Below are 125496 nucleotides of genomic sequence, written 5' to 3' on the forward strand. Positions count from 1 at the left end.
CTTACATTTAGGTCTTTAATCCATTTTGAGTTTATTTTTGTGTATGGTGTTAGAAAGTGATCTAGTTTCATTCTTTTACAAGTGGTAGACCAGTTTTCCCAGCACCACTTGTTAAAGAGATTGTCTTTTCTCCATTGTATATTCTTGCTTCCTTTGTCAAAGATAAGGTGTCCATAGGTGTGTGGATTTATTTCTGGGCTTTCTGTTTTGTTCCACTGATCTATATTTCTGTCTTTGTGCCAGTACCATCCTGTCTTGATGACTGTGGCTTTGTAGTAGAGACTGAAGTCAGGCAGGTTGATTTCTCCTGTTTGATTCTTCTTCCTCAAGATTGCTTTGGCTATTCAAGGTTTTTTGCATTTCCATACAAATTGTGAAATTACTTGTTCGTTGAAAAATACCATTGGTAGCTTGATAGGGATTCCACTGAATTTATAGATTGCTTTGGGTACTATACTCATTTTCACTACATTGATTCTTCTAGTCCATGAACATGGTATATTTCTCCATCTATTTGTGTCCTCTTTGATTTCTTTCATCAGTGTTTTATAGTTTTCTATATATAGGTCTTTTGTTTCTTTAGGTAGATATATTCCTAAGTATTTTATTGTTTTTGTTGCAACGGTGAATGAATTGTTTCCTTAATTTCTCTTTCTGTTCTCTCATTGTTAGTGTATAGGAATGCAAGGGATTTCTTTGTGTTAATTTTATATCCTCCAGCTTTACTATATTCATTGATTAGCTCTAGCAATTTTCTGGTGGAGTCTTTATGGTTTCCTAGGTAGAGTGTTCTTGCCTGGAGAATCCCAGGGATGGGGGAGCCTGGTGGGCTGCCATCTAGGGGGTCGCACAGAGTCGGACATGACTGAAGTGACTTAGTAGTAGTAGTAGTAGTAGGTAGGTAGAGGATCATGACATTTACAAACAGTGAGAGTTTTACTTCTTCTTTTCCAATCTGGATTCTTTTTATTTCTTTTTCTGCTCTGATTGCTGTGGCCAAAACTTCCAAAACCATGTTGAATAGTAGTGGTGACTGTGGGCACCCTTGTCTTGTTCCTGATTTTAGGGGACATATTTTCAATTTTTCACCGTTGAGGATAATGTTTGTTGTGGGTTTGTTATATATAGCTTTTATTATCTTGAGGTATGTTCCTTCTATTCCTGCTTTCTGGAGAGTTTTTATCATAAATGAATGTTGAATTTTGTCAAAGGCTTTCTCTGCATCTATTGAGATAATCATGTGGTTTTTATCTTTCAATTTGTTAATGTGGCGTATTACATTGAATGATTTGCAATATTAAAGAATCCTTGCATCCCTAGGATGAAGCCCACTTGTTCATGATGTATGATCTTTTTAATATGTTGTTGTTTTCTGTTTGCTAGAATTTTATTAAGGATTTTTGCATCTATGGTCATCAGTGATATTGGGTTGTAGCTTTTTTTTTTTTGGTGGCATCTTTGTCAGGTTTTGGTATTAGGGTGACGGTGGCCTCATAGAATGAGTTTTGAAGTTTACCTTCCTCTGCAATTTTCTGGAAGAGTTTGAGTAAGATAGGTGTTAGCTCTTCTCTAAAGTTTTGGTAGAATTCAGCTGTGAAGCCGTCTGGCCCTGGACTTTTGTTTGCTGAAAGATTTCTGATTAGTTTCGATTTCCGTGCTTGTGATGGGCCTGTTAAGATCTTCTATTTCTTCCTGGTTCAGTTTTGGAAAGTTATACTTTTCTAAGAATTTGTCCATTTCTTTCAAGTTGTCCATTTTATTGGCATATAGTTGCCAATAGTAGTCTCTTATGATGCTTTGTATTTCTGTGTTTTCTGTTGTGATTTCCCCATTTTCATTTTAATTTTTGTTGATTTGATTCTTCTCCCTTTGTTTTTTGATGAGTCTGGCTAATGGTTTGTCAACTTTATTTATCTTTTCAAAGAACTAGCTTTTAGCTTTGTTGATTTTGGCTATGGTCTCTTGTTTCTTTTGCATTTATTTCTGCCCTAATTTTTAAGATTTCTTTCCTTCTACTAACTCTAGGGTTCTTCATTTCTTCCTTTTCTAGTTGCTTTAGGTGTAGAGTTAGGTTATTTATTTGACTTTTTTCTTGTTTCTTGAGGTAAGCCTCTATTGTTATGAACCTTCCCCTTAGCACAGCTTTTACAGTGTGCCATAGGTTTGGGTTGTTGTTTTCATTTTCATTCATTTCTATGCATATTTTGATTTCTTTTTTGATTTCTTCTATGATTTGTTAGTTATTCAGAAGTATGTTTAGCCTTCATATGTTGGCATTTTTAATAGTTTTTTTCCTGTAATTGAGATCTAATCTTACTGCATTGTGGTCAGAAAAGATGCTTGGAATGATTACAGTTTTTTTGAATTTACCAAGGCTAGGTTTATGGCCCAGGATGTGATCTATCCTGGAGAAGTTTCCGTGTGCACTTGAAAAAAGGGTGAAATTCATTGTTTGGGGGTGAAATGTCCTATAGATATCAATTAGGCCTAGCTGGTCCATTATGTCATTTAAAGTGTGTTTCCTTGCTAATTTTCTGTTTAGTTGATCTGTCCATAGGTGTGAGTGGGGTATTAAAGTCTCCCACTATTATTGTGTTATTGTTAATTTCCCCTTTCATACTTGTTAGCATTTGCCTTACATATTGCAGTGCTCCTATGTTGGGTGCATATAATTTATAATTATGATATCTTCTTCTTGGGTTGATCCTTTGATGATTATGTAGTGTCCTTTTTTGTCTCTTTCCACAGCCTTTATTTTAAAGTCTATTTTATCTGATATGAGTATTGCTACTCCTGCTTTTTTTTTGGTCTCCATTTGCGTGAAATATCATTTTCCAGACCTTCACTTTCAGTCTGTATGTGTCCCTTGTTTTGATGTGAGTCTCTTTTAGACACCATATATAGGGATCTTGTTTTTGTATCCATTCAGCCAGTCTTTGTCTTGAAGTTTTGGGGCATTCAACCCATTTACATTTAAGGTAATTATTGAAAAGTATGATCCCATTGCCATTTACTTTGTTGTTTTGGGTTCGAGTTTATACACCCTTTCTGTGTTTCCTGTCTAGAGAAGATCCTTTAGCATTTGTTGAAGAGCTGGTTTGGTGGTGCTGAATTTCTGAGCTTTTGTTGTCTGTAAAGTTTTTGAATTCTCCTTCATATCTGAATGAGATCCTTGCTGGGTACAGTAATCTGGGTTGTAGGTTTTTCTCTTTCATCACTTTAAGTATGTCCTGCCATTCCCTTCTGTCCTGAAGAGTTTCCATTGAGAGATCAGCTGTTATCCTTATGTGAATCCCCTTGTGCGTTATTTTCCCTTGCTGCTTTTAATATTTGTCCTTTGTGTTTGATCTTTGTTAATTTGATTAATATGTGTCTTGGGGTGTTTCACCTCGGGTTTATCCTGTTTGGGACTCTCTGGGTTTCTTGGACTTGTGTGACTATTTCCTTCCCCATTTTAGGGAAGTTTTCAACTATTATCTCAAGTATTTTCTCATGGCTTTTCTGTCTTCTTCTACTGGGACTCCTATGATTCAAATGCTGGGGCGTTTCACATTGTCCCAGAGGTCCCTGGAGTTGTCCTCATTTCTTTTCTTTTTTTCTTTTTTCCTCTCTGCTTCATTTATTTCTACCATTCTAATTTCTAACTCTTTTATCCTATCTTCTGCCTCCGTTAGTCTACTGTTGGTTCTCTCTGGAGTTTTTTATCTCATTTATTGCATTATTCATTATTAATTGACTCTCTTTTTATTTCTTCTAAGTAATTGTTAAACATTTCTTGCATCTTCTCAACCCTTGTCTCCAGGCTATTTATCTGTAACTCCATTTTGTTTTCAAGATTTTGGATCATTTTTATTATCATTATTCTAAAGTCTTTTTCAGGTAGACTCCCACTCCTTTTGATTCCCCCTTTTCTCCTCCAGCTCACCTCTATCTCCTTCCTCCCTCTTCTCTTCTCTATGGAACTCCGTGAACCTGTCTGAGGGTTCCAGACTGTGGAGAGCACATAAAGAATTGTTTACTGGCTAGGTTGCTCTCTCCCCTTTTGATTCCCCCTTCTCCTCGTGGTCACCTCTATCTCCTTCCTCCCTCTTCTCATCTCCATGTAACTCTGTAAACCTCTCTTTGGTTTGGTGGGCATTTATCATGTTCTTTTACCTGCTGAGTATTTCTCTGCCTTTTCATATTGTTTAGATTGCTGTGTTTGGGGTGGCCTTTCTCTTTCTGGCAGTTTGTGGTTCCTCTTTATTGTGGAGGTTCCTCCCTGTGGGTGGGGTTGCTCGAGTGGCTCATCAAGGTTTCTTGGTTAGGGAAGCTTGTGTCAGTGTTCTGCTGGGTGGAGCTGCATCTCTTCTCTCTGGAGTGCAATGAAGTGTCCAGTAGTGAGTTTTGAGATGTCCATGGGTTTGCTGTTTGGGCAGCCTGTATATTGAAGCTCTGGGCTATGTTCCTGTGTTGCTGGAGAAGTTGTGTGGTATGTCTTGCTCTGGAACTTATTGGCTCTTGGGTGGTGCTTGGTTTCCCTGTAGGTATGGAGGCTTTTGGATGATTTCTTATCAATTAATGTTCCCTGGAGTCAGGAGTTCTCCGGTGTTCTCAGGTTTTGGGCTTAAGCCTCCTGCCTCTGATTTTCAGTCTTATTCTTACAGTAGCCTCAAGACTTCTCCATCCATACAGCACTGATAATAAAACTTCTAGGTTACTGGTGGAAAGATTCTCCACTGTGAGTGACACCCAGAGAGGTTCACAGAGTTACATGGAGAAGAGAAGAGGGAGGAAGGAGATAGAGGTGAGCTGGAGGAGAAAAGGGGGAATCAAAAGGAGAGAGATCTAGGCAGTACTCTGGTCCCTAAGTGTTCTCAGCAGCCCAGAACACCCACAGAGATTCACAGAGTTGGGTTGAGAAGAGAAGGGGGAGGGAGAAGATAGAGGTGACCTGGGGCAGAAAAAGAGTCAAAAGGGGGAGAGAGTAATCAAGCCAGTGATCACACTCCTAAGTAAAAATGGGTACTGAAGATTAGATTCTTAAATGTACAAAATTGATAACAAATACTATAAAGCAAAGATTAAAAAATCTAGAGTAGAGGTTAGACTTTCAAAAATACAATATTTTAAAAAAATCATAAAATGTATAAGAAATATATATGAAGTTTGCTTTAAAAATAGGGTCTTTTTTCTTTTTTGCAAGGTAGTAGTAGGTTATAAAAATGAAAATTAAAGGAGTCATAGAGGATTTAAAAAAAGAAATTTTTAAATTAAAAAAATGATAATAGTACAAATATATCTAGGAATTTCTCTGGAACTGTCGCAGACAGTGTAGGGTCAGTTCAGTTTCAGATAGTTCCTTGTTCCAGCTTATAGGTCTCAAGATCTATAGGCTCCTTCCAATGTAGTCAGTGTTAACTACAGGGATTTTAATCTGTCACTTCCAAAGCAGTTCCCTGTTTATTTGGCTTCTTCTGTTTGCAGGACTCTTCAGTGTCTAATTTCCGCCGTGACACAAGGGGGTGAAGGTGATCTCTTGTTTAGGCTCACTTGTTCAATCATGCTGTGGGGAGGGAGGAACACTGCAAACAAATATCACTGGCATGTGCTCGCAGTATCTCGGCCACACTGGGTTTGCCTCTGTTCACGGCATTTATGCTTCCCCAGTCTACACTGTTCAGGCTTCAGGTTGCTCTGCAGGGAGCGGGCCCTGGGTTGCGTGCACTTCCCAGGTCTAAGCCACTCAGGTTAGGTTCTCGGGTACTCCACAAAGGCGCAGACTCGGTTGGGCCTGCGTTTTATGCCTTTCCCCAGTTGGAGCAGCTCAGGAGACCTGGTGCTTGGTGAGCACACTCTCCTCAGGTGCAGTGCATCTTATCACCTCCCTGGTCCCAGCACTCAGTCTCAGGTGTACTGTGTGTCTCTTCTGAGGAGCTGATCTCTGGCTGAGACCTTCCAGGCAGATGTCAATCGTCCAGAATCTCAGGAAGTCTTTGGTTAGAGACTGGAAGCCTGTTCACAGTTTGGTAGGGGATGCTCTCTCTGGGGCCGAGTTTGCCCTTTCTGGCTCTGGCTGGCACCCGCCTGCCCCCTACATCTGGCAGGGAATGGGCCGGTCTGCAGCCGGCTAGCTCTTCTCTGCTATTCGCTCAGTCCTTTGTTCTGTGAGCTGGCCAGCAGTGCCTTCAGTTCAGTTCAGTTGCTCAGTCGTGTCTGACTCTCTGCAACCCCATGAATCGCAGCACGCCAGGCCTCCCTGTCCATCACCAACTCCCGGAGTTCACTCAGACTCACATGCATCGAGTCAGTGATGCCACCCAGCCAGCTCATCCTCAGTCGTCCCCTTCTCCTCCTGCCCACAATCCCTCCCAGCATCAGAGTCTTTTCCAATGAGTCAACTCCTCCCATGAGGTGACCAAAATACTGGAGTTTCAGCTTCAGCATCATTCCTCCCAAAGAAATCCCAGGGTTGATCTCCTTCAGAATGGACTGGTTGGATCTCCTTGCAGTCCAAGGGACTCTCAAGAGTCTTCTCCAAAACCACAGTTGAAAAGCATCAATTCTTCAGCGCTCAGCTTTCTTCACAATCCAACTCTCACATCCATACATGACCACAGGAAAAACCATAGCCTTGACTAGACGGACCTTTGTTGGCAAAGTAATGTATCTGCTTTTCAATATGCTATCTAGGTTGGTCATAACTTGCCTTCCAAGGAGTGTCTTTTAATTTCATAGCTGCAGTCACCATCTGCAGTGATCTTGGAGCCCAGAAAAATAGTCTGACACTGTTTCCACTGTTTCCCCATCTATTTGCCATGAAGTGATAGGACCAGATGCCATGATCTTTGTTTTCTGAATGTTGAGCTTTAAGCCAATTTTTTCACTCTCCACTTTTACTTTTATCAAGAGGCTTTTTAGTTCCTCTGTAGACAGTGCCTTTAAAGGGGCATTAAGTAAAAGTGAGGCTATTAAGATAGGCCCTAATCCAAACAGACTCTTGGTGGAGTGAGGATGCAGAAAGTCAAAATGATCTGGGTTAAAGAGTGAGTAGGAGGTGAAGAAATAAAACACTGTAGATGAACAACACTTTTAAGGTTTGGCTGTGACAGGGAGGGAATAAGGACTTAGGGAGTTCTTTTTAATGAGTGACTTGACCTTGTTTATAAAACAATGGAAACATTCTAAGTCAAAGAAGAAACTGAGTATGTAAGAGACAGTAATTGGTAGGATAATATTATTAAGGCGGCTGGTGGGGACAGAGTTCACAGAACAGATGGGGCGGGCATGTGTGACAGTTGACCTTTTTAACGTAAAGAAAGGATAGAAGGATGGCTGCTCATTTTCTAGCTGGTGAAGGTCCTAGGTTTTTAAGCAATCTTTGTTTCCTAAAATGAAGTCTCAGTTCAGCTTTGCCTTATAACTAGTGTCATTTCCTCTCATATTCTGGCATTTGTTTGGTTGGTTGGTTGTCTTATTTTCAGTGTGATTGTGAGTCTTCACCTTAATGCCATTGATATTTTAGTGAGAAGTTGGGAGAAGCTTCAAAGGGCAGTTGCTAGTCAGACACCATAAAAATGACAAGTTCCTACATTCTCAAGTTTTATATTTAAGTACTTAAGCCATCTGGAGTTTACAATGTATTCAGGAAGTCTAATATTCTTCCCAAGTTGCTAGCCAGTTACATTCCATTTCAATGCAATATCTGAGTACTTACTAATTGATCTGTGTGATATGAAAAATAAATGAAAAATCACCTTTCTCAAAGGCCTTAGGATTTGGCTGAGAACTAAATAAATATACCAATGAGTAAAATATGAGGTTAAAAATTAAGTGCCACAAATCCAGTTATCATTAGTAATTCAAGTACAGAGAGATTCCATTTTTCTGGATTCTTAAAGAATTAGACTGGACAGGGGATAATAGAGTGCTGGAAATAAGGGAAGAGGTTTAGAGGATAAAGACGGTCCAGGAAAGGACTAGATTATGGAGGAAGACATGTAATGCTAGAGTGAGTTTATTCTTCACTTAGTGGCCAGCAAAATACAGAAAACACATTGGCATAGAGATGGGCTGGGCTCTAAAATGGCTGATTCAAGCTCTAATTCAAGGATTAATTAACTTAATAGAATGTAGTTTAGGTTGATGGAACGAAAAGTAAAGTCACAGGCATGTTACAAAGTGAAGGTAAGTTTATAAAAAATTGAGAAAATACATGAGATGGTACACACAGTAAATTTCAAAGTTAAGTTCCTCACTATCTCAATAAGCAGGGAATTTTATTGATGTTTAGGGTATAAACTTCCCCCAAAAAGCTCATCAGTGAACAAAATCTTGTATTATCCTCATGGACCTATGTTGCTTCCTCAGAGGGGAGGGCCAGATGGCATCAAAGACATTGCGGAAGAAACGGAACAGAACTCTTGGGATAAATAAAGTAGGTAGCTTCTCTTATTCTTCCTTCCCAGAGAGTGATACCATCTCATGAGAAGAGCAAGGGAATTATGAGACAGGAAAGACATACGAAGATAAAGCAGAGCAGCATTGACTCTGAGCTAGGAGAGGTCAAAAGGGAAACCAGGAGGGGTGCCACTAACAGGGGGCCCATGTTTAAGGGAGAAGATGCTATGTGAGTTTTCTGATCTACTTCTGTGTTGTTTCCCCCCTGCTCCCCTCAGGGAGCAGACAGTCATGACCAGAGCCTTGATCCAGAGAAAAACCCCATGTGGCTGGAGCAAGGGAGACAGTATAGGGTGAAAAAGAAGCCCCTGTTTTTTCAAAATATTGCCTGTGTCCCTGAAAAAGGTCAGCTATGCTCCCTTTGGGAGTGAGTTCCTTGCTCTGATGCCCCTCTCAGATGTTCAGAAACCTCCATGGCTAGCTTTACACACTGCTATCTGAAGGAAGTACAGCTCTTCAGGAGGGTATACAGCTTTCAAACAATCAAGTTTTCTTTACATCTGCTTGTACCTTACCTGTTTGGACTTTGGCTGCCTCTGAACACCAGGCAGCTTATTTGTGCATTAGGTTAAATTTTTCTAGGTTCTCCCTTGTTGGAGTTCCAGTTCTCCTTCTAAGACATAAGATGCCAGTCAAGAGGTTAAAGTTATTATAATCACCCAAGTGTCAAGGACTGGTGGTAAGAATAATAGATTCTTGTTGTTGAGTCGCTAAGTCATGTCTGACTTTTTGCGAACCCCAAGGACTCCAGCATGCCAGGCTTCTCTGTCCTTCATGATCGCTTGGAATTTGCTCAAACTCATGTCCATTGATTTGGGGATGCCATCCAACCATCTCCTTTGTCACTCCCTTCTCCTCCTGCCTTCAATATTTCCCAGTATCAGGGTCTTTTCCAATGAGCTGGCCCTTTGTATCAGGTGGCCAAAATATTGGAGCTGGAGCTGGAGCTTCAGCATCAGTCCTTCCAGGGAATATTAGGGTTGATTTCCTTTAGGATTGACTGAACTCCTAGTTGTCCTAGGGACTCTCAAGAATCTTCACCAGCACCACAGTTCAAAAGCATCAATTCTTTGGCTCTCAGCCTTTTTTATGGTCCAACTCTCACATTCATATATGACTGCTGGCAAAAACCATAGCATTGACTATATGGAGTAAAGTAACAGGAACAGATAGGAGGCAATAAAAATAAAATTTTTTAGGAAAAAAATGTTAAGGAATGGGGCAGAGGAATAGGATGGGGAGACCACTTGCTCCCCTACAAATTCATTGAAAGATCATTTGAATGCCGAGCAAATACCACAAAACAGCTTCTGAATGCTGGAGGACTCCAGGCACCCAGAAAAGGCTTCGAAAGGAGGTAGGACAAAACATAAAAGATAAAGAGAGACAAAAGACTTAGGGATGGAGACTCATCCCAGGGAGGGAGTCATAAAAGAGAAGTTTCTAAACACCAGGAAACCCTCTCACTGGTGGGTCTGTGGGGTTTTGGAATCTCAGAGGGCAACAGAACCGGGAGGAAAAACTAAATAAAGCCCAAAGATTACGCACCTAACTCCAACTCCCAGCAGAGAAGTAGGCCAGACGCTCACGTCTGCCACCAGCAAGCGGGGGCTGAACAGGGACGCGTGGGCTGCACGCGTAAGGACCAAGCCTGAATGCCCTGAGGGCAATCTGAGGGAGCTAACGTGAGAGCAACCCAAACCATGGGATAGCCAGAGAGAGGAAAATAAAGAGGAAAGAGAGAGAGAGAGAATGTTCCCTCAAAAAGCTCTAACCTAAGGCACTGCCAGCCTGCTCACAGGAAAAAGGACTGAGCGAATACCACAGGAGAGCTATTCGGCAGTGGACTGGCCCATCCCCTGCTGGAGGCAGGGAGGCAGGCAGGGAACAGCCAGAGCTGGAAGGCAAGGGGCATCGTCTACCAAACTGTGAGCAGGCTTCCAGTTGCTAATCAAGTCATCCTGGGATCCTGGATGGTTGACATCCGCCAGGAGGGTTGCAGCCAGATCAGCTCCCCAGAGGGGATACACAGGACACCTGAGAAGGTGCTCCCACTGTGCACCCAGGAAACCAAGTGGCTGGGATGGGGGAGGTGATAAGATGCACCGCTGGCCAAGCACCTGGTCGCTTGAGCTGCTCGGACCTGGGAAAGGCACAAAACACAGGGCCAACTGAGCCTGTGCCTTTGTGGAGTACCCGAGAACCTGAACCTGAGCAGTATACATCTGGGAAGTGCACGCAACCCAGGGCCCGCCTTAAGACAGTTCCCTTGCAGAGCAACCTGGTGCCTGAGCAGTGTAGTCTGGGAAAGCACATATGCCATGAGCGGGGGCAAACCCAGTGTGGCCCAGACGCTGTGAGCACTCCCCACACACGCCAGTGATATTTGTTTGCAGTGCTCCTCTCTCCCTGCAGCACAGCTGAACAAGTGAGCCTAAATAAATGACCACTCTTGTATCAGGTCAGAAGTTAGATACTGAAGAGACTTGAAAACAGAAGCCAAAATAAACAAAGACGAGGTTTGGAAGTGACAGGTGCAACAAATTAAAACCCTGGAGTTAGCATTGGCTACACTGGAAGGGATCTATAGACCTTGAGAAGTATAAGCTGGAACAAGGAACTATGCAAAACTGAACTGACTCCACATTGCCCTCAACAGCTCTAGAGAAATTCCTAGATATATTTTAATCTTTGCTTTTTATATTTGGTATCAATTCTATACCTTTAAGAATGCAATCTTTAGTATCCATTTTTACTTAGAAGTGTGATTACTGGCTTGATTGCTCTCTCCCCTTTTGACTTTCCTTTTTCTCCCCCAGGTCACCTCTATCTCCTCCTTCCCCCTTCTCTTCTCTGCTTAACTCTGTGAATCCCTTAGGGTGTTCTGGGCTGTGGAGAACACTTAGGCAACTGATCACAGGCTAGACTGGTCTCTCTCCTTTGGACTCCCCCTCCTCACCTCCTGGTCACCTCTATCACCTTCCTCCCTCTTCTCTTCTCTATGGAACTCCATGAATCTCTCTGAGTGTTCCAGGCTGTGGAGAGCAAATAGGGAATTGATTACTGGGTAGACTGCTCTCTCCCCTTTTGACTCCCATTCTTCTCCTCCTGGTCACCTCTATCTCCTTCCTCCCTCTTCTCTTCTCTATGGAACTCTGAGAACCTCTCTGAGTGTTCCAGACTGTGGAGAGCACATAGGGATTTGATTACTGGCTAGACTGCTCTCTCCCCTTTTGATTCCTCCTCTTCTCCTCCTGGTCACCTCCAACTCCCTCATCCTTCTTCTCTTCTCCATATAACTCTGTGAACCTCTCTGGCTGTCCCCCACTGTGGAGACTCTTCTCACCATTAACCTAGATGTTTTATCATTGGTGCTGTACGGATGGAGAAGTTTTGAGACTACCGTAAGTATAAGACTGAAAGCCAGAGGCAGGAGGCTTAAATCCAAAACTTGAGAACACCAGAAAACTCCTGACTCCAGGGAACATTAACCAATAAGAGCTCATCCAAAAGCCTCCATACCTACGCTGAAACCAAGCTCCACCCAAGAGCCAACAAGTTTCAGAGCAAGACATACCAAGCTAATTCTCCAACAATGCAGGAACATAACCCCGAGCACAAAAATACAGGTGGCCGACAGTCACACCAAACCCATAGACACCTTAAAACTCACTACTGGACACTTCATTACACTCCAGAAAGAAGAGATGCAGCTCCACCCACCAGAACACCGATGCAAGCTTCCCTAACCAGGAAACCTTGACAAGCCACTCATCCAACCCCACCCACAAGGAGGAACCTCCACAAGAAAGAGGAGCCACAGACTACCAGTATACTGAAAGGCCAACCCAAACACAGTAACTAAACAAGATGAAACGGCAGAGAATATTCAGCAGGTAAAGGAACACAGTAAGAGCCGGCTAAACCAAACCAAAGAGGAGGAGATAGGGAGTCTACCTGAGAAAGAATTCAGAATAATGATAGTAAAAATGATCCAAAATCTTGAAAACAAAATGGAGATGAATAGTCTGAGGACAAGGATTGAGAAGATGCAAGAAAAATTTAACAAGGACGTAGAAGCAATAAAAAAGAGTCAATCAATAATGAATAATGCAATAACTGAGATCAAAAGCACTCTGGAGGGAACCAACAGTAGAATAACTGAGGCAAAAGATAGGATAAGTGAGGTGGAAGATAGAATGGTGGCAATAAATGAAGCAGGGAGGAAAAAAGAATCAAAAGAAATGAGAACAATCTCAGAGACCTCTGGAATAGTGTGAAACGCCCCAACATTTGAATCATAGGAGTCCCAGAAGAAGAAAACAAAAAGAAAGGCGATGAGAAAATACTTGAAATAATAGTTGAAAACTTCCCTAACATGGGGAATGAAACAGCCACCTAAGTCCAAGAAACCCAGAGAGTCCCAAACAGGATAAATGCAAGGCGAAACACCCAAGACACATATTAATCAAATTAACAAAGATCAAACACAAAGAACAAATATTAAAAGCAGGAAGGGAAAAACAACAAATAACTCACAAACAGATCCTCATAAGGGTAACAGCTGATCTTTCAATAGAAACTCTTCAGACAGGAGGGAATGGCAGGACATACTTAAAGTGATGAAAGAGGAAAAACCTACAACCCAGATTACTGTACCCAGCAAGGATCTCATTCAGATATGAAGGAGAAATCAAAAGCTTTACAGACAACAAAAGCTCAGAGAATTCAGCACCATCAAACCAGCTCTCTTCAACAAATGCCAAAGGATCTTCTCTAGACAGGAAACACAGCAAAGGTTTAAAAGTGGGAACCCAAACAACAAAATAAATGGCAACAGGATCATACTTATCAATAATTACCTTAAATATAAACGGGTTGAATGCCCCAACCAAAAGACAAAAACTGGCTGAATGGATATAAAAACGACCCCTATATATGCTGTCTACAAGAGACCCACCTCAAACCTAGGGACACATACAGACTGAAAGTGAAGGGCTGGAAAATGATATTTCACGCAAATGGAGACCAAAAGAGCGCAGGAGTAGCAATACTCATATCAGATAATATAGACTTTGAAGTAAAGACCATGAAAAGACACAAAAGACACTACATAACGATCAAAGGATCAATCTAAGAAGATATAACAATTATAAATATATATGCACCCAACATAGGAGCACTGCAATATGTAAGGCAAATGCTAACAAGTATAAAAGGGGAAATTAACAGGAACACAATAATAGTGGGAGACTTTAATACTCCACTCACAGCGATGGATAGCTAAACTAGACTGAAAATTAGCAAGGAAACACAAACTTTAAATGATACAATGGACCAGTTAGACCTAATTGATATCTATAGGACATTTCACCCCAAAACAATGAATTTCACCTTTTTCTCAAGAGCCCACGGAGCCTTCTCCAGGATAGATCACATCCTGGGCCATAAATCTAGCCTTGGTAAATTCAAAAAAACTGAAGTCATTTCAAGCATCTTTTCTGATCACAATCTGGTAAGATTAGATGTCAACTACAGGAAAAAAACTATTAAAAATACAAACATATGGAGGCTAAACAACACACTTCTGAATAACCAACATGAAGAAGGCAATGGCACCCCACTCCAGTACTCTTGCCTGGAAAATCCCATGGACGCAGGAGCCTGGTAGGCTGCAGTCCATGGGGTCGCTAAGAGTTGGACACGACTGAGCGACTTCACTTTCACTTTTCACTTTCATGCATTGGAGAAGGAAATGGCAACCCACTCCAGTATTCTTGCCTTGAGGATCCCAGAGACGGGAGAGCCTGGTGGGCTGCTGTCTATGGGGTCGCACAGGGTTGGACATGACTGAAGCGACTTAGCAGCAGCAGAATAATCAACAAATCACAGAAGAAATCAAAATATGCATAGAAATGAATGAAAATGAAAACACAACGCAAAACCTATGGGTTCAGTAAAAGCAGTGCTAAGGGGAAGGTTCATAGCAATATAAGCCTACCTCAAGAAACAGGAGAGAAATCAAATAAATAGCTTAACTCTACGTCTAAAACAACTAGAAAAAGAAGAAATAAAGCACCTCAGGGTTAGGAGGAGGAAGGAAATCATAAAAATTAGGGCAGAAATAAATGCAAAGGAAACAGACGATAGCCAAAATCAACAAAGCTAAAAGCTGGTTCTTTGAGAAGATAAATAAAGTTGAAAAACCATTAGCCACACTCATTAAAAAATAAAAAAAAAAAACGAGGGAGAAGAATCAAATCAACAAAATTAGAAATGAAAATGGAGAATCACTACAGACAACACAGAAATACAAAAGATCACAAGAGACTACTATCACCAACTATATGTCCAATAAAATGGACAACTTGAAAGAAATGGACAAATTCTTAGAAAAGTATAACTTTCCAAAACTGAACTAGGAAGAAAGAGCAAATCTTAACAGACCCATCACAAGCATGGAAATTGAAACTGTAATCAGAAATCTTCCAACAAACAAAAGCCCAGGACCAGATGGTTTCACAGCTGAATTCTACCAAAAATTTAGAGAAGAGCTAACACCTATCCTATTCAAACTCTTCCAGAAAATTGCAGAAGAAGGTAAACTTCCAAACTCATTCTATGAGGCCACCATCACCCTAATACCAAAACCAGACAAAGATGCCACAAAAAAAGAAAACTACAGGCCAATATCACTGATGACCACAGATGCAAAAATCGTCAACGAAGTTCAAGCAAACAGAATCCAACAACATATTAAAAAGATCATACATCATGACCAAGTGGGCTTTATCCCAGGGATGCAAGGATTCTTTAATATTGCAAATCAATCAATGTGACACACCACATTAACAAATTGAAAGATAAAAATCATAGGATTATCTCAATAGATGCAGAGAAAGCCTTTGACAAAATTCAACATCCATTTATGATAAAAAAAAAAAAAACCCTCCAGAAAGCAGGCATAGAAGGAACATATCTCAACATAATAAAATACATATATGATAAACCCACAGCAAACATTATCCTCAATGGTGAAGAATTGAAAGCATTTCCCCTAAAGTCAGGAACAAGACAAGGATGCCCACATTCACCACTACTGTTCAACATAGTTTTGGAAGATTTAGCCATAGCAATCAGAGCAGGAAAAAAAAAATCCAAATTGGAAAAGAAGAAGTAAAACTCTCACTATTTGCAGATGACATGCTCCTCACCTAGAAAACCCTAAAGACTCCACCAGAAAATAATGAGCTAATCAATGAATATAGTAAAGTTGTAGGATATAAAATTAACACAAAGAAATCCCTTGCATTCCTATACGCTAACAATGAGAGAACAGAAAGAGAAATTAAGGAAACAATTCCATTCACCATTCAACAAAAACAATAAAATACTTAGGAATAAACTACCTAAAGAAACAAAAGACCTATATGTAGAAAACTATAAAACACTGATGAAAGAAATCAAAGAGGACACAAATAGATGGAGAAATATACCATGTTCATGGACTGGAAGAATCAATATAGTGAAAATGAGTGTACTACCCAAAGCAATCTACAGATTCAATGCAATCCCTATCAAGCTACTGATGGTATTTTTCAGAGAGCTAGAACAAATTTCACAATTTGTATGGAAATACAAATAACCTCAAATAACCAAAGCAATCTTGGGAAAGAAGAATCAAACAGGAGAAATCAACCTGCCTGACTTCAGTCTCTACTACAAAGCCACAGTCATCAAGACAGGATGGTACTGGCACAAAGACAGAAATATAGATCAATGGAACAAAACAGAAAGCCCAGAGATAAATCCACACACCTATGGACACCTTATCTTTGACAAAGGAAGCAAGAATATACAATGGAGAAAAGACAATCTCTTTAACAAGTGGTGCTGGGAAAACTGGTCTACCACTTGTAAAAGAATGAAACTAGATCACTTTCTAACACCATACACAAAAATAAACTCAAAATGGATTAAAGACCTAAATGTAAGACCAGAAACTATAAAACTCCTAGAGAAAAACATAGGCAAAACACTCTCCAACATAAATCACAGCAGGATCCTCTATGACCCACCTCCCAGAGTAATGGAAATAAAAGCAAAAATAAGCAAATGGGACCTAATACAAATTAAAAGCTTTTGCACAATGAAGGAAACTATAAGCAAGGTGAAAAGACAGCTTTCAGGATGGGAGAAAATAGCAAATGAAGCAACTGACAAAGAATCAATCTGAAAAATACACAAGCAACTCCTGCAGCTCAATTCCAGAAAATTAAGTGACCCAATCAAAAAATGGGCCAAAGAACTAAACAGACAGTTCTCCAAAGAAGACATACAAATGGCTAACAAACACATGAAAAGATGCTCAACATCACTCATTATCAGAAAAATGCAAATCAAAACCACAATGAGGTACCATCTCACGCCAGTCAGAATGGCTGCTATCAAAAAGGCTACAAACAATGCTGGAGAGAGTGTGGAGAAAAAGGAACCCTCTTACACTGTTGGTGGGAATGCAAACTAGTACAGCCACTATGGAGAACAGTGTGGAGATTCCTTAAAAAACTGGAACTAGAACTGCCATATGACCTAGCAATCCCACTGCTGGGCATACACACCGAGGAAACCAGAATTGAAATATACAAATGTACCCTAATCTTCATCGCATCACTGTTTACAATAGCCAGGCATGGAAGCAAACTAGATGTCCATTGGCAGACGAATGGATAAGAAAGCTGTGGTACACATACAGAATGGAATATTACTCAGCTATTAAAAAGAATGCACTGAAATCAGTTCTAATGAGGTGGATGAAACTGGAGCCTGTTATGCAGAGCAAAGTAAGTCAGAAAGAAAAACACCAATACAGTATATTAACATATATATATAGACTTTAGAAAGATGGTAACAATGACCCTATATGTGAGACAGCAAAAGAGACACAGATGTAAAGAACAGACTTTGGACTCTGTGGGAGAAGGTGAGGGTGGGATGATCTGAGAGAATAGCATTGAAACATGTATATTATCATATGTGAAATAGATTGCCAGTCTAGGTTTGATGCATGAGACAGAGTGCTCACTGCTGGTGCACTGGGATGACCCTGAGGGATGAGATGGGGAGGGAGGTGGGAGGGAGGGTCAGGATGGGGAACACATGTACACCCATGGGTGATTCACGTGAATGTATGGCAAAAACCACCACAATACTGTAAAGTAATTAGCCTCCAACTAAAATAAATTAAAAAAAGAAAAAGTTCAGGAATCATGAAGTTAGTCTTCAACTAAATTGGTCTTCAATACAGATTCTAAATTGTTGATGGGTGAAGAAGGCAGGGATGAAGTCAAATAGAACAGTACAACCCAGATGCTATCAGCACTGCTTTCCTTAGAAGGTCATGGCCCCAGCTCTGAGACCCCTCAAGGTTCCCTGAACCAAGGGCCCAGGCCTGAGGCTTCTCTAGGTATTTAGGGCCTCAAACCAGCAGAAACCAGGTCGGTTGAGGACAGCCAGCCAAGACTGAGACTTCAGGTACAAAAATGTGAAAAGTCACAGCTTCTATGGTATCTCCTCCTACAACTCCTTCTCTGGTGGTTCTCATCCCTCTGCCCTCTGCAGTCTGACATTTGCTGTCAGTTTTGTGCCACTTCCACAATTCCCTTCTTTTTTTTTTTTTTTAAATTTGTTTGTGCCAAGTCTTAGCTGAGGCACATGGGATCTTCCATCTTCATTGTGGCATACAAACTTAGTTGTAGCATGTGGGACCTGGTTCTCTGACGGATTGAACCCAAGCCCTCTGCATTGGGAGCGCAGCGTCTTAGCCAGCGGACCACTAGGGAAGTCCTCACAATCCCCTCATTTCTTGAAGCTGAACTGAATTTAATGGGAGGGGGAAAGGTGATTCTTGGTTTCTCTGAAGCCACATGTGTTCCTCTGGATCTGAATGCTGAACTGTATGAACAGAAGGCAGGAGGGACTCTGGTTGTCTGGATCAGCAATCTCTCTTCTCAGTCTTTCCCCTAGAGACCTGTCTTTCCAAGACACAAACTGACTGAAGACATTTCCTTCCCCCAGAGCCAACCTGTTCTATTTCCCTTCTCCTTAATGCACTTACCTTTCTCACCATAAAGAAATTAGTCTGAGAGGAAGAAAACCAGATTGAGGGGAAAGCAAGCAAAGAAACCTTTAGAGAGAGAAAGGGTATTTATTATTATACAAATAGCTATGCATACTGGGGCACTGGCAAACTGCCAAAGGATATTCCCAAATAACTTTTGCATAGCTGTATTACAGGTATTACACACCAGTAACACATTCAGGAGAACAAAAGTAGAATTCAGAAAACAGTCTCTCAGAGGCCCACCAGATCCTGATTCCTTGTTGAAATACTCTATTACAGTGGTTTTGAGCAACTAGCTTTTTTTTTTCCGCAGCTTTTTCAGCTGGTTGCTGAAGGCTAGATCTGATGCTTAGCTGATTGTTAAGATACTAGCTATCCTGAGGATGAAGTTGAGGCCTGTAGATGAAGGATGGCAGCCTTGCTTCTAGGAAAATAGTAGCTGAATAGGGCGGTCAAGGAATATTTTTCATCACTTTAAAATCGACTTTGTTAAAACTATTAGTTCTTTAGTAATTACTGAAATCATCACTCCAGAGGCATATGCCTTAATTTCTTTTACCATATAATAAATCTTTTCAATATTGTTAGTACTTATTACTGTAGAATTATGATGATATACTAAAACAATTCTGATACTGTCTGAATTGTGCAAATGTATAAAACCTAACTTCTCTAAGTTTTTACAGTGATTTAAATAAACCCCCACCAAGTGAATTTCAGTAATTAAGTAAAAGGAGGAAGTTTCTGTATAATTATAGCACTTAGTAAATTCAGCTTCTTCTAATAATTCTGGATTCAGTATTGTGGTTCAAACAATGCTAACTTACAGCAAGCAGATCACTGGAAGAAAATACTAGTCTAGTAAAACTAGATTATACCCTCATGGTCAAAATGAATTTCACACTGCTTAACAATACACTGAATTGGTTCAGAAATAAAATAGGTCACTTGTTTGCTTACTTATTTTAGTGAACAGAGTGAAGTTCTTAGAACTAGGCCTTGGTCTGTGGGCCTGAGATCTCCAGAGAAGTGATGTGAAACAGATTCAACACGAGAGCAAATGGCAATTGTTCAATTAATTCCCCTCTTCATGTATCTTTCAGCTGTTGGCATGTAGAAATGCTGGGGTGTGCTTATCTCCTTGGATATATACACGGTAGAAAATGCTTCTTAGTTTTTTCTCATTGAAGCGGAGGTAGAGTGAAAAACATGGCAGAAGAGGACTTGGCCTTGGATTAAAAAAATGACACCAGAAAAATGCAAGATGTTGTCCCCTTCTGAGCTGAAAGTGTACACCATTAGGATAATAAAAGGATACATGTAAGTTGGGATGCCTCTTGAAGCCAAGTGTTTCCGAATAAGTCGCTCAGTACCATACCAGTTAAAACCTTTTGTGGCATGTCCAATGCGTGGAAGATGGACACTTGCTGTTAAAAAAAAAAGTTCATGATGTCTTCATTCATCGAATTGACTAATGTGTATAAGATATACATAGGAGATGATAATGTATTCTGAATCACTTTGTTGTTTCCAATGAACAAAATGTATATAATCTTGGTGAGTGCCACTCAAAGCATATGATTATTATATGAGGAGTGACTGTAACATGGGAAAACTAATTCTATAGAACATGAGGACCTACATACAGGGTCTGGTAATAAGTAGGTACGATGGGAACTGAATATGACTGATGACTGAGATGTAATTTAAAAAGCAAAGATTCTTTAACAAGTCAATCAGTTTGATAAACTCTAAGACATGCTGGGTTTGGAAATAAAATTAAACTCAGGTCTTCTGGCAGAGAACTGTCTGCTAACGTAGACTGTGACTCTCTAAGAGGGGACAGGATAAAAAGCGTTTCCCAACAGCATCTGGCCAGTCTACCTCATCTCTGGTCCTCTGCTTCCTCGTCTGTAAAATCATGATACAAATACCCAGAGGATGCAGGTGGTCCAGAGACAAAGGATACAGAAGTGATCAAGAAAGGAAAAGGGCTTTCAGAATACAAGATGAGGAGAGTGTTACTTGTGTGGCCTCTCATACTGGGGCTTCCCTTCACCACACATATTGAATGGGATCTTGGCATTTCTCATCTCTCTTTAAAAATCACATCCTACTTTTGGAAACAAATTAATCTATTCCTGAGCACAAGTGGAAGGACTTACCTTTCCTCTTCTTTGCTGCTAAAAATATCTTCTTCAGGGCCTCTTCTAGGGCTGCCATCTTAATGCCAGACAGGACATTGGCGCGATCTCGGTGCTGAGCCACAATCAAGGCCAACTAGGAGGAACAATCATTTACTGAGTGGGAGCAGGGGCAGTTTCCAGAGGAGGTGATGGGAGTCAAAGTTTAGCTCCAATAAATTGATGTGGTTTTTTTCACTTACCAAATCTTGCCCTTCATTTCTTGACTCTTTATCGTCAATAGGAAATAAAAGGACACCTCCCAAACTCAAATCTGAGGTAAAACAAGAAGCAGCAACAGAAAGAACATAAAGTTCACTACAGAATGAGGCCCCTGAGGAAGGGCTACTCTGAATCATCCCTATGCTGTGCCTTTTCCAACGCTACTCAGGCATAGGTAACAGTGGTGCTCTGTCTTGTTCCTGATATTAGAGGAAAAGTTTTCAGTTATGTGGAATATAATGCATACCGTGCGCTTGTTGTATATAGCTTTTGGCTCAGTGGTAAAAGAATCCGCCTGTAATGCAGAAGATGCACAGGAAACTGGGGTTTGATCCCTGGGTCAGGAAGATCCCATAGAGAAGGGAATGGCAACCCGCTCCAGAACACGACTTAGCAACTGAACAATGAAACAAAAAACATACTGAGGTATGTTCCTTCCATAACCAATCTGCAGAGGGTATGTCATCACGAATTTGTACTCTGTCAGATGCTGTCTCTACATCTATTGAGAGGATCACTTTTATCTTTCATTCTATTAATGTGATATATAACATTTATTGATTTGTGTATGTTGAACCATCCCTACATTGATTTGTATATGTTGAACCATCCCTACATTCCAGGGATAGTTCCATGTGTGCAATCCTTTTAATAAGTTCCTGAATTTAATAAGTGCCTGCTAATATTTTATTGAGGATTTTTACATTGAAGTTATCAAAGATATTGGTCTATAGTTTTGTTTTCTTGTAGTGTCATCTGGCTTTGATACCAGGGTGAAACTGGCCTTGTAGAATGAGTTTGGAAAAGTTCCCTCCTCTTCAATTTTTTGGAAGAGTTTGAGAAGGACTGGCGTTAATTCTTGAAATGTTTGGTAGAATCTGCCAGTGAAGCCATCTGGTCCTAAAGTTTCCTGTATTGGGAAGTTTTTAATTACTGAGTCAATCTCTTTGCTCATCACTGGTCTGTTCAGATTCTCTAGTTCTTACTGGCTCAGTCTTGACAGTTTGTAGATTCTATAAACTTATCCACTTCTTCCAGGTTATCTAGTTTGTTGGTGTACAACTATCCGTAATAGTCTCTTATGATTCTATGTATTTCTGTAGGGTCAGTTATTTCTTTTCTGGTTTTATTTGGGTCTTCTCTTTTTTATTCTCACTAAAGATTTATCAATTTTGTTTATCTTTTTGAAAACCTCTTAGTTCCATTAATCTTTTCTGTTTCTATTTCATTTATTTCTCCTCTGAACTTGATTTCCTTCCTTCTGCTAGCTTTGGGCTTAATTTGTTCCTCTTTTCTATTTCCTTGAGGGCTAAAGTTAGGTTGATTATTTCTGATCTTTCTAATTTCTTAATATTGGCATTTATCATGGTAAGCCTCCCTCTTAGAACTGTTTTTGCAGGGCCCCATAGGTTTTGGGATGTTTTGTTTCCATATTTTTTTTTTGAGATAATTCTTTGCTTTCCCTTTCGGTTTGTTCAGGAGTATACTGTTTAGTTTCCACATCTTACAGATTTTCCAGTTGTCCTCACTTTACTTCTAGTTTCATACCATTGTGAGCAGAAAAGATTACTTGGTATGATATCAATTATCTTATTTTGCTAAGACCTGTTTTTTGCCCTATCATATGATCTATTCTTGAAAATGTTCCATGTGTATTTAGAAGAATTTATATTCTGCTGCTGTTGGATAGACTGTTCTATAGATATCTGTTAGGTCCATTTGACTTACTGTTTGGTTCAAGCCATCCTTTCCTTGTTCATTTTCCGTCTGGATGATTTATGTATTGCTGACAGTGGGGTACTGAAGTCCCCTGTTATTGTTGTATTGTCTACTTCTCCCCTCATATGTATTAATATTTGCTTAATATATTTAGTGCACCAATGCTGGGTGCATATATATTTACACTTGTTATAACTTCTTGAGGAATTGATCCCTTTATCATTATATAGTGACCTTCTTTGTCTCATTACCATTTTTGGCTTCGAGTCTATTTCTTGCAATATAAATATAACTACTTCTGCTTTCTTTTGGTTTCTACTTGCATGGAATATGTTTTTCCGTCCCTTCACTTTGAGATATATAATTGGGTCTTGTTTTTTATCCATCTAGACACTCTGTGCCTTTTGACTGATGAATTCAATCAATTTACATTTAAAGTAATTATATATATAAGGACTTACTAATGCCACTGTGTGCATTCCAGTTGTTTTGTAATTCCACTGTTTCTTTTTCCCTCTGTTTCTGCCTACCTTTGTAAACTGATTATTTTCTACAGTGGTACGCTCTGATTCCCTTTTGTCTTTTGTGGATCTGATCTAGGTTTTTACTTTGTGGTTAATATGGGGCTTTACATGAAACATTTTATAGATAGAACAGTGTATTTTAGGAGGACAGCAACTTATATCCAATTGCCTGTAAAAGCTCCACCCTTTCACTCCTCCCTTTTATATTATGCATGTCACAATTTACCTCTTTGTATGTTGTGTATTCATTAGCAATTTATAGTAGCTGTAGTTACTTTTACTATTTTCCTTTAAGCTTTATATTATAGTTGAGTGGCTCACACACCATCTTAACACCAAGTTGGTTTTCTAAACCTTACTGTACATATTTTACCTTTACTAGTGTGTTGTATACTTTAACATGTGCTCATATCACTGATTAATGCCTTTTCATTTTGGCTTGAAGAACTCCTTTCAGCATTTCTTGCAAGGTAAGTCTAGTGGTGGTGAACTCCCTCAGCTTTTGTTTGCTGGGAAAGCCTTTATTTCTCCTTCATAGCTGAAAGTTAACTTTGCTGTATAAGGTATTTTTGGTTGGCAATTTTGATCTTTCAACACTTCAAATATGTTATTCTACTCTCAGGACCTGTTTCTGCTAAGAAATCTGCTGATAATCAAATAGGGGTTCCTTTGCACATTATGTTCTTTTTTTCCCTAGCTTCCTTTAAGACTTTTTTTTATCACTGAAAGTCTTGGAGAAGGTCTTTTAGCACTGCGATAACAGGGTGACCTATTAACTTCATGGACATGTATGTTTTGTCTTTCCCCAGGTTGGGAAGGTTCTCAGCTACTATTTCTTAAACTCTTTTTCCCCTTCTCCTTCTAGAAGTGTAATTATTCTGATCCCTGATTTCTTGATTCAGTCTCATAGCTTACACAGGCTTACTTCACTCTTTAAATTCGTTATTTCAAAATTCCTATCTCCCACAAGTCACTTATTCTTTCTTCCATATGGTTTCCCCTGCTATGCATGCATGCTCAGTCATGTCCGACTCTTTGTGACCCCATGGACGTTAGCCCACCAGGCTCCTCGGTCCATGGGATTTTCCAGGCAAGAATACTAGAATGGATTGCCATTTTCTACTCCAGAGAATCTTCCCAACCCAGGGGTTGAACCCACGTCTCTTGCATCTTCTGCACTAGCAGGTGGGTTCTTTACCACTGCACTACCTGAGAAGCCTACCTCGTTCTCTACTGCAGTCTTCATCTCATCCACTGACTTCTGCAGCTCTACAGTTTGTTTGGGTTTTTAAAATTTCAATCTCTTTGAAAAGAAGTCACTATGTTAACATATTTTATTCCTGATTTTATTGAGTTGCCTTTTTGAGTCTTTTTGTAATTCAGAGTTTCTTCATAACTGCTATTCTGAATTCTTTGTCAGTTAGATCACAATATTCTGTGCCTTTGAGCATGGCTGCTGGAGAACTGTCATCTTCTTTCTGTGATGCCATATTTCCTGACTTCATATTCCTGGTACTTATGCACTGGTGCTTTTGCATTTGAAGTAGCAGATATATCCTTAACTCAGTGCTCATTACCTTCAGCAGCAGACAGGGTATTACGTTATATAGTATTGGTATTATCTCAGTTTTTTCTGTATGTTTGTGCTCCACTCTTCTTGCTCTGTCTTGTGGCCAAATTGTTTTGTTTAATCAGGTGATTACATCTATTTATTTATTTATTTTTTTACTTTATTTTACTTTACAATACTGTATTGTGGCCAAATTTTTAAGCTTTTGTGTATTCTCTGATTTTTACAATTTACCAGGCTGGCTGGATACCTTTTTTCCCAGAAGGTGGAGCTATAGCTCAAGTCTGTGGTTTCTTCCTTGCCTGCGGAACATGACCTGTTTTGAATAGGATCCTGGTCTACCAGAGTTCACTTTCATGGATACACCAGGGAGCCTGCACAGGGAGCTGGCAGCAGAGCTGAGGGAAGGTGTGGGTTTAACACTTAGTGTGTTGGGATTGCCACACACTTGCAGGGAAATTTTCAGGTACTCTTGCATGAACTTTCTACTGAGCACGTGCCTTTGACACCATTTGAAATTTTTATCTGCCTCTTTCCCAATATCCTTCCCCCGCCCAGGTGGGGAGCTACCACCTTAGCACTCCAGATGCTGGCAGAGAGAAACAGGTTTTTCCAGCTGTGTTCCACCTGGTGATGGTAGCGGCCAGAAAAGTCAGCCCCTCGCAGTTTGCCTTGGCGGGCCAGGGTTGGTGCTGGGAAAAGATCCCTGACCACCTATGCTGCAAACAAACTCATGTTTTCTCTCTTTTCTCCAATGATGTGCCAGATCTCCCTTCAGGAAGGATGGCCTTTGGCAAATTCCACGTGTGAGTACCTGCAAGGGCAACACTCACCTGTTTTTTGCCCTACTGCAGTGAGAGGGGTCTAGGCAGATTCACACTCTGCTGGTTCTTGCCTGTATGGAGATTTATCTGTGTCTTACCAGTTACAGTGGTGGGTGAGACTCCTCTTGGGTCTTCTAAAAGACCCACCAAGGCACTTTTGTTCAGGTGGGGATGTCTAATCCGTGGGGTAAAAAGAGGGATTAAAAAGAGGAATGTCTTTCACTACCATGTCACCCCCTTCACTCCTGAATTTTTATGCTTTTCTACTTCAGTGCTCCTCAAACACTGCCTACGGAGTATTCCTGTAGGCACTGGAGAGTGAATGCAAAACCCAGAAGTATCTGGGCTGGGAGGGGGTGGGTCACTATGAACTTAAAATTCCTTTAGAAGAGTCTGATGTTTGTTTTAAATTATTCAAATACTGTATTCTACTATATATATTTGTATTTGTATATTTTCCTATCTCATCCAAATCAAATTCTCTAGAGAAATGTGTTAATTCTCTAATGTGAAATAGGCCTCGCATATTTCAGTTTGAACCTTTTGTCCTCTCAATCCATCCTGCATACCCCAATCTTTTTAAGTCATTCTAAAATACTAGGCTGGCCAAAAACTTTGTTCAGGTTTTTTCATATGATGGTATAGACAAACCTGAACAAACTTTTTGGCCAACCCAATATTTGCTCTGCTATGTCATTCTTCTACCCAAATCTCCCTTGTCTAGATACTGGATAAGGTCCTACCTTAGAATGCCACCTCCCTGGACAAGTCATAAGTCATGTGCAGTCTTCTATAATGTGGCCCAAACTTCTCTTCTTTAAAACCTAACTTTATTCCTCAGCCTAAACTTTCTACTCTAGTCTGTCTAGCCTACACACCATTCCCCTAAAACATTCACTGTGTAACTACCTGGGTCATTCAATACCCCATACTGGGACTGGTGGGGTTACAGGAGACACAAAGAAGAATGAGATATGGTTATGGACTCTCCTACCCTTTCTCTCCACCTATTTAATCTCAACCCATCCTTCCAGGCCCAAGATAACTTTCACGACTTCCTTCAAGCCCACATTTCATCTACCCTGCTCTACCCTATTCCAGTTCTCCTTCAGAAAAGAGTGCACACTCCTATCTGTTTCCTTACTGACCATTTACACCTTAACTCTGTGCCACCAGGTTTTACTTTTCACACTTTCTTCAAAATGCTCCAGGGTGATGTGACTGCCCTTGGGGGGCAAATACAGTGGCCTTTTCCCAGTGCTCATCCTCACTTCAGTCACTGACACTACAGACCACTTCTTGACACCTCTCCTCCCTTGTACCCCAAAACACTACATTGTCAAGGTTCTCTTATTTTTCTGACAATTCCTTCTTCCTTTTCCTAAATGGAGGTGTGTTCTCTGCCCTCCCATTTCTCCATCCTCTCTCCTTCAGGGTTTTAAACAAGGATCCAAATGGAGACTCCTCAGTCTGTATCTCTAGCTCCAGCCTCCCCTGAAGTCTCTCCTTTTCAAACTGCCCAGTCAGTATCTAGATTGGGTTAATCATGGCAACACATATTAAACCCTGTAATGTGTTTTAGTAGAAAGACTATTCACTCTAAGTCCTTACATCCCTTTCTACGTTAGAGAAGTGAGCAGAAAAACCTATCTCGAAGAAATCTGAAGAGCTCTTCTCTATTGGACAAGATCCTTTAACCTCTCAAGTTCCATAGGAAACAATCACAATAATCATTTTACTCCTCTTGCCACTTTGTGATTTCCACACATAAAAGGAGGTGCCCAGCCTCTTCTCTCTGCCGAGAGAACACCATTCAGCCTTCGTTTTCCCAGACAGCTCTGCTTCTGTCTCCCGGGAGTGTTACACCCCAGTCTGTGCTAACTTCATAATACAATCTCCTTCCTCTCAGCACCCAGCTCCTGTTAGCCCTTCAGTGGTATGTCTGATTTCTCTCCCACTGGTGTCTGACATTTCCAGGAGATATTCCCTCAAGAAGATAAAGTGAACTGGGTCAACAATGAAATGAACTTCAAGCCAATACTTCAACACGCATGCAGGGACTGACATTTATCAAAATACTTACACATTCATTATCCTCATTATAGTCTCATGAGGTGGATGGAAAAAGTATTATTTTCAAATTACAAATGAGAAGACAGGTACAGAGAGGGGGAAGGGATTGCCTCAAAGTCACGTATCAACTAGCTTTAACTAATGACATAATTCAGACTCCAACTAGCTCTTCTGACTCCTCATCTAGTGCCTTTTAATGCACCTAATGTCCTCTCCCTCTTATTCCATCCTTAACCCTTCTCTCTGCTTTGCTCTTTACCTTTCATTTTTCCAGCCAACTCATATCTTCTTCTTGGCTCAGCAGATCTTGTTTCCAGAGCTGTGAATAAACCACCTCTGCCCCAGCGGCCAGAGTCATCTGATAGGAGAAAGAGAAGATTTTCTTCTATAGGAGGCAAAATCCAGTCCACAATTAAAAAAAAAAAAAAAAGGTATGCCAAGTATACTCGATTTTTCAAAGGGCAGAAACGACTATCTAATCTCCAAACACATACACACTGGACTTGTCAAGTATGTTTAGGTTTTCTGGAATATACCTGGCCATCATAACAGAAAAGCATCAAAAGAATCAGTGTTCTGAAAGAGCAGAAGCTCTGTAGTCCTTCTGTAATTCCAGGAAGATGGCTAAGGAAGGATGTACAGTAGATGTAAAACCAGAAGGAGTTGAAGCATTGATCACACAACAGCTTACAACTCCCATTTCATAGGTAAGAGAGTGGAAAGGTTAAACGACTTATTCAAGCTGGTACTAACACAGCTGGTTAATACTCTGTATTGTCACTCCTTCGATCATACTATAAATATTTCTCAGTATTACATGTCAAGAACTCTTTTATGCTCTAGGGTTACACCAGTCGGGGGAGGGGGGAACTCTCTGCTCCCATGAAGTTTATTTTCTAGTTCAGTGAAAGCGTGAAAACGGAAGTGTTAGTCACTTAGTCGTGTCCAACTCTTTGCAGTCTCTTGGACTGTAGCCCATCAGGATCCTCTGTCCATGGAATTCTTCAGGCAAGAATACTAGAATAGGTTGCCATTTCCTATTCCAGGGGATCTTCCTGACCCAGGGATTGAACCCAAGTCTCCTGCATTCCAGGTAGATTCTTTACAGTCTGGGCCACCAGGGAAGCCCAGTTCAGTGAAACACCACATGATATATTATGTATATATCTGCTTGTTTCATTGTTTGTTCATTCAATGAAACAAACAAGCAAATGCATACATAGTATGTCACATGGTGATCTGTCATCAAGTAAAATAAGGTAAGAAAGTAAATAGAGAAAAACAGGGGTGAGTACAGGGTATGGGAAGTCAGGGGAGACCTCTCGCTGAGATGTAGACATCTGAACAATGCTTTATGTGGCTAAGTGGGGAAAGAGCATTCCAGGAAGAGGAACTTGCCTGGAAAAAAAAAAAGTGCAAAGCTCATGAGGGAACAACATGTTTGGAGTTTCGCTTTTTCTCAAAGGATTTATTTGGCTTACAGATGTAGCCTCTGTGTATTCTCTTAAAAAGTTTGGGCAGGGAACAAGGCAGATATTATCCCATTACACAGATAAGGGAACTGAGGCCTGGAGAAGTTGTATTTGACTCTTACCTTTCCTCTTTACCTGGTTGAGCAACCCTAGTCTCCTGGTTCTAAAGTTCACACTCTTTTTGACCACACAAGGCTGCCCTAAGTCCAGTAATCACCCCTAAGACAGGGCTCTGCCTTGTCTGCCCAAGTTCTTGGCACCTTAAGGATAGAGGCCCCCGCTTCTACCTACCTACGCAGTGCACAATGACAGCATCCTCCGCCCCAGCCTGGGGGTGGGTGACGTCACCGCTTACATATCTGATGGAGGTTGAGTCTGGGTCCTCATACTCCAGTTGGGCAGAGCTCTCATCTTCCCCATCCTCTGGTTCGCTCTCCTCAGAAGGCAGGCAGAAGGACTGGTAATTGTTGGACTCCCACCAGGCCATCCTTCGAGAAACCAGAGGGGAGAGGAATTAACTGGGCCTATCACCATTTCCCTCAAAGCATATCCTGGGCCGCGATTCACAAACGGTGAGTGCCAAGTGGAGATGCAATTAGAAACTCACCCTGTCCTTCTGCCTGTTTGTAAATAAACAAGAAGCCTTACTGATTAGCCTAACTGCCTCCTGACTATACTTCAAAAATGAGCAGCCACCAGATGTCACTGTTTTTAAGAACATGTGACTAAAAGGGACTGTTCAAGTAAACTACTCTTGTCAGACAGCTGCAATCAAGTCCTAAAATGTTCTCGCTTCAGCTGAATGCATCTTCTCTGCCTGAGGTACTTGGGACTGTTCTCTTAAGTAGATGGACTGCTAAGGTGAAAGTTTAATCTTTATAAAAGTATTCTATTACCAGTGGGAACTACCAGCATTACAGACACTTTCTACAGTTTTAAAGTGATGTTTGACCGTGGGCTCACTATGTAGTAGTGATCCCTTTACCAACTGTGACCCTCAGCTTTATTAATAATACCATCAAATAACACACACATACTTTTTCTTATGTTCTGCTTCTTCCTTCTTCTTCCTCTTCTCCTCTAACAGTCTCTTTCTCTTGGCCGCTGCTTCTTCTCTTCTCTTCCTTCTGTCCTCCAGTTCTTCTGGGCTCAAAATTCGCTTCCTTTTGGTGGACCCCTCCACGAGGCCTGGGATGGGAACCTGTAGGAAGAACAAGCTTCATAACCAGGGGTACTAGGGTCTACCTGTTCCTTCATGAGTCTCAGTCATCACATTGAGCAATGTGCTCAATATTTCACACTATTTCACCATGGGTGGTGGGAAGTGCTGGCAAGATACTTCAGTTTACACATCTGGCAGGCATGGTAACCAGGATACTATGCTCTAAACTCAACCAAAGCACTGGCATGTTAGTATAGCAATATGTCATTTTCATTAATTTCATTAGGAATAAGATACTTCAGAAAATAACTTGTTTTTTAATTGAAAGGATGCCATTTTAGGTTTAACTAATTTTAATGGAAATATTCCTTAATGTATTTTATCATTCAGTCTTAAACACAATATTCCAACATCGTGATCACCTTAACAATAACTAGCATTTAATGTATACAGACTAACTGCTAAATGCTATGGACATTACAGACATCGTTTATGATTGCCATCCATCCTTAATGACACAGGTCATGACTGTCAGCAGCAGGGTATGGTGTTTTGATGTAAGACAGTGATCCCTTCAAGGGTGGCTTACTATCACTTGCATTAATGGGAAAATATAACCTCCTTGTTATTATTTTTATGCCATCTTCTTATACTTTTTTTCAAAAAATAGTTACATTCTTATTTCTTAACAAATCATTCTCAGCATCACTTTCTGTTCATTGTTACTGAAACTTTGGAAGAATTTATCCTCACATAAATTAACAGTTCTTACACTGCCTTTATTTCGGAGTAACCGGCCCTCTTGACTAGTCTTCTCCCAAAGGGTTTTCTGAAGATTCACCAGTTGCTCAAATGATTCTCTGTCTTCTTTACTAGGCTCTTTAGAATAATCTTTACCTTCAAATAAGTACATGTGGTTTTCTAAAAACATAAAACACATACAGAAATGTTAGATACTAAAGAAAACTAGATTGATTCTAGTCAAAGCAATAAGGAGGGTGAACAAGAGAATGGCCTGTATTCTAAATGGGCCAAGAATAGCTTGTGATGAAGGTACTGGAATTCCCATCCCACTAATGCTGATGGCTTTGGGATCCATCTGGGGATTTCATATATTTACTTTATAAAGGAGTGAGTGTGGCTAAAGCCCTTTTGGTCTATCTTCTGGTGGTCTGTAAGTCTCAGTTTGATGCCTGCCAAGTCCAGGATCACTCATCACTCATTCATTCCACACTATTCCCCAGCACAAATCTCACTGATATTAAGATCTCCTAAATAAAGGTAACCAACAGCATATTTTTTTTTAATTGCAAAAAGACTTTTAACACTCAGCTCTTCCCCCTTTTCTGTAATATTACAAGGATCAGGTAGAAAATCTATGAGGAAATAATCACAAAAATAATCCCTTAGATTTACAACTTTCTTTATAGAGCTCTGAAGCATCTTCATAAGCCTCGCCACAATCTTGGTATAATTAACCCCACTTAAGAAAGAGAAAATTGAGGGCTTCCATGGGGGCTCCCAGATGGTAAAGAATCCACCTGCCAAAGCAGGAGATACAGCTTTGATCCTTAGTCCAGAATTAGAGAGTAGCCCTCACTTACCACAACTGGAGAAAAGCCTGTTCAGCAACGAAGACCCAGCACAACCATAAATAAATAAAATTATAAAACTCCTGAGTTATTAAGCAAGAGGGCATCAGAGGGCAGACACACTGAAACCATACTCACAGAAAACTAGTCAATCTAATCACACTAGGACCACAGCCTTGTTTAACTCAATGAAACTAAGCCATGCCCACAGGACAACCCAAGACAGGGGGGTCACGGTGGAGAGGTCTGACAGAATGTGGTCCACTGGAGAAGGGAATGGCTAACCACTTCAGTATTCTTGCCTTGAGAGCCCCATGAACAGTATGAAAAGGCAAAATGGTAGGATACTGAAAGAGGAACTCCCCAGGTCAGTAGGCGCCCAACAAGCTACTGGAGATCGGTGGAGAAATAATTCCAGAAAGAATGAAGGGATGGAGCCAAAGCAAAAATAATACCCAGCTGTGGATGTGGCTGGTGATAGAAGCAAGATCCGATGCTGTAAAGAGCAGTATTGCATAGGAACCTGGAATGTCAGGTCCATGAATCAAGGCAAATTGGAAGTGGTCAAAGAAGAGATGGCAAGAGTGAACGTCGACATTCTAGGAATCAGCGAACTAAAATGGACTGGAATGGGTGAATTTAACTCAGATGACCATTATACCTACTACTGCGGGCAGGAATCCCTCAGAAGAAATGCAGTAGCCATCATGGTCAACAAAAGAGTCCGAAATGCAGTACTTGGATGCAATGTCAAAAATGACAGAATGATATCTGTTTGTCTCCAAGGCAAACCATTCAATATCAGAGTAATCCAAGTCTATGCCCCAAGCAGTAATGCTGAAGAAGCTTAAGTTGAACAGTTCTATGAAGACCTATAAGACCTTTTAGAACTAACACCCAAAAAAGATGTCCTTTTCATTATAGGGGACTAGAATGCAAAAGTAGGAAGTCAAGAAACACCTGGAGTAACAGCCAAATTTGACCTTGCAATGCAGAATGAAGCAGGGCAAAGACTAATAGAGTTTTGCCAGGAAAATGCACTGGTCATAGCAAACTCCCTCTTCCAACAGCACAAGAGAAGACTCTCTACATGGACATCACCAGATGGTCAACACTGAAATCAGATTGATTATATTCTTCACAGCCAAAGAGGGACAAGCTCTATACAGTCAACAAAAACAAGACCAGGAGCTGAATGTGGCTCAGATCATGAACTCCTTATTACCAAATTCAGACTTAAATTGAAGAAAGTAGGGAAAACTGCTAGACCATTCAGGTATGACCTAAATCAAATCCCTTATAATTATACAGTGGAAGTGAGAAATAGATTTAAGGGACTAGATCTGATAGATAGAGTGCCTGATGAACTATGGAATGAGGTTCGTGACACTGTACAGGAGACAGGGATCAAGACCATCCCCATGGAAAAGAAATGCAAAAAAGCAAAATGGCTGTCTGGGGAGGCCTTACAAATAGCTGTGAAAAGAAGAGAGGCGAAAAACAATGGAGAAAAGGAAACATATAAGCATTGAATGCAGAGTTCCAAAGAATAGCAAGAAGAGATAAGAAAGCATTCTTCAGCGATCAATGCAAAGAAATAGAGGAAAAGAACAGAATGGGGAAGACTGGATATCTCTTCAAGAAAATTAGAGATACCAAGGGAACATTTCAGGCAAAGATGGGCTCGATAAAAGACAGAAATGGTATGGACCTAACAGAAGCAGAAGATATTAAGAAGAGGTGGCAAGAATACATAAAAGAACTGTACAAAAAAGATCTTCATGACCCAGACCCAGATAATCACGATGGTGTGATCACTCATCTAGAGCCAGACATCCTGGAATGTGAACTCAAGTGGGTCTTAGAAAGCATCACTATGAACAAAGCTAGTGGAGGTGATGGCATTCCAGTTGAGCTATTTCAAATCCTGAAAGATGATGCTGTGAAAGTGCTGCACCCAATATGCCAGCACATTGGGAAAACTCAGCAGTGGCCACAGGACTGGAAAAGGTCAGTTTTCATTCCAACCCCAAAGAAAGGCAATGACAAAGAATGCTCAAACTACTGCACTATTGCACTCATCTCAAATGCTAGTAAAGTAATGCTCAAAATTCTCCAAGCCAGGCTTCAGCAATACGTGAACTGTGAACTTCCTGATGTTCAAGCTGGTTTTAGAAAAGGCAGAGGAACCAGAGATCAAATTGCCAACATCCACTGGATCATGGAAAAAGCAAGAGAGTTCCAGAAAAACATCTATTTCTGCTTCATTGACTATGCCAAAGCCTTTGACTGTGTGGATCACAATCAACTGTGGAAAATTCTTCAAGAGATGGGAATACCAAACCACCTGACCTGCCTCTTGAGGAATCTGTATGCAGGTCAGGAAGCATCAGTTAGAACTGGACATGGAACAACAGACTGGTTTCAAATAGGAAAAGGAGTAGCTCAAGGCTGTATATTGTCACCCTGCTTATTTAACTTCTATGCAGAGTACATCATGAGCAACACTGGCCTGGAAGAAACACAAGCTGGAATCAAGATTGCCAGGAGAAATATCAATAACCTCAGATATGCAGATGACACCACCCTTATGGCAGAAAGTGAAGAGGAATTAAAAAGCCTCTTGATGAAAGTGAATGTGGAGAGTGAAAAAGTTGGCTTAAAGCTCAACATTCAGAAAACGAAGATCATGGCATCTGGTCCCATCACTTCACGGGAAATAGTTGGGGAAACAGTGGAAACAGTGGCAGACTTTATTTTGGGGGGCTCCAAAATCACTGCAGATGGTGACTGCAGCCATGAAATTAAATGACGCTTACTCCTTGGAAGAAAAGTTATGACCAACCTAGATAGCATATTCAAAAGCAGAGACATTACTTTGCCAACAAAGGTTCCTCTAGTCAAGGCTATGATTTTTCCTGTGGTCATGTATGGATGTGAGAGCTGGACTGTGAAGAAGGCTGAGCGCTGAAGAACTGATGCTTTTAAACTGTGGTGTTGGAGGAGACTCTTGAGAGTCCCTTGGACTGTAAGGAGATCCAACCAGTCCATTCTGAAGGAGATCAGCTGTGGGATTTCTTTAGAAGGAATGATGCTAAAGCTGAAACTCCCAGTACTTTGGCCACCTCATGCTAACAGCTGATTCATTGGAAAAGACTCTGATGCTGGGAGGGATTGGGGGCAGGAGGAGAAGAGGACGACAGAGGATGAGATGGCTGGATGGTATCACTGACTCGATGGATGTGAATCTGAGTGAACTCCGGGAGTTGGTGATGGACAGGGAGGCCTGGCATGACTGAGCGACTGAACTGAACTGAGTTATTAAGCACCTCCTCAGTTCAAATTGCTAATAAGTGGAGAAGGCACAATTTTCTGAGTCTGCTGCCAATGTGCTCTTTTCAGTATACAACTGTGTCTACAGAAGGATGGAAAGATAACAGGCCAGCAAATAGTAACTACAGTAATAACACGAATGGTGATAGTGTGAACTTGAATAGCAGTTTATGCTGTCAGAGCACCTTCACATTTATAATCACATCTGATTTTTGCAACTGTGTAAAAGGGTAAAGTATACACTACCTGCACCACTTTACAGATGAGGACACAGAGACTCAAAGAGTTAGGGTAATTTGCCAAGCCCATGAATCACATGATAGAAGTCATAACAAGCCAAGCCTAGTAACTAGAGAGAGGTAAGACAACGATTCTAAATTGAAGCATATATAATAGTACACGTTACCAAAGAATGTATTTTCAGAGCATTATAAAATCAGCTATGAATATAAGTATGTTTTTCTCTAGAGAGTACAAAAGCAAAACATTTTCATTCTCAAGAGATCAACTGCTTCACACTTGTACCCAAATCCAACCAGCTGTAATTCTAATTGGCATTTGCTAATTAAATCAGCAGGGGGCTTTCAATGAGGTGCTCTATCAACAAGTGAGGAAAAAAGAGCCAAGAAGAGACAAATATGATCACATATGTAGCTGCATGAGATTCTCAACTTACAAACATGCTTTAAAAAAAGACCCTGGCATTCAAGATAAAAGCCATTCTGCTTTTTAACTTTCATAGGGAATGCTGTAGCTATGAGTCTTTCATATTCATTTCCATTCTGCAGCCAAGAGAAGGTAGGAGACCACAGGCATGGACACTCATCTATATCCTGCCAATGGAACCACCTACCATAGACTGGACCTGTACTCACGTGATCAAAGACAAAACTCCAAATTTTAATACAACTGGGAAATCTTTCCTGGCAGCTGGACTGCCTGAAAAAATATATATAATTTTTTTTGGCAGTTGAACTGACTGAAAAATATAATTATCTTTCTGGAAAACAGTGAAATTTTACTTTGTTCTACTAAACATTAGCAAAATAAGCTGAAATTAATCTAAATGAGTGCAGAAATGACTGCAGGCTTCAGTACCTAATGTAATCAAAATGCAACTTAAAAATAGGACCACATACATCTATTTCTCCTCCCACCTAAAACCTACATGGCAGTAAAGAGATTTTAAAAAGATATATGGACGACAGTGGACAAAAAGTTCAACAACTTTTTAGAAAACTGTAAGTGGCTCAAGGGAGAAGAGCTAAAAGAACATTGGAAGTAAAACACAGGTGCCTGGTCAAGGGATGATTATGAGAACAGACCCTTTCAATCCTCCCAAAGCTCAGAACTTCCATGGACAAGGAATCGCAGGGAGGGATAACTGAGAGAAAGTCTGCACATCAAGTAACAGGAGCTAAAAAAATATATCGTATATTAATGCATATATGCTTCTAGGAAGCACAGTGGTAAAGAATCTGTCTCGCAAGGCAGGAGACGCAAAAGGTGCAGGTTTGATCCCTAGGTCGGGAAGATCCCCTGGAGAAGGAAATGGCAATCCACTCCAGTATTCTTGCCTGGAAAATTCCATGGACAGAGGAGCCTGGCGGGCTATAATCCATGGGGTTGTAACTGAGCACACACAACACATGTATGTGGAATCCAGAAAAAGCCACAGATAATCTTTATTTGCAAAGCAGAGATAGAGACAGAGAAAAAAACATATGGATACCAAAGGGTAAGCAGGTGGTGGTGAGATGGATTGGGATTGACATATATACACCACTACATATAAAATATTTAGATAACTAATGAAAACTGACTGTGTAACACAGGGAATTCAGTACTCTGGTGACCTAAATGGGAAGGAAATCTAAAAAAGAAGGGATATATGTATACATGTAGCTGATTCACTTCACCCTACAGCAGAAACTAACACAACACTGTAAAGCAAGTACACTCCAATTAAAAAAAAAAAAAAAAAAGAAGTAACAGGAGTGCCCTGAACCCCTTCATTCACGTTATCTCCTCAATCTGAGCAAACAGGTTACTCCAGACCCTATTCACCTTCCAGAAAGATAGTAAAGGATTTGTCTTTGGAAAAATGGAGTTGCCCAGAGAAAAGGCTCCAGATACAGACATCTGGGAGGGCCCGTTCAGTGAGAAGGCCAGCTCACCAACCAGTGATGCTGGAATAAGCCCCAGGAATCCACATACCTGCTCAGGCCAGACCTCCCCATCAGCTCTGCATTTCACCTGCAGACATGAACAGACAGCCAGGGCACACCAGGTATTTCAGAGAAACTACCAACAAGGACAAGACAAATACACAACACAGGGCGCAGAGGAATACTTTTTTAAAAAGCTATAATAAAAGTCCTCAGAGAGGATATTCTATCCCTGCAAACAGAACAGGACACAATTAAAACAAGCAGAGAATCAGAAAGGGTTCTTGAAGAATAAAAACGGGATGCTAATATTCAAAAATGTAAAAGCTAAACAATGAGAAAAGTTAAAGAGCAGTGTCTTAGAGAATAATGCCAGCTGTCTACATTCTGATCTTCCCAAACATCCTATAAAAACCATAGGGAATAACAATGACAACAAAGCCACCCTGAACCCATACCTTCTAAAAAGCTAGGCGTCAGAGAGTACTACAAACTGCAATTTGCAGGAAGGTAGAGAAATGAACATCCCAAATGAGCTGAATTAGCTCCCAAGCCCACAGTGGAGTCAGGCAGAGACTGCATGGAAAAGAGGTGGCAGGGTTCTAACAACATCAGACGTAGATCAAAGTTGTCCCCCATGAGGAGGACACATTCCAAGTGGGAAAATAATGAGGAAAGGTCTGCAACCGGGAAGATCAGAGAAGCAACTGCTAAGGAACTGACAGGAAGAGACTAGAAAGTACTTGAAGGCAGCAATTTGGGAAGGCATCGCTTCCGGAGGTCGCGCCTTGACAGTTTGGTGGCAAAGGGAAAGAATGAAGCAGGTGATGGAAATTCAGGGTCCTACAGAAAAGAAAAAGAATCACAAAACGAGAAGTCATGCCGGCCTACTCTTCACGCAAACAAAGGAAGCAGCACTGGGTAAAGAAACTGCCCTTCTCTGCATGAGTGGAATAAAGTACTCTCGAATCAAGAAGCCTAGTAAGACTAGCAGACCTCTCACCCCATTCCACACTGAATTTGTGTTGCCACTGCCTCAGACAAATAAATTCATTACAAAATAACCCTAAGACATCTAGGAACATCCTTACAAAGCTACCATGTGGAAAAAAACATTTCAAATCAGAAATCCCAATACTACAGAAATAGAAATGACCATCTCCTGCTCTAGCTTTAGGTGGCCATGCCATTAGCTCTGTTCTTACCCCCCACTTACTTCCTTCCTCTGGCTCTCTGCTTTCTTCTTCTGCTGTAGGCACGGCATCAGAGACCCAGTGGCCATCTTCCGTTTCTCCCAGGATAGACTCCAGGTCTAGTTCATGCATGGTGCTCCCCTCCGAGGACAGCAGTTTATCCAAACCAAATTTGAGTATCTCGCTCAACTTGAATGAAGAAAACAAGAAAGTCCAGTTGGCCTTCATGAAAACAAACACTGGGCACCAGTGATTTGCGAAGTGGCTTAGACACCAGGCGCATCCCTGTCCTGATGCTCAGCCTTTCTTCCCTCCCTGTGACAGATAACACCAACAGGGCTGTTCTGTAGTTGGATGATGGATGAGCAGAGAGGTGATAAATGACAGTCAGAGCCTAACTTTGACAATTCTCAATAAACAGAAAATTTGACCCTCCAATCTTTGTTCTGAAGAATAACAGTCACTTCCAGCATTATCTTAGCACTTCTCACAGAGTTTTTCACAGGCATCCCCAGCGGTCACGTGAGACGTCACAGACCCTGTTAGCTATTCTCCTACCCCTCCTACTGCCAGACTTCTTGGAATGAGAAGGCTACACAGCATATTTCTTAAGTGACTTTCCTTTGGCAGTTTTGTTCCTACCACAGCGCTCAGTGGAAACCATCTTCACAAAAGACCAGTGACAACTGACCATTAGATGGGAGAGCCGTTTCTCAATTCTAATGTTGCTTGCTGGACATGCCTCTGGCATTGCACTACCCTGCTTCTCTTACCTGCTCTCTAACGAACCTTCAGCCTCTCCCTAGGCTTGTAGGAACCACCTAAAAAAGTTCAGATCATCTTTCCTAGCTGTAGTTTCCTCCTTTCAATTGCGTACTTCCCTAAGTGCTAACTGAGGCTCTGAACCAAGCTGCATTCACACTTCGGCTCATTTGCATCTTGTCTTTTTGGGTTCGCTATCTCTACCTGGCTTATTTTGTGAATGACTTGGAAATCTTACTATACTCTGTAACAACTGGAAAAAAATTTAGATAGCTCACTGGAAGAATTGAACAAACCTAGATACACTTACTTTTAACCTTGATATATATAAAAAACCACTGACTTTGGCAACTGGCTTCCTGGATAGCTCAGTTGGTAAAGAAAAAATAGCGCTAAGTTGTATCCAACTCTTGCCATCCCATGAACTGTAGCCTGCCAGGCTCCTCTGGGATTCTCCAGGCAAGAATACTGGAGTGGGTTGCCATTTCCTTCTCCAGGGGATCTTCCTGACTCAGGAATTGAACCCAGGTCTCCCGCATTGCTGGCAGATGCTTTACTGACTGAGCTACACAGAAAGTTGGTAAAGAATCAGCCTGCAATGCAGGAGACCCCAGTTTGATTCCTGGGTCAGGAGGATCCCCTGGAGAAGGGATAGGCTACCCACTCCAGTATTCTTAGGCTTCCCTGGTGGCTCAGCTGGTAAAGAATCAGCCTGCAATTTGGGAGACCCTGGTTCAATCCCTGGGTTGGGAAGATCCCCTGGAGAAGGGAAAGGCTACCCACTCCAGTATTCTGGTCTGGAGAACTCCATGGACTGTATAGTCCATGGGGTCGCAAAGAGTTGGACATGACTGAGCAACTTTCACTTCAACAACTGGCACCAAAAATAGAAGCCACTATTTATGAAAAAGACTGGTCCACACTGGGATACTCCCTTTGGTCTACGTTTCACTTGTGATATGTCTCAGTTATCAAGGGACCACATGTATTTTTAGAGAAGAAATGTGCATGCATGCTAAGTCGCTTCAGTCGTGTCTGACCCTTTCACAACAATACTATGGACTATAGCCCGTCAGGCTCCCCTGTCCATGGGATTCTCCAGGCAAGAATACTGGAGTGGGTTGCCATGCCCTCCTCCAGAGGATCTTCCCGACTGGGATCGAACCCACATCTCTTATGTCTCCTGCATTGGCAGGCAGGTTCTTTACCACAAGCACCACCTGGGAAGCCCACGAGAAGAAATATATTACAGTAATTAAAGGCAAGGGCATGTGTTTGGAGGTTAGAGAGTTTGGATGGAGTCTTAATGAACTAACATTCTTGGGCAAATTATTTGAAATGGGAATAAGGAGAGTGCCTACCTCATTCTTCTGTGATTCATATCACAGAAACAACTGGAAAGAACCACTTCATATGATACTTAGCACACAGGGAGCATTCAATAAATGTTCACTCCATCTGCCTCTGCCTCTCTCTGTTTCCTATTATTTTCTTCCTGAAGGATAATGAATCCACTTCCTTCTTTGAGGATTTCATGATCTAGTACTTCTTAGATTTACTGAACCACAATCACATCTTTGACTACTGGACTCTTTTTATTATACAAACCCTGCTTTCTCTGGAGATAAGGGCATTGGGGTGTTATCTTTGCTTCTGGCAACCAGAGATAACTTGCAGAAGCTTGGTAGGTAAGAGAAAAATCAGAAGTAACCTTCCACTAACCACGAGCTGGGCGAGATTCTGACAGAGACCCTCTCAAACAGCTAGGGGGGGTGGGGTCTATGTTCCCATTAGGATCTGGCCCATGGCACAGAGACATGTTTACACAATCACACGGACATACCCAGGAGCCTACGTCACAGGGACACCATCACCGAATCCCCTGAGCCCCTCCCCAATTGGGAAAGAGTTCAAGCTTCTTATTGACAACTCCTCCTCCCACACCCAGAATGTGCGCACCCCAAGGCTCAGCCATTCATTCCCCTCACCAGACCCAATACTGAACTTGTCATTCACAAGGTTCTACAGAGAACTCATGGTTGGAGAACTGTAAGAGTCTCTGCAGTCTGCCCATAGCTTTCTCTCAAGCTGCCATCTTACATTTGTAACTGCCTCCTGGATAATGTGAACACACATACAATCTGCTTTGCCACCAGCATGGACAAGCATGAGCACATCAATTGGGAACCAAAGAAAAAAACACAAGGGAAAAAACCACACTTTGCACCTTAAGAGAAACAAGAACTAAACAAGTAAACATACAAAACCCAGGGTTACTTTCTAGTTCAAGTTCCAAAATAAATGAAATCTTGAGCCTTTCCCGTAAGTTAACAAAACCAATGTGAGCCCTATCTTCTGCAAAGCAGACATGTAAAGATATGCACTGGTCTTTGTGGATATAACCATGTGAGAAAAGCCAGACTAACCAAACATTTGGCAATTCTGCTTTTAATAGTAATTTTTCCTTTTAAATACTTGTTATATTTTCTGTTTGATAAACTAGTCCCTTTAAAGTCTACTCTCTTACAAACTTTTGCAAATGAAATTTTTATCTCTGAGCTTTTCCTCTAACAGTATTTTTTAAATATGTTTTTACTGCAAACTCTAAAGCCTAAATTATCTTCTTCTTCCTAAATCTCTACCTAACCTTCTTGCTTCCTAATTTCTATCCTCCTCATTATCCAGGCTGAAGACCTTACAGACATCTTTAAATTTCCCATTCTCCCTAGCTTCCCACCTCTAAGCAGCAGCTCCTGTCATTTCTTCTGTAACGTTGCTCACGCCAGACACTCCCATTGCTACTGCCTATGTCAGAGGTTTGTAACTCACTTCATGCCTGGATCTTTCCAGTATCCTAGAAGTCAGTCTCTCTGCTTCCAGCCCCTCATCTCTGGGTCAAAATGGGAGGACCTGGGCTATATCATAATATGGGTTCTAATTTAAACCCAAGAGCTGCTACAGAATATCTCCAAGTCCTCTCCCAGAAGAGTTTTCTCTAACATCTTCCAGGCCTGCATCTGCTTCCTAGCTGGTGTCTCCTCCTTTAAGCAATTAACTCTAGTTCTTTCATCTGTTTTTTCTACGGCATAATTCTGAATTCCTGATCCTGTCTACCCTCCTGAGTGTGAAGAAGGTGATGCAAAGCACTGATCAAAGGGTCTGGGGTTAAGATGGAGGTACAAGATAAATCATTATTTATTATGCCGAGTTGTTTATTTTACCTAATTCTCCTAAGGCCCCCTGATGGAACCTGTGGTATTTTCATTTTCAGAAAGCAAAGGGTAAACTATCTGCTCAAAGCAACACAGCCAGTAAGAGACAAGGCTTGGATCTGAATCCAAGTAAAAGGGATCCAAAGTCCATCCTTATTCTGTATTCTGCTACCTTTATTTATCATATTCATTTTCACTCCCACAGCAGCCTGCATGTAGTACAGATATTATGTGCATGCATGCTCAGTTGTGTCTGACTCTGTGACCCCATCGACGACAGCTCGCCAGGCTCCTCTGTCCATGGAATTTCCCAAGCAAGAAAACCGGAGAGGGTTGTCATTTCCTCCTCCAGGGGATCTTCCTATGGCAGGAAGGAATCTGGCTAGGGAACAAATGTGTAGCAGGAGAGAGTGGGTGGTTAATTCATCTACTTTCTCATCCATGGAAGCACTGACTAAAACCATGACATCTTCTCATATGAAGAACAGGGACTTCCCTGGTGGTCCAGGGGCTAAGACTCCATGTTTCCAATGCAGGGGCCCCAGGTTTGATCCCTGGTCAGGGAACTAGGTCCCACACGCTGCAACTAAAAATTCCACATGCTGCAAACAAGACCTAGCAAGGCCGAATAAATAAATAAGTTTAAAAAAAAACCAAAACCAAAGTGAAGAACAGTGTGTCTTACCTGGAGGTCAGCATCTGCAGCAGTTTTCTGGGCTCCCAGAGTGAAATGGCCCCCTTCTATGATCATGTTGGTGAGCTGCAGCTTGGAGGCCGCTTTCCTATAGACAATCTCTTCCACAGTGTCTCGGCCAATCAGCCGAATAACTTTAACAGACCTGTAGAGAAATCACAGAAAACTAACGTGCTAAAATAGAAGGGTCTGCAAAATAGTTCACAAGCATGCCAGGTCAAGACACAAAAAAGGAAACAAACCTAAAATGCCAGGTTCAGGGTACAACTAACGGGGGATTGTTGTACGTGAACCTGAGTTATTTGTTAGAGAGAATCTGGCCTCTAATTCTCACTGAACCTTTCCAAAAGAGTCAAGGGAGGGATGACGAGGTGGTCATGATTGGGGTTCCTTATTTGTGGTAGAGGAAAACCTCTGTTAGATCTAAATCATCACCAGGTCAGAGAGTAAGACTTATCTTTTTATCTTAGGTCCATAAATCCATAACTTCATTTTTAAACTGAATCACACCTTAACTCAGGAAGGATGTTAAATAATTTCTCAAAGTTCCTCCTAGTCCTTTCACAATTTGACTTTGCTCTTTTTACCAAAGCAAGCCCCAGTCCAGTACTACTCTGGAGTCAGCAACAGAGATAGGCTAAAACCTACTGTCTCTCACCGCCCAGTCTAGAACTGTCACCAGGCCACATTCTTCACCTTCCGCCCAAACCCAGAACTACTGAAGAGCCAAGGAAGTGGAACCAGAGCTATGCTTAAATCTCTCACTTGTTCTGGCCAATTCGGTGAGCCCGGGCAGCTGCTTGTAAGTCATTCTGAGGATTGAAATCACTGTCAAAAAAAATAACAGTATCTGCTGCTGTTAAGTTCATGCCAACTCCACCTGAAAAAAATACAAAAAAGAACATTGGCAGAAGTACATGGGCTAAGGACCAGACCAGGATGGCACAAGGCCACAGCGTTCAGATTGATACATTGAAAGCAGCCAAAATGACTGGCTTCATCCTTCAAACTGACAACCCCATCCTCAACTCTAGATGGAGCTTTGTAGTGGTTAAAAGTCCTACATGGGCTCTTATTACCTGAACCGGGAAAGTTTAACAACTGCAAGTAATGGAAATGAGTGGAGTGGGGTAAGGAGCAAAAGTAGGTACTTAAGTTAGCTGCCTGAATCCATTTTAAATCTCTTCTGTTTAAAGATTTTCACTGAAGTTTGTTTAGAATAGTCTGTGGAAAAGGACACATGCTCTTTCAGAAACAGTTTTAAATATGAGCGAGGTCTGCTGTGGGCACCAAGAGAAGACCTCTTAATGTCCACTGCGAGTTACAACCAGGCAGCACGGGCTCTGACACAAGTTAATAAGAAGAGGAGATGCCATGTATTACACCCCCAAGCGGAGCAGGGGGGCTATCTCCCTCTGATTGGAGAAGACTTCAGTAATTCTCTTCTGTTATTTGTCTCCACATTAATTAAGGAGAAGGTAACCAAACCAACCAAAGGACAAAAACACTCCCTGGGACAACTTTCCAGTCTTTCTTTAGGAAAAGGGCTTTGGAGGCTCCTTGGATTACAGGAATTAATGAAAAGAACTATGAAGGCAAATTACAGCCTTCTCTTTGATTAATGTGGAAACAAGCACAAAATGGACTCCCTCTTGCCAGGGTCATTACAGCTCGTTGCTGAAACAAGCAAGCCTGAAATGACTTGTTCCAGGAGCCAGAACTAACGACTAACTTCTGAGATGGGCTACTGCCTCTAAGCTAGATCTTAAGTCAGGCAGGAACGTTCTAATTAAAGCCTTTATATAAGATTAAAGTTGGAGTAAACAGATAATAAAGACTGATTACTGAAAGATGCTAATATACTAAATAACAATGACAGCTACCCAGGTGTTATGCTTTACTTTCTGCAGGCACCATTCTGAAGTGCTTTACATATGCTATCTCCTATAATCCTTGCAACAATCATGGGTACTCATTTTATAGATGTTGCAATGGAAGCACAGAGAGGTTAAGGAATGGCTGGGAGCTGCAGAGATAGGAAGAGAAAGAGCCAGATTCAGTACCACATGGTCTGGCTTCAGAGCCTATGTTTTTTACCCACTATTCCATAATATTCCCAGGCACTTATTTCATTGAAGTGTTTTTAATTTTTTTATGAAATTTTTATTTCATAAAAATTTTTTTTTTCTTCTTGGGTTAAAGTTCAGCTCTTCTTCATTAAAGGGTGATATTTTATAAATAAGCTCTAGCCAGACTTGTCTGAGACATTCATGAGCTCTCACTGCCACCTGGTGGCAATATGACTCAATCAGAAATACTTGAACGTTGGAGAGAATCTTGAATAAATGATAGTGACGCAAATCAGCAATTAAAATGTGACAGCAAACAGGACAGCTGGTGTTTGGAAAAGGCTCAGGACTGCTCTGGCTCCTATGAGATCCCTCTGTTCTGACTAATTCCAAGAACGCCAGGGAGATGAGTTGAAAAGCAGAGATCTTTCTTCCTAATTTCAGATGTTTCAAACAATGCTGCTGAGTATGATGGTGTTGAAATCAATAAGGCATCAGTTCAGTTCAGTCGCTCAGTTGTGTCTGACTCTTTGCGACCCCATGAATCACAGCACGCCAGGCCTCCCTGTCCATCACCAACTCCCGGAGTCTACTCAAACTCATGTCCATTGAGTCAGTGATGGCATCCAGCCATCTCATCCTCCGTCATCCACTTCTCCTCCTGCCTTCAATCTTTCCCAGGGTCAGGGTCTTTTCTAATGAATCAGTTCTTTGCATCAGGTGGCCAAAGTATTGGAGTTTCAGCTTCAGCATCAGTCCTTCCAATACATATTCAGGACTGATTTCCTTTAGGATGGACTGGTTGGCTCTCCTTCTAAGATCACAGACTGCACCCTCAGTCTCAGCCACTTATTATCAGGTTACCTAATCAGTCTCTCCTAAGACTACCCTAAGACAACTGTGACATGAATAAGTGGCTGAGATCGAGGGTGCAGTCTATGATCTTAGAAGCAAGCGGGACCATATGAATTTCACTATATCTCTGTAATACAGAGATGAGACATACACAGGTAAAACAATCTCCTTATGGTCAAGGATTATACTTTTAATACCCTATAGTACCAGGCACTTAGTTCGCTCATTGGAAAAGACTCTGATGCTGGGAGAGATTGGGGGCAGGAGGACAAGGGGACGACCCAGGATGAGATGGCTAGATGGCATCACGGACTAGATGGAGGTGAGTTTGAGTGAACTCCGGGAGATGGTGATGGACAGAGAGGCCTGGCGTGCTGCGATTCATGGGTCAAAGAGTCGGACACGACTGAGCGAGTGAACTGAACTGAAATAAGACTGAACTCTCTTTTCATGAATACACTGATCTCTCTTTACAATAGAGGACATACATCCCTTTAGAGCTCCTAATTCTATTCCATCAAGATTTAGGTCTACCAAAAAAAAGAGAGAGAGGAAAAAAAAAAGAAACTTAAGATTCTGTGAATTCAAAATTAACTTAAGGTCTGCCTGTTCCATGACATGAGAATAATTTATTCTCCAAGAACTGACATTATTTAAGTAAATTAAAGCACTCCATAAGTGGTATGGCACTACAAATGTCATATAAAATATTTATGACTTAAGTCATATACGGACAATGTTACAATTAATTCTAAAGAGCTGGAAATTTCATTACAATCACACTTTTTAAAAGCAGATTTTTTAAGCTTTCACAACACTTTCAGAGCTACCTGTCAGAAGAACAACTAGTAGGCAGGCTGCTATCTCGTTTTCCAAATTCATGGTTGGGAAGGAGAGCTGTCTCTATTGAACATGACTAAAACTAAAATTTCTATACAAAAGTACAGAAATCTTTCAGGATGTTCACAGGTCAATGGTCAAGAGATCAGAATTACTTTTCAACAACCCCAGGTTTTAGCCTTACTTCTCTGATGAGATGAAAGCTTAAATCAGTTTGACAGAAACGAGTACCATGCTAGAAGTCTAGTGCAGTGATAAACTGATATAACCTAACTCAACTCCCCCTACCCCTTTTTTTACACTCCTCAGTAAAAACCTCGCCTTTCAGTGAATTAAGGGAAAATATGCTAATGATTAGGATTTAAATGCACTGTTTCGCCCTTTGTCTGCCTTCATCAAGGGATGAAAGGTAGGGATGTGGCAGGCAGGGATGTGGCTTACCTGCCCTGGTACTCAAGAGAAAAGTGAAGATGGGCTGCTGTCCAAAGTTCTTAATGGCCAAGTGTCTCTCTTCTCCTCTCACAGAACCATCCACACGCTCATAGCTGTAGCCTTCACACAGAGGGAGAAAACAGAGAAATAGAAACCATTTTCAATTACTCACTGTGGGGTAACACACTGTCTGCTCAAAACCAAACACCAACTTTGTCTCTTCTCATATACAGGCATGCCCCTACTGTAAGCCATCTTCCTTTGATTCTGAATAATATTCTTATACTGTTTTTCTCTGTAACATCCCCACACCCCAGATAATTCTTCACAGGCCCATCTGGACTGTTAAGTCTAAAATTCTTGAGTAACGTAATGGCCAAGGGATGTCACCTCTATAATCCAGGTAGTCTTGGAGAATATCCAACATCTGGGTCATCTGAGAGAAAAGTAAAACTCGATGGCCTCTGGCAAGAAAAAGAAAAGGAAAAACTGCCAACTCCAATAGTATTTAGGGTGGATTTCCTGCAGGTGAAACTTAGTGAAGAATGCAAGTTTACAAAGAAATGAAATCCTGAAGTAAAAATATAAATGTCAATCATTTACAGAACCTTCTTCAGTAATGCGAAATGTTTTATACAAGGATGTAACTGCACCAGTAGCTGAGCCCTTACAGTACTTCTCACTAGTGCTGTAAGTGTTGGGATATACCCAGGAGTCTGTGTCAATGCACCAGAGGGTGTAAGATACCCTAGATAACCAAGGTGCTTCTTTCCAGGATGGCAATTACTAAATGGAAAGAAACATACAGTTTTAACAGCAAAATAAAAGATATGTGAAGAGAAAAATGCAAAATTCAAATGTACAAAAAATGAAACAAAAACTGATGACCCTAAAGAGCTTGTGGTTGGCAATCAATAGCTCTTCTCTACTTTGGGGTGAAAGTCACTATCCTTTCATTTATAGCTTTATTGGTTGAAAATTTTGAGAAGCATCACTTTAGAGAAGCAAGAGGCAGGTGGCATTTCATATCCCACATGGTACATAAGAAAACTTACATAGGGAGAAGAGAGAAGAAAGCAGGTGGCAAAATGGATTAGGTCAAGGACAAATTCAAGGGAATTCCCTGGTGGTCCAGTTATTAGGGCTCTGCACTTTTCACTGCCAAGGGCCGGGTTCAACCAAAAGCTCCATGGTATGGCCAAAAAAAAAAAAGTTCAAACCTACAACCCCATGGTTATCAGCTATTAAGTTTCCATAAACAAAGAAGTACTGTATGGCACTGTCTAAACAACATTCTATTAGGAAAACTAATTTAATCTGAGTTTGCGATAGGTGTAGATGAACAATTACGACAAGCTCCTTCAAGACTCTAGCCTCAAATTGGTAGAAAAGGTATTGAACTTAAAATTCAATCCTCATCTAATCCCATTAGATTAGAACCTCATCTAATCCCATTTCTGACATTTGCTGGCTGCGGTGGCCTCAGACAAGCCACTCAGCCTCCCTGGGCCTGTTTCATCACCTGTGAAATGAAAAGGTCGAAGAGAAGCTATTTACCGGTCCTTCTCCAACACTAGGACACTTAGAGGAGATACATCATAGCCTATAAAATACAATCAGGCATGCAGCTGTTTGACTTACAGATTCCTAATGTTGGACACTTTTGCCAAATCTGAGGTTTTAGGTTGGTTCAGCCCTTCCTGGGTCAGTTGTCCCTAAGGGACAATTTAGAAATCCTTGGAAAACTGGGATTTTTTTCTAGACTGCTCTATACCTCCGAGGACCAGAGGATCAGATACAGGCCAGACACCAGGCCACTGAACACTTAGCTAAATATTTACAGGCCCCAAAAGTGGCTTAATTCTTCCAATACCCAACTTGCATCTCAGGCAAAGAGTCCCCAAGTTCTCCCTGAGTTCAAATCAAGCCCACAAGTTAACAAGGGTAAATATTTGCTAAGTACTTAATATGTGTCAATTCAAAGCAAGGTACACCAGCAGGCCTTTTAAAAAGAAACGTTTGATGGTATCTTTGTCTTTGTAGAACTAAAAGATACAGCTGGAGTGACATAGTTAATATAGCAATTAACCAGACAGCAGATTACGGCAGAGTGCCAAGTGCTGGATTAGGATCCTAAGTGCTGTAGGAATTCAGGAAAGGAAAGGAAGATTATAGAGTGGATGGCATGGGATTAAGGGTGTAGCTGCAGAAAAGGTGGAACCTGAATCAGGGTCTTGGAAAAAAAGGAGAACTGGGATTAGTCTCAAGGAATCATTGAGTTGCTCATTATTCTGGTTTTAACAATCACCAGCTCAGGGTAGAAAATATGAACCTATCACCTACTTGGAAGACAGGAATGCCAACAGCTTATCCAGCAGGTGAAGTTTCCCACTAGCCTCAATCAAGTGGTCTCCAACTTCAAAAGGCTCTGGTTCCACACCTGGAAAAGAAAGAACCCACTCCCAGTAAATGTGTTCTCAGTTGGGGCAGACTCTGAATGGAGAAGCTGATGGTGAGGCTACAGAGAAGCCAAGATCCTTCTAACTGATAATGGGCCCAAGTCTCATATCTCTTTGAGGCATTTCATAATTATTTGTTTATATTATGATATCAGCACTACCCAACATCAATCACAGAGCCTGGCACATCCAATACATCTAAGAAATGTTTACCCAAGGCACTCTTTGGGAAACTGAAGCACAGGGAAATGCTAAAGACCAAACAGACCCAAAATTGAAACCTTCAGGTTCTCACTCTAGAAAACGAATCAAGACATAGGGTTAGATATAAAGTAGTCATTCTCGTGCTGAGGGTAGCAAAATAACCTGGAAGGATTTTTTCGAAATCTGCATGTTCCCAACAGCTCTCTGCATAAAAGAAAAGCTCTGACATGCACCTCATTAAGATTCTGTGACATTTTAAAACAATTCATATGGCCACTTGGCAAGGACTTCCTTCAAATGACTGCAGAAAAGCCTCTGCATTGATCATATCAATATTAGAGCCCTCACAGCATAAAATGCCTGGAACTGTCCCACAGGCTACCCATCAGAGTGAATTAAAAAAAAAACAAAAACAAAATTTGAATGAAAATGAAAACACTACATATCATGTGTAGAATGCAGCTAAATTATTACTTAGAGGGAAATTTACAGACATCCATGAGATGAAATTCCCTCACAAACGAGGCAGAGAAGGAGAAGACATAAGGCAGATGGAAAAGTGAGAAAGCATTGTCCCAGAAGCCAATGGAAAACGTTGTTTCAAGAAGTGATCAACTGTGTCCAAGGTTTTGAGAGATTAATTTAAAAAAGTGAACTGATAACCGTCAGGTGAGACACACAGAAACCACTGATGAACTAGGAATGGTGGTGACAAAAAAGGTTCACTGAGTGGGTTCAAGACAAAGGGACATCCAATCATGAAAAAAATTCAGATTATGAGATAGCCCATAAAACACAGAGCCATGATTCTTCAAAACTGTCAATTTAATGAAAAAGTAAAAAAAAAAAAACAAAAAGCTGAGGAGCATTTCTAGATTACAGGAGAATAAAGAGACATGACAAATGCACCATAAAATCTCTGACCAGATCTTGAATTTGAAAAGAACAAAGATGGACACAGGCAGATTCACAGGAGAGAAGTATTCACATGATTTCCCATAAGTTACAGGAAGCTCTCCAAAATAAATGAAGACCCAGAAAAGTGGCAAAATTTAAATGCTTTTCTATCATAATGAAATCAAGATTGCCAGGAGAAATATCAACAACCTCAGATATGCAGATGATACCACTCCAATGGCAGAAATTAAAGAGGAACTAAAGAGCCTCTGGATGATGGTGAAAGACGAGAGTGAAAAATCTGGCTTAAAACTCAACATTCAAAAAACGAAGATCATCACATCTGGTCCTATCACTTCATGGCAAACAGAAGGGAAGAAAGTGGAAACAGTGACAGATTTTATTTTCTTGGGCTCCAAAATCACTGTGGATGGTGCCTGTAGCCACAAAATTAAAAGACACTTGCTCCTTGGAAGAAAAGCTATGACAAAGCTAGACAGTGTATTAAAAAGTAGAGACATCACTTTGCCGATAAGGTCTGTATAGTCAAAGCTACGGTTTTTCCAATAGTCACGTACTGATGTGAGAGTTGGACCATAAAGAAAGCTGAGAGCCAAAGAATTGATGCTTTTGAATTGTGGTGCTGGAGAAGACTCTTGAGAGTCCCTTTGACTGCAAAGAGATCAAAACAGTCAATCCTAAAGGAAATCAACCCTGAATATTCATTGGAACGACTGATGCTGAAGCTCCAATACTTTGGTCACCTGACGCTAAGAGCTGACTCACTGGAAAAGACCCTGATGCTGGAGAAGGTTGAGGGCAGGAGGAAAAGGGGGCAAGAGAGAAGGAGATGGTTGGATGGCATCACTGACTCAATGGATATGAGTTTGAGCAAACTCCATGAATGAAGTACAGGGAAGCCTGGAGTGCGGCAGTCCATGGGGTCACAAAGAATGGGATACGACTTAGTGACCGAACAACAAACAACAATTATACTGAACAAAGAGAAGCAGTTGTGGAAAAGGAACTACAGTATGTGAGGAGGCTGAGTGAAATGAAAATCATGTTTAACAAGGTCTGTTCATGCGCTCAGCTGCTCAGTCGTATCCAGCTCTTACCGAGGTCTACTTACATAGAATTCTCTCATTCTCCAGTTTCTGCTCTTGAGGATAAACATGTCACTCTCCTTCCAGCAGAGGGAAGAGATGTTCATGCTGGGAGGGGATGGGGGAATGGATATGCTATCATTTCTGGACGTGCGGGTTTGGGGGTTGTGGTGTTTGTTTTTGTTTTTGCTATTGTTTCTTTTTTAAGTGTCCATAGCTCAAAATGATAACAAAATGCAGATCAGATCCTATCACTCCCCTGATTAAAATTCTCCTGTGTTTTCCCACTGTATCTAAAATAAAAATAAATTTACTTTAAAAATATAAAAGAAAAAGTCATAAGGGACGGTTAAAACTGAAGAAATCTGAATATGAACAATATATTAGATAATCAACATAAAAAATTAACAAGAGAAAATGGGGAAAAATAGATAGTAAATACAGACAAATCTTCTGAAGAACTTTCTACGAGGTTGGCCATAAAATGACAACAAAAAGTATTGCTGAGAAAAAAGGGCACTGCCTCACCGTCAAACAAATATGGGTGATCCACACACTTCCGAAGCTGGGACAGGACATTCTGAAGTTTAACTTTCTTCACCATCTCATTTTCAAATGCATCTGAAATTTTACAAAGAGAGAGAGAGATGGATTACTGAACAACAACAAAAAACCCTGCAAGTTTCCATACATAACCTTACTCATTTCAATAATGTATCTTTCAAATCTGTATCTCCCAAATTTCACTGAAGTGCATTAAGAACAGCACACTGATAAGAAGTTTTCTTAACCATCACCTTGTTTTAAGACGGAAAAGTAAAAGTGTTAGCTGCTCAGTCATGTCCAACTCTTTGTGACCCTACTGTAGCCTGCCAAGCTTCTCTGACCATGAAACTCTCTCAGCAAAAATACTGGAGTGGGTTGCCATTGCCTTCTCCAGGGGATCTTCCCAATCCTGGAAATGAACCCGGGTTTCCTGCATTGCAGGTAGACTCCTTATCATCTGAGCCACCAGGGGAAGCCCTTAAGGAAAACCAGGAGAGGGGAGATGGGGAGGAAATCTCACAAAGTCAACAAACAACAAAGTCAGAGTTATACTTTGACTGGCAAAGGTACTCTGCCAGTTTCACTCTAGCTGACCTGACTACTATTCAGAATAAGAAATCCCATCCCATATTCTTGCTATACAAACTGAGTGTGATTATAAAATGCATAAAAATCACATCCTCACTAGTTTCTAAATGGACAAGTACCCTCTGATTACCTAGGTCTTTCATCAAAATGGCCTTGTAGTATTTTTTCTGTAGTGCTGACATGCCATGGTATATCACTACTTCCGTCTTCCTGGGAAGCTCTGTGGCTACTTCAGCCTTTACTCGCCTCAGCAGAAATGGCTGCAAGAGTTTGTATAGTTCACTTGCTGTACAAGGAAAGAAAAAAACACACAAAAGTAGTGTGGGACAAAAGCAAAACCAAGGCAATGAACTATTAGAGGACATACAACAGTTTACTTTTGTTTCTCATTTTCATAACAATTCTGCCTTCTAGGCCAGCAAGGTAATTTTTCACAGTATTTAGCCTTCCTTGGATTCTTCTTTCCAGCTTCTTCTGTTTCTTTCTAATAATCTCATTTGCATAGAGCTATTCTTCTTCCAGGATACTTTTGCATTTGATCAGCATAACAGTTCAGAAATGTAGGCAAGTTGGTAACACCGTCCCTATTTGTATAACTAAGTGAAGTTCAGAGCAGTTAAATCCTTTATCCAAAGTCATACAGCTGGCTGCTAAAGGTGCTAGCTAGTACTCACACTTGGTTCTTTGAGTTCCATACCCCTTTTCCTTCCTGAGCTGTCGGAAACTTTGAAAACTAGCCTAAACTGGAATTACACTGCACGCAGGATTAAAAAATACAAGTGCCCAGTTAAATTTGAATTTGATAAACAAATACTTTTTTAAAGATCAGTATGTCCTGTGTAATATTTGACTTGGAATAGTTTATATAGCAACATTAAACATGGGGACAATCAGAGCAGGTTCCCCAGGTAAAATTCAATCTGTGGTATGGAGATTTCTGTGAGAAGCCTTTCCAACTTATCCTCAGCTAGTACATACAGACCCACTAGTTGGCATGCCTATCAATTATTTTGAATAACGATCCTGGGATAATATCACATAGACAGACAGACAATTTTACAAGGCAGAGGAGCAAAGGCATGAGAGGAAAACTACGAATGACCATTGTACAAACCAGAATGGCTTCCTCCTTTACTTCCACCACCATCCAGCCCAGACTTTTGGTTCTTATGCGCTGATAAAAGTGTTAAAAGAAACACCAGTGCTATGGAACCCTGAATGACAGTTTCAGACTATGGCACCCACATATTTCTCTGCCTCAAGAAGTACCATGTGAAGTTATCCAAGTCCTCACAGAAATTACACGTTGGGAAAATAAAAGTCTGCAAACCAGCAGACACTAGACAAACAAATACGAGAATCATGAACAGCAGGCACTGGGAACAACAAGAGGACTCTGCCATCACCTTATTTTTGTGTGGCTCTTTATTTCCTCAGAAGGGATTCTCTGGTTATGGATTCTCCTTCTTTTCTATCTATAACCCTTATGCCCTAGGGAAGTTGCTGGGCCCAGACCTCTTGGCATGATTTGTAAAAAGGGAACTTGCCTGACGCAGACTCTTTCTCAATGTCCTGGTAACGCTGAACAAAATCTTCCACTTGCTCCCTGGAAAAGAGATCAGGCTCCACAAAACTGAGGAGTGAGTAGAGCTCCTGGAGGCTGTTCTGGATGGGTGTTCCAGTCAACAGGAGGCTGAAGACAACTGAGAACTCAAATATACAAATGAATAAAGTGAAAATCTACAATGCTGGAAAGCAAGACTGAGTGACCCATCACAACCTTTACAGAGAGAGGCATGACTGAATGAAATGAATTCAGGGACATGAAATCAGAAAACTCAGGTTCCAAATGTATATAGCTGTTTGATGTAGGAAATAATACCTCTTCAGTTTCAACTATAAGAAGGGGATAATAATCCTGTGGAGGAGATACCATTTATAAAGAAAAATCACTTTGTGAATGCTAAAGTACTGATGAGTATTCAAAATGGTTACTGTTATGCAACCTATGCGGAAATTCAAGCACACAGCATATACTCATGCAGTTTGAGAAGCCCAAAACTACAGCAGCAGGACCCACCACTACAAGAAAGAAGATATATTTTTTAAAAACATTCTTTCGTAAGACTTAACACGTGCAGCCAATGTAAGACATCAAGAATTCTGGACATTTCTGGACTATATACCACCCAAAATGGGAAGACACTTGTTAAATTTTGAGCAGAGGAATAAGAACACCATGAATAACAGACTAATGAAGTAAAGGTTAGGAAAAACAGTAAGAACAGTTGTTGGGTCAAGCAAAGGACAATCTCTTAGCTAACATAAGATCTTATACTACTTGAGTTAAATAATACAGCACAAAGAGAAAGCTGTATCCTGTGTGTGTGTGTGTGTGTGTGTGTATATATATATATATAATACATGGCAATACATTATGTGTGTATATATGCATATATATATATATATACACATATATACATATATATACTGAATTCTGATATTACTTTTTTTGGGCTCCAAAATCACTGCAGATGGTGATTGTAGCCTTGAAATTAAAAGACACATACTCCTTGGAAGGAAAGTTATGACCAACCTAGATAGCATATTCAAAAGCAGAAATATTACTTTGACGAATAAGGTCCATCTAGTCAAGGCTATGGTTTTTCCAGTGGTCATGTATGGATGTGAGAGTTGGACTGTGAAGAAAGCTGAACGCTGATGAATTGATGCTTTTGAACTATGGTGTTGGAGAAGACTCTTGAGAGTCCCTTGGACTGCAAGGAGATCCAACCAGTCCATTCTAAAGGAGATCAGACCTGGGTGTTCTTTGGAAGGAATGATGCTAAAGATGAAACTCCAGAACTTTGGCCACCTCATGCGAAGAGTTGACTCACTGGAAAAAGACTCTGATGCTGGGAGGGATTGGGGGCAGGAGGAGATGGAGAGGACAGAGGATGAGATGGTTGGATGGCATCACCGACTCGATGGACGTGAGTTTGAGTGAACTCCGGGAGTTGGTGATGGACAGGGAGGCCTGGCGTGCTGCGAGTCACGGGGTTGCAAAGAGTCGGACACGACTGAGAGACTGAACTGAACTGAACTGAATGTATTTTTATTTTTTTAACAATATTGGAGAAGGAAATGGCAACCCATTCCAGTATTCTTGTCTGGAGAATCTCATGGACAGAGGAGTCTGGAGGGCTACAGTCCATGGGATCGCAGAGTCAGACATGACTGAAACAACTTAGCATGCACACATAATATACATTTAGGTTTGGGTGTACACATGTGCTGCAAAGAACGTGGCAGCATATATACCAAATGTTAAAATACACAGTGGAATAGGATAATTGGTGGCTTTTACTTTTCCTCTTGTGTGTCTATAATTTGATTTTGGAGGGGGTCATAAGAAGATATCGAAAGTGATAAATGAAATGATACAATCAATGAAAACTGTTTTCAGAATCTTTGGGGGAAGCACTTTCACTTGGTTTGTTTCCTTTTAAATTGTCTTATCAATGCCCACCCACTCATGCCGCATGCAGTGCAACCTATTCACAATATTTCAAGTATGGGAAATGGTTAACAATGAATGTTTCCAATAACTAAATCACACTTTTACAATATGCTCAAAGAACTAAAATGGCCAAAAAATATGAAGTCAACGAGGATAACCAAGGTTGTCAATCACTAAAATGAAATTACACTATCACATGGATTAATATTTTAATTCAAAGCAGTGTTCATTTCAGCATCAAAAGTTATAATCGGGAAAAAGAAGCCTAGAGACAAATCTCTGCTTATATATAAAATTTTGGAAGCTTTTTTGTATAAAATATTTTGCAAATATTTTCTACATTATTAAATATTCTTCTACATAATCTTTCATAATCTTTACAGCCTTACTCTGTAAATATACTGTTTGGGTACACCACAAATTGTACAGTATAATCAATTCCTATATTGACATTTAGGCTTCTTCCAAATTTTACAAACAAGCTGAAAACAGTATTTGGAAGAGGAGAAAATAAAAGGCAGTACCCTTCTCCCCACCTCTCAGCCCAATCAATAAATGTGTTTTTTTCCTGACCAACTAGCTGTCTGCAGTTCAAACCTCACCTAAAAAGGAATACTCAGAAAACATAGAACAATTTCCTCTGAGCCTGTTTCCTTACCAAAAAGAAGAAAAGGCTCTGGAGCCAGCAACAGACTTTAGCTTCCCCACTCCAAACACAGGCTTCCTTTACTACACCTGCTTCCCTTCTCCCACTATAAATCAATAAACTGGCATAGCAGCTGATGAAGCAGTAGCTTAAGAGTCTCTTGGGTGCCAGATATGACAATCACTTGGGAAAGAGACTGTGTTAAAGAGTCCTTAAAAAGAAGGCAAAGGACACCACAGAGCAGAGGGGGCCTACAAGGGGACAGCAATCTTTGAGTTCGGGGTAATAATAATAATAGTGGCCATATTTGCACTTAAACACTAAAAACCGTAACTTTTAACCACTAAAGCTAAAGAAAGAATTCAGATCTAAGACTTTCCTCCAAATGACCTCTAAATTCATTAATTGATCTATTATAGAAAGGGACCAAAATCAATGACGATCCCAGAAATTTGCACACCAGGTCGCAGGAATTAACAAGCCTTTACTAGGTCAACAATAAGAAGGGCACTTCATACCCATAAGCTTTTCCACTGGCTCCTCAGAAAAGAGGGCAAATCTAAGGCTACAATGACATTTCTCATCTGCTTTGTCAGAATGATGCCAAAGAAGTGAATGGAGTAAGATCAAAGGTTTCATACTCAGAGAAGTATGACAAAGACAGGTGAGACTGAAGGGAATATTCAATGGCATGAAATCAGTCTCTTCATGACTCCGAATTGTCAAATTTTCTAAACAGGTAAATGGGGGAGTTGTACAATAAATATGTCAGATATGTTTGTTACTGCAGACAGAAAAACTACATTAAGATTATTTTTAAAGAAACTGAAAATCAAAAGACAGTTGAAACATTTCCAAAAATACAATGTATTATCCTGGAGTAGAGTCCTATTTATTTGACAACCAGATTTTTAATAAACATTATCTCCTATGTAAAAGACAAGAGAAATTAGGCCATATTAAGTATTACTTGTGTCACCATAAAATGTTCATTGAACCCTGCAGAAATCTCACTGAAAAAAATGTGTCAATTTAATTGGCTCTATACAGACCAAACTAATATTAACATTTTTTGAAAGGGAGTGATACACAAACTAAAAGTATCCTATGAGTTTACCTCTGAAAGAGTCTTATGCAGCAAGGAGCTTTGGTTTTTCAACCTGTGAGCTTCATCCACAACAAGAACACTCCAAGGGAAGCTGTGAGGGAAAAATCCATGTTTTCAGTTTTATATAACTCAAACACATATCTCACACCCAAAAGTCTTACTACAAAACTAAGACTCTTTCTGGGAAGACTAATATCAAGCCATTCTGTTAGAAACACACTCAAATTGCCTTCTCCAAGAGCCAACCAAGTACATAAGGCAATATCTGGATAATGTAGTAAAATTAAGGGAATTGATTTTCTGAGATGCATTGAAAATAGAAAAGAAGGCACTGGAGACAGAAAGCAAAAGGAAACACTAATGAGCACTTACATGTGCCACTTTAACAAACCTAAAGCTTGGAGCTTTTAGGTATGTTATTTAACCTGAAAAAATAAAATGAGTAGACACTATTGTGCCCTTTTTACTAACATGGATACTAAAGCTCAGAAAGGCAGATGACTCAGTCAAGGTCATAAAGTTAGTATGAGGCAGAACTAAGATACAGACCCAGAAGAAAAGTCAAGACACAATGATGTCATAGTAGCTAAAAAAAGTGTGATTTTAAAATGGGGACATGGTAGACTTCCCAAGTGGTACAGTGGAAAAGAATCTGCCTGCCAATGCAGGGAACACAGGTTCAACCCCTGGTCTGGGAAGATCCCATATGCTGCAGAACAACTAAGCTCCTGCACCACAACTACTGAGCCCACACTCTAGAGCACGCAAGTCACAGTTTCTGAAGCCCATGTGCCAAGAGCCTGTGCTCTGCAACAAGAGAAGCTGCTGCAATGAGGAGCCTGTGCCCTGCAATGAAGGGGAGCTCCTGCTCGCCGCTACTAGAGAAAGCCAACAAGCAGCAAGGAATACCCAGTGCAACCAATAACTAGATAAATTATAAAGAATGGGGACACGGTGAACAGCTCAAATGTTACAACAGGAAGATACATCACTGGCTCTGTTAACATGGAAGTCACTGGTGGCTATGCCAGTGCCCTTTGGTAGCATAACAGTTATGACCACAAATTCCCAAAAAGATATCCTCTGTATATACTCCTGGGAAGCTGTTTTGCCCACAAAAAAATTTAAAATATGTATGTATTAATATGTTCAAAGCTGCATTATCTAAAACAGCAAAAACATGAAAATAATAATAGGTCCAATAATGGGTGATGAAATATAGCATTTTAAATGATAAATATGATTATAATTTAAAAGGCCTATATAACTAAAAAATATATATAATATTATATATATTTATATAATAAAAACCATGCAAAAGATAATAAAGTGGAAGTTATAAGGCTCTTATCTCATTTGAAAACGTTCTGTAATCCCATTACATTATTCTTATACTTAAAAAACTAAATGTAGGGGACTTCCCTAGTGGTTCAGTGGTTAAGAATCCACCTTCCAATGCAGGTTTAATTCCTGGGTGGGGAACTAAGATCCCACGTGCTGCAGGACAACTAAGTCCATGGTCCACAACTACTGAGCCTGTGCACCTCAACTAGAGACCCCAAGGGCCGCAAACTACAGAGCCTACACACTCTGAAGCCTGTGAGCCACACCTAGAGAGAAGCCTGCGCATCGCAAAAAAAGCCCATGCACCAGCACACCACAACAAAAGATCCAGCAGGCTGCGACCAATACCCTGACACAGCCAAAAATACATACATACTTACATGTTAAAAACAACTAAATGTACATACAAGTAAAGCAGAACACTGGAAAGATACATGGAAATTAAAATCCCTCAAATATTAGAGGAAGATCTTGAGCAGAGGTTGGCCTTAAAAGAGGAGAAAGCCTTCTTCCTCTGAGGCCACAGAGAGAATCCAGAAAATGGGTACAGAAGCAGACAGCTAGGCCCATTCACCTACTGAGTGGTGCAGGTAGAGGGAAGAACTGGGTCCAAGAGAGGGTGCAGAAATCAGGATCACTCCTGCGGGGTAGCAGGAGTTGCACTGAAGGATCATGAGGAGTAAGAGTCCAGCTGATCTTGGACACTGGTCACGGCATGACGAGGGTGTGAGCCCTTTTCAAGGGGCTACAGGACAGTGCCTGGCTCCTGTTTAAATTACCATTCTACACAGATTAGGTATTAATCTGTTAAGATCATTACGGTATCAATGGCACCCCACTCCAGTACTCTTGCCTGGAAAATCCCATGGACAGGGGAGCCTGGTAGGCTGCAGTCCATGGGGTTGCGAACAGTCGGAGAGACTGAGTGATTTCACTTTCACTTTTCTCTTTCATGCATTGGAGAAGGAAATGGCAACCCACTCCAGTGTTCTTGCCTGGAGAATCCCCGGGACGGGGGAGCCTGGCGGGCTGCCGTCTATGGGGTCACACAGAGTTGGACACGACTGAAGTGACTTAGCAGCAGCAAGAGCTATATATTCATTTTTTTTAAATTTCTATTCTTTTAATTTATTTTGCCACACAGTGTGGCATGTGGGATCTTAGTTCCCCAACCAGGGATCAAACCCACGCCCCTGCAATGGAGGCATGGGTTTCTTAGCCACTGGACCACCAAGGAAGTCTCAATATTCAGGTTTTTACATACAAAAGCAACCAATAAAAAGCGTGTTTAATGAATCAAGACTACAAGGAGGTGGATTTGGGCTCAGTAACTGAAGGTCGTCAAATTACTCTCTAAAGGACATGCCAAGGGATGCTCCCTGGACAGGAAGAGGCGGAGGGAATTCCAGGACTGGATGGAGAGTGGGAAAAGTAATTTCTAATCCTCTTGATCCAAAGATTTAATAAGTTTATTGTCAAAAAATTTTCCTATTTTTCATATTGTTACATGCACAGTCTCAACCCTCCCTAATAAGCCTCTTTAGGGCTGAGATTGCATTACACTTTCAGGCTGTTCTCAGTAGGCAGTACAGTCATACACAGTACAACCTTGCCAAATACATCAAAAGAACACAACTGTGTTCTCAGGGGTCATACTGAGTAAACATTATAAATGTCCCTTTACTACTTGGTTTTTTAAATTCACTTGGAATGGATTTAAGATAATAATCTAATATAGAAAGATTATATTTCTGCTGAAAATGTGAAACTCCAGTGCACTTACTTTGTAAAGTTCTCTTTTAAAAAGCTCTACAACAAAGTGGGTTTGGATGTCTGCTTTGCCATTTACTAGCAATGTGCCCTGGGATGGGTCACACCTAATCTCTTACCATTCTCATCGATAAAATGGATGATGATACCTACTTGTTAGGGTTTTCATGCTGATTCAATAGCATAATTTATGGAAAGTACCCAATAACATCTATGTCCTAATCTTCTTGCCTTTTGAGACTTTCCATATATTGCCTAATATTATGGATTATCTGTATACTTCTTATTAACTCTATTGGAGTTTATGTTCGCTTAAGGGTCACTGTATGGTTTACTTTCCTGGTATTGCTGGTAACTCCCAGAACAATGTCTTTCCAGAGGAGAGATCTTTAATACATATTAAGTTGGATATTGACAATAAAAAAGAAGTGAGAGGGAAAGCATATCCTTTTCTGAAGAAAAGTAAAGTAAATATGCGTACTTAAATGAAACACGAATGAAACAAAACACTACATGGAAGTCATGAAATCTATGACTGAGTCTTTAGTGTTTCAAAATAAGATGAAAATAAAAATCCAACTCAGAAGAGCCTGGGTATGAAACAACATTTCTAATATTGATAAAGCACTCTGTAAAAGTTCTGAATATTAAAGAAACAAACCCCACCTAACCAGAAGTACACATGCTACGAGAATGAAACTGTCAATGTATCTTCTTATTCACCCAAAACTGAGCTCTTATTTATAAGGTAACTGTTGGCTTAACCACATACTGCAACACAGCATCCCTACCACTGTATAAAGTACCAGGTAGTATCAGGAGTTACACCTAAGTTTCCTACACTTTATGAGCTGATTTGAGACCTCTAAGCCAATAACTGGAAAGAAATTTATTTAAAAATTCCTTTCTAAAAAGCTAATTTTAGGGCCTCCCTGGTGGCTCAGTGGTAAAGAACCCACCGGCCAATGAAGGAGACACAGGTCTGACCCCTGGCCAGGAAGGTCCCACATGCTGCAGAGCAACCAAGCCCGTGTACCACAGCTCGAGCCTGTGCTCTGCAACAAGAGGGGCCACCACGTGAGAAGTGTGTGCACTACAGCTAGCGAGTAGCTTCTACTTGTCGCAACTAGAGAAAAGAAAAGCCTGTGCAGCAACCAAGACCTAGCACAGCCAAAATAAATAAAAAACATTATTAAAAAAACACAAAGTTAACTTCATAGCACTGATGGCTATTTTAGGATATTTCCAGAAAAAAAGCTCAAATAATTCCCCTATGTTGTAGTAGAATTTCCACACAGCAGTCCTGACAGGCATCTATACAAGTTGTGATGTAAAGAATCTGGTATCTACTAACCGCCCACCACATACAGCTTATCTCACTTAATCCTCACAGCAGCTGTCTTCATTTTACAGATAGAGAAGCTGAGGTTCACAGAGGTTAAGTTAGGGAATCTACGCATACACAGCTAAGGAGTACGGGCTTGGACTGCAAGACTCCTGCCATACCACACACCCGGTAAGACTCACGGATGACAAACCAGGGGAAAAAATGTGAAGGAAAGACATAACTCTCATGACACATTCAGGACAATTTCTGAAGTAGTGCAACATACTCACGACTTTAGAAAAGATGCATCTTTCAAGCAAATCTGAAAAATTAAGGAAGACACATTGTAAAGGCTGATATTGATATACTTCTGACATTAATAAGCTAGTCTTTTATTAACTCTCCTAAACTATCGGATTTAGCTGTCTCATTCATTGACTATGTAAAAGAGTTCCGAGCATAACCTCTGGGTGGCGGCATCTTACAGACAAAGGGAGGCATGAACACATGAAGGGCTTGCTTACAGGAGTCTGGACATTATTAGCTTGAAGAACGAGAGCAGAGACGGGAATTAAGTATCTTCATCTTCCTTTCCCATCCTCTAGTAACAGATGATGCCTCAGCCTATCCTATGTTCTTCTACTCATCGGCCAAGAGACAGTTCAAGTGCTGCCTCCCTGGGAAGCCTTCCCCCTTGATCCACCAAGAGAGAGGGAGAAATATCGAACTAACAATAGTTTTTCACTCCCTTTGCTCACAGGACCTCTGTGAGAATCAAACGAAAACAGACTTTCCTCCTAGAATAACATGAGCCCTCAAAAAAACTAAATATAATCCCAGAGGATTCTACAACTTCTAAGGTCCCAGGTTAAGAGTTCTGGCTGTAGAAAAACAAACAGATACCTCATAGGTAGTTAGCAGCACATGAAAACGTGACTCCTGCTTCAGGTCTTGCTGTAGGCAGGCTCTCTTGTCCTTGTCACCTACATATGTTACACAGGAAAGACCTGGAGCAAATCTGAATCCAAGAAAAGAGGTAGATGAACACAAACACAGAGCCATGGACAAGGGATGCATGTCTGGAAAATGACATTTCATGGAAGGATTGCAGATGTACAGACCCCAGGATGCTCTGCAGCCAGAACGAGTCCTGAGACCCTGAAACCTCAACTAGAGTAACGGGTACACCTAAGGGTGACTAAGTCCCCATGTGAAGAGGGAGAAGGGTCAGATGAACATCTAAAAGGACCTTGTGTTAATTCCTAAAAGAAAAATATTTTTCCACATTCCTATGAAGTGTTACTGTATCACTATGAAAAGGATGTATCACTATGAAAAGGATGGTTTCTTCCTCAGTTCAGCAAAATTTACTAAAAATAAGTACTGACCTTCAAATTGCCAAAAGGCAATAAAAACATCCATTGGACCCTCCCTCATCTGCTCCTCATTCTTTATCTACACTGCCTCAGGTCAGAGTTTTCTGGAAAAAATAAACTCACTGCTTAGGACAATATGTTGTTTTATCATATTTCACATAGTACCCAGAAAAAAAAAGTAAAAAAAAAATTTCAACCACATCTACTCTGTACCTCTCCATCTCTTCTTTCCAGTTGCTCAAAACAGACAAGGGACAAAGAATCAGAAATGGTCCTTCATCATTTAATCTTCCTGCCAAATAAATGAAGAGTGCAATAGTCTGGAACACAGAAAAAGAAGGCAGTTTTGATCACCTTTCCACAAAAGAAAAAATTATAAAGTTCCCACAACCTTGCAAAGAACACCTATAATTGCATCAAAAAGAATAAAGTATAAACACAATCTATTAAACAAACTGGCTTTACAAACAAATAATGTACAATCTTCCACACATTAGGAGAGTCAGCCATTGCTAGAGTGATATCAGGTAAGCTTTGATACAACTGCCGAAGACATTTATGGTACTCAATTACATCAACAGTCAACAAGCAATAGTGCTCAAATTTTATGTAACTGAACCTTTCACACAAAGGAAAGCATCAGGAACAGACAACAGAAATCAACGAAAACAATGCAAACAAGGCACAAAGTCAGGAATGCTCTAAACACGCATGCTAAGAAGAATCAAGATTCGACTGAAGACGATCAACCACACCCTGGCCTCTGCTGTTGGCCAGGTCTCCTAAAGGAGGACGTTTTCCTTCCTTCCTAACCTCCCCCCACATGGATTTATGCATGCATGCTTGCACGCTAAGCTGCTTTGGTCTATCCAGCTCAGCAACCCCATAGACTGCAGTCCACCAGGCTCCTCTGTCCATGGGATTCTCCTGGCAGGAATACTGGAGTGAGCTTCTGTGTCCTCCTCCAGGGGATCCTCCCAACCCAGGGATCAAACCCGCATCTCTTTATGTCTACCTTCACTGGTAGGCAGGTTCTTTACCACTAGCATGAGGAGGGCATGGCAACCCACTCCAGTATTCTTGCCTGGAGAATTCCATGGACAGAGGAGGCCTGGTGGGCTATGGTCCATGGGCTCGCAAAGAGTCAAACACAACTGAGTGACTAAGCATTGCATTAGTACTAGCACTACCTGGGAAGCCCATGCACTAGGAGTACCCTCTATTCACCAGGCTCTATTCCGAACTCTGGTGTAGAACAGTTAACAAAATAAACAAAACTCCTCGCTCTCCTGGGGCACACATTCCAGTGAGGAAAACTAACAATAACGAACGCCTCATAAACTCACGTCAGGGTCTAAATTGGAAATCTCTGTAAAGCCTAATAGCCTATTTTAGGACCTGGCTGTACACATTTTTGACTAGAGAAGTTTCTTTAAAAGCTTGCCATGATAAATGGATACTGCACAGGAGACTACGTGGAGGGCTCTCTACCTGAATTATAAGAGTCCATTGGCCTGCCTCCCAGAAACACTGGGATACTTCTCTTTGTTCCATATCTCTCAGTTCAGGAATATACTAGAACCAGGATTACTGCCTGAGACATCTGAGGGTGATAAATAGCTACCTTGGGGAACGATGCTCAGAAGTCATACTCTATCCTGAATAACCCCCAAATCAATGAGATACATCTAGATTAAGACATTGCCAACAAGGTCAGGGGCTTCCTTGATAGCTCAGGGGCTTCCTTGATAGCTCAGTTGGTAAGGGATCCACCAGCAATTCAGGAGACCCGGGTTCGATTCCTGGGTCAGGAAGATCTGCTGGAGAAGAGACAGGCTACCCACTCCAGTATTCTTGGGCTTCCCTTGGGCTCACCTGGAAAAGAATCCACCTGCAATGCAGGAGACCTGGGTTTGATCCCTGGGTTGGGAAGATCCCCTGGAGAAGGGAAAGGCTACCCACTCCAGTATTCTGGCCTGGAGAATTCCATGGACCGTATGGTCCATGGGGTCGCAAAGAGTTGGACATGACTGAGCAACATTCACTTTCACTTTCAACATGGTCAGACCAGACTCTGAGCAGAACTGTTCCAGGTTGATGTTTACTATGCGAGGTCAGACTTAAGGGGAGAGGTTAGTCCTTCTAAAAGGACTAATGGGAACTTTACTCATTCTGTGAGTTCAATGATGAAACCTTTGGAATCAAGAAACTTACACTTCCATGGTTTCTGCTCAATTGCCTCTGCTGTATACCCTGACTGCACTGACTTTCTTTGGTACACTACAGAGGAATAAACCTTGTGTGATGAACCCAAGGGGTATCTGTGTCTGGACTTTCCATCAGTCCAAGACTACCACTGACCTCTGTCACCATGAGCTGTACTTGTGATTATCCTACTGGCAGGATCAATCTCAAGACAAAACCTGGTAATGCATGCCCAAGGAAGTCACGTCTGATTCCTACCAAGGAGGTAGGTCTGATTCCTACCACTGGAAGGCCAGGTCATTTTCGAAAACAGAGTACCTCCTCTGTAATTCTCTAGCATGCCAGAGAAATGGGAGGTAGCCCCACCACTGAGGGAAACTAATATTAAAAGTGATCCATTTAACTAGTAAAGTATTACGAAAGAGGGAAGAGCCAATTTGATCCCTGGGACAGGCATACTTGCTTTATATAGAAAATCCTGCCCATTAATTGTAATTCTAAATGTCAAGGGTTAGATTAAAACAAAGGAAGTGACAGTTCAAAACTACCCCCATAATGAGAAAAGCCAAGTCCAAGGTCATGATCTCGTTAACAAAGGCTCAGGAATAAAAATACCTGTATACCTCCTAGTGTAAAAATACATCCCAATAGTTGGCAGCTAAAAACAGGAATGAGTTGTAAGGAGGTATTTCAGTAGAGGTAAACAGTACTCGCTCCACAGTGACATACCTGGCAGGTCTTACCCAAGCCCATCTCATCCCCCAGGATGCAGCCATTCTGACAGTGGAAGCACTGGGCTAGCCAGTTGACTCCCTGCAGCTGGTAAGGGCGTAGACAGATCCCTAGAAATGAAAAAAAAAAAAAAAAAAAACCAGCAAGTTGGAAGAGCAGACATTTCAGCACACACACAGGCTATGTTCAAGACCTTCAACCAAAGAACCCTGCCTAATTGCCTATACCCCACGACTTACTGGCCATATCTTTTGCTGAGAAGTTACAGATATGCAAATATTTGCTGACTTCCACACTATTTTTTGAACAAACTTTGCCACCACTATAGTCAAAGCCCTAAAACAGCCTGTCAGTGTTACAGGATCCACTTGACAGATGAGAAAATCAATCTGGGATCTGGCCTTCAGTCTGCGTGAGTCTCATGCCAGTGTCCATTCTAGGAAATGAGGTTTTACTGATGCAACGTAACAGCAAACAACACATGGGTGATACACGTGCCTGCTTGCTTAACTGCAACCGTTTAAATCTGCCATCAGATGCTAAAGGAAAAAAAAAAAAAAAATCAAGACAGGACTAGATTAAATCAAGTTTGAATCCAGAAGCAGTGCTGTTAAGAATGGAAACAGTGTTGCACAGGAGGTGTTTACCAATGTACAAGGACAGCAGAAAATAGACGTCTGAAATCCACAGAGTTCCTGCTGCCTCTCTTTCTCTGAGGTGGGGGTGGGAGGAAACCCAGTTTCAGAGACTAGCCATATCTTCCCAAGGGGGAAACCCTCAAACATACTTTAGGGAAAAACTATTAACAAAAGTAAAACTCTGGTTTGAACTTATCACCTTTAAAAAGAAACTGGGCAACATACAATTGTAAAACATTTAAAAGATTAACAAGTATTTTTTAATGTAGGTATATAATTATAATTTTTATCTAAAGATATTTACTTTATATATGTAATTTTTATTTAGAAAAGAAACAATAATTTAGTACATAAAAAAAAAAACCCTCCATAAAAATAAAAGGCAGACCTCCCTGGTGGTCCAGTGGTTAAGAATCTACCTGCCAATACCAGGGACATGGGTTCAGTCCCCGGTCTGGGGAGACTCCACATGGTGCAGAGCAATTAAACTCCTGTGCCACAACTACTGAGCCTGCACTCTATAGAGAGCACTCTGGTGCTGCCAACTACTGAAGCCCACACACCCTAGAGCCCGGGATCTGCAAAGAGAAGGCACTGCAGTAAGAAGCTGTGCACCACGACTAGCGACTGCATTGCAACTAGAGAAAACCTGCACGCAGCAACAAAGACCCGGCGCAAACAAAAACAAAACTTTTTAAAAAGGCAAATGACAAGTGAAAAAAAGATACTGATGGCAAGTAAGGCAGATAAAGGATTACTATTTTTTATATTAAGCACTTACTAAATACCAGAGAGAATAGTAAACAATGTACATTAATTTACCCAATTTAAAGCTAGTAACAATCCCATGCTAGGTATCATCCCCATATTGTATGTGGGAAAATCCAGAAAATTTCAAGATTAAAATATGAACCTTGGAGACTTTTGCTTTTGGGGAGATAGAGATGTTCATCATTCCTCTTGATAATGCAACTAAAAATTCTGAATATTACAAAGAAAATGAACATAATAAGATGACTCTGAAAAGGTGGGGTCAAAGAAGGCAGACTGGTTAGTAACCTTGGGAGCCAGCAAACAACAGTTATGAGTTCCCTGGGTTTCTTTTTGCCTCATATAGCCCAGACTTAGAGGTGAAGAAACCAACCACCCAGAAATGCCAATGTACACAGCAAAGAAAAGTTTAACAAATGCCTGTTTCCATAGCCAAAGGAAAAAGACAGCCTAGAGAGACAGAACTTATAACTTTTGGACAATAACCACTCTAGTTAAGCCAAACACTAAAGGGAAAAAATCTGTGGCCCCACCCCCAACAGCAAAGGCGAAATGGGAGCCTAGACCTCCACCCTCAAGAGGTTCAATGAAGTTCCCATCACCCCTAGCAGGAAGGTACCAGGGATGGCTAAGCAGGCAGTCAGGATCTTCATCCCATTCACCAATAATGAAAACATCCCACTTCACTTTTCCCTCCCCTGCAATGTCAGTAGAAACCACATAGGAAGCCTGAACTTACATTCCTACTAGCTCATATGAGCCCCCTCCCCAACCGGCCCTACAGTGTTAAAGGAGGCCTAGTGGAGACTCGGACACGACTGAGCAACTTCACTTTCACTTTTCACTCTCATGCATTGGAGAAGGAAATGGCAACCCACTCCAGTGTTTTTGCCTGGAGAATCCCAGGGACGGGGGAGCCTGGTGGGCTGCTGTCTCTGGGGTCGCACAGAGTCGGACACGACTGAAGCAACTTAGCAGCAGCAGCAGTGGAGACTCAGGATTTTTATCACTGCCTAGGGTTAATGAGACCACCCCTAGCACAGTGCCCATGGGGACCAGATTAGGAGCTAGTACTCTTATTCTCACCCAGAAGTAAGGACAAACCCCCTCCCTATTCCCAGGTATTAAGAAAAGCTCAGAGGGGAAGTCTGATTTCTATTTCCACCTGGTAGTAACAAGGCAGCAACCACCTTTCCCTGTTAGAGCAGCACAGACAACTGAACAAAAGGTTTAAATGAGACCTTGAGTCTCAATATGTAAAGTAAGAACTTCCCTGGTGGTCCAGGGGATAAGACTTCATGCTCCCAATGCAGGGAGCCTAGGTTCAATCCCTGATGAGGAAACTAAGATTGCACATACAGAAACTTACTCTGCACACCGCAACTAGGGAAGCCCATGTGCCACAATGAAGACCCTGTGCAGCTAAAATAAATTTAAAAGTCCAGTTTTAATAAACATTCATTATACCAAGAACCAGGAAGATTTCAAACTGAATGAAAAAAGACAACCCAGAGGTGCCAACATCGAGATGACACAGGTGTTACACTTATTTTAAACCAGCAATGATAAAAGTGCCTCAAACAAGCAACTATGAACAGGCTTATTAAAATAACTGAAAAAAAAAATAGAAAGCATCAGTAAAGAAACAGAAAGGACAAAGAAAAATAATATACTAACAAATACAATAACCGAAGTAAAAAACTCAGAAGATGGACTTGATAGCACAATAGAAAAGAGAAAAGAATCAGTGAACTGGAAGGCAGAACCACAGAAATTACTCAATCTGAACAGAGAGAAAACAGACTAAAACAGAGCTTCAAGGAACTGCAAGTCTCTAACAAAAGATCTACATTCATTCACTGGCATCCCAGAAAGAGATGAGAAACAGGACAGGGCTAAAAAAGTACTCAAAGAAAAAAATTTCCACAATTTGGCAAAAGATCTACAGATTCAAAAAGCTGAATGAACTTCAAAGAGAATAAAAAAATAAACCCAAAGAAATATATACCAAGACACATCATAATTAGGTTTCTAAAAACTTAAAAGAAAAGTATCTTAAAAGCAGTCAGAGGAAAATGCCATAAATTACCAGAAGGAAAAAACCAAGAGGCCAACTGTCAGCTTTCTCCATATTCCAAAAAAAAAAAGAAAAATGCAATCCAAACACACCTTTATGATCCAAAGTATTCTGAGTTTCTAAAGTTCACCAAATGAATGCGATGTATCTCTGACACCATTAAGAAGACGACTGCTTACCGCGAAACAAAATACTTATTTAAGTCAGCAATTTCCAAAAAGCAGGCACTTTGTTCCATATTTGGGGGAAAGGAATAGAGTCAAGTTCTCTCCTAATAAATTTCTGGGGAAATGAAAATTTTAACGTAAAATGAAAAACCATAATTATACTAGAATAAAAACATTTAGGCCATTAAGTACAAATTCAGAATAGCAGTCCTTTCTACTGCTAAGCTGCTAAGTCACTTCAGCCGTGTCCGACTCTGTGTGACCCCATAGACGGCAGCCCACCAGGCTCCCCCGTCCCTGGGATTCTCCAGGCAAGAAGACTGGAGTGGGTTGCCATTTCCTTCTCCAATGCATGAAAGTGAAAAGTGAAAGGGAAGTCGCTCAGTCATGTCCGACTCTTAGCGACCCCATGGACTGCAGCCTACCAGGCTCCTCCATCCAAGGGATTTTCCAAGCAAGAGCACTGGAGTGGGGTGCCATTGCCTTCTCCCAGTCCTTTCTAAGCAGAATGCTAATGGCAAAACTTAAGATCTGACTACAAAGAATTATTAAACATCATCATTGATATACATACACACGTGCAACAAAATCAAAAGACAAATAACACATTAGAAAACATATTCCCATTATACATGACACATATCTAATTTTTCAATGCAAGCAAGAGCCTACAAAGCAAAAACAAACCTCAATAAAAAATGGTCAACAGCCCTTTGAGCATGCATATGGAGGCCTGTACAGGCACGTAATGCTCCAGGCCAGCTTCAGGAACAGATGCTGGTGAGAAGAACACAGGCAGAGGCGGGGCTGACACAGACAGTCCAGAGACCTAACCAGAGAGGCGCTGAGGTCTCCTGGGGGGCAGGGGTAGGCTACAGCTCACCATGGCTAGAGAAAGCACCAAGGAATCCTTTTTCTTTTTTACCTTTTATTTTTATATTATTTTTTATTTTATTTTTTTGCTGTTGTGGTTCTGTCTTGTTCCACTTTTATTTTTATTGTTCTCTTGTTCTATATGTTTTAAATTTTATCTTATTTTTTGTCCTTTGGTATTGTTCTGCTCTTTTTCTGTTTATTGCCTTTTTTTTTTTTTTTGGCTGTGCCACATGACTTGCAGGGTCTTGGTTCCCAGGCCAGGGCTTGGATCTGAGACCCTGTGGTGGGGGCACTAATGCCAAGCCACTGGACTAATAGAGAACTTCAGATCTAGGGAATATTAATCAGTGTGAACTCTCCCAGAGGTCCTCATCCTAGCACCAAGGCCCATCTCCACCCAACTGCCTACAAACTCCAGAGCTGGACCCATTTCTTGGCACGGATAGAGAAAATACAAGAAATGTTTAACAAGGACCTAAAGAATTAAAGAAGAAATAGACAGTGATGAAGAACACAATAAATGAAGACTCTCCTCAGAGGCAGAGAGGCAGGTGAGCAGTAGCCAGAGGCAGAAAGCAAGGAGCTGCTGCAATCTCAGCCCCAAACGCCGCATCTCCCCCAAGCTGTGAGCAAGCCAGCAGTCGCTACCCACGTGTTCCCAGGATCCTGGACACCACAGAGCTATAGAGGGTATCACAGCCTGAGACCAACTCCCCTGAGGAGACGCATGGCCCATCTGGGACGGTGCCCTCACGGTGCACCTTGCACTCGGGAGCCCTAGCACTTGGACCTGGCAGGCGCACACCGCCTTCAACTGTGGCAATCCCTGGCTGATCCACCCATTTCAAGGGCTCCCCACACATGCCAGCGGCGCTTGTTCGCAGTGTCTCTGCCTTTCCACATCTTCCCTCGTGGCTCAATCAGTAAAGAAGCTGCCTGCAATGCAGGAGACCTGGGTTCAATCCCTGGGTTGGGTGGGAAGATCCCCTGGAGAAGGGAATGGCAACCCACTTCAGTATTCTTGACTGGAGAATCCCATGGACAGCGGAGCCTGAAGTACAGTCCAAAGAGTTGGACGCAACTTAGTGACTGACACTTTCACTTTCCGTCTCCACAGCTCAAGTGAGCCTGAATAAGTGGCCAGTTTCACCCCTTCATGTCAGGGTGGAGATCAGACACTGAAGAGAAACTTGCAAACAGAGGAGGCCAACCTAAGCAAAGAAAAGCAGGGGGAACTGCCCCAGAAGTAGCAGGTGCAAGATTAAAACCCCACTGTCAAACTGAGACTGTGCATTTGAGGGGCAACTGTACACGTTGGGAACAACTACAGCTGGAACAAGGAAATATCTGACACTGAACTGACTCCACACTGCCCACAACAGCTCCAGAGACGTTCCTAGATATACTGGAGGACTTTCTGAGTAGGCAACTCGACTAGCAGGAACACAGAGGAATCACACGAACATTCATCTACCTACCACCATATATATCCCTCTGCTTCTTATTGAAATATTTAAAAGAAACTTTTTTCTTCATTATTATTTTTCAATTTTAAAAAATTTTATTTTTTAATTTCTCATATTTCAATTCCTATTTTTTTCCTCTCTTCCCCTCTTATTTTGCTTTTTTCTCTCTCATACTGTCCTAATACAGTTCTTTATGACTCCTTTAGCTTTTTTTATAGCCTTTCACCTTTCTACCAAAAAAAAAAAATCTTAATTTTGAAATAAATTCTGTATTTTTACATTGTGCTTTTGAGAGTCTAATTTTTATTCCAGGTTCTTAATTTTTGCTTTTCTATCTTGTTATTCATTTTGTATCTTTAAGAGCCTAATTTTTAGTACCCATTTTCACTTAGGGATTTGATTATTGGCTTGATTGCTATTCCCTTTTGACTCCTTTTTTCTCCTCCTGCTCACCTCTTTCTCCTTCCTCCCTGTTCTCTTCTCTATATAAACTCTGTGACTCCCTTTGGGTATTCCTGGCTGTGGAGAGTTGTTTCATCATTAACCTACGGGTTTTGTCTTTTGTGCTATGTGGATGGAGAAGTCTTGATGCTACTGTAAGATGTCAGGACTGAAACCCAGAGGCAGGAGGCTCAACTCCAGAACTTCTGACCATCATAAAACTCCTGACAACAGAGAACATTAATACATGAGAGCCCACCCCAAACCCTCCATACCTACACTGAGTCTAAGCTCCACCCAAGAGCCAGCAAGCTCCAGTGCAAGACATCTCAAGCTAATCCTCCAGCAAAACGGAACACAATCTTGAACATTAACAGACAGGCTCCCCAAAGCCACAGCAAATCCACAGATCCCCCAAAACTCTCTACTGGACACTGCACTGCCCTCCAGAGAGATGAGATCCAGCTCCACTGACCAGAACACACACACAAGTTCACCCCATCAGGAAATCTTCACAAGCCACTGGTCCAACCCTACCCACAGGGAGCAGACTCCACAACTAAGAGGAACTACAACCCTCCAACCAGAAGAAAGGAGACCACAATCACAGCAAACAAAATGAAAAGCCAGAGAAATACCCAGCAGGTGAAGGAACATGTAAAAACCCACCAAACCAAACCAAAGAGGAGATAGAGTCTATCTGAAAAAGAATGCAGAATAATGATAGTAAAGAGGACCCAAATCTTGAAAACAAAATGGAGATACAGATAAGCACACTAGACACATGGACTGAGAAGACGGAAGAAATGCTTAGCAAGGATCTAGGAGAAATAAAGAATAGTCAATCAGCAATGAGCAATGCAATGACTGAGATTAAAAACACTCTGGAGTGAACCAACAGTAGAGTACCTGAGGCAGAAGAAAGGGTAAGTGAGCTGGAAGACAGAATGGTGGAAATAAATGAAGCAGAGCAGAAAAAAGATAACAGAATAGAAAGAAATGAGGACAGTCACAGAGACCTCTGGGACAATGTTAAGCACCCCAATATTTGAATCATAAGCATCCCAGGAGAAGAAGACAAAAGGAAAGGGCATGAGAAAATATTTGAGGAGGTAATATTTGAAAACTTCCCTAAAATAGGGATGGAAATAGCCACCGAAGTCCAAGAAGCCCAGAGAATCCCATACAGTATAAACCCAAGGAGAACACACCAAGATACATATTAATCAAACTAACAAAAATTAAATACAAAGAAAAAATAAAATCAGCAAGGAAAAAGCAGCAAACAACTTGCAAGGAGACTCCCCATAAGGATAACTGTCAATCTTTCAACAAAAACTCTGCAGGCCAGAAGGGAATGGCAGGATATACTTAAAGTGATAAAAAGGAAAACCTATAACCAGGATTACTCTACCTACCAAGGATCTCATTCAGATTCGAAGGAGAAATCAAAAGCTTTCAGACAAGCAAAAGCTAAGAGAATTCAGCACCACCAAACCACCTCTTCAACAAATGCTAAAGGATCTTATTTATACAGGAAACACCGAAAAAGGTTTATAGAAACAAACCCCAAACAAAATGGTAACAGGTTAATACTTATCAATATTACCTTAAACATAAATGGGTTAAATGCTCCAACCAAAAGACAGAGACTAGCCAAATGGATACAAAAGCAAGACCCCTTTATATGCTGCCTACAAAAGATCCACCTCAAACCTAGGGACACATACAGACTCAAAGTCAGGGGCTAGGAAAAATATTTCATGCAAATGGAGACCAAAAGAAAGCAGAAGTAGCAATACTCATATCAGATAAAATAGACTTTAAAATAAAGACAGTTATAAGAGACAAAGGACACTTTGACAAAGAAGTACATAATGATCAAGGGATCAATCCAAGAAAAGAACATAAAAATTGTAAACATATATATGCACCCAACATAGGAACACCTCAATACATAAGGCAAAATGCTAACAACTATTAAAGGGGAAATCAACAATAACACAATAATAGTGGGGGACTTTTAATACCCCATTCACACTGATGGACAGATCATCCAGGCAGAAAATTAACATGGAAACACAAGCTTTAAATGATACACTGGACCAGTTGGTCCTAACTGATATCTCAAAAACCAAAAACAATGGATTTCATCTTTTTCTCAAGTGCATGTGGAACATTCTACAGGACAGGTTACATCCTGGGCCACAAATTAAGCCTTGGTAAATTTTTTAAAAAATGAGATCATTTCAAGCATCTTTTCTGATCACAGTTAAGATATCAACTACAGGAAAAAAAAAAAGAATAAAAAACACAAACATATGGAGGCTAAACAAAATGCTTCTGAACAACGAACAGATCACTGAAGAAATCAAAATGGAAATAAAATGCATAGAAACAAATGATAATGAAAATACAACAATGCAAAATCTATGGGATTTAGTAAAAACAGTGCTAAGAGGGACTTCATAGTAATACAAGCCTACCTCAAGAAACAAGAGAAACATCAAACAAACAACCTAACCTTAAACCTAAAACAACTAGAAAAAGAAGAAGAACAACAAAAAACCCAAAGTTAGTAGAAGGAAATAAATCATAAAAATCAGAATAGAAATAATAAAAAGGAAATGAAGGAGACTATAGCAAAGATAAATAAAACTAAAAGCTGGTTCTTTGAGAAGATAAAATACACAAACTGTTAGCCAGACTTGTCAAGGAAAAAAAAGACTCAAATCCATGAAATTAGAAATGAAAATGGAGAAATTGAGACAGATAACACAGATATACAAAAGGTCATAAGAGACTACTATCAGCAACTGTATGCCAATAAAATGGACAACTTGGAAGAAATTGACAAATTCTTAGAAAAGTATAACCTTGCAAAACAAAACCAGGAAGAAACAGAAAATGTGAACAGACCAATCACAAGCATGAAAATTGAAACTGTAATAAAAAAATCTTCCAACAAACAAAAGCCCAGGAGCAGATGGCTTCACAGGTGAAGTCTACCAAAAATTTAGAAAAGAGCTAACACCTATTCTACTCAAACTCTTCCAGAAAACTGCAGAGGAAGGAAAACTCCCAGACTCATTCTATGAGGCCAACATCATCCTGATACCAAAACCAGACAAAGACGTCACAAAAAAAGAAAACTAAAGGCCAATATCACTGATGAACACAGATGTAAAAATCCTTAAAAAACATTCTAGCAAACAGAACCCAACAACATGTTTAAAAGATCATATAGTATGATCAAGTGGGCTTTATTCTCATGCAAGGATTCTTCAATATTTGCAAATTAATCAATGTGATACATCATCTCAACAAACTTAAAAATAAAAACCATATGATTATTTCAGTAGAGGCAGAGAAAGCCTTTGACAAAATTCAACACCCATTGATGATAAAAATTCTCCAGAAAATAGGCATGGAAGGAACACACCTCAACATAATAAAAGTCATATATGATAAACACACAGCAAACATTATCCTCAATGGCAAAAAATTGAAAGCATTTCCTCTAAAAGCAGGAACAAGACAAGGGTGCCCACTCTCACTACTACTCTTCAACATAGTTTTGGAGTCCCGGCCACAGCTACCAGAGAAGAAAAATAAAAGGAATCCACATTGGAAAAGAATTGACTCTCATTGTGGATGACATGATTCTTTACATAGTAAACCCTAAAGATGCCACTAGAAAATTACTAAAACTTATAAATGAATATAGTAAAGTCCCAGGATATAAAGTTAATACACAGAAATCCATTGTGTTCCCATACTCTAAAATTGAAAAATCATAGAGAAATTAAGAAAACAATCAAACTCACCAAAGCACTGAAATGAACAAAATACTTAAGAATAAATTTAACTAAAGAGACAAATGCAAAGAAATAGAGGAAAACAACAGAATGGGAAAGACTAGAGATCTCTTCAAGAAAATTAGAGATACCAAGGGAACATTTCAGGCAAAGATGGGCTCGATAAAAGACAGAAATGGTATGGACCTAACAGAAGCAGAAGATATTAAGAAGAGGTGGCAAGAATACACAGAAGAACTGTACAAAAAAGATCTTCACGACCCAGATAATCACGATGGTGTGATCACTAATCTAGAGCCAGACATCCTGGAACGTGAGGTCAAGTGGGCCTTAGAAAGCATCACTAGGAACAAAGCTAGTGGAGGTGATGGCATTCCAGTTGAGCTATTTCAAATCCTGAAAGATGATGCTGTGAAAGTGCTGCACCCAATATGCCAGCACATTGGGAAAACTCAGCAGTGGCCACAGGACTGGAAAAGGTCAGTTTTCATTCCAATCCCAAAGAAAGGCAATGCCAAAGAATGCTCAAACTACCGCACAATTACACTCATCTCCCACGCTAGTCAAGTAATGCTCAAAATTCTCCAAGTCAGGCTTCAACAATACGTGAACCATGAACTTCCTGATGTTCAAGCTGGTTTTAGAAAAGGCAGAGGAACCAGAGATCAAGTTGCCAACATTCGCTGGATCATGGAAAAAGCAAGAGAGTTCCAGAAAAACATCTATTTCTGCTTCATTGACTATGCCAAAGCCTTTGACTGTGTGGATCACAATCAACTGTGGAAAATTCTTCAAGAGCTGGGAATACCAGACCACCTGACCTGCCTCTTGAGAAACCTATATGCAGGTCAGGAAGCAACAGTTAGAACTGGACATGGAACAACAGACTGGTTTCAAATAGGATAAAGAGTACATCAAGGCTGTATATTGTCACCCTGCTTATTTAATTTATATGCAGAGTACATCATGAGAAACGCTGGACTGGAAGAAGCACAAGCTGGAATCAAGATTGCCGGGAGAAATATCAATAACCTCAGATATGCAGATGACACCACCCTTATGGCAGAAAGTGAAGAGGAACTAAAAAGCCTCTTGATAAAAGTGAAAGAGGAGAGTGAAAAAGTTGGCTTAAAGCTCAACATTCAGGAAACGAAGATCACGGCATCTGGTCAAATCACTTCATGGGAAATAGATGGGGAAACAGTGGAAACAGTGTCAGACTTTATTTTGGGGGCTCCCAAATCACTTCAGATGGTGACTGCAGCCATGAAATTAAAAGACGCTTACTGCTTAGAAGAAAAGTTATGACCAACCTAGATAGCATATTCAAAAGCAGAGACATTACTTTGCCAACAAAGGTCCATCTAGTCAAGGGTATAGTTTTTCCAGTAGTCATGTATGGATGTGAGAGTTGGACTGTGAAGAAAGCTGAGTGCTGAAGAATTGATGCTTTTGAACTGTAGTGTTGCAGAAGACCGTTGAGAGTCCCTTGGACTGCAAGGAGATCCAACCAGTCCATTCTCAAGGAGATCAGCCCTGGGTGTTCTTTGGAAGGAATGATGCGAAAGCTGAAACTTCAGTACTTTGGCCACCTCATGCGAAGAGTTGACTCATTGGAAAAGACTCTGATGCTGGGAGGGATTGGGGGCAGGAGGAGATGGGGACGACCGAGGATGAGATGGCTGGATGGCATCACGGACTTGATAGACGTGAGTCTGAGTGAACTCTGGGAGTTGGTGATGGACCGGGAGGCCTGGCATGCTGCAATTCATGGGGTCGCAAAATGTTGGACATGACTGAGCGACTGAACTGAACTGAAAGAGACAAAAGACTGTATACAGAAAACTAAAACCGTGAAGAAAGAAATCAAAGATGATACAAACACAGAAATATACCATGTTCTTGGATTAGAAGAATCAATATGATGAAAATGCATTTACTACTCAAAGGAATCTATAGATTCAGTGCAATCCCTATCAAAACTACCAATGGTATTTTTCACAGAACTAGAACAAATAACTTCACAATTTTTATTGAAACACAAAAGACCCTGAACAGCTAAAGCAATCTTGAGAAAGAATGGAACTGGAGGAATCAACCTTCCCAATTTAAGACTATACTACAAAGCTCCAACTATCAAAACAGTATGGTACTAGCACAAAGACAGAAATATAGATCAATGGAACCAACTAGAAAGTCCAGAGCTAAATCTACTCACCTATCCAGAGCTTACCTTTGACTAAGGAGGCAAAAATATATAACGGAGAAGAGATAGCCTCTTCAACAAATGGTCCTGGGAAAACTGGTCAACTACATGTAAAAGAATAAAACTAGAACACTTTTTAACACTATACACAAAAATAAAATGCAAAATGGATTAAAGACCTAAATGTAAGACCAGAAACTATAAAACTCTTGGAGGAAAACACAGGCAGAACACTGTTCATCATAAATCACAGCAAGATCCTCTATGATTCACCTCCTAGAGTAATGGATATAAAAACAAAAATAAATAAATGGGACCTAATTAAACTTAAAAGCTTTTGCACAATGAAGGAAACCAAAAGCAAGGTGAAAAAACACCCTTCAGAACGGGAGAAAATAATAGCAAACTAAACAAGTGACAATCTCCAAAATACACAGGCAGCTTACACAGCTCAGTATCTGAAAAACAAACAACCCAGTCAAAAGGTGGACAAAAGACATACACAGACATCTCTCCAAAGAAGTCATATAGATGGCTAATAAACATATGAAAAGATGCTCAATGTCACTCATTATTCATTTCAGTTCAGTTGCTCAGTCCGACTCAATCACCATCTTCAGTGATTTTCAGTTCAGTTCAGTTCAGTCACTCAGTCATATCCGACTCTTTGTGACCCCATGAATTGCAGCACGCCAGGCCTCCCTGTCCATCACCAACTCCCGGAGTTCACTCAGACTCATGTCCATCGAGTCTGTGATGCCATCCAGCCATCTCATCCTCGGTCGTCCCCATCTCCTCCTGCCCCCAATCCCTCCCAGCATCAGAGTCTTTTCCAACGAGTCAACTCTTCGCATGAGGTGGCCAAAGTACTGAAGTTTCAGCTTTAGCATCATTCCTTCCAAAGAACACCCAGGGCTGATCTCCTTGAGAATGGACTGGTTGGATCTCCTTGCAGTCCAAGGGACTCTCAAGAGTCTTCTCAGTTCAAAAGCATCAATTCTTCGGCGCTCAGCCTTCTTCACAGCCCAACTCTCACATCCATACATGACTACTGGAAAAACCATAGCCTTGGCGGACCTTAGTTGGCAAAGTAATGTCTCTGCTTTTCAATATGCTATCTAGGTTGGTCATAACTTTTCTTCTAAGCAGTAAGCGTCTTTTAATTTCATGGCTGCAATCACCATCTGCAGTGATTTGGGAGCCCCAAAATTAAGTCTGACACTGTTTCCACTGTTTCCTCATCTATTTCCCATGAAGTGATTTGACCAGATGCCGTGATCTTCATTTCCTGAATGTTGAGCTTTAAGCCAACTTTTTCACTCTCCTCTTTCACTTTTATCAAGAGGCTTTTTAGTTCCTCTTCACTTTCTGCCATAAGGGTGGTGTCATCTGCATATCTGAGGTTATTGATATTTCTCCTGGCAATCTTGATTCCAGCTTGTGCTTCTTCCAGGCCAGTGTTGCTCATGATGTACTCTGCATATAATTTAAATAAGCAGGGTGACGATATACAGCCTTGACCTTTTCCTATTTGAAACCAGTCTGTTGTTCCATGTCCAGTTCTAACTGTTGCTTCCTGACCTGCATATAGGTTTCTCAAGAGGCAGGTCAGGTGGTCTGGTATTCCCATCTCTTGAAGAATTTTCCACAGTTGATTGTGATCCACACAGTCAAAGGCTTTGGCATAGTCAATGAAGCAGAAATAGATGTTTTTCTGGAACTCTCTTGCTTTTTCCATGATCCAGCGAATGTTGGCAATTTGATCTCTGGTTCCTCTGCCTTTTCTAAAACCAGCTTGAACATCAGGAAGTTCATGGTTCACGTATTGCTGAAGCCTGGCTTGGAGAATTTTGAGCATTACTTGACTAGCGTGGGAGATGAGTGCAATTGTGCAGCAGTTTGAGCATTCTTTGGCATTGCCTTTCTTTGGGATTGGAATGAAAACTGACCTTTTCCAGTCCTGTGGCCACTGCTGAGTTTTCCCAATGTGCTGGCATATTGGGTGCAGCACTTTCACAGCATCATCTTTCAGGATTTGAAATAGCTCAACTGGAATTCCATCACCTCCACTAGCTTTGTTCCTAGTGATGCTTTCTAAGGCCTACTTGAGTTCACATTCCAGGATGTCTGGCTCTAGATGAGTGATCACACCATCGTGATTATCTGGGTCGTGAAGATCTTTTTTGTACAGTTCTTCTGTGTATTCTTGCCACCTCTTCTTAATATCTTCTGCTTCTGTTAGGTCCATACCATTTCTGTCTTTTATCGAGCCCATCTTTGCCTGAAATGTTCCCTTGGTATCTCTAATTTTCTTGAAGAGATCTCTAGTCTTCCCCATTCTGTTCTTTTCCTCTATTTCTTTGCATTGATCCCTGAAGAAGGCTTTCTTATCTCTTCTTGCTATTCTTTGGAACTCTGCATTCAATGCTTACATGTTTCCTTTTCTCCTTTGTTTTTCGCCTCTGTTCTTTTCACAGCTATTTGTAAAGCCTCCCCAGACAGCCATTTTGCTTTTTTGCATTTCTTTTCCAAGGGGATGGTCTTGATCCCTGTCTCCTGTACAATGTCACAAACCTCATTCCATAGTTCATCAGGCACTCTATCTATCAGATCTAGTCCCTTAAATCTATTTCTCACTTCCACTCTATAATCATAAGGGATTTTATTTAGGTCATACCTGAATGGTCTAGCGGTTTTCCCTACTTTCTTCAATTTAAGTCTGAATTTGGTAATAAGGAGTTCATAATCTGAGCCACAGTCAGCTCCTGGTCTTGTTTTTGTTGACTGTATAGAGCTTCTCCATCTTTGGCAAATCAAAACCACAATGAGGTGTCGTCTCAAGCTGGTCAGAATGGCCATCATCAAAAAGTCTACAGTAAACACTAAATGCTGGAGAAGGTGTGGTGAAAAGGGAACCCTCTTACACTGTTGGTGGGAATGCAAACTAGTACAGCCACTATAGAAAACAGTGTGGAGATTCCTTAAAAAAACTCAGAATACAACAGCCATGCTGCTGCTGCTGCTAAGTCGCTTCAGTCATGTCCGACTGTGCGACCCCATAGACGGCAGCCCACCAGGCTCCCCCATCCCTGGGATTCTCCAGGCAAGAACACTGCAGTGGGTTGCCATTTCCTTCTCCAATGCATGAAAGTGAAAAGGGAAAGTGAAGTTGCTCAGTCGTGTCCGACCCTCAGCGACCCCATGGACTGCAGTCTTCCAGGCAAGAGTACTGGAGTCAGCTGCCATCATACAACCCCGCAATCCCATTGCCAGGCGTATACTCTGAGGAAACCAGAATTGAAAGAGACACATGTACCCCAGTGTTCACTGCAGCACTATTTACAATAGCTAGGACGTGGTCTGCAGTCCATGGGGTTGCAAAGAGTCGGACACAACTGAGCGACTTCACTTTCACTTTTCACTTTCACGCATTGGAGGAGGAAATGGCAACCCAGTCCAGTGTTCTTGCCTGGAGAATCCCAGGGACGGGGGAGCCTGGTGGGCTGCCGTCCATGGGGTCGCACAGAGTCGGACGCAATGAAGCGACTTAGCAGCAGCAGCAGCAGCAGGACATGGAAGCAATCTAGGTATGTATCAGCAGATGAATGGATAAGAAAGTTGTGGTACATATACACAACGGAATATTACTCAGCTATAAAAAGAAAGCATTTGAGTCAGTTCTAATGAGGTGGATGAACCTAGAGCCTATGATAGAGTGAAATAAGCCAGAAAGAGAAAGACAAATACTGTATACTAATGCATATATATATATGCGCATATATGTGTGTGTGCGTGTGTGTATATATATATATATATATATATATATATATGGAATTTTAAAACATGGCACCGACGATCAATCCTCCATACAGGGTAGCAAAGGAGACACAGACGTAAAGAACAGACTTTTGGACTCAGTGGGAAAAGGGAGAGTGAAGGATGATCTGAGAGAATGGCAGTGAAATACATACATTACCATATGTAAAACAGATGACCAGTGCGAGTCTGATGCATGAAGCAGGGCACCCAAAGCCAGTGCTCTGGAACAGCCTCAAGGGGTGGAGTGGGGTTCAGGGTTGGGAGGACATGTGCGTAGTGTACCTATGGCCAACTCATGTTGATGTATGGCAGAAACCATCACAATATTGTAATTATCGTCCAGTTAAAATAAATAAAAATGAAATAAAAAATACTCTAGAAGGAATCAATAGCAGGATAACTGAGACAGAAGAATGAATAAGTGAGCTAAAAGGTAGAATAGTGGAAATAACTGCAAAGGAGCAGAATAAAGAAAAAGAATGGAAAGAAATGAGGAGTCTCAGAAACATTAAACTCACTGATGTTTGAATGACAGTGATCCCAGAAGAAAAAAGAGAAAGAGAAAGGGTCTGAGAAAATATTTGAAGAGATTATAGCCAAAAAATCCTCTAACATGGGAAAAGAAATAGCCATCCGCGTTCAAGAAGCAGAGTCTCGTACAGGATAAACCCAAGGAGAAACATGGCAAGACACATATTAATCAAACAAACAAATACTAAATTCAAAGAAAAAATATTAATGCAAGGGAAATGCAAAAAATAATAATAATAATAATAACATACAAGGGAATCTCCACAAAGTTATCAGCTGATTTTTCAGAAGAAATTCTGCAGGCCAGAAGAGACTGGCAGGATATATTGAAAATAATGAAAGGGAAAAACCTACTTTACTCTACCTAGCAAAGATCTCATTCAGATTCAAAGGAGAAATCAAAAGCTTTACAGACAAGCAAAAGCTAAGAGAATTCAGCACTACCAAATCAGCTTTACAACAAATAGTAAAGGAACTTCTCTAGGCAGGAAACACAAGAGAACAAAAAGACCTACAAAAACACACCCAGAATAATAAAGAAAATGGTAATAGGAACATGTATATTGATAATTACCTTAAATGTAAATGGATTAAATGCTCCAACCAAAAGAAACAGACTGGCTGAATGGATACAAAACAAGACCTGAATGTATGGTTCATCCCTGGTGGCTCAGATGGTAAAGAATCTGCCTGCAATGCTGGAGACCTGGGTTCAATCCCTGGGTTGGGAAGATCTCCTGGAGAAGGAAATGGCAACCCATTCCAGTACTCCTGCCTGGAGAATTCCATGGACAGAGGAGCCTGGCAGGCTACAGTCCATGTGATCGTAAAGAGTTGGACATGATGGATCAACTAAGCACACAGCACACTAGAGACTTACTTCAGACCTAAAGACACATACAGGCTGAAAGTGAGGGGGTGGAAAAAGACATGCCATGCAAATGGAAATCAAAAGAAAGCTGGAATAGCAATACTTAGATAAAACAGACTTAAAAAGACTTACAAGAGACAGGGAAGGTCACTACATAATGATCAAGGGATAAATCCAAGAAGATATAACACAAAAATATTTATGCACCTTAATACATAATGAAAATGCTAACAGCCATAAAAAGGAAAACTGACAGGAACACAATAATAGTGGGGGACTTTAACACCCAACTTACATCACCTAGACAGAAAATAAGGAAACACAGCTTTAAATGCCAATATAGACCAGGCAGATTTAATTGCTATTTATAGGACATTCTACCTGAAAGCAGCATATTACACTTTCTTCTCAAGTGCACATGGAACATTCTCTAGGATAGACAACATCATGGGTCACAAATTAAGCCTCAGTAAATTTAAAAAAACTGAAACCGTATCAAGTGTCTTTTCTGACCACAACATTATGAGACCAGAAGTCAATAACAGGGGCTGCTGCTGCTGCTGCTGCTGCTAAGTCGCTTCAGTCGCGTCCGACTCTGTGCGACCCCAGACACGGCAGCCCACCAGGCTCCCCCGTCCCTGGGATTCTCCAGGCAAGAATACTGGAGTGGGTTGCCATTTCCTTCTCCAATGCATGAAAGTGAAAGTGAAAGCTCAGTCGTGTCCGACTCCTAGCGACCTCATGGACTGCAGCCTACCAGGCTCCTCTGTCCATGGGATTTTCCAGGCAAGAGTACTGGATGTAAAAAAAAAAAAACACACACACACAAACACAAGGAGACTAAACAATGATACAAAATAACCAAGACATCACTGAAGAAATCAAAGAGCAAATTTAAAAATACATAGAAACAAATGAAAATACAATGACCCAAAATCTACGTATGAAGCAAAAGAAGTTCTAAGAAGAAGTTTATAGCAATTCAATCCTACCTCAAGAAACTAAGAAAAAACTCAAACAACTAACCTTATACCTAAACCAATTGTAAAAATCAGAGCAGAAATAAATGAAATACTGAGTTGGCCAATGAATTCCTTTGAGTCTGTCCATAAGATACTATGGAAATACTTGAATTAACTTTTTGGCCAACCCAGTAGAAATAAAACAATAGCAAAAATCAATGAAACTACAGCTGGCTATTGATAAACCTTTAGCCAGACTCATCAAGGAAAAAAGGGACAAGATTCAAATCAATAAAATTAGAAATGAAAAATGGAGAAATTACAACTGACACCACAGAAATACCAAGGATCAAAAGAGACTACGTAAAGCAACTATTTGCCAATAAAATGGACAACATGGAAGAAATGGGCAAATTCTTAGAAAGGTACCATCTTCCAAGACTGAAACAAGACTAAACCAATAGAAAATATAAACAGACCAATCACCAGTAATGAAATTGAAACTATAATTAAAAATCTTACAACAAACAAAAGTCCAGGACCAGAATGGCTTCACAGGCAAACTCTATCAAACATTTAGAGACAAGCTAACACTCATCCTTATCAAACTCTTCCAAAAAACTGCAGAGGAAGGAACACTCCGAAGCTCAAGCTACAAGGCCATCATCACCCTAATACCCAAATCAGACAAAGATATCACAAAAAAAGAAAATTACAGACTATCACTAATGAACACAGACACAAAAATCCTCAACAAAATACTAACAAACAGAATATAATAACATATTAAAAGGATCATACATCATGATCAAGTTGGCTTTATCCTGGGGATGCAGGGATTTTTCAACAAATGCAAACCAATATGATATACCATGTTAACAAATTAAAGAATAAAAACCATATGGTCACCTCAATAGATGCAGAAAAAGCTTTTGACAAAATTAAACACCTATTTATGATAAAAATCCTCCAGAAAGTAGGCATAGAGGGACTCTACCTCAACATAAAGGTCATATATGAAAAACCCACCACAAACATCATCCTCAATGGTGAAAAATTAAAAGCATTTCCTCTAAGATCAGGAATAAGACAAGGATGTCCACTCTCACCACTATTATTCAACATAGTTTTGGAAGTCCTAGCCATTGCAATCTGATAAGAAAAAGAAAAGGAATCCAAACTGGAGAAAAAGAAGCAAAAGTGTCACTGTCTGCAGATGACATGAAACTATACACAGAAAATCCTAAAGATGCCAGCAGAAAACCACTAGAGCCAATCAATGAATCTGGTAAAGCTGCAGTATACAAAATTAATACACAGAAATTTCTGTTACTCCTATACACTAACGATAAAAGATAGGAAAGAGAAATTAAAAAAAAAATCCCATTTACTACTGCAACAAAACACATAAAATACCTAAGAATAAACCTACCTAAGGAGGTAAAAGACTGGTACTCAGAAAACTATTAAGAAACTGATGAAAGAAATCGAAGATGACACAAACAGGTGAGAGATATACCATGTTCTTGGAAGAATCAATACTACCCAAAGCAACCTACAGCTTCAATGCAATCCCTATCAAATTGCCAATGGCATTTTCCACAGAATTAAAAAAAAATTTTTTTTACAGTTTGTATGGAAACATAAAAGATCCCAAATAGCCAAAGCAATCTTGAGAAAACAAAATGGAGCAGGAAGAATCAGGCTCTCTGGCTTCAGATTATACTACAAAGCAACAGTAATCAAGACAGTATGGTACTGACACAGAACAGAAATATTAGATCAATGCAACAGGACAGAAAGCCCAGAGATAAACCCACATTCCTATGGTCACCTAATCTATGACAAAGGAAGCATGTAAATACAATGGAGAAAAGACAGTCTCTTCAATAAGTGATGCTGGGAAAACTGGACAGCTACATGTAAAAGAATGAATTAGAACACTCCCTAACACCATACCCAAAAATAAACTTAAAATGGATTAAAGACCAGATACTGTAAAACTCTTAGGGGAAAACACAGGAAGAACACTCACATAAATCACTGCAAGATCTTTTTTGACCTACCTTCTACAGTAATGAAAATAAGGACAAAAATAAACAAATGGGGCCTAATAAAACTTAAAAGCTTTTGTACAGCAAAGAAAACCATAAATGAGATGAAACAACAATCCTCAAAACTGAAGAAAATATTTGCAAATGAAATAATGAGATTAATCTCCAAAATAAAAATAAAAAATGAAAAAATCAGCCTGTACCTACTAAATATGCAACCCACTCCAGTGTTCTTGCCTGCAGAATCCCATAGACAGAGGAGCCTGGCAGGCTACAATCCACAGGGTCACAAAGAGTTGGATATGACTGAAGTGACTTAGCACCATGTACGCACTAAAAATATTGAAGAAGACTAAATGACAATAAGGAAAAAATTTATGGTTTCATTAAAATGAAAGCCCATTTTTGCACTTCTCCCTCAGTCCTGGCCCCACCCTGGAAAAGAGAGAGAAAAAGAAATTATATAAACAAACATATGCATGCATGCATGCAAATGCCAAGGACTGGCAGGAAACATGATAGTATGTCATAGAATTATGTATATTACTGTTTTCCTTTATGCATAGAATATTACCCTAAATGTTTTACAGAAAATATGTACTACTTCTGTCAAACAGGAAAAAATCAGAAGAAAAAAAACACAAAGAATTTTTAAAAATACAAAAAATAAAAATTAAAAAATGAAAATTCAGTAAGCATTTTTAACCAAAGAATAGTTTCTCAGAACATTAATTTATTCAAATAGAAATAGGAACTTCAAGTTACAATATTAAATGGTTATTCTTCTGAGTATACTTATTTTCTACTTTTTCCTTTCTCCACACTATGCACTTATCCATGCCCACCACCAAACTTTCGTATTGGTCTATTTACCTCTTCATTCACTCACTCTAATTCTTTCAGGTAAACCTGCAATCTCGTACCTATCTTCTCAATTTTACTATAACAGCACTGGCCCATGTGTATATTTCTCCAGGTGAATTATCAACAGTCCAGTATCAATCTGCACATTTGATCTAGCCTTCTCTCACACATCATAACATACCCAAGAACACATGCAAGGACAGGCAAACACACAAGCACGTATAAACTTTGGCTTTATAAACAGATAAACTTTACACCAAACACACAAGCATCAGACCATAAATTCACATTTAAATGGATAACACTCCTTACGAGCTTCCCGGGTGGCTCAGTAGTAAAGCAACCGGATACCAAAGCAGGAGACGCAAGAGACATGGGTTCGATATCTGGGTTGGGAGAGTTCCCTAGAGAAAATGGCAACCCACTCTAGTATTCTTGCCTGGGAAATCCCACGGACAGAGGAGTCTGGCGCGGTACAGTCCAGGGGGTCGCAAAAGAATAAGACACGACTTAGCGACTAAACAACAACAAACAACTCTCCATCCTGTGGTCTCCATCCAGAAACGCGCTCCGCCTCCCTGCCTGAAGACCTCAAGGGGATGTAAGCTTTGCGCTTCTAAGGTTCTAGGAAAGGGCTAGTACAAAATAGTTACACGCGAAAAAGCGCTGATGCACTTTGCTTAGTTGCATATTTCAAGTTATAACGTTGGAGGAGAATTAACCAGTGGAGAAAGAACTGTGCGAGCCGGGTAAACGAAAAAGAGAACTGAAGCTCGGAGACGGGTTCTGATCGTTTTACAGAAGCAACTAATTAAACGCCCCAAGCTAGGCCTCCAAACCCACCGGAACACAAACTTGAAACCCACAACCTTGGGCGCCAGGACGGTCTCCGCTTCTTGAGACCTCTGGGACAGGGGCCTCAACAAGTTCCCCCTGCCCAGGGCCGGCGCGCCGGGTAGCGGGAGCATTGGTCGGGGAGTTCCATTTCTCCCGCGTCTGCCGGCCGCGCGCGCAGCGCAGGCGGGGCAATGGCCACCCGGCACCAGGCGGGGTTCCTCTCCGCCCAGCCCCGCCGCCAGGGCGGGAAGGGAAGGCCCTGCTGTCCGTAGGTTTGAAACCGACGGGAAGGTCCACCCGCGGCGCCGCCGGACCGTTCCTGGCACCGGGTACAGGGGCCCGGGCGAGGAGAGTCCCAACGAGTCGGCCGGTGTGGGCGGAAGTGCGCCTGAAGCCACTGACCTGTGAGGCCCCACTGCCGCAAGTCCTGCTCCTGCACCCGCTCCCGCGGCGCCTCGGCTCGGCTCTCGCGCTGAAGAGCCAGAAGAAAGCCCGGCATGTCGCCCTCCGGGGTCGCAGCGCCCGCACGCTCCATCCAGCCGGGCGAAGCGCCGCCCCGCACCGCCGCCCCGCCCCTCGAGCTTCCTTCCCGACGCTCTCTGCCAGAACCCCCGGACGCCGCCGCCGCCAGAGGGCGCTCCTGCTCTGAGTTCTGGGTGCTCGAAGGCCCTCTACGGGCTGTTGAATGTGTGCAGCCGGGTGCACGTGGGGCCGCTCACACGTGTGCGCTCTATGTCCGCTTTATGTCCGCTCTAAACGACTGATCACCTGAAACGCTCGTCATTCACTTGTTATTTAAACAACATTAAATGTGCTCTGTTGGCTTCTGGGGTTACAGCTCTGCCCTCCAGCGATTTTCGGCAACATTGTAGAGTTCAGTTTACAGTATTAATAAATTGGTTTGGGCCCTGAAATCCTTACTCCCTGTAGTCTGTAGGCCAGAACCTCTGAATGGTAGTAAATTAAACTTACGAAGAATGTCATAGCCACAGTGGATTTCTCAAGTGAATTACAGAGAGCAAATTGAAGCTATGTGTTAGTCAGCAAGTCACCGAGACTCAGCATCAGCTTTGATTGAATGCACTGGTTAAAGAAATGGCAACTCACTCCAGTATTCTTGCCTGGAGAATCCCAGGGACGGAGGAGCCTGGTGGGCTGCGGTCTATGGGGTCGCACAGAGCCGGACACGACTGACACGACTTAGCAGCAGCAGCAAGGTGTAGTAATTTTGATTCACTTCAGTTCCGTTCAGCCGCTCAGTCGTGTCCGACTCTTTGCGACCCCATGAATCGCAGCACGCCAGGCCTCCCTGTCCAGCACCAACTCCCGGAGTTCACTCAAACTCAGGTCCATCGAGTCGGTGATGCCATCCAGCCATTTCATCCTCTGTCGTCCCCTTTTCCTCCTGCCCCCAATCCCTCCCAGCATCAGAGTCTTTTCCAATGAGACCAATTCTGATCTCCTTCAGAATGGACTGGTTGGATCTCCTTGCAGTCCAAGGGACTCTCAAGAGTCTTCTGCAACACCACTCTTCAAAAGCACCAATTCTTCGGCGCTCAGCTTTCTTCACAGTCCAACACTCACATCCATACATGACCACTGGAAAAACCATAGCCTTGACTAGACGGACCTTAGTTGGCAAAGTAATGTCTCTGCTTTTGAATATGCCATCTAGGTTGATCATAACTTTCCTTCCAAGGAGTAAGCGTCTTTTAATTTCATGGCTGCAATCACCATCTGCAGTGATTTTGGAGCCCCCCAAAATAAAGTCTGACCCTGTTTCCACTGTTTCCCCATCTATTTCCCATGATTAGTAGTGTACAAATTGCTGCATTTATTGATGCAGTTAGAGTTACTCCCTTAAGAGCTTTCTGTGATTTTCTCATGTAACCCACCCAATAATCCTATAAATAGGTACCATAATTGTCCCTACATGACAGCTGAGGAAACTGACTTGGAATGGTAATTGAACAAAGCTAAGCAGGACCCATACGAGAAGGCAATGGCAATCCACTCCATTGTTCTCGCCCAGAGAATCCCAGGGATAGGGGAGCCTGGTGGGCTTCTGTCTGTGGGGTCACACAGAGTCAGACACGACTGAAGTAACTTAGCAGCAGCAGCAGAGCTGGACCCACATACTATTCTCTGGGTAATATAAAAATACTAAATTCCCATTTAGGTTAATCTTGGCGCTTCCACCTTCAGTAAACACAGATGAAAGTTGTACTCCCCACATCTCCACCCCCTATAAATAAAGGGTGAAAATTGCTACAAAAGACATGCCTTTCAGTTGATTTATTCATAAAAATACTCAACACCGTCAGTAAACACAGATTAAAGTTGCACTTCCCACATCTCCACCTCCTTTAAATAAAGAGTGAAAATTGCTACAAAAGACATGCTTTCCAGTTGATTTATTCATAAAAATCCTCAAAGCATTGCAAAGCTAATGTTGAGTCTTGAGTCATTCTGTCTCAAAGATGTCTTACAGAACATCTTTGTGCCAAGAACTCTTTTGGCCCTGGAGACAAAGGCCACTAATTCCATCTATAGAACAATTAAGTAAATTATATTATTTATATTTTAAATTAGGGTTATGTTTTAAAAGGAGGAGAAAGTGAATGGGCTTCCCTGGTGGCTCAGAGGTTAAAGTGTCTGCCTGCAATGCGGGAGACCTGGGTTCAATCCCTGGGTCGAGAAGATCCCCTGGAGAAGGAAATGGCAACCCACTCTAGTATTCTTGCCTGGAGAATCCCATAGACAGAGGAGCCTGGTGGGCTACAGTCCACAGGGTCCCAAAGAGTTGGACATGACTGGGGGGTATGTTTTAAAAGGAGATTGGTGATAAGCAAATAAAATCAGGTAGTGATAAATGTTAAGTTGAAAGAGAAACAGAGTTGAAGGAGTCTTTGGGCCTAGAAAAAAAAAAACGGTCTCAAAGGCCCTTGCTGAATCATCTAACTTCAGAGAAAACAAAACCGAACTTTAAGTCCCACCCTGATGCTCTGGGCCTGTTGCATCCACCCGGGACTTATCACCCCCTGCCCAAAACCTCCCACCCCCTGTTCAATTACAAATGCCATCTCAACCAAAGATTACCCAAAACGTCCACCCAGACTAACGTTTCCCTTATCGCTTAACATCCCTTTAAATATGATGCCTCCCTGATCCCTCTCGTGCTCAGCCTGGTCGTTTGGCCGACTGTCACCCCTCCTTGCCTGAAAAAAGGTAACCTGCCTCCGTTGAGGTCATCTCTCCTTTTCTGCTGGAGCTATACCTTATTCTTATACTTATTCTTGGTGCTGAAACCCAGAGAGGGCAAGGCACTTGTCTCTTTCTCTCTCTCTCTCCTCCTCCCTCTCATTGTTTTCCCTTTTCCTGCAGTCTGGGAACAGGAACACACACCGAGCTCACTTTCTGCCAGGGCTCAGAAATTCCCCTCGAGGACACCTAGTGCCTTCGTGAGCGGTGCAAGACTTGTGCTAAGGTTTTATTGGTGCTTTGCATACCCCCCAGGCCTCCGGCACTGTCCCCTCTCTCTCTCTCTGACGACCTCTGGAATATGGAAGTCTTGCCATTCGACTGCTCTACGTGCAACACTCCACTCAAGCCAGCCCCTAGATTAAGGTACGATCTGGACAGTGTTCTAGAGGCGCTGTAGAACCCAGTCCTCTCTGGGTCCCCAGGATTCCCAGCCTAAGGCCACTCTGTAGGCGAGGGTGGGGAACGTTCCACCTCAACACAGAGCTCTCTTCTCATAACTCCTACTGCAACTACGAGTGATGACTCCAACTCTCAGTAGGAGCCTCTGCTTGCCTTTCAATTATGGGGTCTGGCCAATCTGTCCCAAAATATTCCCTTCTGGCCTGTGTTCTTGAAAATTTCAAATCGCTCTTACCCAGTGAACTCAAAGCTAACTGCTTAAAACAACTCTGTATACAGATCTGGCCTCAAGACCGCTTGCCTGAATTCGGGGCATTTGACTTTAACATTTCTTCAAAATCTCACCAACTTCCTTAAATAGAATGGCAAGTGGTTGGAGGTCCCATATGCCCAGGCCTTTTGGGCCCTTTAGAGAGGGCCCTCCCTATGCAAGGCCTGTTCCACCCATGAGGTCCGTCTATGCACCTTGCCTCCCAAGCGAAAGGGCTCTTTTTCAACTAACCGCCCATCTCGACCTTCCGCATCCCTGGAGTTCCACTCCCTACCTGCCATCTTGCCATCCCTCTCTTCCCCCCTCATGCAACTCACCTACTGACTCCGAAACCTCTCTTGACTCCCTCTCAACCCTGCTACCCCATCTCCCCGACTCCCCCTCCTCCCTTCCTTCCCCCCTGCCACACGGTCATGGTCACATACCCAACACGTTTCCCCTGAGAGAGGTGGCAGGACCGGAGGGCCCCACCCAAGTCCATGTGCCATTTTCACTGTCAGACATGAGCCAGATAGAAGAAAAGTTAGGATCACTTTCTGGAAATCCTACCAGATCAGAAAAGAATTCCTGAGACCCTCCCAGGCCTATAACCTCACACGGAGTGATGTATATTATATCCTAAATGCCACTCTCACCCCAGATGAAAAAGACCATATCTGGCAAGTGGCGAAAGCCCATGCCCATCACTTGCATAACCAAGACCGGGATAGCCCAATTGTTGGTGAGGCGGTGCCTCAATTAGATCCCCACCGGATGTACCAGCCTGGTGACCCAAGAATCAGGAGATTCAATCACATGATTACCTGCCTTCTAGAAGGAATGCAGAAAAATACTCATATTCATGTCAATTATGATAAAGTCAGGGAAATCACCCAAGGGGCAGACAAAAATCCAGCCTTATTCTTGGTACATGTCATTGAGGCAGTCCAAAAGTATACCAACCTAGATATCACCGCCCCTGCTGGGTTACTCTACCTTTGTGTTCAATTCATCAGCCAGTCCGCCCCTGACATTAGACGTGAGCTTCGACAGCTAGAGAAGGGCCCTGAGACCCCCCAAAGAGACCTTCTAGAAGTGGCCTTCAAGGTGTTCAATAATAGAGAGGAGGAGGCTAAGAGAGAAAAAGACTGTGAGAGAAAAGCTAAATATGCCTTTTTGGCGGCAGCAATTAAAGGAAGAGATCAGCCCCCGCCCAAGCCCCTGACCGGGGCTTAAGACCCTCCCCCGCCAGACCCTGCTTCTGATGCAACCAGTCAGGATACTGGGCAAAACATGCCCAAACCCACACACGGCCCCCCACAAAAGCATGCCTGACCTGTGGCCAGAGGGGACACGGGAAGATGGACTGTCCCAAAGGATGCCCTGGCACCCCTGGGGAGGTCCCCACCTCCCAGACCTGGAGAGTGGGGTGTCCACAGGGACACCCTGGCATGCCAGGGGAGATCTCCACTTCTCCCCAGAATCCCAGTCCAGCCCTACAAGAGTTGTTCCAATGACGGGGCCCAAGTTCCAGCGCCCGGCCCGTGGCCCAGACACGAGCTCAGAACTTAGGGTGGACGGGATAGTGGCTGGGAAAAAGACCTCCTTTACAGTAGACACTGGGGCCGCTTTCTCTCTCTTAACTTCCTACTCTGGCCCAACTCAAGACTCAGAACTCACAATCAAGGGGGTCTCTGGAGTTCCCCTAAGGCCAAAAATCAGCCCTCCATTACTCTGTCAATTTGGAAAATCAACCCTCATACACTCATTCCTCATAATGCCTCAGTGCCTGATGGCACTCCTAGGGAGAGATTTGTTACCCAAACTGGGGGTCTTTATTACCATATCCCCCCTCAATATAGTCTCTATATTCTGCATGCAGATGGCACCTAGACTGTCCCTATCCCTCACCCCTGACCTCCCCTTGGATCTACCCGCCTTAGACCTCCAAGTCTGGGACACTGATCACCCATCCATAGCCAAACATCATCCCCCAGTCCACATTGCCCTAAAAGACCCCTCAACTATAATCACGCACCAACAGTACTCTCTCACCCCGGAGGCCCACAAGGGACTTAAGCCTATCATAGACCGTCTTCTTCAAGACTCTATCCTAATTCCTACCCATTCACCACACAACACTCCTATTCTGGCAGTAAGGAAGGGACCAAACTCTTGGAGACTGGACCAGGATCTTAGAAAAATCAATGAGGTCATCACATTGACATTCCCAGTAGTCCCTAACCCTTACACCTTTCTGTCTGCCATACCCCTGACTGCAACCCACTTCATGGTATTAGATCTCAAAGATGCCTTTTTCACCATCCCCCTCCACCCTCTCCCCCAACCCCTTTTCACTTTCACCTGGGAAGACCCCAAGACTCACATTTCCCAACAACTAACATGGACAGTTGTCCCCCAGGGGTTCAGAGACAGCCCCCACTTTTTTGGAAAGGCTTTACAAAAAGACCTACAGACCCTCGACCTAGCCCTGAGCCATCTCCTCCAATACATAGATGACCTCCTCCTTTGTAGCCCAGCCTGAAAACTCTGCCTCCAACATACTGCCAAACTCCTTGGGGCCCTGGGATCCTGGGGTTATTGGGTGTCCTGATCCAAGGCCCAAGAAGTATGGACAAACATCACCTACCTGGGGCTCTCCATATCACACCAACGGAGAACTATTCCCCCAGATAGAATTCAGGCCTTAATTAACTGTCCACTTCCAAATACAAAAAGGGAACTCCTGTCTATCCTCAGCCTCCTAAAACTTTTCCCATATCTGGATCCTTAACTTCCCCCTCATTGCAAAGCTGTTCTATGAGGCAACTAAAGGATGTCTGGATGAGCCCCTCTTTAACCCATTCTTGCTGGCCAATCCTATTCACCAGCTCACCCAGAGCATCCTCTGAGTGCCAACTCTCCACCTGCTAGATCACACCAGACCATTCTTTCTCTTTGCCCATTGCAACCAAGGACACACCCCGGGACTTCTATGTCAGCGGGCCAGAGACACCTGGGCTCCCAGAGCCTATCTGTCAAAACAGCTTGACATGGTGACCAAAGGCTGGCCTCCCTGCATACAGCCCATGGCTGCTATCGTAGAGTTCGTACCCGAAGCAAATAAACTCTCTAGACATGCCCCTTCAACAGTCTGTTCTCCACACACCTTCTGAGACTTACTATCACATCAGGCTTTCCTCTCCCTTCCTCCTTCCAGGGTACAGGTCCTACATGCCTTTCTCCTCGGCCCTCAGCTCTCATTCTCCCCCTTCTCTCCCCTTAACCCCTCCAGCTTATTACCCACTGCCGGGAGCCAGCACGGGAGAGCCAACCCATGACAAGGTCATGCAGGACTCGAGGGACTCCCTGGGCCATCCGACCCATGACAAGGTCATGCGGAAGAGTCCTGATAAGCAAGGCCTCAGGACTTGACGGACCCCCTGGATCTGCTCGAGCATCTACCCCCAAACAAGAATCTGTCTGTCTTACTATTTTATGTCTTTCACCAGCTCTTCTGACATTAGCAGGGGGCGGTCCCCCGACCACCTTTCTCTGGTAAGAGTTAACCTAGGGCTTTAGTTAATAAATCTCCTGGGCATGAAAGGAGTGTTTCAAACCCTCTGTTAGCATTCTAGCTTACTTGGCAGGTTTATCCAAACTCTTGCCACACTGTTGAGCCTATGCTTGCTGCCAAGTTCTCACATCCCTTATCCATTGTGTTCCTGGGAGTGCATATAGCCAAGATGTAAAAATAACAAGCAGTAGCTTTAGCATTAGCAACATTAGACTTTGAGTTAATAAGTTCTTTCTTTGCTGAAACCTGCTGAATCTTTGCTCCATAAAAATGTACCTCTGTACTTTAAGGGTGACGCAGGCTAAATATTTAAGAAGAAACACTTTAAGGGCAGATTATTGTTCTGGCTGACCAACATTTATCAAGAAGAGGTCATGGAATATCAGCAGGCCTCCGGAACAGAAGATGATGTACAAAAAATAAGACTCTTACAAGAAGGAACCTGATATCTATAAAAGTTATTACTGATGGAATGTTGAGTTGACTCTGCATTTTTCACCTTGCTGTATGTACAACTCAGGGTATAAAAGCCCCGAGGAAAATAAAGTAAAATAGGCTTTGCTCACTGAAGCTTGATCACCCCGTGTCGTTCTTGCCTTATCTCTTTCTCTATCTTTCTTCATTTGGCAATGTTGTCCATCCTGAGGTTATCCCTGGACTCTGCTGAGGCTGGACCTCAGCAAAGGTCAATGCCAAAGAATGTTTACACTATGACAAAATTGCACTCATTCCACATGCTAGCAAGATAATGCTCAAAATCCTTCAAGTTATGCTTCAACAGTATGTGAACTGAGAAATTCCAGATGTACAAGCTAGATTTAGAAGAGGGAGAGGAACCAGAGATTAAATTGTCAAGATATTTTGGATCATAGAAAAAGTAAGAGAATTTCAGGAAAATATCTACTTCTGCTTCATTGACTATGTTAAAGCCATTGACTGTGTGGATCACAACAAACAATGGAAAATTCTTCAAGATATGGAAATACCAGAACACCTGACCTGTCTCCTGAGAAACCTGTATGCAGGTCAAGAAGCAACAGTTAGAACTGGACATGGAACAAACAACAGTTCACAATTTGGAAAGGAATATGCCAAGCTGAATATTGTAACCCTGTTTATTTAACTTATATGCAGAGTACATCTTTTGAAATGCTGGGCTGGATGAAGCTCAAGCTGAAATTGAGATTATGATGTAAATCAAATCCTTTATGATTATACAGTGGAAGTGAGAAATAGATTTAAGGGACTAGATCTGATAGATAGAGTGCCTGATGAACTATGGAATGAGGTTCGTGACATTGTAGAGGAGACAGGGATCAAGACTATCCCCATGGAAAAGAAATGCAAAAAAGCAAAATGGCTGTCTGGGGAGGCCTTACAAATAGCTGTGAAAAGAAGAGAGGCAAAAAACAAAGGAGAGAAGGAAAGATATAAGCATCTGAACGCAGAGTTCCAAAGAATAGCAAGAAGAGATAAGAAAGCCTTCTTCAGGGATCAATGCAAAGAAATAGAGGAAAACAACAGAATTGGAAAGACTAGAGATCTCTTCAAGAAAATTAGAGATACCAAGGGAACATTTCATGCAAAGATGGGCTCGATAAAGGACAGAAATGGTATGGACCTAACAGAAGCAGAAGATATTAAGAAGAGGTGGCAAGAATACACAGAAGAACTATACAAAACAGATCTTCACGACCCAGATAATCACGATGGTGTGATCACTCACCTAGAGCCAGACATCCTGGAATGTGAACTCAAGTAGGCCTTAGAAAGCATCACTAGGAACAAAGCTAGTGGAGGTGATGGAATTCCAGTTGAGCTATTTCAAATCCTGAAAGATGATGCTGTGAAAGTGCTGCACCCAATATGCCAGCACATTGGGAAAACTCAGCAGTGGCCACAGGACTAGAAAAGGTCAGTTTTCATTCCCATCCCAAAGAAAGGCAATGCCAAAGAATGCTCAAACTACCACACAATTGCACTCATCTCACATGCTAGTAAAGTAATGCTCAAAATTCTCCAAGCCAGGCTGCAACAATACGTGAACTGTGAACTTCCAGATGCTCAAGCTGGTTTTAGAAAAGGCAGAGGAACCAGAGATCAAATTGTCAACATCAGCTGGATCGTGGCAAAAGCAAGAGAGTTCCAGAAAAACATCTATTTCTGCTTTATTGACTATGCCAAAGCCTTTGACTGTGTGGATCACAATAAACTGTGGAAAATTCTGAAAGAGATGGGAATACCAGACCATCTGACCTGCCTCTTGAGAAATCTGTATGCAGGTCAGGAAGCAAGAGTTAGAACTGGACATGGAACAACAGACTGGTTCCAAATACGGAGTATGTCAAGGCTGTATTTTGTCACCCTGCTTATTTAACTTCTATGCAGAGTATATCATGAGCAGCACTGGCCCGCAAGAAACACAAGCTGGAATCAAGGTTGCCAGGAGAAATATCAATAACCTCAGATATGCAGATGACACCACCATTATGGCAGAAAGTGAAGAGGAACGAAAAAGCCTCTTGATGAAGGTGAAAGTGGAGAGTGAAAAAGTTGGCTTAAAGCTCAACAGTCATAAACGAAGATCATGGCATCTGGTCCCATTACTTCATGGGAAATAGATGGGGAAATGGTGGCAACAGTGTCAGACTTTATTTTTCTGGGCTCCAAAATCATTGCAGATGGTGATTGCAGCCATGAAATTAAAAGATGCTTACTCCTTGGAAGAAAAGTTATGACCAACCTAGATAGCATTTTGAAAAGCAGAGACATTACTTTGCTGACTAAGGTCTGTCTAGTCAAGGCTATGGTTTTTCCATAGCCTTGTGAGAGTTGGACTGTGAAGGAGGCTGAGTGCCGAAGAATTGATGCTTTTGAACTGTGGTGTTGGAGAAGACTCTTGAGAGTCCCTTGGACTGCAAGGAGATCCAACCAGTCCATTCTGAAGGAGATCAACCCTGGAATTTCATTGGAAGGAATGATACTAAGGCTGAAGCTCCAGTACTTTGGCCACCTCATGCGAAGAGCTGACTCATTGGAAAAGACCCTGATGCTGGGAGGGATTGGGGGCAGGGGGAAAAGGGGGCAACAGAGGATGAGATGGCTGGATGGCATCACTGACTCGATGGACGTGAGTCTGAGTGAACTCTGGGAGTTGGTGGTGGACAGGAAGCCTGGCGTGCTGTGATTCATGGGGTCGCAAAGAGTCAGACACCACTGAGTGACTGGACTGAACTGAGGGAGAAATATCAATAACCTCAGATATGCAGATAATACCACCTATATGGCAGAAGGCAAAGAGGAAATAAATAGCTGCTTGATGAAGGTGAAAGAGTAGTGTGAAAAAACTGGCTTAAAATTCAACATTAAAAAAACTAAGCTCACGGCATCTCAGTTTTCTTGGGCTCCAAAATCACTGCAGATGGTGACTGCCACCATGAAATTGAAAAATGCTTGCTCCTTGGAAGAAAAGGCATGACAAACCTAGACAGCATATTAAAAAGCAGAGACATTACTTTGGCAACAAAGATCCATATAGTCAAACCTATGATTTTTCCAGTAGTCATGTACGTATGTTCGAGTTGGACCGTAAAGAAGGCTGAGCACAAAAAAATTTATGTTTTTGAACTGTGGTGTTGGAGAAGACTCTTGAGAGTTTCTTGTACAGCAAAGAGATCAAACTAGTTGGTCCTAAACCAAATCAAACCTGAATATTCATTGGAATGACTTATGCTAAAGCTGTAGCTCCAATACTTTGGCCCCCTAATGGGAAGAGCCAACTCATTGGAAATGACCATGATGCTGGGAAAGACCGATGGCAGGAGAAGGGGACGAGAGGACAAGATGGTTGGATGGCATCATTGACTCAATGGACATGAGTTTGAGCAAACTCTGGGAGATAGTGAAGGACAGGCAATACTAGCATGCTGCAGTCCATGGGGTCACAAAGAGTTGGACACGACTGAGTGACTGAACGACAACAGCAAAGGCAGAAAATATACCTGCACTTAGAGAGCTTAGATTCTGTGATGGAGACATACAAAATTGGGGCTACAAATGAGTTATCAGGTAGTATTAGTGCTAATAAGATGGTTAAGAACACAGGTAATGCAATTAAGAGCAGGGCTGAGGCGCAGCTCTGTATAGAAAGAGTTGAAGAACATGTCACTAACAAGATGACATTTGCACTAAGATCTGAATGATGATAAGCCAGCTCTGTGAAATCATGAAGGGCCATGTTCAAGGCAGAGAGACCACAAGGGCTAAAACATTGAGGTGGGGTTAGCAAGGGAGTAAAATATTTTTTTTAATTGGTGAGGGTACACTTGAGAGGACTGTCATTGACTGGATAGAGGAGAGGGAAAGAGAAACACTGAGACTGACTCCCAGGTATTTCTGTCTCAGGCAACTGGATGGATGTCAGTGCCACCACTGAGACAGAAAATAGATGAGATAAAAGGTAGTTTGAGGAAGGGAAGAAAATGATATCACTTTTGGATATGTTAAAAATTTGACTGTACCTAGAAGAGTGCCTATTACATAAAAAGTATTATTGAATGTTTGAATGAGGTGCCTGTTCTAAAAGCCAGGACCTAGGATTGTTATCCCCTGGAAAAGAGCATGGCAATCCACTCAAGTATTCATGCCTAGAGAATCCCTGGCATGAGCCTGGTGGGCTGCAGTCCATGGGATTGTTACAACTGTGAAGTATAAAGAGGATCTTTCACAATGGGCAAACTAAGGCACACAGAGTTTGGGCAACTTGTGCAATGTTTCCCAGTGAGTCAGTGTTGACTTCCAGAATAAAGTGTGACCCCAGTTTCTGTTTCATTCAAGTTATGTAAGTTCAGGTTCTATAAACACAGTATTCTTATTAATGCTTTGTTTAAACCATGGAGGCACAACCTCTGGTAACAGCTAACCAATAAAGATTAATGATATTCAAACTATGCCAGTGATGGATTTTGGCATATGCCAACCCTACCAAAACATGTTTGATCAAATACAGGTTATGAAAAAGTTGTGTCTGCTGTCTGATATGTCCCTGCTCTGTTGGAGCACAGCAGTACACCAGCTAGCATCTAATGAGTCAGATATGGAGCCTGAGTGAAAGTTGTGATCCTGGGTCAATATCTGGATAGATCTCTTCCTGAGCACATGGAATTAGACCTTTGGGTCCAGATTAGGATTAGGTCAGTGAGTAACTAAAAAATAAATAAAAATCACTGCACTAGGATGAAAGAGACTGGGTTTCCTTTCTCCCTTGAAAGGAAATACCGTATTTTGCCTTTCAATGTAATTATACAACTTTGGGATCAAATGTGTGTGTGTTAGTGGCTCAGTCATGTCCGACTCTTTGCAATTCCACAGACTGTGCCCACCAGTCTCCTCTGTCCATGAAATTCTCCAGGCAAGAATCCTGGAACATGTTGCCAATTCCTTCTCCAGGGGATCTTCCCAACCCAGGGATTGAACCCAGGTTTCCCACATTGTAGGCAGATTCTTTACCATCTGAGCCACTAGGGATGCAAATAACACATAGTAAACAAAAAATTCAGAATATTACTCAGCCATTAAAAAGAATGAAGTAATGCCATTTGCAGCAACATGGATGGACCTAGAGAGTGTCATACTAAGTGAGGTAAGTCAGACAGAAAAGGAGAAACATCCTATGACATCCCTTTTATGTGGAATCTAACAAGAAATGATACCAATGAACTTACAAAACAGAAAGAGACTGACAGACTTACAGAATGAACTTATGGTTGCTGGGAGGAGGATGGAGGGAAGGGATAGTTAGAGAGTTTGTGATGGATATGTATGCACAGCTATACTTAAAGTGGATAACCAACAAGGACCTACTGTATAGCACACAGAACTCTGCTCACTATTCTGTGGCAGCCTGGATGGGAGGGGAATTTGGAGGAGAGTGGATATATGTATGAGTCCCTTCCCTGTTCACCTGAAATTATCACAACATTGTTAATTGGCTATACCCCAATACAAAATAGAAAGTTAGAAAACTAAATAAATAAAATTAAAAAAATAGAATCCAGAATTCCAGGGGGAGAAATAAATTAAAGACATTTCACATTTTAGCATATCAACAAAGTAAGTCTACTTTACAAGACTCTTGCCCAGTCACTTCAGAAAATTGTTGGTAGCCTTTACTGTCAAGGGTAAGGGCATAATAACACTGAAATTATTATTAAGGAAATCTTTGAGAACAAAATCTAAAGGTTGTGAACTTGAGCCATGCACTAAAATTTGCCCACAGATCTTTTGTTGACAGGACTGTGTTTATTTTCTTTTTTAGTTATTGATAAATGTCCTTTGACTGTCATACTTTGCCATACAATTAGTCACATGTGATTTCACTCTTTCTGTTCTTCACCCAGCAGTATAATGTTTATGCATAGCTAATCCCCAAAGTCTTCCAAGTTTTCCAACCCTGGAATTTAACTTTTGTCACATTTCCACAGAAAGGTCAAGAAATCTCAGTAATAAAGTCATGATGTCAAATGTTTCTCATGACTCAGCCTACATGAGTAACTTTAGACACGGTGGACTTGGTACCTGAAGCTACAGTCCTAAGAACCACCTTCTGCTGTGGTTGACAAGAACCCAAAGCCATCTCATGCCCTCACCCAACAAAGCTGGGTCTTGGGTTTGAAAAATAAGCACACGTGTTACACACATATCTGTATTCTGAGACACTGTTGTAACCTTGATGCAAGGGAGCTCTCCCACCCCTCAAAACTGCATATGAACTCTTAGTTATGACAGGTGAAATCTAGTTCCCCAACCAGGGATCAAACTGGGCCCCTTATATTGGGAATGCAGAGTCTTAGCCACTGGGCCACTAGGAAATCCCTGAATTCCTTATTTAGTATTATCTATATACTGAAGTTTTCAGTTTGCATGTGTAAGACTTTTCCTTCACTGTTCTTAGATTTTTATGTCTTATTTATGAATGCCTTTCTTTTCTCCCAGGTTATACAAATATTTTCCTATATTTTATCTTATTTTTCTAGAGTTTTGTGTTTTATGTCTATCTCTGGAAATTGATACAGTGCAAAATCAGGACCTAACTTTAACTTTTTCCCCAAATAGATAATAAACATTATTTATTGATAATTTATTTTTTCTTACATTGATTAGAAATAGCATTTTTATTGAAACTAAATTCCTTTTTATACATGAGGCTATCTTTTTATACAAGTAATACCACACTGCTTCAACCACTATAATGTTAGTTTGTTTTTAAATATTTTTTTTTCAGTTTTTGTATTTCTTTTAATTTTTTCAAATATTTTCTTTTCTAGTATTCAATATAAATTTGAGAATCAATTCATCATGGCCCATGAAAAATTCCACTGAAATTTTGACTGGGTTGCCTTGACATTACCAATTAATGCTGACAGGCAAACAATAATTTTTACAATACTAAGACTTCCTCTCTGGAAACAAGATATTTATTCAAGTCATATTTTATGTCTTTTAGTCAGGTTTACTGTTTTCTTCAAATAGATCTTGCATATTACTTTTTGGTTTATTCTTAGGAGATGTTTAGTTTTTCTTGCTATTGTTAATGGGATCTTTTATTCTCTTACTTTTCTTAATTGATGTATAGAAAAAATATCAATTTGTATATTTTGCCCCTTTATTGAACTCTTTTTAGTACAAATAGTTATTCAGTTGGTTCTTCTAGATTTTTAAAATTACCATTTACGTCCATCAACAGATGAATGGATAAAGAAGCTGTGCTGTGGTATGAATCTACAATGGACTATTACTCAACCATAAAGAAAATACATTTGAGTCAGTCTTAATGAGGTGGATGAACCTAGAGCCTGTTATACAGAGTGAAGTAAGTCAGAAAGAGGAAAACAAATATCATATATTAATGCATATATAAAGAACCTAGAAGATGGTACTGATGAACCTATTTGCAGGGCAGGGCAGAGGAGCCAGGTAGGCTACAGTCCATCGGACTGCAAAGAGTTTCACATGACTGAGCAACTTCACTTCTTGAATGGAGACACAGATGTGGAGAACAGACTTGTGGACACAGTAGAGGAAGAAGTTGGGACAAACTGAGAGTAGCATGGAAACATATACACTCCCCTATGTAAAACAGACAGCCAATGGGAATTTGCTGTATGACCCAAGGAACTCACTCTGAGGCTCTGTGACAACCTAGAGGGGAAGGATGGGGTAGGAGCTGTGAGGGAGGTTTGAGAGAGAGGGGACCTATGTATACCTAAGGCTGATTCATGTTGATGTATGGCAAAAACCAACACAATACTGAAAAGCAATTATCCTTCAATTAAAAATGAATTGTTAAAAATTCCACTTATAAAAATATTATAACGTTAGTGTGACCTTTAGTATATGGTTTAAAAGGTAAAATAAGTTTGTTTTCAGAGTAAGAATGCATCAGCTATGACTAACAGAACTATAGATAACAAATAAGAGATATGGGCACAATATATGGATAAATAGCAACTATCCTATTTTATTGCACTACCACCCATTAAACTGTAGGTTATGTAGACTTTCAGTTTGACCCAAGAAGAGTCCAACCTCTAGTATATTTCAACTTATTTATCTATTAATTGTTTTAAAGTTTACACATAGCAAATTCACTCTTTGTTTGTATATGTTTGTGTTATATATTTTGCCACTTTATTGAACTCACTTTAGTACAAATAGTTATTCAGTTGGTTATTCTAGATTTTTTAAATTACCACTTACATCCACCAACAGATGAATGGATAAAGATTTTTTTTCATTTACTGTTTTTTGAGTTTTAATAATATATAGATTCTTATAACTACCACCACCACAAGCAGGATAAAGAACAATTCTAACACTCCTTAATCAGTTTCTTAACCCAACCCTAATCCTTAGAAACTATTGATCTGTTTGTCATTACTATAGGTTTATCTTTTCCAAAATATCATGCAAATGGAAATATACATTAAGTTACTTTTAGAGACTGGCTTGTTTCACTTAGCATAATGCATTTCAGATTCATCCATGGTGTTTGTGTATTAATAGCTTATTTCTTTTTGCTGATGAGTACCACTACATTGTATGACAATTCCACAGTTTATCTTTTCATCTGTTGAGGGACATTTTGAGTTGTCTTCAGTTTTTGGCCATTATGAATAGTACTGCTATGAACCTGTGTACAAATTTTTGTGTGGATATGTGTTTTCATTTCTCTAGAATAAATACTTATTAATAGAAGTAGGATTGCTGGGTAACATTGCAGGTATTTGTTTTTTAGAAACTATCAACCAGATTCTGTTTTCCAGAATCATTATTCTATTTTGCATTCTCACAAGCTAGGTAGAAGAGTTCAAGTTGCTATAGATCCTCACCAGCACTGGGTATTGTCATTAAAAAAAAATTTTAGCCGTTATAGTAGGCGTGCAAGAGTTTCCCATTTGGTTTCAGTTTTCATTTATGTAATTACTAATGGGTTCATCATGTGTTTTTTGCCATCCATGTATCTCCTCTGGTGAAAGTGAATGAGTTATAGTCACTCAGTCATGTCCGACTCTTTGCAGCCCCATGGGCTATACAGTCTATGGAATTCTCTGGGCCAGAATACTGAAGTGGGTAACCTTTCCCTTTTGCAGGGGATCTTCCCAACCCAGGATTGAACCCAGGTCTCCTGCATTGCAGGCAGATTCTTTACCAGCTGAGCCACAAGGGAAGCCCAAGAATACTGGAGTAGGTAGCCTATCCCTTCTCCAGCAGATCTTTCTGACCCAGGAATCGAAACAGAGTCTCCTGCACTGCAGGCAGATTTTTAACCAACTGAGCTATCAGGGAAGCCCTCTCGGGAAGTGTCTGTTCAAATCTTTCGCCCTCTTTTTTTAAATTATATTTTTTTCAAGTTTTAAGAGTTCTTTATATATTTCAAGTAAAAGTTCTTTGTCAAATGAATGATCAGTACATTTTCTCCCAGTCCATGGCTTTACACTCACTTAATGTCTTTTGAGGAGAAAAAGTTTTAACAAAGTCTAATTTTTCAATTTGTTCTTCTATGGATCATGCTTTTGGTTTTGTATCCAAGAAATGTGTGCCCTATCCAAGGTCATGAAGATTTTCTTCAATATTTTCTCTAAGAGTTTATATCTTATATCTGGTCTACTATCCATTTTGAATTCATTTTCTATATAAGTTATGAGACATAGGTCAAGGGTCACTTTTTTTTTTTTTGCATATGGATGCCTCATTTTTCCAGGATCATTTGTGCAAAAGACTGTCTTTTCTCCATTGAATTGCCTCTATGCCTTCACTAAAAATCAATAGACTGAATTTACAAAGGTTGTTGCCCTAAAGGTCCAGGAGTGAGCAATGAGAATGAAAACAGAACATGAAATCTGGTGCAATGGGTCAGGGGACCTGCATTCTCTATTGGACTGAGGTTCAGAGTCCACTCTGAGTCCAGCTTTTATTCCTAATGGCAGACTACAAAACTTTCTTTGATTCATCTTTCCCAAGACGCTACATTGACATAGTCCAGATCTCCTTGTTTTTACCCCAGGCTGTTTTCTTTTGGGATAGTCTCGGAAACAATCAGCAAGTGTGTAGGCAGTGTTCATACCTAACGCTGACCCAGTGTTCCAAGTTCCGTGCTTTCATGATGCCCATCATACTCCCTCTGCGTCTGGCCTTGGGTTCTGTAACAAGGTTATTATCCTAAGAAAAACATGAAAAATAATCATCAATACAGTTTCCTGATATATGCTGTTTTTCCAGATGCTATTTCTATGAAATTTCTCAAAGCTGTGAAAGTACATTATTAGAAATTCTCACTACAAAAGGTCAAATTCTGGAATTTGTTCTGTTCCACTCATCTATGTGTCTCTCCTTTTACCAATACCACTGTCTTCTCTATTTAGATTCATGATATATCTTAATGTGAGTCTTCCAACTGTGTTCTTGCTTTTCAAAATTGTTTTGACTACTTTAGTTTCTTCACATTTCCATATTAACTTTAGAATTATCTTTTGTGAAGATTTGCAAAGAATTCTGCTGGGATTTTAATTGGGATTGCATTAAATTATTATATCAACTTAGGGAGAATTGACATCTTAACTATACCGAATGTTTCAGTCATTGAAAATGGTATGCCTCAATGTCTCACCATTCATTAAGGTCTTCTGATTTATTTCATCAACATTCTTTTTTTTATTTTCAAAATAAAGGTCCTATATATTATATTATAATTATACCTGTTTCATTTATGAAGAGCTATTGGTGCTGTTTTTGACTTTGGGATTTCAATCATTTATAAACAAAAATCAACCTGCATTTCTATATATTTTTATGTTGACCTTTTTAATACTGTGACCTTGCTAATCACTTGCAGATTCTAGTAGCTTTTTGTGTAGATTCCTTGGAATCCTCTACATGGACAAATGTATTCTCTGCAAGTAGGGACATTTCCTCCTTTCAGTTTAAATACCTCTCATTTCTTTTTCTTATTTTGTTACACCTTCTAAGATTTCTAATACATTTATGTCTATAAATTAGAATCAATATTTTGTAGAATATGAAATAAGAATCAAGTTTTGCGGGTATTTTCCACACAGCACCATTTATTGATAGCTACTTTTCTAATTGCTTTCTAGTGATAACTTCATCATAAATCAAATGTCTTTATGTGCATGAACCAGTTTCTGGATTCTCTATGGTGCCCTATTCAACTATTTGACTATTCTTACACCAACACAACATAATTGTAGTTTAGTACAGCATGTCTTCTTTTTTTTAAACAAACAGAACTACTGAAAAAAATTTTTTTAAGATTCCATTTTTTCAGACTTTGCTTTTTTAGAGCAGTTTTAACTCCATAGCTAAATGGATAAGAGGTATAGAGATTTCCTTTATACTCCCAGCTTCCACACAAGCATAGCCTACTTCACCATCACTATCCCCAGAGTGGTACATTTGTTACAATCAAAGAATCTACATTGACACATCATTATCACCCAAAGTCCATAGTTTACATTAGGGCTCACTCTTGGTGTTGTATATTCTATATGTTTGAAGAAATATATAATAACATGGATGCACCATTACAGTATCACACAGAGTATTTTCACTGCCCTAAAACTCCTCTGTGCTTCACTCATTCATCCCTCTTTCCCTCAAACCCCTGACAACCACAGGTCATTTAAGTATCTTCATACTTTTGCATTTCCCAGAATGTTGTATAGTCAGAATCATATCGTATATAGCTGTTTTAGCCAGGATTTTCCAGAGAAACAGAGCTAATCGTATGTATATAATATACATATATATGTATGTATGTGTGCATATATATGTATATATATAAAGAGAGAGAGAGAGTAAGAGACTTATAATGAGGGATTGGTTCATTGACAATGGAATCTGAGAAATCCCAATGTCTGCCATATGCAAGTTGGAGCATAGGAAAGCCAGTGGTGTAGTTCTAAATTTGAAAGCCTGAGAACCAGGGAAGCCCCAGTGATTTAAGCCATAGTGCAGTCCAAGAGCCCAAGAACAAGAAGCACCCATGTGTGAGGGCAAGAAAAGATGGATATTCCAGCTCAAGGAGAGAGCAAATTTGCCCTTCCTTCACCTTTATGTTTTATTCAAGACCTCAATGAATTGGATAATGCCCACCCACATGGGTAAGGGTGATCTTCTTTACCCAATCTGCCAATTCAAATGCTAATCCCATCTAGAAACACCCTCACAGACACACTCAGGAGTAATGTTTTACCAGCTATCTGGGTATACCTTATTTAGCCCAGTCAAGTTGACATAAAGTTAACCATCACAGTAGTCTTTTCATTTTAGTTTCACTTAGTAAGATGCATTTCAGTTTCCTCCATGTCTTTTTTATGGCTTGGTATTTAATTTCCTCTTAAAATTAAACAATATTCTGCTGTCCAGATGCACTACAATTTATCCATTTCCCTACTGAAAGACATCCAAGTTGCTTCCAAGTTTCAGCAACTACAAATAAAGCTGCTATAAACACTAGTATTCACAAAAGACTCCAAATAGCCAAAACAACTTTGAGGAAAAAGAACAAAGCTGGAGGAATTACACGTCCTGATTTCAAACTATATTTAAAAACCTACAGTAATCAAAACACAATGGTAGCGGCATAAAAAGAGACACATAGACCAGTGGAAGAGCATAGAAAGCTCAGAAATAAACTCACATATACACAGTTAACTAATCTTTGACATGGGCGCCCAGTACATAAAATGGGAAATGGTTATTCTCTTCAATAAATCGTGCTGGGAAAGTTAGATATCCACATTGCAAAAGAATGAAATTGGACTCCTCTCTTACATCACTCACAAAACTAACCTGAAATGGATTCAAGACTGAAATAGAAGACCTGAAATCATAAAACTCTTTGAAAAAAATATAGGGAGAATCTCCTTGACATTGGTCTTGGCAATGATTTTTTAGATAATCCAAAAGTGCAAGCAATAAAAGCAAAAATAAACAACTGGGACGACTGCTGGGATCCAGCCCCGGTGGACAGAGTTGGCTTCTGAGGAATTGATTGCTTAATTAAAGATATGGAGGGAGATTAGAAAGAAATAGTGTAGTAGGAAAATAAGTGGAGAAAAGAGGCTGAATAACTTGGTTTACATGAAAAACCAGTAAAACTCCAAGACAAGGCATTGGCACCATCTACGTAGGCCACCGGCACCTGCTTGAATAGTGGAGGGTGCCCCGTCTTGGGCTCCCTCTCGCGTGGGTCTTAGAAGCCAGGGCAAGTAAGTAGACATGGCGAGCCTCCACGCTCCAGATGGGAATTCAGCCAGAAAAGAAGAGAATGAGAAAAGACCACAAGGGGGAAACCAGTCTTTCCAGGAACTGATCCGTTTCTTTATTTTCCAAATCCACTTTTATACTTTTAGTTATACATAGAGATAAATGTGTTCTCAGCATATTTTTGTTCTTACAAGGGTCTTACATTTGTTTTACAATATCTTCTGGTCTGGAGACCGATTAACATTTTTATGGCCCCACCTTTCTTTCTATTGATAACAAGGTTAATCGATCAGAAAACTTGTTCCCCTTAAGATCCATTTAGTCTTAAGATAGTGATAAAGTTACATTTTTACATAGCAAGGACACAGTGATTTAAAACAAAGAAAGAGGAGTACAGTGATCTATACCAAAAGAGAAAACTCATTAACTCAAAGTCTAGTATTGCTAACATCAAAACTACTATATTTCCTTTTCTACATTCCAATTACATTGATTAACATACTCCCAGGTGCCTAAGGATATGGAGGCCTGGCAGCAATCATTAACTCAGCAATGAAACCCTGCACCAACATGAGTTTTATCTTTAGAAAAACCCAATGCTAACTAAGACTTTCAAAATACTCCAAACTCTCTGTGCTGTTTATGGTTGATAGGTTGTAAATAATCATGTACATAGTAGCAAGAGTGTGGATAATCCTGTCACACAAGCTAGTCTGCCAGCAGAGAGGTTCGGCCTGAGACACCCTAGTCACGCCCAGGAGATTTATTATCTGGAGTCCTAAGTTAACTCCTTTACAGAGAGAGGTGGGGGGGGGGAGGACAGCCCCCCGTAAAGTCAGAGGTGTAGGTGAGAGCATAAAGCAGTAAAGTAGGCAGATTCTGGTTTTGGGGGTAGATGCTTGGGAACAGGGGGTCTCCTGAGGCTCGATCCCCCATTTGCGTATGCCAAGCCTCCTTCCTCAAGACCTTTGCCACGGGCGCAGTTCCTCACACTGGCTCTTGGCAGATGGCATCACACCAAAAAGCTCTACAGCAAAGAAATAACCAAGAAATGAGAAGACAACCTACAGAATGGGTGAAAACATTTGCAAACCATGTATCTGATAAGGGGTTGATATCTAAAATATATAAGAAACTCATGCAACTCAATAGCAAGGAAACAAACAATCTGATTTTTAAAATAGGCAAAGAGCCTAAATAGACTTTTTTCCAAAGAAAACATACAAATGGTCAGTTCAGTTCAGTTCAGTCACTCAGTCATGTCCGATTCTTAGTGACCCCATGAATTGCAACACGCCAGGCCTCCCTGTCCATGACCAACTCCTGGAGTTCACTCAGACTCACGTTCATCGAGTCAGTGATGCCATCCAGCCATCTCATCCTCTGTCGTCCCCTTCTCCTCCTGCCCCCAATCCCTCCCAGCATCAGAGTCTTTTCCAATGAGTCAACTCTTCGCATGAGGTGGCCAAAGTCCTGGAGTTTCAGCTTTAGCATCATTCCCTCCAAAGAAATCCCAGGGCTGATCTCCTTCAGAATGGACTGGTTGGATCCCCTTGCAGTCCAAGGGACTCTCAAGAGTCTTCTCCAACACCACACAGATATATAAAAAGGTGCTCATTACCAAAGAAATTAAAAGACGCTTACTCCTTGAAAGGAAAGTTATGACCAACCTAGATAGCATATTCAAAAGCAGAGACATTACTTTGCTGACTAAGGTCTGCCTAGTCAAGGCTATGGTTTTTCCAGTAGTCATGTATGGATTTGAGAGTTGGACTGCGAAGAAGGCTGAGCGCCAAAGAATTGATGCTTTTGAACTGTAGTGTTGGAGAAGACTCTTGAGAGTCCCTTGGACTGCAAGGAGATCCAACCAGTCCATTCTGAAGATCAGCCCTGGGATTTCTTTGGAAGGAATGATGCTAAAGCTGAAACTCCAGTACTTTGGCCACCTCATGAGAAGAGTTGACTCATTGGAAAAGACTTTGATGCTGGGAGGGATTGGGGGCAGGAGGAGAAGGCGAGGACAGAGGATGAGACAGCTGGATGGCATCACTGACTCGATGGACGTGAATCTGAGTGAGCTCCGGGAGTTGGTGATGGACAGGGAGGCCCTGGTGTGCTGCAATTCATGGGGTCGCAAAGAGTCAAACACGACTGAGCGACTGTACTGAACTAAACTGAGGCTAAGTTTTTAAAATCAGCTACAGACACACACACACATTTCTACACCTTGAGATTCTGATTGGAACTACATTGAATCTGAAGACTGAATTGCAGTGACCTGACATCCTTGCAATATTGACTCGTAACATGGTATCCTATGCCACTAATTTAGGTTTCTGTAATTTCTTCCAATATTTTTTCCACTTCCTGCATAGAGGATTTGTACGTCGTTTGTTAGGTTTATTCCCAAGAATTTGATATTTTTATATGGTATAAATGGTAACATTTCAAAATTTTCACTTCATACTCTTTTTAAAAGACTATTTGCTGCTTAAAACAATACTTTCAATATATCATGAGGTTCATAACATGGTGAGATAACATATATGACATTGATAACACAATATTCAGGAAATATCAATAAAATTATGATTATACTATTGTAAGGCTTTAGTACACTGTCAAATGATTAAGTACCATTTCAAGATAGAAAGTAATAAATAAAGGATGCCTGTTGTAATCATTAGAGTAATACTAAGTATATATTGGAGAAGGCAATGGCAACCCACTCCAGTACTCTTGCCTGGAAAATCCCATGGACAGAGGAGCTTGGTAGGCTGCAGTCCGTGGGGTTGCTAGGAGTCAGACACAACTGAGCGACTTCACTTTCACTTTTCACTTTCATGCATTGGAGAAGGAAATGGCAACCCACTCCAGTGTTCTTGCCTGGAGAATCCCAGGGACAGGGGAGCCTGGTGGGCTGCCGTCTCTGGGGTCACAGAGTCGGACACGACTGAAGCGACTTAGCAGTAGCAGCAGCAAGTATATATTATATGTAAAAAGACAACAAAAGAGGGAAAATGGAGAACTAAAGCATACTTGACTAACCTGAAAGCAAGCTGAAAAGGAGAAACAACAATAACAAAAACAAGTAACAGATGGAAAAAATTAAAAGGCAAATATGGTATACTTTAAGCCAACCATATCAGTAATTGTGAATTTAAATAGACTAATTGCTCTTTAGGATGGAGAGGGCAATGGCACCCCACTCCAGTGCTCTTGCTTGGAAAATCCCATGGACGGAGGAGCCTGGTCGGCTGCAGTCCATGGGGTCGCTAAGAGTCGGGCACGACTGAGCGACTTTACTTTCACTTTTCACTTTCATGCACTGGAGAAGGAAATGGCAACCCACTCCAGTATTCTTGCCTGGAGAATCCCAGGGACAGAGAAGCCTAGTGGGCTGCTGTCTATGGGGTCGCACAGAGTTGGACACGACTGAAGCAACTTAGCAGCAGCAGCTCTTTAGGACGTCCCAAGTGGCTCAGTGGTAAAAGAATCTGCCTGCCAGTGCAGGAGACACGGGTTTCATCCCTGGGTCGGGGAGACTCCCTGGAGAAGGAAATGCCAACCCACTCCAGTATTCTTGCCTAGGAAATCCTACGGACAGAGAAGTCTGGTGGAATACAGTCCATGGGGTCACAAAAGAAGCAGACACGACTTAGTGACTAAACAACAATAATAGCTCTTTAAAAGAAAAAGATTTCAGACTATTTTTTTAAAGGACCCAAAAATATCCTGAGTACAAGAGACTTTAAATATAATTGATTTAAATATAAGTAACTGGAAATAAAACACGGAAAAAGATACTCTGTGAAAAGAGCAACCATGTGAAAACTAAAGCAGTTATATTATTAATGGTCAAAGAAGATGTTAAGGAAGAAGTAACAGAGGGAAAAAAAGAAATTCATAATAATTAGAAGATAAATTCCATAGGAGAAATACATAATCCTAAATGTGTATGCACCTAATAATATAACTTCAAAATTTATTAAGCAAACAATTGACAGAGTTGTATGGGAAAGACAAACCTAGAATTAGAGTTGGAGATTTTAACATACCTCCCCAGTAATCAATAGAACAAACAGACAAAATATTAGTAAGGATATAGAACATTTGAATAACAATACCAAGCAACTTAACTGATGCTTGTAGGAAACTACAAGTATCAACAGCTGTAGATTACATCATCTTTCCAAGTGCATATGGAACAATGAACAAAATATATCATATACTGAGCCATAAAACTATTAGTCAATTTCAAAGCATTAGAATCACATGAAATGTGTTCTTAATAACCACAGAAAAGTTAAAATGGAAATCAACAACAATAAGATATCTATTACCGAACCAAAATTTGGGTCTACTTGCCTACACACAGGAAAGCCAGTCTGCTGACACCAGGTTGTGATGCAGCAAATTGCAGCATGTATTGTAAGGTGCCATATAAGGAACCCTGGAGGAGGAAATGGCAACCCACTCCAGTATTCTTGCTTGGAGAATCCCCATAGACAGAGGAGCCTGGCGGGCTACAGTCCATGGGGTCACAGAGTTGTACATGACTGAAGCAATCTAATTAGCATGCATGCATATAAGGAACCCAGGAATAGTGCTCAAAAAGCCTAACCTCCCTTATGGGTTTCAGCAATGTAATTTTAAAGACAAGGTGAGGGAGTGGCAACCCAGCGTAAATGACCAGCCCCTGCAGAATTCTCTGATTGGCTGATGGTGAGATAACAGGGTGGTGTCACAGGGGTTAACATTATCAATCCGTAGGCCCCAGTAGGTCTACAGGTTACAGGCTTATGGTCATCAAGTTAATTTCTTCCATTTTGGTGGGAGTTTTAGCATCTGTAAAGCAACTTAGGAAATGTGTGTCAGATATAATTATCTAAATACTTCAGAGGAGCTAAAACAGAGGATATGAGGAAGGGATTTGTCAGGAGAATGACCCATAGGGTCCTGCTTGGTTACATATCTAGAAAATCCCAAATCATCTGGAAATTAAGTAACTTACTTCTAAATAACTCATCCATCAAAGATGAAATTACAATAGAAATTATAGAATATTTTGAAAGTAACAGTAATGAAAATACAACATCAAAATTTGTGAAATGTGGCTGCAGTAGTTCCTTAATGGAAACTTGATGAATTAATGATCTCAACAAGCAAAAAGAGGATAAAAACAAAATCAGAAATTAATGAAACAGAAAACAGATATAAAATAGAGAAAATCAATGAAGGCAAAAGATTGTTCTTTAAAAACATTAATAAGATTTAATGACAGAATTAATAAGGAAAAGAGTGAGAGGGAAAACAGATATACCTAATATCAAAAATGACAGGCCATGACCCACCTCCTAGAGTAATGGAAATAAAAACAAAAATAAACAATTGGAACCTAATTAAATTAAAAGCTTTTGCACAATGAAGGAAACTATAAGCAAGGTGAAAAGGCAGCCATCAGAATGGGAGAAAATAATAGCAAATGAAACAATTGACAAAGAATTAATTTCCAAAATATACAAGCAGCTCATGCAGCTCAATACCAGAAAAATGAACGACCCAATCAAAGACTGGGCCAAAGAACTAAACAGACATTTCTCCAAAGAAGACATATAGGTGGCTAATCAACACATGAAAAGATGCTCAATATCACTCATTATCAGATAAATGCAAATCAAAACCACAATGAGGTACCATCTCACGCCGGTCAGGATGGCTGCCATTAAAAAGCAAACAATAAATGCTGGAGAGGGTGTGGAGAAAAGGCAACCCTCTTACACTGTTGGTGGGAATGCAAACTAGTACAACCACTATGGAGAACAGTGTGGAGATTCCTTAAAAAATTGGAAATAGAACTGCCATACAACCTAGCAATCCCACTACTAGGCATATACCCCGAGGAAACCAGAATTGAAAGAGACACATGTACCCCAGTGTTCATTGCAGCACTGTTTACAATAGCTAGGACATGGAAGCAATCTAGATGTCCATCAGCAGAAGAATGGATGAGGAAGTTGTGGTACATATACCCAATGAAATGTTCAGTTCAGCTCAGTTCAGTTCAGTCGCTCAGTCGTGTCCGACTCCTTGCGACCCCATGAATTGCAGCATGCCAGGCCTCCCTGTCCATCACCAACTCCCAGAGTTCACTCAGACTCACGTCCATCGAGTCAGTGATGCCATCCAGCCATCTCATCCTCTGTCGTCCCCTTCTCCTCCTGCCCCCAATCCCTCCCAGCATCAAAGTCTTTTCCAATGAGTCAACTCTTCGCATGAGGTGGCCAAAGTCCTGGAGTTTCAGCTTTAGCATCATTCCTTCCAAAGAAATCCCAGGGTTGATCTCCTTCAGAATGGACTGGTTTATTCAGCTATAAAAAAGAACTCGTTTGAGTCAGTTCTGATGAGGTGTATGAAATTGGAGCCTATTATATAGGGTGAAGTAAGTCAGAAAGAGAAACATCAATACAGTATATTAATGCATATATATGGAATTTAGAAAGATGGTAATGATGACCCTATATGCAAGACAGCAAAAGAGACACAGATGTAAAGAACAAACTTTTGGACTCTGTGGGAGAAGGCGGGGGTGGGATGACTTGAGAGAATAGCACTGAAACATGTATATTACCATATGTAAAATAGATGACCAGTGCAAGTTCAATGCATGAAGTAGGGACCCAAAGCCAGTGCTTTGGGACAACCCAGAAGGATGGGGTGGGAAGACAGGTGGGAAGAGGGTTAGGAAGGGGGGACACATGTACACCTGTGGTTGATTCACGTCAATGTATGGCAAAAACCATCACAATATTGTAAAGTAATTAGCCTCCAATTAAAGTAAATTAATTAATTTTTTAAAAGGAATGACAGAGGCAACATCACTATAGATGCTGCATACATTAAAAAATTATATGAGGATTCATGAATAACTTTATGTTAATAAATTTGACAACCTAGATGAAGTGGGAAACTTTCTAGAAAAATACAACTTACAAAAATTTTGAATAATCCTGTAACTTTTAATGAATTAAGTCCATAATTTGTAACATTCCATTAACAAAAATGTCAGATCCAAATGGTTACACTGGTAAATGCTACCAAACTTTAAGGAAAGTGATGAACAATTCTAGAAAAAATCTTTCAGAGAAGCCAACAAACCTTAATGCCAAAGGCCTACCAAAGACATTACAAGAAAAAAATTACAGACTAATATCCCTGAAGACTTCCTGGTGGTTCAATAGTTAAAAATCCGCCTTACAATGCAGAAGACATCAGAGATGTGGGTTGGATCCCTCAGTCAGGAAGATCCCCTGGAGAAAGGCACTGGCAACCCACTCCAGTATTCTTGCCTGGAGAATCCCATGGACAGAGGAGCCTGCTGGGCTGCCGTCTATGGGGTCGCACAGAGTCAGACATGACTGAAGCTACTTAGCACACACACAAGGAGAAATAAAATCCCATATGTCTGAGGCAAGTAAGCCAGTGAGCTGCAACTACTGAGTCATACGACCCAGCGTGCACTCTGTAGCCCAAGCACCAATCCCAGAGAAGCCCTTGTGCCACACTGAAGACCCAGCATGGCCAAACTAAAAAAGAAAGAAACAAAGAATATAGATGGAAAAAAATTCCAAGTGAAATACTAACAAATCAAATACAGTGTTATGTAAGAATGATACATATCATGGTTTTGTGAGTTTATTCTAGAAAGACATAACTGGCTTAACACTTAAAAAAATCATTCAATACAATTTTAACAATGTGATCATCTTAAAAGATATGCAAAAGGACTTTCCTGGTGGTCCAGTGGTTAAGAATCTGCCTGCCAATGAAGGGGACATGGGTTTGACTCCTGGTCCAGAAAGAGTTCACATGCTGCAGAGCAACTAAGTCCATGTGCCATAACCACATTGCTCACATGCCACAACTTTTGAAGCCCCTGCACCCTAGAGCCTGTGCTCTACAACAAGAGAAGCCACCAGAATGAGAAGCCCATGCACCACAATCAGATTAGCCCCTGCTGGATGAAACTAGAGAAAGCCCACACGGCAATGAAGACCCAGTGCAGTCAAAATAAAAATAAATTAATTAGTTAAAATTTAACAACAACCAAAAATGATAAAGAAAAAGCATTTTATAAAATTTTACACCCATTCATAATAAAAACTATTAGCTGACTAAAAATAGAAGGAAACTTTCTCAATTTGATAAAAATTATTTACCTAAAACTTGCAAATAACATCACAATGGTGAAATAGTGGATGTTTCCCTCTAACGAGACAAGGTTATCTGTTATCACCACTTCTATTCAACACTGTATTGGAGTTCCTGTCAGTGTAATAGGACAGAAAAAAATTTAATTGCAAAGGAAATAGTAAAACTGTACTCATAAATGACACGATCGTGTACATAGAATATCCAAGGAATATGCAAACTACTAGATTAAGTGAATTTAGCAAGGCCATGTGATACAAAGTCAATATACGAATATTAATAGTATTTCTTTATACTTGTAACAAACAACTGAAATATGAAAATGTAAAAATAATACCATTTACAATGGGATATGAGTTCCATCCCTGTCAGGAATGCAACCCGGTCAGTTCCATCCCTGCCCACATGGTGCAGAGCAACTAAGCCCATGTACCACAACTGCTGAGCCTGGGCATCACAGCTACTGAAGCCTGCATGTCCTGGAGTGTTGTCCACAACAAGAGAAGCCACCGCTATGAGAAGCCTGTGCACCACAACTAGAGAGTAACCTCTACTCATGGAAACAAGAGAAAGCCCACGTGCAGAAATGAAGACTCAGCACGGCCAAAAATAAATAATTAATTATTTTTAAAAAGAAAGTGAAAAGTTAAGTCACAGACTGGAAGAAAAAATTTGAAATACATATATCTGTAAAGAATTTGTAACCAGATTCCACAAAGAATTCTTACAACTCAATTCTAAAACCACTGAGCTTTTTAAAAATGGGCAAAAGACTTTCACAAACACTTTGCAAAGAAGATATATAAATGGCCAAGAAATTAAGTGGAAAGAGGTTCAATATCATCAGTCATCAGGGAAATTCCAATTAAAAACACCATAAGATAATACCACATGCCCACAAGTATGGGTAACAGTACAAAGTGTTGAGAGGCTATGGAGCTACTAGAATTTTTATATATTGCTAGTGAGTGTGTAAATGGCACAACCTCTTTGGAAAACTTTTTGGCAGTGTCAACTAAAGTTAAACATTATACTTACCTATTACCTATAAAGTTAAACATTATTCCTACCTATGACTCAGCAATTCCACTTGGGCACATAAGAAAACTGAGACCAGAAATCCAAAAAAAAAAAAAAGACTTGTTTAAGAATAAAACACCTTTTTCATTACACCAAAAAGTGGAAATAATCCAAATATTCATCAATAAGAGAATGGATAAAACTTAAAAACACTACATTGTGTAATGATTCCAAGCACAGAAAGTATATATTGTACAATTTATATGACGTTCAAGAACAAATTAAAGTATCAGATGTTCTCCAGACTTATTGTGGTGATCATTTCACCATTTCATCATATACAAATATATTCAGATGTATAAATTCTGTACACCAGAAACTAAATATATGTCAATTACACCTCAGTAATAAAAAAACAAACAAAAGTGAAAGGAATCTATGGTGATAGAAGAGAACAATGCCTGCTTCTAGAGGTGGGTATTGGCTGGGAACATGCACAAGAAAACTCTGTATGACTCCTCTGCTCCATATCCATCATTACGGCCATTCTACCTCTGAACCGTTCCTAGACTCGTCTACTTCTCATGATCTGCACTGTCCCTACCCTAGACCACATCCCAACAGTCTGTGATGTGCAGGTCAGCAGGACCCTGTGTCTGAGGAATGAACGGAAAGACAAGAGCCCCAGAGACTCATCTGATACGACTGTTGTTCTTCTCTATGTGAATGAGCCATTACTACAAATTTTCCATTCCCTACTGATTCAGAATTTTAACTTTCTTTTGTGCCTCAGTTGGTTTTCACAACATTTCCAGTGCCTTAACCATGGGAAAAGATATTGTTTCTATGGGGAAATGTATTCCGATTTTCAACAATTTATTAAAATTGCTTAACTTTACAGAACCCAGCCATTTCTTCATTGGCGACGTTCCACCTGCTTTTTTCTTAATGGTATTTTTAAGTATCTTTAAATCTTTCTGATGGGTTTATATTCTGTGTTTCCAATCGTCTCTGAAAATCACAAAGGGAAGGGTCTTCCATTGCTCGTTTTTGTGCACAAGAGCATGGCATGCCGCACTGGATGCACAGGAAGCACAACTGAAACAGGACACCCCCAGCATGTCCTCTGCCTGCCCTTCACCTGTAGAAAGACTTTAGTCAAAGTTGAGCACATATATGTGCTGTGCTTAGTCGCTTAGTCGTGTTGGACTCTTTGTGACACCATGGACTGTAGCCTGCCAGGCTCCTCTGTCCATGGGGATTCTCCAGGCAAGAATACTGGAGTGGAGATCTTCCCAACCCAGGGATCGAACCGGAGTCTCCTGCATTGCAGGCAGATTCTTTACCAGCCGAGCTACCAGGGAAACCTGAGTTTGTATATACTCACTTGCAAATTTGCAGTTAGCCTAAATAGAGAGAAAATTTGAGTTAAGGTTTAAAACATTTCACAAGAATTTAAAACCGACATCCATGCCAAGTTTGAAAGTAATGAATTACAAGACAGTGAAAGTAGTAGAGCATTAAAATAAAATTACATTTTAAAATACTAACTTTTAAAGGTAATTCTTGTATTATTCTGAAATGGTAAAACTGATTCAGTAGGGAGAGAGTACTATTCAGTTTATAAACATATTCATCAGTTTTCCCATAACTAGGAATCTCTAGTAAATTCAAAATTATCCAATTTATAAATAATTTAATTTTAGGTTACACTTCCAGTATATAAAATGGTTGCATTAAAATACTTTTTAGAATTTTATGTTTAAAAGTACCTATTGTAAGTTCACATTTATAACTGAAAACTTTTATGAATGATATCAGTCTTTAAAAAGCTACAGGTCCAAAAAATATTGATGCTAAGATTAATTGTAAAAATTAATTGTTGTAAAAAGTTGTAAAAGCAGTTGTAAATAGCAAAATTGAAAATTTAATAGCACAAATAAAATAGCAATTTATTTATCTCTCGTATAACTGACCAAGATTAATAGATCAGATTAGGAGATCCAGTCATTTAGAGCCTCAATCTGATGATGGACCTACTTCAATACATAGTTTCCAAAGGTCTCTCTAGTTATCAATATTCTAGGCCACAGGTAAGAAAATAGCTCAGAAGTTCAGGGCAAACCAGGGCAAACTAGTGCCTTTTAAATAGATTGGGCAGAACTTGCCTAGTCACCTCTTTTTATATTCCTAAGTGAGGACTCGGTCATACTTAGACAAGTAGCTGCAAGGGAAACTGGGAAATACAGTTGTTATTTGGGTAGCCCCATCCCACCTACAGTCCTATAATGCTATAATATGAGGAAAACAGATTTCAGTGAAGAGTTAGCAGTCTGACACCCCTCTAGTCACTAAAATTCTGTGTTCTTCCTTCTGTTCTGCTCATCCCCACCCCAAGGGAGACAACTCCAAATTCCATCCAGGTGCCAAATCCATCTCAAATTCAGGGATCTCTGGGCAACTTGTAATTACCTCCCTCAGACATGGGTTGGTTTCTTGTAGTTGAGCACCTCACTAATGCAAAGGAAGTCACTTGCTTCTCCAGTACCCAATAAATCATGGTCTAGTAGAAGAGACAGGATAATTGTATGAGAACTTCTTGTTCTTTAGTATTCAGTGGCCCTTCCACTACCATAAATTTTGGGCAGTGATAAGATGAGAGGTTAATATTTTGAAATCTCAATGAAGATGCATTTAGGTAACTGAAAAAAGAAAAGACCCTGCTTTTTCTTTCTAGGAGAAAGTAGCATTAGACAGAAGAAAAGATATTTGGTGACAAAAGGCATTCTATTTTGTGGTATTTGATGGTGAGCACACTAGTTAAATACAATATTGTAAAGTAAAAAAAAAAATCTATAAACGATAAAAAAAAGATTTCTGAAGCAAAGTGAGAAAAGAATCCAGAACAATAGTTAATAGTGGCTTTTTTAGAAAAATGAGAAATTTTTGACTAGCTTATCTTAATATCACTCTTGAGAGATAAATGGTATTTTGATAAATAAGAACCATATCAAAAAAGACAGAACCACATAAAAAAACCCTCTTTTTAAAATTACTGAGAATTTAAACTCTATCCTTAAGCTTCTTTCCCTTTATTCTCCCATTAGGCTATGTTGATGTCATGTGTTTCCCACTGTGCATGTATGTGTCTGTGTGTTCATATAATTCAGACCATATTGTGGGCAGAAGTTTTTCTGACAAAGCCAAATGATTTCCTAAACCAAAGATCTATTTTTAAACATATTTTAAAGTAGTCAAAATAAGACAAGCTATGATCAGCTAGGAGAAGGCAATGGCAACCCACTCCAGTACTCTTGCCTGGAAAATCCCATGGACAGAGGAGCCTGGTAGGCTGCGGTCCATGGGGTCACTAAGAGTCGGACACGACTGGGAGACTTCACTTCCTTTTTTCACTTTCATGCATTGGAGAAGGCAATGGCAACCCACTCCAGCGCTCTTGCCTGGAGAATCCCAGGGATGGCAGAGGCTGGTGGGCTGCTCTCTATGGGTTCGCACAGAGTTGGACACGACTAAAGTGACTTAGCAGCATGATCAGCTAAAAGCAGTTCAATGAAAGTATAAACTGTAAAGGCAGGATTTAGGCAAAGAAAAGAGAGATGAGAAATGGAAGGACTTGTGACTAAATTAGATGTAAAAAATATCCTCATAAAGGAGAATTATATATGGTGATTGACACCCAGGCCCAAAGCCAGACTGCCAGTGTACCCCCCTGCATTTTCACTTCCAAAACACATACATTATGAAGTTGCTCAGAGGATTACATGTGTCCATTCCCAATTACATCTGTTGCACCATACAAGGTAAACCCTTGAAAAATAACCATTGGTCTAGGAAGGATACTTTTGGGGTGAGGTAAGTCAAAACCCAGTGCTGGTATTATTGGCATCAAATCATCTTCAGTAAAGTTGACTCAGGGAGTAGTACAGGGTGCACAAAGATGCACGGTATCAGCCATAACCTACCTCTCCCAGAACCCCTTACACCTGTCAAAACAGACTCCTGGGTTGAATGGACCCTGATTCTGACCCATTGTGTGAAGTCCTATATCATTACATTGGTCTTTTCTGCATGATTTGAAAAAATCTGTTACTTTTTAAAAGTGGATATTTTGTGTTTTTAATTGCACAGGTAACTGTGTGAGAAAAAGAGCCTTTTAAAAGTATTTTTAGTTTTTTGAAATTATGTTTGTGTATTGTCCTCCCTACTAAACTCTGCTGCTGCTGCTGCTGCTGCTCAGTTGCTTCAGTCGTGTCCAACTCTGTGCAACCCCATAGACGGCAGCCTACCAGGCTCCCCCATCTCTGGGATTCTCCAGGCAAGAACACTGGAGTGGGTTGCCATGTCCTTCTCCAATGCGTGAAAGTGAAAAGTGAAAGTGAAGTCGCTCAGTGGTGTCTGACTCTTTGCAACCCCATGGACTGCAGCCTACCAGGCTCCTCTGTCCATGGGATTTTCCAGGCAAGAGTACTGGAGTGGGGTGCCGTTGCCTTCTCCACTACTAAACTCTAAGCTCCTCTAAGTAGAAACCAATCCACTCACTCCTCACTGGACCCCAGCACCCAGGTCAGTGCATGGATATTTTAAAGAAAATTTCTATCAGTAGCATAGAACCATTTGAAGTGAAGTGAAAGTTGCTCAGTTGTGTCAGGCTCTTTACAAATTGATGGACTGTAGCCCGCCAAGCTCCTCTGCCCAAGAGATTCTCCAGGCAAGAATACTGGAGTGGGGCGGGGGCGGGGGGGGAGGATACTGGAGTGGGTTGCCATTTCCTTCTCCAGGGGATCTTCGCAACCCAGGGATTGAAGCCAGGTCTCCTGCATTGCAGGCAGATTCTTTAGCTGCTGAGCCATCAGGGAAGCCCAAATAGCAGAGGGGGCATCCCTGGGTGGTCACAAAGAATTGATGCTTTTGAACTGTGGTGCTGAAGAAGACTCTTGAGAGTCCCGTGGACTGCAAGGAGATCAAATCAGTTAGCCCTAAAGGAAATCAACCTGATTATTAATTTGGAAGGACTGATGCTGAAGCTGAAGCTCCAATACTTTGGTCACTTGATGCAAAGAGCCAACTCATCAGAAAAGACCCTGATGCTGGGAAAGATTGAAGGAAAGAGGAGAAGGAGATGACAGAGGGTGAGATGGTTGGATGGCATCACCAACTCAATGGACATGAGTTTGAGCAAGCTCTGGGAGATAGTGAAAGACAGGGAAACCTGACGTCCTTAAGTCCATGGGGTAGCAGAGAATCAGATACGACTGAATGACTGAATAACAAGCACAGAA

The 125496-nt window shown here is 40.9% G+C and overlaps 1 protein-coding gene across 6 annotated transcripts; it reads right to left on the bottom strand.

Annotated features, from left to right (window-relative positions):
* Positions 1-18649: 18649 nt before the first annotated feature.
* CHD1L (chromodomain helicase DNA binding protein 1 like) lies at positions 18650-90222 on the bottom strand. 6 transcript variants are annotated; one of them, XM_068963759.1, is made up of 23 exons: positions 90090-90222; positions 67287-67399; positions 64566-64672; positions 63880-63994; positions 63267-63298; positions 58545-58626; positions 54809-54971; positions 53392-53547; positions 52656-52748; positions 49805-49901; positions 47852-47925; positions 47471-47581; positions 44031-44145; positions 43257-43410; positions 38621-38786; positions 31084-31232; positions 30187-30350; positions 29441-29637; positions 27937-28035; positions 20949-21019; positions 20728-20842; positions 19881-19989; positions 18650-19001 (listed from the first exon to the last, which is right to left on the bottom strand). In XM_068963759.1, the coding sequence occupies exons 1-23, from the start codon at positions 90220-90222 to the stop codon at positions 18935-18937; spliced, it is 2682 nt and encodes an 893-aa protein (XP_068819860.1). In that variant the 3' UTR covers positions 18650-18934. The 6 variants fall into 6 exon arrangements, 5 of the variants coding, with proteins under 5 accessions (XP_068819860.1, XP_068819859.1, XP_068819861.1 ...); XM_068963758.1 differs by having other exon boundaries at positions 54809-55001; XM_068963760.1 differs by lacking the exons at positions 64566-64672; positions 90090-90222 and having other exon boundaries at positions 67287-67333.
* Positions 90223-125496: the final 35274 nt, after the last annotated feature.

This window comes from Capricornis sumatraensis, chromosome 2 (assembly GCF_032405125.1).
Source record: "Capricornis sumatraensis isolate serow.1 chromosome 2, serow.2, whole genome shotgun sequence".
NCBI classification, from domain to species: domain Eukaryota; kingdom Metazoa; phylum Chordata; class Mammalia; order Artiodactyla; family Bovidae; genus Capricornis; species Capricornis sumatraensis.

Excerpts from the sequence above, each read along its gene's own strand:
- CHD1L (XM_068963758.1), bottom strand. The coding sequence starts at position 90,222 with ATGGAGCGTGCGGGCGCTGCGACCCCGGAGGGCGACATGCCGGGCTTT. Across the intron at positions 44,146-47,470 it reads TCTCTTGAGTACCAGGGCAG|GTGGAGTTGGCATGAACTTA; the intron begins GTAAGCCACATC and ends TATTTTTTTCAG. Across the intron at positions 38,787-43,256 it reads CTGCAGATGCTGACCTCCAG|TTGAGCGAGATACTCAAATT; the intron begins GTAAGACACACT and ends TCTTCATTCAAG.